This window comes from Molossus molossus, unplaced genomic scaffold, assembly GCF_014108415.1.
Source record: "Molossus molossus isolate mMolMol1 unplaced genomic scaffold, mMolMol1.p scaffold_m16_p_12, whole genome shotgun sequence".
NCBI lineage: Eukaryota > Metazoa > Chordata > Mammalia > Chiroptera > Molossidae > Molossus > Molossus molossus.
The window spans coordinates 101,695,096-101,805,162 of NW_023425347.1; the positions used below are offsets into that span (position 1 = coordinate 101,695,096).

The 110,067-nt window shown below is 61.4% G+C and overlaps 2 protein-coding genes across 8 annotated transcripts; one reads left to right on the forward strand and one right to left on the reverse strand.

The window, feature by feature from the left end:
* Positions 1–1,776: 1,776 nt before the first annotated feature.
* Positions 1,777–77,966, reverse strand: KCNAB2 (potassium voltage-gated channel subfamily A regulatory beta subunit 2). Of its 7 annotated transcripts, none has more exons than XM_036255342.1 (16): positions 77,876–77,966; positions 48,036–48,162; positions 47,189–47,230; positions 23,950–23,993; positions 23,281–23,318; positions 20,949–21,028; positions 17,920–17,964; positions 16,112–16,156; positions 15,354–15,397; positions 14,455–14,541; positions 10,782–10,867; positions 8,219–8,339; positions 8,015–8,109; positions 6,813–6,933; positions 5,206–5,294; positions 1,777–4,272 (listed from the first exon to the last, which is right to left on the reverse strand). In XM_036255342.1, the coding sequence occupies exons 2-16, from the start codon at positions 48,110–48,112 to the stop codon at positions 4,183–4,185; spliced, it is 1,104 nt and encodes a 367-aa protein (XP_036111235.1). In that variant the 5' UTR covers positions 48,113–48,162; positions 77,876–77,966; the 3' UTR covers positions 1,777–4,182. The 7 variants fall into 7 exon arrangements, with proteins under 7 accessions (XP_036111235.1, XP_036111237.1, XP_036111239.1 ...); XM_036255344.1 differs by lacking the exon at positions 77,876–77,966 and adding an exon at positions 56,235–56,375; XM_036255346.1 differs by lacking the exon at positions 77,876–77,966 and adding an exon at positions 53,621–53,654.
* Positions 77,125–108,075, forward strand: LOC118626842. Its single transcript, XM_036256847.1, has 9 exons — positions 77,125–77,224; positions 83,879–84,055; positions 87,581–87,733; positions 94,119–94,291; positions 94,969–95,033; positions 96,187–96,342; positions 102,199–102,335; positions 105,468–105,613; positions 107,235–108,075. The coding sequence occupies exons 2-9, from the start codon at positions 83,921–83,923 to the stop codon at positions 108,073–108,075; spliced, it is 1,806 nt and encodes a 601-aa protein (XP_036112740.1). The 5' UTR covers positions 77,125–77,224; positions 83,879–83,920.
* Positions 108,076–110,067: the final 1,992 nt, after the last annotated feature.

Consider the following 110,067-nt stretch of genomic DNA (forward strand, 5'->3'; position numbering starts at 1 on the left):
CGCCATCTCATGCCCTTCCCAGGCCTTGCCACTGTCTCCTGGGCCCCCTCACCAGGCCAGCGCCCGGCACCCACAGGTGCCGCTGGTCCCCGGAAAGGCTCGCCCTCCGTGCCCGGCACCCGAGGCCCAGGACGGGAGCTGTGGACAGCTGGGGAGTGGGTTTCTGTTAACTGCTTTGGGGGAGAAAAAGGATCTTAAGAATGTTTTCTTCTTGGTTTATCAGTTATGTCCCGCCCAACGCGGTGGGGTGAGGGGGTCCTATGGTCTTTGGCCTCTTCAAGCTGGGTTTGCTTTTTGCTGCTGGCAGAATGAGGGTGGTGGGCAAGTGGACCCCCAAGTGCTGGCCTGTGGCTTTGCTTCCAGACACCACGTTATTTAACCGGAGCCGCGGCGGCTTCCTGCCGGGGCAGCTTTGGGCCACGGTCTTCAAAAGCTTCACCTGCTGGGCTCCCAGGTGACGAGGGCGTTTGGGTAGGACTGACCGTGTCCAGAGGGCCACCCCCTCGGGCCCACCTGCCACGGAGGCTCATCCCGCAACCCCGTGCCAGGAGACCCGCCCCGCAAGCCACTTTCAGAAGCTCCTTTGTTTTCCACAAATTGTGACAAGGTCCTGCTGATACCCACAGCTGGTCTAGGTGCCAGCTCCATCCTCCATCAGGGGTCCTCTGGGGCTCCCCTACCAGGTTTGGGGGCTGGCCAAGTCTCACCCCTGTGACATCTGGTGCCCTTGTTCCCAGGTGTCGGGTACCAGGGCTCTTGTGGGCCTGGGGGCTCGTGTAGAGGGTGGGCTGGGGACCCTGGCCGGCGGCCGTGGGGTGTGGTGGCAGGGGAAGGGGCTCGGGCAGGATGCAGGCTGGGGTGTCGGCCTGGCCGACCTAGGCCTCCCCACCGTCCCTGTGGCTGCCCCGCACCCACCCGGCTCCAGCCCATCTTGTATTTCCCGAAGTTTACAGGTTGTGGGATATCAGCCCAAAGTCATTGGCGTTGTGTTTTGGATTTTTTTCTTAGTTTTCAGATTTTTTTTTTTTTAAAACAAAGTATTTTTTTAGGTGCGATAACCCAGAAAGGGCCCGTCAGGTGTGTGTGTGTGTCCTGAACCCCTGACAGGGAGATGGGAGCCTGAGCCCCCGGCCTGGAGATGAGGGGACTCCCCCGGGGGCGGGATCTGGCCCGGCTGAGGGGCCAGCTCCAGGCCAGCCACGCAGCTGGGGACACGGGACCAGCTGGAGGGTCCTGGCTGGAGGGTCCAGCCGGGGGTGGGGCTGGAGCTTTGGAAGCTGAGCCTGTGAGATGCTCACAGAACCATCACAACCCCCTTTACTTTGTACTGTGTCTGTCTTGGTTTTTTGTGTTTTAATAAATCCTTTAGGAAAGGACTGAAGCGAAGTGTTTTCCTGGGACGCTCACTGATCTAGGAAGGGGGCAAGGGCTGGGGGGCTTGCTGGGAAGGAGGGGCACCCCAAGAAGGAGTGTGCATGGGTGGTGCCTGCCCCTCCCACCTGCACCCCTAAACACACCCCATTGCATTAGAGGAACACTGACCCCCTCAGACCCACTGTGTCCCCAAAGAGCACAGCAGCCTCCCAGCAACCAGAAAGTGTGTTGGGGTGGTGGGGACACCCCATTCCCGAATCACTTGGGAGAGATGGGGATCTTGGTCCCCAATCTCTGCCTCTTCTCTGGGGCCCATTTCTCCCAACCCACCCTTGGCTCCAGGCTTGGGGGCCCCCGTCTGCTGCGCCCCAGAAATGAGGGGAGCAGAGCCGCAGACCCAGCGCGCGGGTTTATTTCGTCATTCCATGAGTGGGTGCCGGCGCCTGGGCCGAGGTCGTGGGAAAGCGAGGCGGATGGCGTCTCGCCCACGGAGGGTCAGGCTGGGAGCCACAGTCAGCAGACAGAAGCGCGTATTCACAAGACGGAGAACAGCGGACGGCGCCCTGCGCGGCCGCCCGGGCCTCGGCTCTGACCCGTGTGGGAGGAGACGGCGGGGCTCTGTGTCACCAAGGAAGTGGATGCCAGCCCTGTCCCGAGGGGCAGACTGTGCGTCAAGGGGGGGGTGAGGCTGGCGGCGGCTGGCTTCATCCCGCGAGGGGCCCGGCCACCCTCTGGGGCCACCCAAGCCCGGCTCTTCCTTCCCAGGTTCTGCTGCCCTTGGGTTCCTGCCCAACTCCCTCTCCCCACTCCTGCTCCCTCCTAAGTAGGGGGACAGTCCCCCAGGAAGCAGAGCCCCATCCTCCCTGCAGGGGGTGCAGAAGAACAGGACACTCAGAACCAGATCCAGGGCTGAGGTTGCTGGGTCCCATTGCTGGTCATTTCAGCCTCTGCTGAGCTCAACTCGGGGGGCCCTTGTCTCCCTCTGTCTGGCCGACATGTGGCAACAGGGCCTCAGTCCTCCAGGTGTGGCTCATGGGGGCAGCTGTCCCTATCTGCCCGCCGCAGGTCTGGTCCCTGTCAGTGGGTGGTCTGGGGGCTGTGTGGAGGCCCAGCCACTCTTCCCAGTGAGGGATGGGCGAGCTGACCCCCCCAGCGTGTGGTGGAGTGGCCACAGGCCGGCACCCCGGCTGGGGCAGGTGTTGCCACTCCCCATGCCTGCGGGGCAGAGCCTGCTGGGGATGGATTGGAGAAGACCCCCAAGGGCCTGGCCCACGAGGAGGAGGAAGGGTTAGCCCCCAGGCCAGCACAAAGGGCAGGAGTGGAGAAAGCTGCCCCCACTGCCCTTGCCCTTGAGGCTTTTCTCAGGCCTGTTTCCCAGGCCTCAGCGCAGCCAGGACTGATGGCGGCCCCCAGACGGCAGGGGCAGCCCCTGGGCACAGCAGCTTCTCTGGAAGCAGCCAGGCTGTGCCTGCCTTCGGGGGCGAGTGTGAGGGGTGGGGTGCCGGGGGGCACATCTGCAGAGCCTGGCGGCTGCCCTCCACATAGCCGGCGAAGGCCGGGGTACTCCTCAGGACCACGGGGCTGGGGCTCCTGGCTGCAGACCTACCAGGCTGGGCTGCAAAGGGGCTGACAGTCCGTCTGTCCTGCCCTTCCTCCCTGTCCCCAATCTGCTCCAGGCTGGGGGGTGGTGAAAAAATGACATCCTCACTTTTCACAGGGTGTGGGGGGTCCCAGGGGTGGCACTGCTGCCCATTTGCCCAGGTCACAAGCTCTGAGCACAGAGGCACTTAGCACCCCAAGATGGAACACCTTAACCCCACTCTCCAGAGAGGCTCCCGGGGTCTCCTCCTGCACGGTGGGGGCTGCCGCTGGGTGGACTGGCCCCCAGCCCTCGGCGCACAGCACAGAAGACCCCGGGGACCCTCCCTGAAAGGCTCTGAGCCTGTTCTCCGTGCAGACTCCAAGGCCGCCACCTGGGCAGAGCAGAGGCACCGTCTCCCACGCGCGGCCACAGTCCAGCCAAGCATGCGCGACCTTGGGCCTCTGGGGCAAGGACAGAGGGGCAGCGAACTGGGCGCCTGGCAGGGAGGGCAGGGGGTGCCCAGGAGGGCCCTGGGCCCGGGCAGCCCTGGCCTGGACCATTGACTGTGCAGGGAGCAAGACAGTGGGGCGATGAACTTGAAATCAGACCCCCAAACTTTTTGTGGGTTCCAAACTGCAGAGCCAATCTCCCTGAGTCCTTACCCCGGTCAGCCTGGGAGGAGCTAGGGGTCAAGGGACAGCACAGAAGGCCCTCAGAGACCCCGGGGCAGGTGGCGGTGGGGAAAGGCGTGGGGAGCATCTGGGGTCAGGCCTACTGGAAAGTGCCTGGGCCCTTGGGCAGAGCGAGACCCAGCCCAACAGCCAGGGCTCTGCGGAGGGGCCACGGGACCACCAGACCCAGTTTCCCCTTCCCGCCCCGAACACCAGGTGGGTTCTCAGCACAGGAGAGTCCGGTCCAGCCTGGCCTGGGTTTGAGGGCCGCGGAGGAGGGAGGGCCGTGCTGGTTCTTCTGGAGGCTGAGCAGAGGCTGCAGGCGGGGCGCGGCTCCGCCGTCCTGACAGTGCCGTCTCCCGGGCATGACGCGGGTCCGCGAAGCAGTGGATGGTGGGTGGCAGCGGCTTTGGACATGTTTCCCCCGTGACATCTTGGCGTGTTCTCTTTTGGATGCAAACCACATTCTGGACTTGGCTTTGACACAGCGTAAGCGAGTGGCCGCGAGCAGGAGACGAGGTGGGGCGGGAGGTGTCCGCGCCAGCGGCCGGGCTCCTAGGACCGGTAGTCCTTTTTGCTGTAGGGCTTGTTGCCCAGAATGCTGTCGATCTCGTGGGTGACGGAGGACGACAGTTTGGGAAGGACCTGTGAACCGAGACAGGAGCCCGTCGGAGGCCCGCCCGCTGGCCCAGGGCACCGGGCACCGGCCGACGCAGATGGGGGCCGCGCCGCTTTCTCATTCTGGCAGGTTTGGGGCAGAGAGGAAGTCTGCGCTTTCGCACTTTGCCCTCAAACTCCAGAGTGCTCTAGAACCTTCTGGAAGGCGTACAGCGCAGACTCCAGGGCCAGACCCCCGATTTCCACACCCCGAACTGCTTTCAGCCTCCCCTGCCTCACCCTCCCGTGCGACATAACCCAAGGGTGCCTTCCACGCGCTGCCCCTCACGTCCAGTCTGTCAGCCAGTCCTGCCAGGCCACCTTCCAACACCCAGGGTGCACCCCCCTCCCGCTGTCACCTTTGTCCCCTCTTGTCACTCCCCAGCCCATCTCCCTGCTCCCAGCCTCCCCTCCACTCAGCAGCCAAAGAGACAGGGACACTGCTCAGAGCGGGGCTCCCCCCTCGTGCCCCTCACGCCTGCCCTGCCCCCGAGGCTCAGTGCTGGGCTCCGCCCGCCTCGGGCTCCCCTCCGCTGTCCCTGCTGCTCCTCCCGCACGTATCTGCACGGCCCACTGCACACGCTCCGAGCCTTTCCCACGTGTCACTTCCTCCCCAAGCCCCCCTGGCAGCCCCTTCGCCTGCCAGACACCCCGCCCTTGCTCTAGCCCCTCCCCCCCATAGTGCGTATCTGATATGCACCCTGATTTCCTTGATTCTCGACCTGGTGTTTGCTGTCTGTTCAGCTAGATTTAGGGCCAGCGACTCTGGGGCTGGGCTCTTTGGTGGCTGGCTGATGGAGCCCTCGTGCCTGGCTCAGTGCCTGGCACGTAGTAGGTGCTCAACAAATGCCTGCGGGACAGATGACTGATGGCCCGTGAACTCTGCCCCGGGCCTGGGGCTGGCACAGCAGGCCCGCTCACCTGTATGGCTCCGATGTTCTCCATCAGCTGGTCTGCACTGGACGCGCCCAGCAGCACGGAGCTGACCCCCTCGTTCCGTAGGCACCAGGCTGCGGGCAGCAAGACAGAGTGAGGGAGACGCACCCCGGCAGGCGCCCTTCTGGTTCTGCCCTGCCCCTCCCTGAGCCGGACACACCCAGCCTTGGGTCTGGGGCTGAGGGTGCCTAGGAGGGACCTGTCAAGTCCAGTGCTCAGCAGTGCTGAGTGGAGGGTGCTGGGGAGACCTGGCACAGACTTCCACCATGTGCAGAGGTGGCCCAAGTGCTCGGGGACTCCTGTCCTCTCCCTGTGAATGTGGGACCCCTATCACCCACGGCTAGCTGGTAAAGGGGGTGGCCCAGACATCGGGGATTCCTGACATCTCCCAACCCTGTCCCCGTCCCCCGGCCCTGTTACCTATGGCCGGCACCTGCCCCCGTCCCCCGGCCCTGTTACCTATGGCCTCTCCTGCCCCCGTCCCCGGCCCTGTTACCTATGGCCTCTCCTGCCCCTGTCCCCCGCCCTGTTACCTATGGCCTCTCCTGCCCCCGTCCCCGGCCCTGTTACCTATGGCCTCTCCTGCCCCTGTCCCCCGGCCCTGTTACCTATGGCCTCTCCTGCCCCCGTCCCCCGCCCTGTTACCTATGGCCGGCACCTGCCCCCGTTCCCGGCCCTGTTACCTATGGCCTCTCCTGCCCCCATCCCCCGGCCCTGTTACCTATGGCCGGCACCTGCCCCCGTCCCCCGGCCCTGTTACCTATGGCCTCTCCTGCCCCCGTCCCCCGCCCTGTTACCTATGGCCGGCACCTGCCCCCGTTCCCGGCCCTGTTACCTATGGCCGGCACCTGCCCCCGTTCCCGGCCCTGTTACCTATGGCCGGCACCTGCCCCCGTCCCCCGGCCCTGTTACCTATGGCCGGCACCTGCCCCCGTCCCCCGCCCTGTTACCTATGGCCCGCACCTGCCCCCGTCCCCCGACCCTGTTACCTATGGCCGGCACCTGCCCCCATCCCCCGCCCTGTTACCTATGGCCGGCTCCTGCCCCCATCCCCAGCCCTGTTACCTATGGCCGGCTCCTGCCCCCATCCCCAGCCCTGTTACCTATGGCCGGCTCCTGCCCCCGTCCCCAGCCCTCTTACCTATGGCCGGCTCCTGCCCCCATCCCCAGCCCTGTTACCTATGGCCTCTCCTGCCCCCGTCCCCCGGCCCTGTTACCTATGGCCGGCTCCTGCCCCCATCCCCAGCCCTGTTACCTATGGCCTCTCCTGCCCCCGTCCCCAGCCCTGTTACCTATGGCCGGCACCTGCCCCCGTCCCCCGGCCCTGTTACCTATGGCCGGCTCCTGCCCCCGTCCCCAGCCCTGTTACCTATGGCCGGCTCCTGCCCCCATCCCCAGCCCTGTTACCTATGGCCGGCTCCTGCCCCCGTCCCCCGGCCCTGTTACCTATGGCCGGCTCCTGCCCCCATCCCCAGCCCTGTTACCTATGGCCTCTCCTGCCCCCGTCCCCCGGCCCTGTTACCTATGGCCGGCTCCTGCCCCCATCCCCCGGCCCTGTTACCTATGGCCGGCACCTGCCCCGGCCCTGTTACCTATGGCCAGCTGCGGGAGGGTGCAGCCCAGGCGCTCGGCAATGGCCTGCAGCTCCTTCAGCTTGGCTTGCTGGCGCCGGCCCTCCTCACTCAGGATCTTGTCCTTTAGCCACTGGTAGCCCTGGTTGCGGGTGGGGGAGAACACAGCCCACAGGTGAGGGCGGCCACCTGGACCTCTGTGTGCAGATGGCTGATGACCCGAGGCCAGGGCAGCACCGCCCCCTGCGCCCCAGGCCATGTCCCGCTGTGGGCACAGTGGGAAGGGTGGGGCCCACTGCACTCTGAAGCCCCGTACCTGTGGGGAACGGAGGCTGGGCCCACTGACCCGGGACAAGGAGGTGGACCTGCTGACCTTCCCTGTCCCAGGAGGCCTGGCGTCCCCAGGAGGTGGGCTGCTGTCTCTGGCCTAGCACTGAGGGGTGTAGTCTCCCTGCCCCACTCCTGGGGAGGCAGTGCCTGGAAGGGGCTCCCTGACCTTGCAGTGGGTTGGGGAGGAATGAGGGGAGCAAGCCATCTACCCTTGAACCTGGGGCCTGGTGCTGATCTGCCTTTCTCTGCTCCTTACCCCCAGACCCTGCTTCTGGAGACTCTCCGGGAGTCCTCTCTAGAGGCATGTGTGTGGGGGGCTCGTCCTGGGGAGTCACCTCTGAGTGACAACTGAAGAAGCTCTGCAGCCCTGGGCCCTGAGCTCAGCTGGAGCAGGGGTGTGTGTGCGTGTGTGCACGTGTGTGTATGTGCGTGCATATGTGTGTGCATGTGTATGTGTGCGCGTGCATGTGTGTGCGCGCGTGCGGGTGTATGTGTGCGTGCAGGTGTGTGCATGTGCGCGTGTGTGTATGTGTGCGTGCATGTGTGTGTGCGTGTGTGTGCGCGTGCGTGCATGTGTATGCACGGCGGGAGGAGCATCCCAAAGGCACACGTGGACCCAGCCCAGGCTGTGAATGTGAATGGAAGAGGATGTTAAGCGGGGGGTGCAGGGGAGGGAAGGGACCTATTCACTTGGGCATGTCCCATGGGGTGGGCAGGTCTTCTGGCCCTGGGCTCAGGCCAGCCGGGGCTCCAAGTTCCCAAAACTCAAACCACCCTGCGGGCAGGGGCCCAGGGAAAGGCACCCAGCCCCGAGGCTGTCCGCCAAAGGGCCTCACCCTTGCAAAATGCCCATCTCCTGCCTGTGCCCTCCCCTAGCCCGCCTCCCCCTTTACCTTCAAGGAGGCTCTGGAGTAGGGTGGGACCCCACTGTCGTACTTCCCGGAAACGATGCCGCAGGCCAGAGGGGACCAGGTCATGGCGCCCACTCCTGGGAGAGGAAAGCCAGGCGAGGTCAAGCCCTGGGCCCCGGGGGGTAGGAGAGAGGGCCGGATGGGGGGGGCGGGGAGCGCTGGGCAGGGTGGGGGCGGGGCACCCACCGATCTTGTGGAAGAGCTCAGGCAGCTGCACCTCCACCTTCTCGCGCTGGAACATGTGGTACTCGGCCTGCTCGCAGATGGGCGGGATCAGGTTGAACTGCCGGGCCACCGAGTAGGCCTCCTGAGGACGCAGACAGGAAGGATGGCCCCTGCCCGGGCAGCAGGGGGGACCCCAGGAATCCCAGGAAGAACTGGGCCCCTGCCCCCCCCTTCTCAGCTTTCCTGGGAGCCTGTGAGGTCCCCGCCATGAGGTGGGAAAAGGGGGGGCTGAAGGAATTGAGGAGCAGGTACAACCCAGTAGTGAGACTTGGGTTCTGGCATTACTGGCCAGGTGGCCTTGGGCAAAGGGCTCACCCCCCTGGGCCTCAGTTTCCCCATCTGTCGTGAGGTCAAATGAGCCAGTGGTGTTTGCTGGCCCGGGCAGGCGCTCATGCGTGTGTGCTGTGTGCTCACTGCTTTTGTCACGATTGTCACTCCAGGGCCCTGGGCCGGGCGGATGGCCCTGGGTCGGCCCACTTCTGGAGCTGGGAGCTGAAGGCCTCAGCTCCGAGGGCCGTGAGCCAGGCGGACGTCTGCAGACAGGCCCCTGGGGAAGCCCTGTCTGCCAGCCCGGGAGGCCCTCCCCCCTCCAGCTGGGGGCTCAGCTTTCCTGTCTGTGAAACGGGGAGAAGAGGCCGCGGCCCCAGGCAGCTCCAGGGGGGGCCAAGGGCTCATCAGCGCCGCAGCCAAAGCTGACGACGTGGGGCTGCCAGGCTTGTGCTGAACGCGAAAGGAAAGTCCTGCTTCGTTTCCTTGATGCAGCAGAAACCTGGGACTCGTCAGAGAAACCCAATCCAGGGACATCGGGGCACGGAGTGCTGGGAAGGGGGTGGGAAGGACTAAGGCCAGGGGGGGACTAGAGGGAAGGGTGGTGTCAGCCTGACAGGGAAGACAGTTCCCAGGTCTCTGCCCTCCAGCCCCCACCCCCACCCAGGTGCCTGCCTCTGAGGAACACAGGGCCACCCCGCTCAGCGTAGAGCAGGGGTGCGTGTGCATGCGTGTGCATGCGTGTGTGCGTGCGTGTATACGTGTGTGCATGGGGGGAGGAGCACCCCAAAGGCACATGTGGACCCAGCCCAGGCTGTGAATGATGAACTGAGGATACCCCAGAAATAGCAAGACGCATCTGCCGCCCTTGGCCTTGGACGGCGCCCCTGGAGGGAAACGACAGTGACGGGGACGCTGTCCTGAAGTGCAGGAGAGGGACACCACGGATTACGAGAAGGAGAGCCGTGGTCCCCACAGCCGCCCACACGCTGAGGCAGCCGGGACTCTGAGCATGGCCTGGGCATTCATCTCAGCACAAGCTGTGTGACCTCGGGCATGTTACTTAACCTCTCTGTGCCTCAGTGTGCAAGTTTGGAAAACAGGATGACAGCGGCGTTTGCCTCCTAGGGCGCTGTGAGGATTCAATGGGAGTGAGTCCACATGAAGTCCTTAAATCTTTTCTCTCTCTCTCTCTCTTTTTTTTTATCCTCACCCGAGGACATTTTCCCATTTTTTTTGTTCAGATAGAGTGGGAGGGAGAGTAAGAGAGAGAGAGAGAGAAACATCGACGTGAAAGAGACACATCGAGTGGCTGCCACCCACACGACCAACCATGGCCGGGGACAAACTGCAACCGAGGTACGTGCCCTTAGCGGGAACCGAACCCGGGTCTCTCTGGACTGCAGGCCGACGTTCTAACCGCTGAGCCAAACTGGCCAGGGCCTTTTCTTTTTAAATTAAAAATACTTTTTTTATTGATCTTAGAGTGGGGAAGGGGAGAAAGAGCGACAGAAAGAAACATCGATGTGAACAAGAAACATTGATTGGCTGCCTCCGGTACGTGCCCCGACCAGGGATCGAACCTACAATCTCGGCATGTGCCCTGACGGGGAACTGAACCCACCACCTTTTTGGTGCATGGGATGACGCTCCTACCAGCTGAGCCGCACTGGCCAGGGCGCAAAGCCCTTAAATCTCAGGGCACCTGGAAGGTCACGACAGCTCTGCGGAGACTGCTGTCCCCGGAGCTCCCGGGCCTCTGCTCAGGACTCACACCCGCTCTCCGCTAACCCTGCAAACAGCCTCGTGGGGTGGAGGGGGCACCCTTGCAGTCCTTGCCTGCAGGTGGGGGAGGGAGGCTCAGCAGTCAAGCCCCGTCTTTTTTAAAAAAAATGTTTTCATTGATTTTTTTGAGAGAGAGGAAGGGGGAGAGAAAGAGAGAGAAACATTGATGTGAGAGGGAAACATTGACTGGCTGCCTCCTGCACGCCCCCTACTGGAGACTGAGCCCACAACCTGGACTTGTGCCCTGACCAGGAATCGAACCCGGACCTCTCAGTCCAAGGGGCCAGCTCAATCCACTGAGACACGTCGGCCAGACAAGCCCCCGTCTTAACAAGACTCCTGTCTGCAAGACTGCCACGTGCCAGCTGTCTGTGCCCCGGGACAGTAGCCCTGAATCTGCCGGAGCCCTGGGACCTCCCCCCACAGAGGGGCAGGAGCCTGTGGCCGTGACGCGCACACCGAGGTCACGTACCATGATCTCCATGGAGCTCCAGCGCGAAGTGCCCCAGTACATGGCCATCCCCTGGTTGATGACGTGGGTCATGGCACGGACAGTCTCTGTCATGAGAGAAGGGGAACTGCAGGTGAGGGGGCAGCTGGGGGCATGGGGCCCAGCCTGGGGACGCTGTGCAGACAGAGGCGAGGCGCTGGGGCGGGGACAGGGTGCTGCGAGGCGTCTTGCGAGCAGTGTATTTCCTGGCTCTGAGGTCGGGTGTGGCAGGGGGTCTCCGGGGAAACAGAAAAAGTGAACCTCGATCCAAGAAATTGGTGTTGAAAACGACTTCCCCAAACAGTGTCAGGTCTTATGGACTCTTTGGAAAATGGTTCTGGGTAGATGGGGACGTTTCTGTGGCCAATTAGCGGGACGAGGGGAGGTGAGACGAAGGATGTGGTCCCGGAGCCCAGAAGGGGGCAGTCAGTTCTCTGGTCCGGGGAAGAACCAGGGACCTGACTGCAGGCAGAACCGGTAACGGGGAAGACTACAATCGGACTGGCAGGAGGCACCAGGAAGGAAACACGTTTGCGTGTCTGGTCTGCCACTTCGGACGACTCCCGTCCTCACGGGATCCAGGGACCTGACTGCAGGCAGAACCGGTAACGGGGAAGACTACAATCGGACTGGCAGGAGGCGCCAGGAAGGAAACACGTTTGCGTGTCTGGTCTGCCACCCTCACGGGATCCAGGGAGCTGAAGGGAGAGGGGACGATGGCATCTGCGGGGATAGGACAGGACGTGGGGCCCGGGGGTCCCAGGCTGGAGAGCCCCTGTGTCCAGAGAGCTAGAGGGACGTGGGCAGCTCCGCCTGGGCCAGGCCCCTGCCCCGCCCCAGGCTGGAGCCTGTCCCCAGCACAGGACGCTGGTGGCTTCTGATCCCAGTGCAGCGGGGTCGGGCGACCCTCCTGGGAAGGCCCAAGGCCTGCAGCAGAAACGCCACTGTCTCCACGTGCGCTGGAGCACACTGAAGACTGGGCAGCGGAGAGTCGCAATGTTCCAGGAACTGAATCACTGAGACCCCTGCCTTCCTTTCAAATAGAGAGAAGGGGCCTTCCCCACCCGCACAGTGGGCTCCTCCTAAGACTCGAGCAAGGTGCTGAGAAATAAATCCCCCCCTAGGCTGTTTCAGCTCACGGGATGTTGGAAGTTTCAAAACAGAACTTGGCCTCAAATTTTCAAGTTTCCGATGTCTCAGGGTTGCGGAGTGAGGGCTGCTCCCCCAGATTTCTCCCAGGCCCCACACAGTGCTTGCGAGTCCAACTGCCCGAGGCAGCGTGGGACGCAGTGGACGAACTAGTGTTTCTAAAACAAGACATGACGCCGACCCTTGGCCGAGGCCCCTCCTTCCGTAGAAGGCTAAGGTCGCGGGGGCTTCTGGGGGGTGGTCTCAGCGGGCTCGCCCGGGACCCCTAAAAATTCACACCTGGTTCCACAACTGCAGGCCAAGCCCTGTCCTCCTTCCCCCCAAGGTCAGGAACTGGGCTCCTCTTCGCCCATCCAGGGAGGAGGATTGGCTGGCTGGGGAGCCAGGGCCCCCTCTGGACCACCGATGGGCCACCACTTTGCCGACTCCGGTTGATGTGAAGGACAATGGTGTCTGGGTGGAGAGGCCTGAGGGTCCCAGGAAGATATCTGCCCACATCCAGACCCCGAGCCCCGGCGCAGCCTGGCTCCCCGTTGGGTTCTTTACAAAGTGTTGGGGTGCTGCCATGCAGCGTGACTGCCGGTCCTTTGCAGCCCAGGCTTAGCTCCACATGCTGCAGACAGGGAAGCCAGGGACCCCCACCCCCGTCCCGGCACGGCTCCGTCCTAACGAGGGCACCGCACACGGCTGTGCCCGTCCATGCAAAGGGGTCCGCCGGCGCCTGGGGTCGGGCCACGCTGCCAGCCAGCGCGAGCCTGCGGCCGGCCCTGGAGGGCTGGGGTTCGGGGCAAAGGGCCTGGGTTCCCCCAGGTCCCAGGCAGTGGCAGGTGGGGGAGGAGCCCCCCCACGGGAGCTCTGCCCTTCTGCCCCAGGGTGATGTCGGTGGCCCCGACACAGAGACAGTTAGGGACAGCTGTCCTTCACCTCAATAGTGACGGCGGCCGAACAGAAGCAGGACCAAGTCCTTGCAGCTGCTGCCGGGTCACAAATAATACATGGGAGGGGTCAGGTGGCAGTGCCAGGTGGCAGTGCCAGTTGGCAGGCAGGAGCCCTGCCTTCATGGAACACAGCCCAGTCCCCAGGGAGCCCGCGGCCTGCCCGTGTGGGGGTTCTGGGGGCCCTCAGCTTAGGGGTGGCCAGAGGCTGCCCGGGTCTCGAGTTTCCCGGCTCTTGTCGGTATTCTTCGAGGGGGACAATGTTCCATTTCAGTGGGGAGGTCAGGCCACACAGCAAGGGGTGAGAGGGGCGGGTGGCCCAGCCCTCCCGGGGACTCGGGTGCCAGGCCGGCCAGGAGTGCGGAGGAGCCTGCGAGCTGCGTGGGGGGCTGGCACTGGGGCTGCTTCCGGGCGACCCGTGAGGGCACCTGCTCTGGGGTCCCCGATGTGTTTGCTCCGGTGGGAACCTGGCCTCCCCCAGCCCATCCAGGGTCAAGGTTTCAGGCACTGACCACAGCACCCCAAATCACGAAGAGGCCCCGGCAGACAGCCGGCCAGCCCCCGGGGATCACAGCGATGCCAGGCGGGGGGACATGCACAGGAGGGCGGGAGGGTGAACCGTGGCCTGGGCGGGGCTTTTCCTCCACTTGCAAGATGTGCTCGGAGAGCACCGGCCTTCCCCTGATGCATTTTATGGAGAAGTTTGTCATGGGGTGGGGGAGAGTCATGTAAATAAAACCACTGTCTCATAAAATGCAGCTTGGACAGAAGTCAATAGTCGGGCCGAGGGTACTGTGTACCTTCTATGATGAATGTCCTGGACTTGGAGGAACTAAATGGGTCCCCTGGTGATAGAAGAAAGATTTAAAGAGACCAGAGTTTATAGCTGTGGGAACACGGAGAGGCGTGGTGTGACATAGGGCACGGCAGGGAGGCACAAATCACTTTTGCAGAACGCTCGGCTCGTTAAAAAATAACCGCCCCCCCCCGCACATATATATACGCACGGGTGCACGGTGTGTATATATATCAACAAACGAAGAAAGAAAATAACTGAACACAACTTAATCTCCCAAGTGCATGACGCAGGAAAGCGCAAAAGAGAAGGCGCCCGAAGCAGAAAGTTGGGGGGGACGGGAGGGGCGGAGACCCTGGGAGTCGGAAGAAAGAATAAGCGTCCACAGCGCCGAAGAAAACGAAAACCGCTTCGCAAAGCCCTGCGCGTTTTCTCTCCTCTAAGTAACAGAGCGAAGAGCCGGAGCCTCCCGGAGGTGACTGAAAAGGGGCAGCTGCAACAGTCATCATAGGACTTCATGTAGCTACAAAGTATCAATAGCTGAGAGGAGAGAACATTCCACACAGTTCTAAACCCAGGACGGGTGGGGAACCGGGTGTGGGTGAGGCGTGCATCCAGGTGTGCGGGGTGTACCCGGAGGGGGCGCGGGGGTCTGCAGCGGAGCCTGGCCCTCCCCTCCCACCTGGCCTGGCCTCCTGACCACCGGCCTGGGTGCCCAATGGGGGCCTCGGAGCCTCGGGGTCAGAACCTCCCAGCCAGCCGTTAGAGAACCTACCTTCCATGGGCGTGTTGGGGTCCGGGCGGTTGGCAAACACCACGTCCACGTACTCGAGCTGCAGCCGCTCCAGGGAGGCCTTCAGACCTGGGGGAGGGGTTGGGAGAGAGAGTCACCACCTCACAGACTTGTCTGGGCCCTCACCCAAGCCAGAGATGGAAGGGACAAGGCCGGCCGTTCAGGGACACCTGTGGGCCATTGCTACTCGGGGTGGTGGGAAGCCAGGGTAGAAAGCCAAACGTCCTGTGGGAATGAAGGGGGACCCTCCTTGGTTTCCTGGTGGCCCGTGGGGTGACTGGGAGAGCTAGGTTATCCGACTCGAGGGGAGGAACATGTGGCGTCCATTGCCCCCAAGGCCGAGGGCGTCTGAGACACACCAGGCGTGAACCGGCACCCGGTGATGGTTCCAAACAGAGCGGCAGAATGGGGTGTCGGGCTGGGGGACGGGCAGGGGCGGTGACAAGGCCTCCCAGTCATCTGATTGTTAGTGGGTGAAAATGAACGTGGACAGAAAAGGCCGGAAAACAGTAAAAATAGAGCACAAGAGAGACATGCTAGCTGACCCCTCTCCCTGTGCCCGTGTGACATCCACCCCCCTGCTGTCCCGTTCCCAGGGGCCCCACAGGCGGGTGCCCTCACTGTGCCCATCCCTCACTCAGGGTCGGCACTGAACGAAACCCAGGCCTGTCCGTGTCCTCCCCAGAGGAGCACTGTCCATCGGAGGGTGACACCAGCCCACCCTGCCCACACCCCGCCCCTCCCTCATGATTCGGAGAGGGTAGGACCAGAGCTCTGGGTGTCCCCGGGCCTGGGGCCCTGCCGTATCACTGGAAGGGGGTGGGTGTGCACCCCCATTTTGGCATCCAGGGGGGATCCTGGTGGAGCCACAGCCCCCTCACCTTCTATGATGTGTTTCCGGGACAGGCCCCTCTCGGTCTCCGCTCTGAAAAACAGGCCCCCAGGCGCGTGATGTTGCGAGTGGTTTTGGGGAACGTGGTTACGATGCAAATGTCAGGCAAAAACCGGGGCTCAGCCATGTGCGGCCTGATTTCACCTTGGGGACGAAACCACCAGACTACAGGGGCGTGCTCAAGGGGTGGGAGGGGGCCTGGGCGCCTCCCTGGGCATGGAGGGTGGCTTCGGTTTTTCAATTTGTTCTTCAGCTTGGCGTGGATTTTTTTAAAGATTAAGAGTAAACCATATTTATAATACCCATGAAGCTGATTTAAAAAAAAATCTTTACCCAAGGGTGTTTCCCACTTATCCACGGAGCTGGTTTTAGCTGGCCCCAGAGAGCACGTGGGGCAGACGCCGGGAGGCTGGGAGGCGCGCTCTGTGGCCCAGGGGAGGCAGAGGGGTTTGGACAGTTCGAGAATTATCTGTGTTCCGGAAAGCTTGGAATGTTAGCTTTGTCATCAGGGAAAAAGAACAAATCCATGGAAGTGAAAGTAAAAAGTAAACAAGGGTTGAAGGACAGAAACACAGCCTAAGCCGCTTTTCTAGAACTTGATGTCCCTTCAGCCAGGGCAGACGGCTGCACCGTGCCCGCCCACCCGCGCCTGGCACCGGGGCAGCAAACTGCAGGGGCCTGGCGCCTGTCCTCCGGCCTGTCCAGGAGGACAACCCTCCCCAGGACAGCACCCGTGGCTGCACCTACTTTCCTCCCCAGAAGATCTTGGTGGTGATGACCAGGCTGGATCGTCTGTGGACAGAGGAGAAGGAGGGTGTTACTGCATGTGGCCCCTTGGGGGGTCCTCCCACCCTGACCTCAGCTTTCTCACGGGGTCCTACACCCTTCTCGTCTGGGAGCGCTGGTGTGAAACGGGGCACCGCTCAGTGCTCTCGGTGTGTCGAGCCTGGCGCTTGGCTCCTCGGGGCATCAGGAGACAACCACGACGCAACTAACCCACACGGAGTCTAAGTCAGGTGTGCGGCCTGAGGGCTGGCCCCAGGGAGGAGGCACACTGGGGGGGTGGGTCTTGGGATGATGGGGGGACACAGCTCGGAGAGTAGAAAGCAGGCTGAGGGAGGGTCAAGTGCAGGGCTGGGGGCCACAAAGGGGCTCAGGTGGGTTGCACGAGCCAAGGAGGAAGGACACAAGGGGCCAAGCATCCCGTTGACAGGGTGTCAGAAACTGTGTGGGACGCTGGCGAGGTGGGGGGCCCGTCCAGGGAGGGAGGGGTTGGGATGAGGGCAGGACCTGGGGTGTGAGGGGGGCTTGGGGATGCTGAACTGGGGTGGCTGAGAGCTGGGGGGTGGGAGAATGGGTTGTGGGGACAGGTGGGGGCAGTGAGGGGTCTCCCCAAAGGGAGGGGGAGAGAATGACCCCTGTGGCTGTGCCCCTCAGGGCTGTTCAGGAGACAGCTCCTCAAAACCACAAGCACAGACACCCCACTTCACCGCCAGGCACCCCACTTCACCTAAGACACAATCAGGGGACTTGGGAACACGGTCCATTTCCCTTAATGAGGGAGCCAGGAGTTGTTTATTTCGGGATCAATTAGAGCCACAAAGGAACAGTATGGTGGGGGCAAGAGGAGGATCAGTCACCCACGTGGGGGCAGGAGGGGGCCCAGCTTCGCAGCAGCTCCTGAGTCTCCTGAAAGAAGACACTCGGGCCACAGGCTGTGTCGGCCCCTGCGCGTGGCGCTGGCCTCTGGGCGGCCGAGTCAGCCAGTGCCCAGGGGCTGTCCCCGGGGGGTGGGACTCTGCTTTCGGGGCCCTCCGAAGGCTGTGGTGGGCCCAAGGGGAAGAGGAGTCTTAGGGGGCTGCCACTTTCATGGGCGTGGGACTGTCCGGCCTGGGCTGAGCGACGTTTTCCAGACTCGGGCTGTTTGAGCCTCAGGACAGCCCGACCAGGGAGGTGGGACAGTGGCCTCTCTCCAGGTGAGCACTCTGCACCCCCCTTGGTGACACCCCGCTGTATCCGGGGCCGTCAGGAAGTCCTCATGCCAACTCTCTGTGGCCTAACACAAGCCAGCTTGGCAACCCTGGCCCTCTGAACCCGGTGGACGAGCTGGGTCCGAGGCGGGGGGCAGAGTGGGGAGGTGAGGCCTCCCCTTGACTTCCGTCTCAAGCAGAGACGCCGGCTGTCTGGGAGGACACTGACTGTGGCACTCCCGTTGGTGGCTCAGTGGAAGCCACCCACCTCACCACAGCCCCTGGCTCCTTGGGGACGCCACCCCAGTGTGCACCTCGAGCCCTCGGGAGGCAGCTCGGGGCTGCCCGGTTCTGGGACATCCTGGGACTTCCGGTCTTAGGCACAAAGGCGGGTGAAGCCCACCCTGGGCACCCCTGGTGCACAGGGAAGGAGGCAAGGGGACCCGAGCCGATGCTCACCCTGGGCGGCCCGCCCACCCACCTAGACCCTGGAGCACACCTGCCTCTCATGGAGCCCTTTCCTCCCACGGGCTCCTCCAGGCCCCTCCCCGTGGGCACCCGGACACGACCCAGAGGGAGCCTTACCTCCATCCCTTCTTCTTGATGATGTTCCCTAGGACCACTTCAGCCCTGCAAGAGACCAGACACGGAGACTTCATGACAGGGCGGCAGCGTCAAACCCCACCTCCCTGTGACAGTCGGCTACTTGGCCCCCTCGGGGGACATGTCACCGGGCCAGAGAGCCAGGCCCACCGTGGCTTGGGCAGCTCACGCAGGGAGAGGAGCGGCCGCTGTCCCCCCGCAGAGGTGGCCCTGGCACGTGTCCCTGCAGGTCTCGTCCGAGCAGCGGGGCTCTGGCTCTCCCAGGGATGGACGGAGCCAAAGTCCCGACAGGCAAGGCCAGCAGCTCCCGGTTCTCCTAGCCCACGGGGGATGCACCTGGGAGATGCACCTGGGAGATGCTTGGCAGCGGGCCTGGGCCAAGTTTCCAGACAAGTATGTTTTTATTTAATTTATGTAATTAATTTATCCTCACCAGAGGATATTTCCCTATTGATTTCTAGATAGAGTTGGGAGGGAGGGAGAGAGAGAAACTTCGATGTGAGGGAGACACATCGTTTGGTTGCCTCCTACACCACCCCGACCAGGGCTGGGGACCGAACCTGCAACCCAGGTTCCTGCCTGTGACCATAATCGAACCAGACCCTTCGGTCTGCAGGCTGCTGCTCTAACCACTTAGCAACTGGCCCGGGCCAGTCAAGTATGTTTTCTTTTTCCATCCTCACCCGAGGACATTTTCTTTTTATTGCATTTATCTTGAGGGAAAGAGGGAGGAAGAGAGAGAGAGAGAGAGAAATGTCGATGTGAGAGAGACACATCAAGTGGCTGCCACCCACACGACCCCAACCGGGGCCGGGGACAAACTGCAACTGAGGTACGTGCCCTTAGCGGGAACCGAACCCGGGACTCTCCGGTCCACGGGCCGACGCTCTAACCGCTGAGCCAAACTGGCCAGGGCCAGTCAAGTATGTTTTTAAAAGGTCAATTATTCAACTGTTTTCAGAGACGACCGACATGTACTCAGGGCCAGGGCTGGGTTTCCCCAGCAGAGCGCTTGTGGGCGTGGGGGTTCGTGTGCGGGTGTGTGTGCATGTGTGGGTAGGTGTGTGTTTGTGCACGTGTGGGCATGCGTGTACAGGTGTGTGTGCATGTGTGGGCGTGTGTGTTCCTCTGGTTTCTCGCCTCCGAACAGGAGACACAGATGCCCTGCTGACCGCTGCCTGCTCTGCTTGGCGTCACTCGGGCCCTGCACCAAGCTCGGGCCGGCGCCTCCTGGCCCTGCAGTGCTGTGTTTGTGACTTTTTAATTTTTAACTCTGAAGAACTTTTTGCTTGTAGCAAAATGTTTCCGAGTAAAAACAAGCGAGGGCGGCTGGTCTATTGATCCAGACCCAGCGCTGCCTCCGACCAGAAGCTGAGTCACCCGCTCAGAAATAATGGGCTCCCATTTGCAAGCTGCTTGGCAGACTTTCCGAAAGCTCTTTGTTTGTGGTCAGGACGCAGAGGGAGCCACTCAGCTCCGGGCCTCTCCCTTTAGTCCTTGGTTCCTCATTTGCGGGACAAAGGGTCAGGAGAGGGGGGAGAGCAGAGCCAGCCGCAGTCCCGGGGTTACAGGAGCTGCAGCCGGAGCTGACAGAAGCCTGTTGCTCGTGGCCGTGGGTTGGGCACGGCTGGCACCGTCCAGCAGGGCACAGAAGTCCTGCAGCTCTCTGGGAAGCGCCCAAAGGAGAGTCAGCGTGAGAAGCAGGGGACTCGGCAAGCTCTGTGACTGGCACTCTGGTTAGCGAGGGGGACAGTGCCTGGCCCAGCACCTGCTGGAGCTGCCTGCCAGCCCCTTGCCGCTTCCCCCTGCCTGTCCCTTGGCACAGTGCCCGGCTTCCCACGTGGGGTGTCTGCTGGCACCGAGGCACAGATGGGGTGAGTAGGCAGGTTCAGAGCCGGGCAAGCGGAGGGCAGGGTGAGGGCGGTGGGCTCCAGAGGCAACAACGACCCACGGGAAGCTGCTCCCCGAGTCCTCGGCTTCTGTCAAGGGGCTTCCAGGAGGCCTGGTGGCTGCCCAGGACCCGGTGTGCATGCCCACCCTGGGTGTCCCTTAACTGGGGAAGTGGAGAAAGTGCCACAGATGGCTCTGTGAAACGTGTGCACAGAGCTGCCCCCCACACCCTCGTGGGCACAGAACCACAGGTGCAGGGCCGGGACCAGGCTAGGGCGCTGTGGGCATGGCTTCTGCACTGGACGTCCCCACCTCTGACCCTTCGGTGCAGCCCCTCTGTCTGGAGAGCATTTCACTTTGATGGGAAGCGGCTGCTGGCTTGGAGGGGTTGGGAGGGGCTGTGGGGTCAGCAGGGGCAGTGAACCGCCAACAGGGTTTGGGGGAGACTTGGGGTTCAAAGTAGGGGTGCCCAGGGCTGTCAGATCCTCAGACCCTGGGTCAGGACTTGAGTAGAGGCTGCTCCGGACCCCACTGCAGGCTGCAGGCTGCAGGCGATTACGGAGCCCGGGGGCAGGTGCTGGCCCGGAGGCCACGGTGCAGCCAGCCGGGCAGCAGGGCCGCAGGGAAGGGGAGAGAGAGCCAGCAAATGACTTCACAGGCAAAGCTGACTTTGGAAAGCTGATGCAGGGAAGCGGATAATTTGATTACAGCCCGGCTGTGAGCCTGAAGCCAGCAGCCCAGGCGAGGAGGGCTTTCGCATAATTGCGCAGGACAGCGCCTGCCAAGGCGGAAGTGCTTCCTGCAGCGCCGGCCACAGCCTGCTGCTCGGCCCAGGGCCCGATTCCCTGCGGCCCTCGCTGCCCCAGCAAGACGGGAAAATGCCAGGTGTGTGGGGCAGCTTCATCTCGGTCCTCACCCAGCACGGCATCGTTGGCACCCGGGGGACTGGGGTCACCTCGGTGTGTGGACCGTAGGGAGTTTACGTGACCGGTGTCCAAGTTCTGTGATTCCCGCCCCGTGCAAACATGTCCTGGAGCCGGTTGGAGTTTGGAAAGCTGGGCAGAGGGGACCCTCCCCGGGAGCGGTGGCTGCACCATTTCCCCACGAGCAAGGACACCTACTTGCCCGCTGCGTAGACCTCTGCGGTGTCGAAGAGGTTGATGCCGTTGTCGTAGGCCAAAGTCATTAGCTGCTCTGCCATCTGAAACGAGAAACCAGGGCTGCTGGCAGGCAGCCCCGTCCTGCCAGCCCGAGGGCAGTGCCCCGCGGCCCGGCCCCGCACCGGGTGACCCTAACAACAGGACTCTGCTTCTTGACTCCTGGGCGTGTGCCATCCTTGGGACACGGGCTCAGCAAGGAGCACGGGGTTCCAGTCGGGGCCCCCATCAGGAGCGGCCGGTGGGCTGCGGCCTCCCTGGGTCTGGTCAGCACGTGTCCCTGTGGCCCCCACCCGGCTGGCTCAGGCCCAGCAGGCAGCCGGCTGAAGATAAAACCCGGGCATTCTTCATCCGAACGCGGCGAGGTGGGCCCCTCGCGCTTGACGTATTGATTTTTTTTGGACACACACTGTAAGATTTAACACGAAAATGCTGCTCGCGCCTGTGCTCGATCGTTGTCGCCTGCCAGGACCTCTGGTGTCCCAAATCTGTCATCTATTGTATCCGCTGTCCTCCCAGCTCTCTGAAACGACTCCCAGTATCTTCATACGTGTCTCTAGGTCCCTGATGGAGACACGGCGGGGGCAGCTGGGGCTGCTGTCGGATCATTAATCAGTGCTCTGGGTGCCGTGACGTGTTGGTAAAAAAGCCACCGAGTTGCCCTGGCTGGTTTTCTCAGTGGTTAGAGCATCAGCCGGTGGACCGAAGGGTCATGGGATTGATTCCTGGTCAAGGGCATGTACCTGGGTTGCAGGTCTGATCCTCAGCCCTGGTTGGGGGTTGGGGCCGTGTGGGAGGCAACGGATTGATGTGTCTCTCTCACATCCATGTTTCTCTCTCTCCCCCGCCTCCCTCCCTCCCTTCCACTCTACCTAAAAATTCAATGGAAAAATATCCTCGGGTGAGGATTAAAAAACAAAAAAGCCACTTTGTTGGATGGTCACCACCCGCCACGGCTGTCTCTCTCCCACAAGGACGTCACAGGCAGTGCAGCTCATGGGAGTGGGCATGAAGTCACACGCTCCCAAACCCTTCCACCGGCGAAGTTAGTAACCACGCCGGGAGAGAAACTGGCGGGGCAGACACGGCTGATCCCTGCGAACACGGGGGCTCCGGGCCCCAGCTTCAGTCAAGGCTCAGAACCAGTTAGGTGGCCGGAGAAAACAGTTCACAGTGTCTTAAATCTCCCGCCTTCCCCTGAGATCGCCCAGCCCCAGACCCTCAAGGCAAAGGGCAAGGAGTTCTCGGACCGCTGCTGTCATAACAAGAAAAAGGAACAAAAACACAAATTAGATGCGCCTGGATTTTGACGGAGGCAAAGCTTTGCCTGTGAAAACTAAGCCAGCGACCACAGCCAACAAGGTCTCAAATGGAGCCACGTACTAATTTTTTAAAAATCCTCACCTGAGGATATTTTTCCATTGATTTTTCAGATAGAGTGGGAAGGAGGGAGGGAGAGAGAAACATTGACGTGAGAGACACACATGGATTGGTTGCCTCCCGCATGACCCGGACCAGGGCGGGGATCAAACCTGCAACCCAGGTACGTGCCCTTGACCGGAACTCGAACCTGTGACCCTCCGGTCTGCAGGGCGACGCTCTAACCGCTGAGCAAAACCGGCCAGAACACGTGTTAATTTTCACAAGCAACCTTTTCAACAGTAAGCAGGGCACTGGGGAGACGGCTCCCGTGCAGCTGGCCAGAGCTCGGAGCCACGGCCACTGTGCTCATTTCCCAGCATCCACTCGCTGCCCCGAAGCGCTCGGCAGCCTGGGAGCGCCCCGCCCCCTCCAGGATGGACCCGCCGACGCAGCATCTGTCCCAGCAAGTCCCTCTGCATGCAGGGCACACGACGGGCGACAGCGATGGGACCCGGAGTTGCAGCCCGGTGGAAGGGAAATCTGCTCTGTCGTCCTCTGGCAGCAGAATTGGCGGAACCCGCATCTCGGGGACCTCGGCGGACACGCACTGAGTGTCAAGTTCACGCGGGCACACACTGCAGGAGCAGCGTGGAATCGCAGAGGCGTTCTCGGTTGGAAACCTGCACCCCTGAATTTCCTGGCACCCTGCAGAGGAGGAACCTGAGTTTCCGGGCCTCCAGGGGATGTGCTGAAGCCCCAAGGCACCGGGCTGCTGTGTGTGGTGCCCCGCTGCGGCCCAGGGCCAGGGCACCCCGGAGGAACACGGGGAAGCTGAGGAGGCTGCTGGGAGCTCGGGCTCCCTGGGCATTTAACAGACTTTACCACGTGTCCAGAGGGGGCTGGGGCCTGGTGGAATGAGGGAGCCCCGTCTTACCTCGTCGGTGATCTGGCCTCCAAAGGTCACCCATGTTCCTGGAAGGAGACACACGGGGTTAAGTCAGAGAACTCCCCAGGGAGCCCAGTTCTCCCCTCCCCGGGGTGCTGGGACCGCAGACTGGAGGGTCCAGGGGGATGGCCACAGGCCACGAGGCCACTCTGCCCTGTGGTGGGCGTGTCCTTGGCATGTGTGGACACCTGGCCTTCAGGGCAACTCTCCATCTCTTAGGGCCACCAAACTGAGGGGACAGGAAGTGCCCAGAGCAGCCAGCCAGCTGTAGGGCTCTGAAACAGTCCCTGGGGCTCAAGCTGAAATGGCTCCTGTCCCAGGGACAGGCTGCAGGGAGTGGGCAAGGGGCATCTCCCCGAAACTGAGCAGGCCCTCATGCTTGCTGGACTGTGTGTGTGTGTGTATGTTGGGGGCACACAGTGTGTGCACCGTGGAGGTGGAGGGACAGCGTGACCCAGGAACAAAGCCCCTATTTCAGGAAAGAGGAAAAGGCTGTATCTCCACCCCCTTCCTCTCCTAGGCACCCCCTCCTTGTTACCATGGTAACAGACACACACCCATCCCTGCTCTGGGTGCAGCTCCCTCCCCACTCCCCGGGGGTGGCCCCTTCAGCGTCCCATAGCCCCTGCTTCCCCAGGACCGGGGCCCCACACTCACCGAGCCCCAAGCAGGAGACCCGCAGGCCCGACTTGCCCAGGTTCCTGCAAACCAAGTGCATGTGAGTTCTCAGCGGCCAGCGCCAGCTCCCCGGCCCCGCCCCAGCCGGCGCCTATGAGGCTCAGGGGGACGCAGCCGGGCTTGCTGAGGGCCTGCCCCGGGGAAAGGGCCAACTGCCCCCTCCCCCACACCGTACCCCAGGGCTCAGCCAGGGCGCCGGGACAGGGACAGGCCGTGCTGGTGACCATGCTGGGGACCAGGCGGGCCACCCAGAGAGAAGATGGAACCGACACGGCTTGTTTCCGGGAAGTGAGGTTGGTCAGGCCTGTGGTGGGGCCGCGGGCGTCCCCGTCAGAATTTCCTCTGTTTCCAGAGTCATGTTAGCAATTCTGTGCACCGTTACTCCCCCCCTCTCGGGGCAGCGGGCAGAAGTCAGTCCCGTGTATTGGGCTGAGCCCTGGGACCCGCCCCTCTGCAGTTAGGAGTGGGGGGCTCCACTGTGGGTGTCGGTTCCTGTGCTGAGCCCCAGCCTCCGTGGGACCCCCCCACCCCGCCAGGACCACTGAGGAGGGCGAGGTCCAGACACCCCGAGAGCACAGACCATGGCCAGGCCTGGTGCCACAGCTGCGCGGTCTGCCCGGGACCCGTCATGGGCCCACCAAGGTGCCTGCCAGGGGGGCACATCCCAGGGCTCCCATGAGCGGGCTGAGAGAGTGGTGGGGGTGGCAGTGCCCTGCTGAGGACTGGGGTGCCCGTCTGTCCTGCACGGGCCATCTGGGGAGCCGCAGCAGGCTGGGTGGTCCTCAGGCATCATGTCCCTGGCCCCCCTCAGCTCTGTGGGGCAGGTACCTTCCTTCTTCTGGGGTCACAATTCCCAGTTTATGGGCGAGCACACGGGACCTGCTGGGCAGTGGAGGGGCCGGATTACTCCCCCACCCCGCCCCTGGGCAGTCGGCTCCAGAACAGGCTCCCACCACAGAGACCCCGCACCCCCCATTTACAGGGGACACCTTCTGACAGCGTCCTTCCCAGAGCTAAAGTTTTTCATTTTGATGAGGTCCCCGTTTATCACTTTTTTTTTTAGTGGATCACGTTTTCGGTGTCTTAGCAGAGAAATCTTGCTTAACAGATGTTACAGAGATGTTCTTCATGTTTCCTTCTAAAAGTTTTATAGTTCTACATTTAGGGCTATAATTCATATCGAGTGGAGAGACGATATTTACCATGTAACTTACAACCGATAAAGGGCTGACATTCAGAAGAGCCCAAGGTCTACAATTTGCTAAATACAGAATCAATACACAGAAATCAGCCATATTTCTGTAGACTGTAGACAGAGGAAGTGAATTTAAAATGTCAAGCAGCTACCAATAAATCTATCAAAAGTTGTTAGAGAGTCTACAGAGCAAAGCATAAAACGTTAGGAGAAACGCAAGAATTCCCCCACGTGGAGAGAGACACCACGCCAGTGAATTTTTAAAGTTGATACTGTAAACATCTGAAATTTCCCCAGTTGGTCTATAAGTGTGGGCACTCACCACTGTGCTGACCAGAGGGTGGAACTGGAAGTGGCGGGGAGGGTGGCCCAGCCACAGCCGGGCCCTGACCCTCCTGGGGTTGAGTTCCACTCCCCTGATGAGATCTCCATGCTAGCACCCTGGTCCTGGGACCAGCCCAGGGCGTGACACCCGTCCAGGGGGCAGGAAGTCAGAGAAATTCAAGAGATGCAGACAGCGAACACTGGCCTCTTTCCCCAGGGACCCCCCTGCTTCTCTGGGTTACCCCACTTCCAGCTTCAGGGGATGCTGTAACCTCAGTTTCTCTACCCAGGATGGAGCCGCACACGCCCACCCCTGACTCAGGCCCTTGGGACCCTCCACAGCCTCGGTTTCCCTGGTTACAAGACCTGGGCCCCCCACATCACAGGCAGTCGTCGGTGGTGGTGGGGGGAGGATATCATAAACTTGTGAGCGGTTTGAAGACAGTTTAACGTGTCGCCAAATTTAAGGTAGTTCGGACTTGCCCAGCTGTCTTGTCAAATCTCCCATGAAAACCAACCCAGCTGCAGACCGACTGCTCCTCCAGGAGTGTGGGGGACCCTCCCTAAATGAGGTCACGCTAGCAGCTGGCTTCTCTTGGGGGAGGTGAGCAGAGAGGGCAGAGGGTCTGAGGCGGAGCTGGGACCCTGGTGCGGCCTCCCGGCTGCGTGCCCCTGGGCATGTCACGGACTGCTGGCCCCTCCTTGTGTCATCCGCAGATGGGCTCACCGTGCTGCCTCTCGCAGGCTGCAGGAGGGAGACGCGAGGTGGCCCACGAGCCTGGGCACGGGACACGGGGCCTCTGCCTGTCTCATTCCAAGAGACAGCAGGGAGCGCGGGCGGCGACCTTTTTCCTCAACCGGAAAACAACAGGCAAATCGAACAGGCTTTAAATACAAGGAGTTAAAGGGGACGGGGATGTCCCTGGTCCCCCACGGATCTGCGCCTCAGCACTGCCTGGGTGTTCCCATCTGGAGCGCCTGCACGTGTGACCGCGACAGAGGGCTCAGCCTCGTCTCCTCACACCTGCGGGGGCGACTCCTCCCACGCTGCCTAGAAAGGAGCCCCTTGCTCATACGCAGTCTGGTAACAGAGCAGAAAGAACGAGATACATCCAGGTGCCGGAGTGGGAACAAGTGCCAAGACGTCGTACGCATTCAGGGACCAGGGGCGTTAGCCACAGACAGGCGAGGACACACACACAGACACCGGGCCGAGCCCACCTGTGTCCGTGGCCGAGCCGGCGTGGCCTCGGGCCCGCCAGATGGGCTGAGCTTCCTGCCGGGGTGGCACGCCGGGCGCGTGGCTCTCCAGCTGCTTCTCCACCCACTGCCCACGGGAATAATTCAGCGAAACTAGGGCACCGCAATGCCACGAGGAGCCCGCTCAAGTTCTTCTCCCGTTGAGATGACGGCATCAGTCCTGCCACCCGCTGCCGGGCCCCGGAGAAGAAACGAGAAGAGACAGGGTGTCTCGGAGCTAGAAGCTCGGTCAGTCGGGCTCCGTGCGGGTGGGGCTCCGCACATTGCAGCCTCGTCCGGACCGGGGCTGGGGCCGGTGCCGCTCCCAACTCTCAGGCTCCCTCCCCTGACGGGGACTCGACACACTGGTGACGGAGCTGGCCAGACCGCGAACCCGAACTCGGGGATCGTTATGAATTTGGCTGGCGTCTCTCCCGCAATCAAGAGGAATGTTGATGAAGGGTGCTTGGATTTAACCTTTGCCGAGAAAGCGCGGAGGTCCGGCCCTGTCATGTGGCCACCAGGTGCCGGGACCCCTAAACCCTGCACCTCAGACTCTGGGCAATCACAGCTTCTCTAGAAGTGGCTCGGGGACTTTCCCTTCAGCCATCTGGGCAGAGGCCCAGGCTCCACCAGCCTGGAAAGCAACACGGCCTGGATGAGCGGGTTTGATGAAGAAGGGACCAGGACGTTTTTCGGTGAACGCGGGGTGACCACCTGTGAACAGGGCTCCCTGAGGGTGGGCCTGGGTTTGCGGGCTTTGTTCAGATTGCAGCTGGCGGGGGCAGGGTCCCCAGGGTGTAACTCGGGGCTGAGAACCACGGGCCCCGAGGCAGCCCTCAGGACTCGGCGCTGGCTCCTCCCCGTACTCGCGGGCTTGACCTCCTGCTTCCGCAGCCCCTGCCCCGAGCACCTGGTGGGCGCTGGCGGGAATGTGGCACCAGGGCCGGCCACGCACCTTCAGTTCCCTCAACACTGACCGGTGGCTGGAGGCCCAGCCCTGGGGCGCGCCACACGCTTCCTGAGGAGGTCAGGGTGGGACAGACTGGGATGCAGCCCCCACCGACACCCTGGCTGTGGCCTAGGACAATCAGTAAGGAGGCAACCCCATGGGGCAGGTGATCGCGAGGCAGGTACCCCAGAGGGTAGGTCTCCCATGAGGCAAGTCCCAATGAGGCAGGAACCCCGAGGGGCAGGAACCCCATGCTCGGCAGGGGTGCCCTGTGGTGTGCATGCTGCCTTCCATTTCAGCTGCTATGACACACCCGCAGGGGGTGAACCCACCTCCCTTCCTGCACCCCAAGTGAAGCTTGCCCGGCCACATGTAACGATACACAGGCTCCTGCAGTTAGGAAGTTCTGGAGCTGGGATTTGAACCCAGACCTCAGACTGCAAACCCCCAGCCCGGTGAGCACTCATCTCCCTTTCCTGTCTCACCCTCCCGCCTCCAGCATGTGTCAGACATGCCCACGGATGCACACACACACACACACATGCACGCACACGCACGCCCATGGACACACGTGCACGTGCACACAGTCATCTTGAGCACATCGGCTCTTTGAGATCCTCCTCGGTGGGTCTTAGGATCTCAGGAGAGAAATCACATTAACAGCTGCTTCTTCCGTTTACACAGCGCTTGGTATTTCTAGCAGTGGTCTCACTTGTGTAAACTCCTTTGAGGATACTGGGATTGACTTAAGGATCGCAGCAGCTAACAGGTATCAGAGTAAAAATGTGTATTGTTTACTCTCAGCTTCTGATCCCCACTTAGCAGTCAATTCGAGCCCCCAGAGCCTCTAGAACGGAGAAGTCCATCCCAGGTGGTCCCCACTGACTGAGGCTGGAGCCCCAGAGGTGCATTACGGAACGTCACACCTGCCCCGCGGACCCAGGGAGGCAAGGGCAGCGGGCACAGATGTGGAAGGACTCGGCCATTCCAGATTCACCTCGAGGAGGCCTGCCGCTGGCTTGTTCCTTCACATGAGGCCTGACTTTGGGGCAGCGGTTCTGGGGAGGGTTAATCTCTCCATCTCGGTGGTCAGGATCGATTCGCTCACTTCCGAGGGGCCACCAACACCAGCTGACAACCCAGACATTCTCCTGAAGCACAGCTAGAATCACGTGTGGTTTTTCTGAGGCCGGAGGCCCCTGTGACCGTCTGAGTCGCAGAAAGAGTTGGAAACACTTTCCTCTGAAACTTGGGAGCCAGAGTCGTAACCCGGCGTGTTCAGTTTACGCAGGGGGTTGGCTGTAAGGGCTCCCCTGCCCCAGGAGCACGGTTCTGGAAGCCACAAGGGCTCTGGGCAGGGACTCACGGGGAGTAAGAAAGGCCAGACCCCTGGCAGGTGCCCCGTGGCCCTGCCGCCAGGGGCCCTTCATGCAAAGCTGAGGCCTCCTTCTCCATCTGGGCAAATCCAGTGAGCACTGGGACGGGGCCCCGGGTGGGGCAGGGGGTGGGGTTGCCAGGATGGCAGGAGGGTCCCTGTTCCCCGACCGTCTCCACGGACAAGCACGGTGCGAGGAGCCCAGGGGCCTGAGCCCAAGCAGAGGGACACATGGCAGCCTGTGTCATCCTGGAGTGGGGCTGAGCACCAGCAGGGGACTTCAGATGCCACTGCGAGCCCTGTAGCGCGACAGACCTGCCTGCAGGACCTGGGCCTGGGGACTGGCTCGGGCCGGGGAGGAAGGATGAACTCCACCCCATGGGTCTCCAGTAGTCCGACCATCAAACCAACGCTTGTCATCATGGCCCAGCTGCAAAGACATCAGACCACCGGCGGGGCAGCTTCTGGGGCCCAGGGGGAGGGCAGGGAGCCTGTGGCCAGTGCCCGGGGTTCCCGGGAAGAGGAAGCATCGCAGAGCACGGTGCTGAGGGCTTGGCTATTGGAACCCCCCACCCCGAACAGAAACAGCCGGGCAGAGGGAAGAGAAGCCACCATCCACCACCTCTCCTCCCGTGGTCCTGGAGAAATTGGGGCTGACCCGAGCCTTGGTTTCACTTCCCACCCTGCCTGCCACGGCTAGAAAGTCCCCACCTGGCCTCTCGGCTCGAAAACTGCCCAAGTCTGCCGGCATTTGCAAAACTGACCGGCTCTCCCAGGTGCGGGGGGCAGCCCCCGCCTCCCAAACGCAGCCAAGCCTCCTACCTATAGTTCATCCCCGGCGGCTTCGCGCTGGCGTCACCGGTCCTTGGGCGACTCTGCACTGACAGCTGCCCCAGGCTCCGGGCCACCATGGCCACAGCGCGGAAGCGGCCGCGGGTCCCCAGGCTGGGGCTGCTGGCAGCCGGCCGGCCCAGCCGCTCGTCGGGGCCCCGGCCCTTGAGGCCATGCTCGGAGCACACGAAGGACACCTGCATGCCGAGGGGCTGGCTGTCAGCACAGGGCCCCTCAGGGCTCTGCAGTCATCTGCCCCTTCCCTGCCCCCAAGACGTCCCCCCAGAAGGCGGAGGAGCTGCGAGGCTTCCTGCGGGAGCGAGGGTTTCTGAAGACAGCGACGGAGAGGGAGCCCGCGGCCTTCCGGGTGAGGGGGTCCAATGTGCAAGACGTGCAGGAGGAGACCTCATCCGAGGGAACCCGGCGATCGCGTCGGGGTGCCGTCTTCTGCCCCCTCTCCCCACTTCCTCGTGTCGGCGGGGTCCTCCTCTGCTCCGACCTGGTCTGGCTCTGGCTGCCCGGCCCCCAGCAGTGTCCAGCAGGGCTGGGCTGCCAGTTACTCCTGACCAATGAGCGACCTCGCGGCCTCTGACGGGCGGAGAAGGGGGGCCTCTGTGGGGCAGTGGCCTGGGCGCCAAGCTGGGACGGCTCTCCTGGGGCGGCAGCCTGGGGTTTCGGGGAGCAGCTGCTTCTCCCGGCCTCCCTGAGTCTCTCAGGGGGAGCTGGCGTTGAACTCCTGGGCTGCACGCTGAGGGCTGCTGGGACTCCCACCAAGTCCATTAGGTGACCGGTGAGAGGCTCAGGAGGCGGCCGGTGATCCATTATTAACGAGGCGGTTTGCACAGGCTGCTGCCCTGGCCGGGCCCGGGGGCGGACGGCCACTCTGCCAGGAGACAGCAGCGGAGCCGGCGGGGGGCTGGGCGGGCCACAGGGGCTCCTGCCCGCATGCTCTGCCCCTGGTCCTTGCCCAGGACTGAGGGGCTTCCACGGGGGCTGGGCAGGAGGAGAAGCCCAATCACCAGAAATGTGGAGGAGAAAAGACCACTCTGTCTGGATGATAATGACACAGACGACCCAAGGGAAGAAACCCAGGGGTCAGGGACCAGAGACCTGAGAAGTTCCAGCACCTACACAGTGCTCAGGTCATAGTAGGTGCTCAATAAACACTTCTGGAGGGAATGAGTGAAGACCCTCCCATTCCGTCCCCCTTTCCCACACTCATGGCTCATGGGGATTCCTGAGTCCCAGGGAGATGTCCCCACTGGCAGGAAGGGCTTTGCCCTCCGATCCCCAGCATGACACCCTGGTCCTGCCTGCAGGGTGGGCCCTTTTCAAAGCTGACTTTTGGGTCTTTTCTTGCCCTTTGGAGGGGCTGAGAAAGAGCACTGGACAGGAGGCAGGTGGTCAGGGGTCCAGCCCAGGCTCTGCTGATTCGCTGTGTGATCACAGGTGGGCCAACGACTTCCCCTCCGAGCCTCAGAGTTCTCAGGGGCCAGTGCAGATGGCAGAGGCGTGGTCAGATCACGCCTGCAAAGTGCTCACACAGGGCCCGGTCCGTGGGAAGCGCTCACAGACGGGTGTACTCCATGGTCCTCCAGCCTGGAGGGGTGGTGTTCTGGGGGTGGGAGTCAGTGCAGGCCCATGTGGGAGACACCCCCCACCCCCCACTGGTGAGTGTACCCCTCTCATCCCCCCATGGACAGGGGCCTGACTTGCCAGCAGGAGCCACTCCCTGAGGGTGGGGCCCGGACCCACCTGGGGACAGCGGGTCTGGGAGGGCAGATCTGGTGCCTTTGCCAATGGGGTCCTGGCAGGTCGCAGATGCCACCTACAGAGGCCAGCGGGGGGCCCAGGACACACGGCCCAGCTCCGCCTTCCCCTCCCACCTGTCCAGGTGAGCCCTTGGGGTGGTGGGGGATGCAAGGGGGGAGGGCAGCCTGGGGGCTGACCCCGCCCCAGCTCAGTCCTCCCACCAGCGAGCATGCCCCTGGCCTGCAGAAACCACAGAGGCTGCCTCTGGCCCTTCCCCAGGGCACATGGTGCCCATCATCCCTGGCAGGGTTGCTCAGCACCTGACCAGGTCGCCAGGGGAGCTGGTTACACATGCAGATGCCTGGGCCCCACCCAGACCCACCGAATCAGCGGTTCAGGGGCCGGGCCCGGGACGCTGTATTTTTATCAAGAGCTTCTGGAGGGGCTGTGCACCTGGCCCAGGGCACGCGGGACTCCGGCTGCTTCTTCCTTCCTCATTCCTGCGCTCGGCAAACTCGGACCCACAGGGCTGGCGGCTCACCTCTCCTCGGACGGTGCGCTACAGGCAGCACCGACTTAAGTGAGATCCGCGAAGACTTGGGCACCACACAACCCCCCAAATTCCACTCCTACGTCTGTGCCCAGAGACCTGAAAACATGCCCCCACATGGGACCTTGAACGCTAATGCCCACGGCAGCATGACTCACGATAGCCAGAGTGGGAGCACCCAGTGTCCATCACCAGATCCACAGCATGAGGCCTGCCCCACCAGGGGACGTCATTCCTTCCGCCACACGGAGTGCAGACCAGACGGACACTGCAGTGTGGGCGGAGCTGGGAAACCGCGGAGGGAAGGGAGCGGTCACAGCAGCCACGCGCACAGCCTCATTTACATGAACGGTCCAGAAGAGGCAAGTCCACAGGTCAGAAAGGAGATTAGTGGTTGCCAGGCCCTGGGGGAGGGGGAATTTAGGGGGTGACTGCTAATGTGGGGACAGGGTTTCTTTGGGGGCAATAAATGATTTATTAAAAAAAATTTTTTTCTTATTGATTTTAGAGAGATAGGAAGGGAGAGGGAGAGAGAGAGAAACATTGATGAGAGAGAACATCGACTGGCCGCCTCCTGATGCCCCCCACTGGGGATCAGGCCCACAACCTGAGCATGTGCCCTGACCGGGAATCAAACCAGTGACCTCTCAGTGCAGGGTCGACGCTCAACCACTGAGCCACACCAGCTGGGCTGAAAATGTTTTAAAGCGGATTGTGGGGATTTTCGCACAGCTCTATGAATATACTAAAACCACTAAACTGAACCCTTTAAATGGTATACGAGTTACCTCTCAAGAAGGCTGTTACCAAAGAAGAGGAAAGTCATTTACCCCGAAGCCTCCTAGCCTTCGCGCTACTGTTCCCCGTGGGTGCCCCTCCTGTCTCTGCTCTTGAACTCATCCCACTCCAACTTCAGCTCAGAGGACACCTTCGGTGTGAAGCCAGCCCCCAGGAACCGTCACACCTCCCTTCCCCAAGTGCCGCCACCACACTCTCCCCAGAGACAGCAGGCGGCGGGGGACCGGTTGCTGGTCCCTCAGCCAGAAGCACCCCGTCGCCCTGGCATCGAGTCCCAGCCCTCATCCCATCGCAACGTGTCGTGGGGAGGACAGGAATGAACCCTGACCTCAGGCCTCTCCTGGGCCCCAGGACAACCGTGCTGTGCCCGCACAGGCTGCCAAGCGGAGAAGGTGTGCCCGGGGGCTCTCAAAGGCTGGCCGCAGTTTGTCACTTTCCTTATGTGCTTAGAGAGTCACGAGAGGCAACGAGACTGGAAAACGAAGAGCTTCCAACCTTGACCTGAACTTGCCACAGCGGAGCGTCTGTCCCTTCAGGGCTGCTGAGGAGAGGAGGGGGCTCCTGGTTGACTGGAACGGGGCTTCGGGCAGAAGCATCGAGCACGGGTGGCCGATTCGGATCTACAGCCGGCTCCTGGGTTCTTGTCTTGCCTCTCGGGGACCGTTGTTAAAACAAAGCACCTACTTCCTGCTATGAGTGATCAGAGGCACCGCCAAGGCAAAGATGAGCCCTGTGCCCGCAGGACGCCACCAGAGAGCCCCCCCCCCAAACAGAAGCTTCTGGCTCAGCTGCCTGGGACCCTGCCCCCCAGCCTCTGCCGCTCCAGGACGGCACGGAGAGACAGGGCAGCTGGGCCCAGCCGGGTCCTTCTCCCGAGATGGAGACAGGCTCACAGTGGGAGGGGACGGACACCCTCCCCGCACGGAACAAGGTCTGTGAGGCCTCAAGGTGGGCAGTAGACGTTTTGAAGACGGCTCTGAGCCCTGGCCGGTTTGGCTCAGCAGTTAGAGCGTCGGCCTGTGGTCCAGAGAGACCCGGGTTCAGTTCCCGCTAAGGGCATGTACCTCGGTTGCAGTTTGTCCCAGGCCCTGGTTGGGTCATGCGGGTGGCAGCCACTCAATGTGTCCCTTTCACGCTGATGTTTCTCTCTCCCTCCCGCTCTGTCTGAACAAAAAAAAAATGGAAAAGTGTCCTCAGGTGAGGATAAAAAAAAATGGCTTTGAAAGCACAGACGTGCACCAGCAACTCAAGAGTGAGAATATGCGGCTGTGCCCAGCGGGGGCCGGTGCCCCCTCTACCAGCGAGGCTGCCCCGACTGTGCCCAATTACACCCAAAGGTGACTTCCTGCCCCAGGAGGAGGGGTGGATGCTGAGGAGTTGGGGGCTTCCCCAAGGAGCAGTGGGCTGGGAGGGAGGTCCTTGGCCCCTGAAGTTTCTAAGAGCAAAGGGTGGCAGACTGGTGGCCTTTCTGGAGGAGGTGTCGTCTGGTGGCTGAGCTGAAGGAAGACCCCTCGGGGGCTGAGAGCTGTGGCTGCCTCCCGGAGCTCACAGCCTGGGAACAGGACTGTGCCCTGATTTGGAAATGGGTCTTGTAGGTGTAATTAAGAGGTCATGCTCCATGAGGGTGGGTCCCAGGGCAATGACTGGTATCCTGGGAGAGATTTAGAGACAGACACATACGCAGCCACGGATGAGAGCAGAGAGTGGAGCGATGCGTCTACAAGACGAGGAACGCCGGGGACGAGGCAGCCACCAGGAGCTGGGAGCGGCGGAAGGACCTGTCCCTAGAGCCGCAGCGGAGTGAGGCCCTGCCCACACCTGCCTTTCAGACGTCTGGCCTCCAGACCGTGAGACCACGTTCTGCTGAGGCCACTGTCTGCACAGGTCTTTGTCATGGCCGCCCCAGGACACTGGTCCAGCGCCCTTCTCCAGGTGGCCGGGCCCCGCTCAGCCTCCCACACTGGCCCTGACCTCTGCTCTTTGTTTGTGTCTTTTTTTTTTTTTAAATCCTTGCCCAAGGATATATTTTTCCATTTATCTTCAGATAGAGTGGGAGAGAGAGAGAAACATCCATGGGAGAGGGATACATCGATGGGTTGCCTCCTGCACGACCCCGACCAGGGCCGGGGGCAAACTGTAACTGAGGTACATGCCCTTGGCCGGAATCAAACCCACGACTCATTGGTTCGCAGGCCAATGCTCTACCACTGAGCCAAACCAGCCAGGGCTGCTCTTTTTCTTTCTTTTTAAAAAACCCTTACCTGAGGATATTTTTTTCCATTTATCTTTAGATAGAGTGGAGTGGAGGGACGGGAAGAGAGAGAGGGAGAGAGAGAAACATCGATGTGAGAGAGACACATCGACTGGTTGCCTCTCGCACGACCCTGACCAGGGCTGGGGACGAACTGCAATGCGCCCTTGACCGGAATCGAACCCGTGACTCTTTGGTCCGCGGGCTGACGTTCTAACCACGGAGCCAAACCAGCCAGGGCTCGACCTCTGCCCTTTCTCTCCTGCCTCTCTCCCTGCCAGGGTCCTCGTTCCCACCGTCCTTTAAGGCACACCCGGTTCCCATCTCCTCCAGGAAGCCCCCCGGGACTGGTCCAGCTGGAAGGGAGCGCCGTGAATAGCAGAGCAACTCGGTAAAGTCTGTTCGGTGGACTTGACCACAGACCAGGTTCTGCCTGGTGACCCCCCGGCTCGAGGTCAGAGCTCACGTAGGTCTCCTCACCCTGCCGGAAGCTGGTGGCCGGAGCTCCCACCCTCCCCGTCTGGGCGGTGGGAGAGGCTCAGACGCAGCATCCAGTCCTGCATTCGAGGGAGCACCAGGAGGAGACATTTCACGGGGGAATGTTCTGGAGAGCGAATTAGATCAAGATCGCTCAACACTATCAGCCAGTGCTCACAGAGGCTTGCAATGCTCCCACGCTCAGTGGGGTACCGAGGGGTGAAAACCAGGTGGGAGAGATAGTGGGAGGGGTGCGGAGGACAAGTCAGGATGGTGGGCTTGGCGTTTGTTTAGACTAGGGGGTCGGGAAAGCATCTTTGAGGATTAAGATGCTAATGACGTGAGTGAGCCCGCATGTGGAAATCTGGGGACGCATTCTCCAGGCAGGGGGAACAGAATGTGCAAGGACCCTGAGGACGGGGTGAGCTCGGCACATTCGAGAGCCCTGAGTGGGTCCACGCTGGAATCAGAGGTGGGCATGGGCCACACAGGGCCTTACGGGGAGTCTGGGGTCATTCCCAGTGCCGGGAGGCAGAGGACACACTGAACAAGGTCTGGTGTCCGCAGACACCATATGGGCCCAGGCCACAGTCTCCAGCCTCCTGTGGCCGCAGCTCTGCCCGTCTGAGGCCACATCTCTGGGCCCTCTGTCACTATGGCCCAGTGGGCATGGGGAGGGGCAGCTTGCACAGGGACTGTGTGGGTTTAACAATTCAGCACACTTATTTTAAATGTCGGCAAGAGTTGAGGGCAGTTAAGAAAATGAGGGACATGCCCAGCCAGTGTGGCTCAGCAGACTGAGCATCATCCCCTGGACTGAGAGGTTCCGGTTCGATTCCTGGTCAGGGCACATGCCTGGGTTGCGGGCTCGATGCCCAGTAGGGGGCGTGCAGCAGGGAGCCGATGGACGTTTCTCTATCACATAGATCTCTCTCTCTCTTCCCTTATCTCTAACAAATCAATAAAAATATGTGTTTAAAAAACGGGGGGACATTAACAGAAAAGCATTTCCCTGGCTGCAGGGTTCTGTGCAGCTGATAAAACCCAGGCCCAGTGCCTCCCTGTTCCACTGAGCAGTGCTTATGTAGAAGTGTTATCTCTTTTGTATTAATATTTAAGACCAAGTTTAACCGAGTCCTGGCCCTGCTGCTGACAGGAACCGGTAACTGCAGAACAGCATTTATCTGGTGGCATTAGTCACGGGGCCCCCGTTTCCAGTGAGCAGGAACCCCCTCGCTGCAGCAAGACGACATGGCCACACAGAGCCGGGCCCCCGGGTGTGACAACCTCGGCCTGTCGAGGGCCAAGGCCGGCGCTCTCCCGTCCACTCTGCCTCGCAGCTGGTCCCCGGGGCCTCTCGGCCCCACCATGCGTCCGGCAGGTTCCAGCGGTGGCAGGTGTTCCTCGGGGTGTCAGGCAAATAGATGTGCCCCTGTCCCCCGACCCGTGGTAGTTTCTCGGGGCTTCCATAACAAAGTGCCACCCACTGGGGGCTTCCAGCCACAGAAATGGCTTCTCTCCGGTGCTGGGGCCCAGAAATCTGAGATCAGAGTGTCACAGGGCTGAGCCACCTCTGAGGGTCGTAGGCGAGGTCCCTTCCTGCCTCTCCCAGCTTCTGGTGGCCAGGTGCCCCCTGGCTTGCGATAACGGTCACATCACTGCAGTCTCCACCTCCACTGTCACATGGCTTCCTCCCTGTGTGTCCTCACATGGCTTTCTTACGAGGACGCCAGTCACTGGGACGTCGAGCCCACCCTTCTCCAGGGTGACCTCATCTTAACTAATAACACCTCAATGACCCTATTTCCAAATAAGGTCATGCTATGAGGTTCTGGGTGGACATGAAATTTGGGGGGACACGATTCACTCCAGTGCATCCTTGATCACAGGTCTTATTCACAAGGGTGGGAGCTGGGTCTTCCCAGGGGGTGGAGGACAAGCTCTGGCCACCCTGCCTAGTCCCTACTGCCCTTGTGGCCCTCACCGCGGCCCGGTCCCCTGGCCTTCATCCTCCATCGTGCCCCTGTCCCTTCTCTCCTCCATCGTGCCCCCATATCTTTAAATGTCCCCCTTCAGCTGGTACGAGCTGCTGTCCCTGGTCTCCCTTACTGCCTGCGTGTAACCTGCTTTTTCTCTGCCTCCCCCAACCAGGACGTTCACGGGGCACTGGCTGGTGGCCTGGAGCCAAGTAGACCCTCAGGAAACATTCGATGAATTAATGGACAGTACCAGTGACTAGCCAACAATAGGAAAAAATGTGGTCTCACCTCCCTCTTGAGAAATTTCCATCCGAACTAGGAACTCCTGGAAGATCGCTAGCTGACCCTCTGTCCTTCCCTGACAGCCGGAGTCAGAACACAAAGCCTCCAGGATTCTACCATCTTAAGGGTAGTTTTGTTTCTTTAAACCACAACCACATGTTCAAACCCTGAGCCGGAGGCCCAAACACATTGTCCAGAGGAGAAAATGACAGAGCACCAGGGCCGGTTTCTGCTCTGCTCTCCAGAGACTGGCCAGATAACCCCGGGGCTTGTGTTAGGTGGGAGCCAGAGAGCTAACACAGGACACCCAGTGAAGTCTGAACATCACACAAACAACAAGCAACCTTTTAGTATAAGTATGTCCCGAATATATCATGGGACATATACTAAAAAAAAATAAAAAATGTTGCTGCTTATTTGAAATTCAAGGGTAGCCCTGGCTGGTGTGGCTCCGTTACTTGAGAGTCGTCCTGTGCACCAAAGTATTGCCAGTTCGATTTTCGGTCAGGGCATGAGCCCAGATTGCGGGTTTGGTCCCAGGCTGGGTTTGTCCTGAGGCAGCCTATCGATGTTTCCCTCTCACGTCAATGTTTCTCTCTCCCCCTCCTCTCTCTAAAAATCAGTAGAAACATATTGAAAAAAAATTCAAGTGTAACTGGGAATCCTGTTTTTATTAATTAAATCTGACAACTGTGCATAGACCAGGCAGAGAGGGTCCCCTCTGGCTGCCTGGCTCTGGTGCGGGCCTGTCCCTGGGAGGCACAGGAACAAAGCCGCATGTATATTTAGAAATGAAAACGTAAGCCGGGGCCTCTGGCCACGTTCTGAGGCTGCCAGAGGACAAAGTGTGCTGGCCGGAGCGCTGTCCCAGGTGCTGATTTCAAAGCCGAGCGAGCGAAACACAACGTCCTTCTGCGGTTCCGAACAGCTCTAAATGCCTGTCACCAGAACACAGGGACACCTAATCCACAGCCTTTGATACAATAGTTACAGTATAGTTGCAGCAACCAACCCAGAGGCCACCTGTTGAAGACCACTTCCCACGAGGACAGCCCGATTTAAGGACCCCAAAGGAAGGGAGCCTCACCCTGGGTTTCGGGTGCCCGGATGGATTTGTTTGAGAGGATGAATTAAGCTTTTTCGCTAATCTGTGTGCCATCAGCCCTAATAATTACGGTGTCCCGGTGATGTTGCAGAAACCACGTTCCCTTTTCACGCAGAATGTAGCAAACGTCACAGTGCTTGTCTCTGGACGGGAGGGCTACGCAGACTTCCATTTTCCTCTTTCACATGTTTCTATGTGGTCGGCATTTTTAAACACAAGATATTTACCCCAAAGTACAATGAAGTCATTATCCGGGTCTCCTGTTCCTCGCCTGACCCGCCCGCCCTCGGCCGGCCCTTACCGGTACTTCATGCCCGTGCGCCGGGCGGTGCAGCCGTCCAGGGAGAGGCCGTGCATGCGGAGGAAGTTCTCCATGTTCCGGGCCTGGGCGGCCGCCCGCACCTCCCGCAGCCGCTGCAGCTCCAGGGTGTCGGTTTGGCGGACGGGGTGCAGGGCCCAGTCGGAGTGACACCGGCTGCTCACGCTCCGCAGGCTCTCGCTGTACGTCATGGACAACATGGTGCCGCCCGGGAGCCGCGCTGTCCGACCGAAAGGCCGATGGCGACGGGTCAGAGCGCGTGCCGCCGTCCCCACCGCCCCGGCTGAACCCTGGCCCTGGGGCAGGATGGCCGCAGAGACACATCCTGCAGTGCGAGCAGCCACCAAGGGGTGCTGGCTCCTGAATGGAAACACCTCTGGGGGGAGATTCTCCGTCCTCAAGGCTGAGTGGCCGGGCCTGTGGCTAAGCACCCCCTGCGCCCCGCACCGAGTCGAGCAGCTGCATTCCAGGCGGGAGAACGCAGGGTGTTCCGAGTGAAAACAGGGGCGTGGAGAGCATGCACACAGCCTGAGCCCCAAAGCCGAAGACACGGCGGCACAGCGCCCCCTGGAGGTGTGGCGGGGTAAGGCCAGGGAAGGGCCGTGCCTGGGAAGCAGCGTAAGCACCTGTCGCTGAGGCAAACTCGTGTGACTACACCAGGCACACCTCGCCCCATCACAAGCCTTGTCGAGGGAAAGCCCCCCGCACACACACTGGGCTTGGGCGATGCGCCGTCGGCGGCTCCGTGCTCACTGAGTAGGCCCCGATCCACACATTCTTGCAACCAAATGACGGAGCGGGATACATGGAAGGGAGAGGGACGGGGGGATGAGTTCATCAGGGAAATTTCAAAGCTTAAACGTGAAAAACCATTGCTACATGGTCATCCTAAATGATGACAACACTCCCTCGGAAACTGAAAACAACATAAATGTCCATCATCAGGGAAGCTGGGGACATGAGCGAGAGTCACCCGACACACGGGAACGTGTGCGGCCTTCAAGGGCGAGGCGTCTCTGCGCGACGGACGTGCAATGAGTCCCAAGGGCGGCTAAAGGCAACGGGAGAAGCGTGCATGTGGAAGGTGGGTGTCTGTGCGGGTTCACGGCACAGTGAGGGAACCCCGCAGAGCACATCACGGCTCTGCCTCCCGTCCTGCAGCCTCTCTGACCAAGGACACGGTGACAGGACTCAGGGGTGGTCTACCATCCAGGGGTGCCCCCTGCACCTGACCACAGCCCTCTCCCGGCCCAGATGCCAGCGCGGTGGCCCTGGCTGTGTCACCGTCGCCAAGGAGAGATGGGAACCCGGAGCCCAGCTCTGGGAGTGGAGGAACCGGCACTGTGCCCACCTCCGTTGTCCCCAAGGGAGAACAAGTTCGTTGTTCCTGGGGAAGTGCTGTGAGGGCTGTCCGGGGGGCAGAGGCAGCTTCGGAGGCTGCTGCTCGGTCCCTGGGGACAGAGGTGTCGCTGGAGCGCCCCAGTCGGCCCCTTCCTTGGGTGAGCTCCGCACCCACCCTTTCCCTGCCGCGATTCTTCGCTATGGCACATGCCTCCTTAGCCTGCCGGTCTTCTCCAGTGTCTTGTTTGCTGTGCTCAACGACCTAAAGGTTGGAGGGCAGGGACCCTCCTGTCTGCTTTCACTGTTGCGTGCTCAGTGCCCAGCAGTGACTGGGCGTTTCCCTGGCGATGCCCCACAGCAGGCCCAGGCTCTCCACAGGCTGCCCTCGCTGGGGGAGGGGGCTCTGGGGCCAGGTGCATTCACCATGGCTCAGATTCATAGGGAGGGGGGCCTGCAGGGCCCATGGCCTCTGGTATCCCCCGAGGGTTTGGACTGAGGTCACTGATGGATGCTACAGCAGACAGGGATGCCGCTGGGAAGAAAAGCCCCACCTTCCAGGAGAGTCACCCTGGGGACAGGAGGGGGGGGCCCAGGGTTCCAGGGTCGGGGTCTGTCTTCGGAAAGGCAGCGGCACCAGCACCCTCCCTTCCTGCCCACCTCCAAGTGCACGAAGGACAGAGCCAGGTGGGGCAGAAGCAGCCAGCCCTGGCTTCCCTGGGGTTCGTGTCCCCAGCGGGCTGGCTGCAGCTGCAGGGGCGCTTCCCCAAACACAGGGTCATCTCAGGCACTTGGGCCCACCCAGGCTGAGCTCAACAGCCATTAGATTTCAAGACATTATCCACAAAACAGCATCCTGGCCTGGTTTGGCTCCAGAAACCTAGCCAAGGTCCCGAAGCTGGGAGGACATGTGGCTACGTGCTCAGGTTCTGGGCAGGGCAGCCCTGCCACCCTCTCTGTGTGACCCAGGCAGGCGTCTGGCCGCTCCAAGCCTCAGTCTCCAATTCTGTGAAATGGGACCAGCAGAGGCCTCCAGCACAGGCTCTCTCAGGCTGCATGGGACCAGCCTGGACAGCTGGGCAGGAGCTGGTGTTGCAGTGGGAATGCACCTTGTATGGGGGGGCAGCCACCAGCCACGTGGGATATGACACCAGTTACGGTAAGTGGCATGAGGACAAAAATACGTGAAACAGGGTGGAGGGCACAGGAGCCATGCAGGCCCCAAATATCGCCAGAAAACGTTTGCTAGGACACAGTGTGGGCGTTAATAATCGCCCGCCTCGCAGGGAACACACATTCCTACTGAGATGGGTGCAGGGTGGGCATGGCCAGGGTCTACAGGGTCCCTCCTGCTCGTGACCCTTTCTTGTGGCAGCTCTGGGCACCAGCCTGCACGGACGGAGCTCGAGCCTCCTGCTGTGAGTGCCCCCTGGTGCCTGGGGCCAGGCACTGCTGGGAGAGGTGGGGTGTGGGTGAGCATGGCAGCCCCTGGGCAGAGGTGGCGGGGTGAGGACCTGGCACCCATGAGGGTCTGTGGCAGAGGGCCAAGCATAGTGCGGGAGAAGGTGGGGGGAGCCAGGAAACGGTCTCCCTCCTAAGGCCCTCAGGGAGGCATGAGCCCAGGAAGGAGACCCGATGGTCCCCAGTGCCTCCTGCCTGGAGCAGAGTCTGGCTCCCTGCATTCTCACGCTGCAGCTGCGCTTATTCCTCTGAAGGCACCTACAGCAGGGCTGGGTCCTTGGACCCAGGGGACCCAGGAAGGTGACCAAGAAGTGGGCCCAGCCCAGCCTTGGGTCTCTCGCCAGCCCCTTTGCTTCTCAGAGCTCAGAAGTGCTGACTCCCCTTCCTTCTCACTATCCTGCACCCCCCCTCAAGAAAAACCAGCCCCTCCTCCAGAGCTAAGCTCATTCTGCGCCTACAGGGTCTTCCTGCGCCGGGGCCCCCCTTTTGTAGATCTATCCCTGCGGAGGCCAGGGGACCGGGGGGAATTCACGTAAATGAGCCCCGTGACTCGGACACAGGAGGACGTTAGCCTCGTGAAGTCAGCGGGAATCACGACCGCCCAGAAGAGCCACATGGAACCTCCGAACTGTGGTCTGTTTACCCAGAGCCACCACAGCAGGAGGTCTGGAGGGAGCCCCGAGCGCCTCTTTCCGACAGCGCCATGGGCTCTGCACTGGGGACACCAGCCGGAGTTCCCAAATCAGGAGCGCGGGGAAGCGGCGCCCGGCCGGCCGGGCCATGCATCGCGGCCACGGTCGGGCAGAGACAGAATCCCTTCTGCAGAACAGCCAGCAAGCCAAGGCCCAGCCACGCAGCCCGGCCTGCTCAGGCCGCGTGCTTCCGGGCAGCCACCACACGTCCCGTCGTTCCCGGGAAAATGGAAAATGCTGACTCTCGGTGCTGAGCCCAACAAAGTGAGAGCTGGGCTCCCAGGCCCCCCTGGACGGCAGGAGGGACAGTCGTCCCGCAGGTCTGGGAGCAAGCAGGTGCAAGTGGCAGAGCCCCCAACCATCTCCCCCAGAGCTCCTCTCATGGCTCCCCAGGGCCAGCTTTTTGCTTTGAAAAAATATAGAGGGTCTAATTTCCAACCAGCCAAACGCACCCCGAATACCACCCCTCCGTTACTCCGTCCCCCAGACGCTCGTCCCCAAGCGGCGCCCCCGGGAGAAGGCTGGCCCCGGAGCTGCAGGGCCACTCACCTGCTTTCCTGCGTCTGCTCGTTAAGAAGCACAGTCTAGCTTACTAGGGCTCACCAGCGCAAGGCCTGGCGCGGCAGCTGTCTCATTAGGGAGTGTCGCTGCGGAACATCAGAGGCAGCTGGTGAATGAGAAGAGTCCCCCAGGGGTCGGCGGGCGCGGAGGCAGCAAGTCCATTAGTCCTATTAGGACACTGCATCTCCGTGAAGCAGGCTGAATTATTCAGGAGCGTCTCTGCCCCTAAAAGCCCGGGAAGTGGAGATCCGCGGTGCCGCCGCCCGGCCATCGCCTGCGGGGGGCAGGCGGGGACACCAGCCAGGGTCCTGCCGCGCCCTCGGGCCCACCCCTGCCTCCATTGTCCCCGGGGGCCAGGGACACGACCTGGGAACCACAGGTGGGAAGGGGCAGGCCGGCGTTTTGTTATTTGAGGATGGGACCCAGGCGTGGGGCTCGGTCCCCACCACATTCCTAACTCTGTCTGCAGTAGGGGAGCCGGGGTCCCCAGGGCATGTGACCACCGCCCCTATTGAAGGGGCTGAGATCTCAGGAGACTTCCCTTCAGCACACGCGGGTGGATGCCCTTCCTCCCTCCCACTGGGACGTGCTCCAGACTGGTACCCATTCCCTGTAAGTGGCCGGAAGGTTCCGGAAGCCTGCTACAGGACACCACCCTGCCACTGCCCCAGGGAGGGACACAGGAACCCTTCCCCACAGCACACATCCTGCCCTGGGGTTTGGAAAATGCTCTGAAGCTGAGGTCTGGGGTAAGGCTATGCTGAGCCCCTGTACCAGGGTCATAACCCCAGGGCACTTTGGGTCACCCTAGGATGCCAAAAAAAATCTCAACATGACATGGTCTTCCAGGGAAAGGGTGGCCAATGTGTGTGGGGTGTTGGAGAGGCTGAGCTGGTCACCCCGTGACAACCCTGGCCGGCAGCAGCCTCTAGGTCGGAGGGGGACCACTCTCTGGGCTCCGGGGAGAGAGTAGATGAAGTGCAGGGTCATGGCTGGAGAGGACACAGGGAAGTGACCGGCAGTGTCCTTGTCGGAAAAGCCTCAGTGTGGAAACGAGATGGTTTTTCTCAAAAAGCCAAGCCCACTACATCCATCACGTGTCCTCCTTGGCTGGAGGTGGCCCTGGGCCTCACTGTTGATGGGTGGTCACCAGCCTGACATGCTCTGAATGAGGACCATCTCCTTCCCCCAGGGACACGGCACCTCTCTATCAACACAATGGTGTTGGTAGGCAAGCCCATGGACATGACTTCAGACACCCTGCTCCTGTGCCCTGCTCCCCTTCGCCCCCCCTTTTTGTGGTCCCTTCTGTTCGGCCCTTCTCCATCTCTCCTGGTCTGGTCTTCCTCCCTGCTGCCTGGCTTCCTTCCTACAGCAGAGTCCTATCCCTGCCCTGCTCAAGCACCACCGCTGGCTCCCCAGTGCCCCCTGAGTGCAGCCCAAGCTGCTTAGCTAGGCATCCAAAGTCCTCCCTCATCAGACCCCCACCCACCTCTACAGCCTGGCCTCCTGTCACTCTGTCCCGTCCCTGATGGCCAGTCTGTGAAAGCCCCGTTCCCTGTTCCCTGTGCACCTCTCCAAGTTGTGGCTCAGGCTGCTGCATCTACTGGAATGTTCTTCGTGGCTTCTGTGTCGAACCTGTCCAGACCTCAAGGTGCAGCTCAAAGCTGCCTTCTCTGTGAAGCCCCCCGACTCTCGGCGACTGTGACCCCTTCCCCCTCGGAACCCCAGCAGCTCCTGAAACCTCTCCAGGTAGTTTCGCTTTTTGGATATGACTGGAGCATTTGAGCTCTGGGGTAGGTTGCAGTGCTGTTGCGGGTCCTCTGTCCCCCTCTGCATCATGAGACTTTCTCCCACGGTGAAACAAGGGTGTCTTTTTCCTGCCCTCTGACATTGGGCTGGATCATGAGACTTGTTTTGGCCAAAAGAAGGAGCAGAAGAGGCCGTGTGCGGGTTCTGACCTTGGCCGGGAGAGGCGGCACAGGCTTCTGCTCTTCCTCTGGCAAGCCTGCCACGAGACCGGGCCTGGGACAGCCCCCGCTCAGGAGGGACGGGAGGACGAGCCCCTGGACCTGCCCCGCAGCTCAGCGCTGAGTCCAGCCTGCACGAGTGGCTCGAGTCCACCCCGACACGTAAGCAAGAAAGGAATGCCTCTTGCACAGCTCTCTGTTTGCGGTGTTTGTTAGGCAGCGATCGTGTACGAGCTGACGGATACGAGACCGAGGGCGGGGCATGCCTCGGACACCGGTGCCTGTTCCAGGAGAGGCTCCGCAGTGCCGACTGACTTCAGTAACCACCGTGAGCTGTCAGTGCCCGGGTGACCAGGATGCCCCTCTGGGAGTGGCACCCAGTGTGTCGGGCAAAGAGCCCGCTCCTTAGAGGGCATCATCAGAGGCCCCATGAGAGACACCGAGTGTGGGTGTGAAGAAACCACACGAGGGATCTTCAGAGGCTGGACGGCCAGAGCGGGTGGTGTCCACGTGGCACGCAGAGGCAGTGACGGATGTGGGGGCCCGGCTCACCCAGATCCCCACAGGGGTGGACGAGACGTGGGTCCGTGGGTTCCGAGGGGCGTGGAACACTCTCACTTCAGTGTGACAACTTCCTCGGTCCTTGTCACGGGCCAGGTCCTCTCAGCGACGGGTGTGACCCTGGGGTTTTCCTGCCTGTCTGTCTCCAGCCCCTCCTTCCCTTCTGGGGTGAGGCGGCCCGGTGTCCGAGGGCGCAGTTCGAGTGCACGGCCGGATTCGCTGGTCAGATCCTGCTGGGACGTGTCGCACATTCACTCGGCCAAGTCGGGCCACTGCATACGGACCATTTCATCCAATAGATGCACCTGCGAGCCCATGTTCAGAGCCAACTATTTCAGGCAAAAGCATGTCTAGTAAAACTGAGCAGAATCACAGGCTTGGCCATCCCTTTAGGGCTGTCAGTAAGGAGGGGGCACAGGGGAGGCGCTGAGGCAAAAGTAGCCCGAGGACCCAGGCCCACGGCCACGGTCAGAGGTGCCAGGGCTGCGGGAAGGAAAGAGTCATAGGGATCCAGTGCCAACCCTGCACCCACTGCCCGGATTCCTGGTGCCCCACAGGACCCGCCCCACGGTCCCGTCACGGGTGGGCATGCACGCCGCTGGGGAGCTGGTTCCGGACCCAGGAGCCTCCAGGCCTGAAGGCCCAAACGCACAACAGACGCAGTGGTCGTCCGGGAGCCGCACGGAGTCCCCAACAGTCCCAAGGCTGGCGGAGCTGACCCGCGGATCCCGTACCCTGACATTTTCCCGACAGGAGAACAATGTCGAAGTCAATACCTGGAGTTTGAGACTTTCTGGGAAGCTTGTGTCCCCCTGGGGCACCCTCCCTCCTGTCCAGGCAGGAAGAGGCTGCCCAGAGGGAGGGGGGACAGCCCTGAGAGGCCCTGCTGAGGGGCCTGCTGTCCCCTTGGCACCACACCTCGGGAGACAGCCTCTCGCTCTGCAAGCACTGGCGCCCCGTTCACCCACAGGGAAACGGCTCAGAAAGACGTCAAGGAGCCCGCCTCTCCCTGATGGAGGCCCCCAGCGAATTCTCCATCAGCACAGCGAGCCCGACCTGGGGTTTCATCGGCACAGCGCAGACGCACCGGGCGAGGACGGAGCCGGACCTCGTCGCGGGGTTTCCATCCCCGAGAAACCAGCAGCGCGCGCGACCGACCGACCGGAGCGCACGGCCCTCCCACCCGCGAAACGGAGGGCTCGTTACCTGTAAAACTGGAGCTGTCTTTTGGGGCTCCCATACCGAGTACTGCGGACAGCAATGGAGAGAAGGAGGGAAAGAAGAGAGAGGCCACAATTGGCATTAGCCACGGGGTGCAGCCCGGAAGCGCTCGCGACGCCGGCAGCCCCGGCCCCACCCGCTGGGCTCTGGGCAGGCGGAGGACGCGCGCCGCTCCAAGCGCTCGGCGGCAGCGCCACCCAGTGGCGCACGGGGGCAGAGGCCCGATCGGCTGGGACACCGGGGTCCTGTGCCTGCCTCTCTCCCACCCAGAGCGGAGGGAATGAAGACAGCAGGTGAACCCTGGGGGCTGTCTGCTTGGATTTTAACGAAATATGCTTTAGAACAACAGTGGAACACCTTCAAACCAAGAACTGCCAGTCACCGGACGCACCAGCAAGCCTGCATGTGACTGTGGGTTCTTTTTAGGATCTTGATGAAGGGGGGACCCCCTTTTCCCTGTGGTTTCCTTGGACAATCACTGTGGTTCAGGCCCTGATAATGATCTAGAAGGTGGGACCCCGGATTCCAGCTGGGCCCAGGCTTGCGTGGCGGGAGGTGACTGTCATCTGAGCCCTGTGCTTGGGCCCCGTGCCTCTGCCCCACTCCCGGTGGCTCAGCTTGGGATGTATCCAGACAGAGCGACCCGCAGCCGGACTGGAAGTGGCTTCTCAGGGGCGCCTGCCTCAGGGCAGCTGGAAGGGCCGCACCTGCCCGCTGCACCGCATGGCCCACGGGCCTCACCCGGCCCTTCCCTCTGGGTCAGGGGAGGACGGTGGCCTCGAGGACCCCTGAGAGGCAGGCTGACCCGGGGAGCCTGGGGGGCAGGAGTCACCTGTAGATCATGCCGGGGGAGCCTGTCTGCCGCAGGGAGAGCCGAGCTGGGGAGCCCGTGGTTGACTCTGGATACATGGAGCTACCTCACTCTCGCCGACCCGCTCTCTTCTTCACGAGGGAAGATTCTGGAGGAAAAGCAGAGGAGGAGGGGAGCTGGTTAAGAAAGACCAGTCGGGTTTGGCGAGGAGGCTCTGTGAGGGTGAGGGACCAGGTCAGGGGCTGTCTGCACATCTGTCCTGCATCAGACAGACAGTCAGACAGACCCACGGCGGCTCAGATGAGGCTGACGGTCCGGTTCAGTGACTGTGAAGCTTTTCCAACCCATCTCTTCACTCTCCCACCGCAATCCTCCTGGGTGGGGGGCCTTGGCCCCTCCCTGGCTGCTATGCCGAGGCTCCCGAATTGCAGAAACCGCGGAATCTGTGGACTCAGACCTCTGGACGCGTCCCCGTCCCAGGACCCCTGTCCCCCAGGGTCATCCTTGCTGCCTCACCTGCCCTGCTGCCTACCCCAGCCCCCTGCGGGCCACTGGCGGGCCGGCTCCGCATGGAGGAAGCCGCTTGTCAGACGGAGGCCTCGCGACCCCCTCAGCTCCTGGCGCTCACGCCCTTGCTGGCTCTGAGGGGGCCAGTTGCCGCGTTGGAGGCCCACCTGGCAAGGAACCGAGGGTGGCCCCTGGCTGACACGAGACGGAAAGAATCTGGCGCGTCCGGGAGAAGGAAAAGAACATGCAGCTGAAACCAGGAAACCCCAGAAAGGTCAGACCTCCGCCTGAGAATCCAGGATGGAGACACAAAGCAACAGAAGACCCTTTCTGTGGGCCTGGCTGAGGACAGTCGGGTCACCCACATGTTCTGGGTGACGGAGCTGGCATCTGAGCTGCACAGGAGGAGGGTAGGAGGCTGCAGGAGATTGAGTTGTCGGCCCCCATCCCTCACTTCTCCTGTACCCATGTCCTTGCCGCGTGACGTCGCTGCCTCCCCCAACACACACACACACACACACACACACACACACACACACTGCACCAGCGCCAGCCTCAGCCACTGGACACTAGTCCTGGGCTTCTGCCACTGCCATGGACGAATATGCCCCAGGCCAACCCTGGTCCAAAGATTGCACGTGCCACCTGGTCTGGCCTGGGACGTGGAGCCACCGACCCACGAACGCATGATGAGTGAACACTCACTGTGGCCAGAACTCTTCTGCAGAAGGGGAGCGGAGTTTTTTTAAATTTTCTTTTTCTTTATTGATTTTAGAGAGAAGGGAGAGGGAGAGACAGAAACATCGATGAGAGGGAACATCGACTGGCCGCCTCCTGCACGCCCCCCACTGGGGATCGGGCCCACAACCTGGGCACGTGTCCTGACCGGGAATCAACTGGTGACCCCTTGGTGCAGGGTTGACGCTCAACCACTGAGCCACACCATGGTTGGGAGCGGAGTTTTAACTTTAGCACTCACTCATGGGAATGCATTCCGGGGCTTAATATTCGGGCTCGTCCTTATTAAGTTATAACCGCACTGAGTGGCGGAAAAGAAGGCCACGCTTGTCTGTCCACTAGATTCTGGAGCACGAGGAAACGTGGGCATCTAGAACCTCTGCTGAGCGAGATTTGATGGGAAAGGAAGTCAGCACGTTGAGGGCTGGAGAGGGAACTGTTTCTAAACCGAAATCTTGCCGGAGCTCACCACACGCCTCCCTGTCTGCTCAGGCCGGGCTGACGTCACGTTCCATCCTCTGGGTGGCCCGAGGAGACCTCTTCAGGTGTCGGGGAGGGTGGTGAGGCCCAGGCGGGGCTTAGGTCTGGCTCTGGGTTCGAGTTTTAACGGACATTTTTGGGTGTGACCTTGGTCAAATCTCTCAGGCTTCCCAAGCGTCAGTTTCTTTACCTGTGAAATGGTAACAGGAGTCTGGGGTGGGTCGATGCGCTACAGGGGTGTGTGGGGCACAGGGAAGGGCCACAGGCACTAGGATCAGCCTGTGCCCGGCCTGGCGGAGGGAAGGTGAGAGCCCGAGGCCTGGGAGTGTTGCTTGATCGCAGCTCCCTCCCTCCGGGACACTGCACGGTGTGCAAAAGGCCGACGAAGCCACTTCCGCACACGTGTCCCTGAGGGGGCCTCTCCCTGGCAGGGGTCTGACCTTCCAGAAAGTCAGACTTTTTGGGGTCCTCAGACTTACAACACCATCTGCTTTTCTCTGGTTTGTTCCTGAAGGCTTCTCATCTTTCCCATGTTCCCAGAAGAAGGCTAGTCTCATAGGTGTGACTGTCACACGCAAGTATGACTCAGTGTCATGGGGGATCGGTGCTTTGCAGGCCCCTCTGTGGCTGCACCCAAAGTCTGGATCGTTCTAGAAGCTCAAAGGTTCCGGAAGGCTTGTCCCTCGACAGCGGAGGTCACGAGAATGACAGCACCGTATGAGCTACCTCTTGTCACGTGACAAGTTAGCAGCCGAAACAAGCCCTTTTCACATGGTTTTGGAGAGTCAGGCCTCGGGGGTTGACGGGCTGCTGGTTCTGGCTCTGGGGCTGCGGCCTCATCTGAAGGCTGGCCTGGGGCTGCGGCCGGGCCTGGGCTCCTGACCCCGGGATCTCTTGCACCGGGCCCTGGGTTCTCCCCAGGCAGCGAGTCGAGAGAGAAGCTCGGACCTTTCCCCGACCGAGGCTCAGAAGTTTGTTCTCCTGGTCGCCAAGACCAACCCTAACATGCTGGGTACGGTGTGAGGACCAGGCTACCTTGCCAGTCACGACGGTGACACCCACGAGGGACTGTCCCCCGTAGCTCCTCCCTCCCCACACTCCCCGAGACCACGGGATGTTGGCTCCACCAGAGCTGGGACTTTGTCTCCTTTGTTCACAGGCGTGTCCCAGGCCCCCGCGGCGCCAGTCACATGCGAAGCTCAGTGACCGCTGACTGAGGGGAGGCAGAGGACAGCTCATGCTGCCCGGCTGTGACGGACGGACGGACGGACATCATGCTCCTCCTGGAAGCCTCGGGGCTCCGGGCTGCGACTCCAGCTCCTGCCTCTTCCTTCGCATGTCGCTCCTCAGACCTGAGGTCCTTCCTGCCGCGGCACAGAGCCTCCCACTTCACAGCTGCACGGCCAGCAGGAGCCGCGGCGGTGACTGTGTCTCGAAGAGACAGGAAGAGGTGTAACTGCTGGAAACCACACAGATCCGGGGGTGCTTGCATAACACACCTTCCTCTCCCCCCGAGCCAGGCGGGGTGCCCGTGGGAGACGGCGGGGTTCCAGTGGTCAACAACCCAGTTCCCAAATGGCAGCATCAGATCTTGCTCAGATTCAGGTGGGGGGGGGCACAAATGTTCCCAGGGGTGGGGGTCATAGCCAGGGGCCCTGCGGTTTGCCACAAAGAGACCTGTCCCTCCTCCAAGCTCCTGAGGCCTGAGCTGGGGGAGCCGAGCAGGGGCGACCCACCAACCTGCCACGAAACAGCACGGACTTCACGTGGGCAGACAGAAACGAGAGCGCCCGGACCACGCAGCCCCAAGAAGAATTTCTCAGAACGGTCACAGACTGGAAATTTCCATCTTTCCAGAGCAACATTCAAAGGCCTGGCCCCCGATTCTAAACCAGTGGACCTGCGCGGAGCCCGGGTCTGGGCCGTGGCGAGGGGAGGCCACATCCACCTCTAGTTACTGCCACGTGAAGGATGAAGGTCCTGGCCAGGACACCCCAGCTTCCCCAAAGCAACCGCAGTCCCCTTCCAGCCGTTCTCGTGCCCGGGGGCCGCCCCGGGCTGGGGCTCCGGCTGCACCAGGGCCCTGCAGAGCTGGGTCTGCGGGTCAGCAGCGGAGCCCCAGCCCCGGGAACAGTCTCGCTCCCTCCCCGAAAGGGAACAGAGGCTCCGGCCACGGTACAGGGCCTCCTCTCCGGTCTGTGGCTTCCCCGGCGCCATCCTGACCTGGGTGACCATGGTGGAAGGGTGCAGGGCAGGGCCCTCACCTGCTGCCAGGCAGAGGGAACCTTGGCATTTTCCAGACCTCGTGAGCTGCAGTGAGTCGGGGGAAGACTGGGGAAACAGCTCGTACCCCCATAACCAACCCCGGGGCCCAGGCCCCAGGCCCGGTTGTCATTCATTCAGCAGATAGTCACAGTTCCCGCCTCCCACCATGACCACACCCTGCGCCCGCCGACATCCTGCTGGGGGCCGACCTAAGCCGAGCCAGGTGGGGGAGGAAGGAGACCGCCCTGAGAAGCCCATAGGCACAGGAGTGCCTGCCCAGCCTTGCCCTCCCCTGTGGTGACTATGGGGGGCCATGCGGTTGTCTGGGGCTTCAGGCCACCCTTCAGGGGTCCTCCAGCTGCCCCCCTCAGCCCCGCAGAAGTGGGGGACCATTTGTTTTGTTTGTAAGGCGGGGACTCTGCTCCCTGGCTTGTGAGCTCCCTCCCACCCAGAGGAGGGGATCTCAGGCCCGGGGTTCCCAGGAGACATCGGATGGGCAGGGACTTCTCAGGGAGCTCCAGGGCTGTTGGGCAGCTGGTGCCACCGCCCACCCCGCGGTGCTCTTGATCTCTAGGCGTCTCGGTGCCCCGGGGATGAAAGCAGAAGCCCCTGCTCCTGCGGCAGAATTAGGTCAGACGCCTCTGCCGGCTGCCGGCTGGGCGCCACCTGCCTGCCGCCTGCCGAGCAGTCCCTGGCGGTGGGGGGCCTGCTGTGCCCCCTCGCAAGGACGACGATGACCGCTGCCCGGACAGGCGGCCCCGCAGGCCCCGCCAGGCCGGCGGGCATCCACAGGGCAGCTCCCACCCCAGCTGCAGCAGTTTTCTAGGGGTGCGGAGCCTGGGGGCTGCTGGCCCGACTAACCCGGGATGGCAGGGGAGCACCCCAGTCCCGCTCAGCACAAACACGGAACCCATTTGGAAGGCAGGGTCCCTGAAGCGCCCCTGGTACCTGCTCCTGGGTCAGAGTGGCCAGACACAAGCCCATTTTGGTGGAAGGCGAAGGGCCCCAGGGCCACGGGGCCAACCAGGAAGTGGACGGCAGGAGGTGTCTGAGCGAAGGAGTCTGGCAAGCCAGGGCCCGGGAGCCGGGGCGTGGCCTCCAGTCCCGGAGGAGGCCTGCACCCCCTTCCTGGCAGTGCAGCAGGGGGAGGGGCAGGAGGCAGGCTGGGCCCCTCCTCAGGGAGGGAGGCGGGCGGGTCAGTGACCCACCAGTCCTGGTGACGTGCAAGTTCCTGCTCACTGGTGCCGCTTTGTGCCAGAGCCGAAGCTGCCCACACCCTACAGATGACCACACTGAGGGTCAGAGGTCAGGCTGGGACATGACCCTGGGGCTGGCTGACTCCAGAGCTGCGCCCTGAGCTGGGCACTGGGCACCCAGCTGGATGGTGTGCAGGGCAGGGCGCTGCCTCACCCATGTCCCACCCCTGGCCCCACACGGTGCCAGGACACAGCAGGTGCAAGTGGACGACGTGGGGGATGGGGCGGTGGGAGGACGGATGAGGGGACCCCCTCTGTGGGTCTGTAGCCTCTCCTGGCTCTGCCTTGCCTTCCTGGGTGGGGGCTACCTAGAGCGAGCAAGACAAAGGGGGGACTCAGAAAGAACAATCCACCCCCCACCTTGACGGGCTCTGAACACTCGGCGGGGAGTCAGTCAGCTTGGTTCCTGTGCATCCATCGGTCTCAGTCAGATGGGGCTGCCGCTCGGGGTCCCCGAAGAGCCATGGGGGGAGACAGAGGACAGGGAAGGGAGACGTGAACAGTTTGGGGTGTTCATTTAAGTATTCAGAGCTAATCAAAGACAGCAGAGGTGTGGAGGGGAGCACGGGAGGAAGGAAGGAGAACGGAGCAGGGAGCGCGGGCGGGAAAGTGGACAACAGGGAGACCTGAGCGACAGTGGGGGACCCGCACAGCTGAGCCCCCTCGGCCTCGCCCCTTGGTCCCCACCTCTGACGGGCGAGAGCCCTTCTGCAGACAGAAAATCAAGACCCACGGCCACGCAGCCCATCAGCGGCAGAGCCGATGGGACCTGTAGGTCTGGCTCCAGACTGGGGCTCACCCCCCCCCCCCCCTCCACCCCCGGCCTGACTTGGGACAGGTGCCTCCTTCGCTCGCCAGCACAGAGCGTTGCCACGGCCGTGTCCGAACACAGACTGAATGTCTGCCGTCACAGATCTCCAGCAGGGGTGACAGTCGGGCACTTCGGACTGTGGCCTAGGACCTCGCCGGCGGCCTGTTGCCGTAGCCGCGGGAACCAGCCCTCACACCTCGGCTTCGTTCCTGGCCCTGAAACGCAGACCGTGTTTCCTCAGGGATCTGCCAACTCTTTGAAAGTGACCTTGGACCAGCAGTGCAGGCGACGGGCACACGCCGGGTGGCCTGGAGAGGCCTCACTGGTCGGCGAGCAGCTCCCTTCTGCACTGGACGCGTCCGGGCCACGGGCGTCACCTGGGCCAATAGCCGTGGCCGAGCTGCTGCCGGGCCCAGCCGCCACCATGAGCCCTGTCCCGAATGATCTCCAGGGCACTGTGACCCGGGCACGGCCATCAGCAGCGTCCTGCTGGGTGTGGCATCCAGGAAAGGTTTGCTTCCCCGACAGAGAGGGACACATTCTTCTGGAACATTCTTCCTCATAGAGGAGGCTGCCTACCCAGGTCTGCCTCCACACCAGCGGAGTGAGCTGGGGCGGCTCAGGTGGGTCAGGGGGCAGGGGGGCAGCACGGAGACCTCAGAGGGGTTCTAGATACTCCTGCAATTTAAGATGCATGTATGGACCGAATCGGCCTCGATGTAACTCACGTTCCATGGAGCCAGGACCCCGGGGGGCCATGTCCCCCGAATGTGGTGACAGAACTGGGTTCACGTGTCCTAGACTCTCCGTGTGAGGAGCAGAGGGCCCAGGCCAGCGCCCAGACGCCAGTTCCCTCCGTAAGATCCCCACGCCGGGTGTTCCCACATCCGCACCCAGCGGAACGCTGAGCAGATCCCCCGGGAACCGCTGACATCACGACAAAGGTCCTGAGGTTGATTTGAAATCAGCTGCCTCGCACTTCTGCACAGCGGCCCCCTGACGCTCTCTGGAGACGGTAAACCCCGTCTCTGTTGCATGGCTCTCCTTGGGCCATCCAAGGGCACCTGGCATGGCGGGCCCACCCACCGAGAGCACCCAACACCACTTCTTTCAAAGCTTCCACTCACGTCACCGACTTAGTTAACACGTAATGTGGGCCGACGTCATGCGTCGCGTGGCTGTCACACAGAACCCTGATAAACCTCCCAGGCAGCGGGGAACTGCCCACAAGGACGCCGAGGCTGAGGCCAGCCAGCTGGTGAGCGTCCGGCAGGGGCCTGATGCTCCGGGTCCGACGCCAGCGCCTGGGCGCCTTCAGCGGCCACCCTCGCCGCGGCCTCTGTCCGTCATAACCCAGGTCACCTCCTCCACGGGCGCTTGTTTGTAGAAATTCTTTGAAGAACAGCAGAGGTGCCTGAGCCAAGAGCAGTGTCCGGGTCGTGGTCAGCAGAGACGTGAGGCAGCCTCCCTGTCCCTGGGCTCAGCGGGGCTGTGCTGCGGCCCGTGGGTCTCTGTTCTTGCAGGTTCAGTGGTTGGAAGAAAAATAAAACAATCCCATTTCACAGCACACGACGGACCTTATATAGACTTCAAATGCCAGAGTCGACACTCGCTGTTGTCCGGTCAGCTCGTGCGGCCGTTAAGAAAGGCCACGGACTCGGCAGTGGACGTGTCGGCAGTGGACGTGTCCGTCTCTTTGTCCTGGAGGCTGGAAGTCTGGGATCAAGGTCGGCTTCCTGGCTTGCAGACAGACGGCCACGGTCTTGGCATCCTCACACGGGGGGACAGTGAGCTCTGGGTTCTTCCCCGTCTTAGCAGGGCACCGATCCCACCATGGGACCCACCTGCGTGACCTCATCTAAACCTATTCGCCACCCAAAGGCCACACTTCCGAATCCTGTCCCATGAGGGTTAGGGCTTCAGCATACGGATTCGGGGGGCACACACACTCATTGTTGTACTGTCCACCCCTGCACTCCTGCGACATGGCTCTGCCTGCAGGCCCAACACATCGACCCTCTGGTCCTCTGTGGAGGAGGCTGGTGGAGCCCCGCTCTGCACGACAGTCTCTCCGTCGTCCCCACGCCTCGTAGAAGGCCACCCACATTCCTGCAGAGACAGAGCCTCGGACAGGGAACTGACGCCCCTCCCGCCCGACTTTACCTCTCTGGGCAGCTTCGACTAAGGGTGTCACCCCGCAAAGCGCGAGCTCCAAGCTGCTCCCGGCCCCTGGGATTCTGTTCGTCTGTCGTGCAGAGGGTCTCAGGTGGTTTAATGACCTTCCAGCCAACCTTGGGATTCTGTTTTCACCTCGCAAGATCACAGCCCGCTCTCCGGGATTGGACACGCTAATCCCCCTTAATAACCGGCACCAGAAGGCAGACTCATCTCAGATCTGCCGCATTGTGCCCGGCCCGTTCCTAACCTCGTCGGGGGGCGGGGGCGTCCGGCGGGAACTACTGTTGAGGCGCTCAGCACCGCCGCTGCCCACGGGACCCACCCTGACGCGTCATGGGTGAGAGTCTCCCAGAGCCTTCACACAGATGCCACCATTCCAGGCCCAAAGCTCCCTGCATTTTTCTTTTTTCCCGGGAGACACCTCCCCAGTGACACCTTATGCAAATTTCCCAAGCATTCAAGACAGGCCAGGTAAAAACACCTAACCTAACTGAGTTCAGGACCTAGCTCTGGACTATGGAAAAGTTCTCCTGCAAGGCCCTTTGGCACCCCAGGGGTGGAGCCTTGCCCACCCTGAGGTTTGAACCGGCTCCGTTACGACTCAGAGACGTCACAGGGAAAGGGACCCCCCAAGAAGGAGTCCCTTCCTCAGCTGTCTGGGGAGCAGAGCTGGGAGGGTGGCAGCCCCCCACCCCTGGGAGTCCGTGGGAGGCTCCCTTCCTTCGGAGGGCTGTGGTTGTCCACAGGTGGCACGTGGGTGCCAGCGTGTGGCTCCCTTTTAGGGACTAATTATGACTCAACTGTCCCTGTCTAAAGATGTTCCCTACGGAAGAGAAACCTAGTTATTGTAGACTCTTTAAAAAACAACAACAAAAAATCCCAAATCAGCCCACGAAAACACCACCAAACACAAGACCCCATCCTTAGCCGCTGTCTTTAGGTGGCGGGGTCCTTCCCAGGATGCTTGAGTGAGGGGACGGAGACCTGTGCGGCAGGGGACAGCAACCGTATGCAGGAAAGCGCCACAGTGGATTTTTCAGCCCTCTTGGGCCAGTCGGTCTCCGTCAAAGCTCTTCAACTCCACTGTGCAAAAGCAGCAGAGACAACATGTGAATGGAAGGGTGTGGCCGTGTGTCAATAAAACTTTACTTACAAAAACAGGTGGGGGGCCGGATGTGGCCCTTGGGCCCTAGTTTGCAGACCTCTGATCTATGATACTGACAACAAAAATGACATCCATGGAAATGCAATTAAGACAGAAGTGGCGATCCTGACGATGTCTGCAGGGAGCTGGCCCTCGGTCCTCTTGTGGGGACGTTCGGTGTCAGGAAGGGGACCCCTCAGGTCAAAGAGGACCCCGTGCTGCCTGCTGACCAAGCCCCTGGCCTCACTGCTCGGCGGGGTCAGGGGAGGAGGCGAAGAGGCCCGTGTGCTCCGATTCCTCATTCACCCGCTTCCCTTTGCCAGTCCCGTTTGCCACCGCGTCCCTGGGAGATCTGTTCCGGAGTAAACACACAGCCACCCGCCCCGCCGCTCTCTGCGAGGCTGCTCGCTGGGGACCAGGCCGCTGCCTCTGATGCTGGACTATTTTTGGTGGCTGTCTTGCCTCATTTATTTTTGATTTGACTGTATGTTCTTGTTCTTGCTCCCACTGTGAAAGGAAGAAGCGCAGTATGTTTAAACTCTGCGTGTGTGTCCGCACGATCGGGGCCGACGGGCCACCTGCCCTCTCTGCTGTGGACAGGCTCCGAGGGGCTGCGCCTCCATCGCCTGCAGGTGGTGCCCGTCCAGTCCCGAGAACAAGGCTGGGTCGGAGCGGCCGGAGGCCCAGGGCATCGAGGGCGAAGGAGGTGCAAGGTGCCCACCGGGGCAGCGGCCCGGGACCAGTCACCGTGCGGGCGCCAGTCCTGATTCCTGGGAACGGAGTGCGCAGCGTGAGGTGCTGGGACAGGGTTCCCACGTGCACGCATTCGCCTGATCCCGCCTCCGACCCTGGGAGGGCAGCACTGCCAACCACGGGTCACAGCTGAGGAAACTGAGGCTCAGGTGGGGCAGGTGGCCTGCCCACGTTACCCGGTAAGTGGCAGTCCTGGGAGTCCAGCTGTGAACCACAGCTCTCTGCTGCCACCAGCAGAGGAGAAGCCACGAAGGCCTCCTCCTACGAGGGTGGCTCATCCACGCTTCCCCAGGGCTGGGGCCAGAGGGCGAAGGCAGGAGCGAGTGGGGTGTCTCTTGGCAGGAGGCCATTCGACGGTCCAGGTGGGAGCTGGGTGGCCTGGGCCACGGCTGGCGAAGTCGGGAGATTAAGACCAGAGTTGTCTGGCAGGTGGATGTGTTGGACTAGAGGGAGACAGGTGCGGGGTGGCCCCCAGGTTTCTGGAGAAGAGCTGCCAGCTCCTGTTGGGGGGCTGCTGGGTGCAGCATCTGGTCTGAGGTGCCCATTGGACATCAGATGGGGAGCTGGCAGTGTCCTCTTCTGGCCCCCCCTCAACTCCTGGCTGGAGCAGTTTCCCCAGTCCTGCAGGTGTGGTCCTCTGCCTGGGACGCCCTTCCTTTGGTCACTCAGCAAATGTCAGCTCTCCAGAAAGGCTGTCCATCCTGTCAGCACACGCATTTCCCGGGGTGTGCCGCCCCAGCCTGCAGCGACTGTCCACCTGGCTGCCCCCCAACCAGAGGGCGTGCCCCAGAGGGCGGTGGCTGGGACCATCCTGTTCCCTGTGGGACCCCTCGTGCCCAGGACGGGGCCTTTGCCGAATGCATGGAGGCATGTCGCCCCCGCTGCAGACAGGTGGCACTCCTTGTAATGAACAGACTCCAGGGTGGGATGAGGCAGGCGGAGGTGGAGGTGGAAGACGGAGTGAGTGGTCCTTCCCGCGGCTCCTCCCAGGGAGAGGTGGTTCTGCAGCCTCAGCAGCTTTCGCCAAGGGTTTCACGGCAGGAGAGTGCAGCCCGCATGGGCCCACGTCAGGACCTCAGGAAAGGGCTCAACGCGACAGTCGGCCAGGTCAGGAGTCCCCACCAAGACGATGTCCTGTTCATGAAGCATGCACGGAGCCAGGCATCTCATGGGCACGTGTGCAAGGGTGTGGACATACACACACACACTTCACCCCCACCACCTCCGTCACCTCCACCACTTCTATCTCCACCTCCATCCAACACCCACCTCCGTCACCCCCACATCCAACACCTCCACCTCCGTCACCCCCACATCCAACACCTCCACCACTTCTATCTCCACCTCCGTCACCTCCACCACTTCTATCTCCACCTCCATCACCTCCACATCCAACACCTCCACCTCCGTCACCTCCACATCCAACACCACCTCCGTCACCTCCACATCCAACACCACCTCCGTCACCGCCACATCCAACACCACCTCCGTCACCTCCACATCCAACACCTCCACCTCCGTCACCTCCACCTCCAACACCACCTCCGTCACCTCCACATCCAACACCACCTCCGTCACCCCATCCAACACCACCTCCGCCACCTCCACACCCAACACCTCCACCTCCGTCACCCCCACATCTAACACCACCTCCGTCACCTCCACATCCAACACCTCCACCTCTGTCACCCCCACATCCAACACCTCCACCTCCATCACCTCCACCTCCAACACCACCTCCGTCACCTCCACATTCAACACCCACCTCCATCACCTCCACCTGTCACCTCCACATCCAACACCTCCACCTCCGTCACCTCCACATCCAACACCACCTCCGCCACCTCCACACCCAACACCTCCACCTCCGTCACCCCCACATCTAACACCACCTCCGTCACCTCCACATCCAACACCTCCACCTCTGTCACCCCCACATCCAACACCTCCACCTCCATCACCTCCACCTCCAACACCACCTCCGTCACCTCCACATTCAACACCCACCTCCATCACCTCCACCTCCGTCACCTCCACCTCCAACACCTCCACCTCTGTCACCTCCACATCCAACACCTCCACCTCCGTCACCTCCACATCCAACACCCACCTCCATCACCTCCACCTCCGTCACCTCCACCTCCAACACCTCCACCTCTGTCACCTCCACATCCAACACCACCTCCGTCACCTCCACCTCCATCACCTCCACCTCCGTCACCTCCCCCTCCGTCACCTCCACCTCCAACACCTCCACCTCTGTCACCTCCACATCCAACACCACCTCTGTCACCTCCACATCCAACACCACCTCCATCACCTCCACATCCAACACCCACCTCCATCACCTCCACCTCCATCACCTCCACCTCCACCTCTGTCACCTCCACCTCCGTCACCTCCACATCCAACACCACCTCCGTCACCCCCACATCCAACACCTCCACCTCCGTCACCTCCACCTCCGTCACCTCCACCTCCAACACCACCTCCATCACCTCCACATCCAACACCGCCACCTCCGTCACCCCCACATCCAACACCACCTCCGTCACCCCCTCCAAGTGGCTCCCCCCCTGCAAGCACCCCTGCTTTCATGTTCTGCTCTTGGACTCACCCCCCTTCAGAGCAAGTCTTCTGCCCTCTGTGAGGTCCAGTCCTACGTCCATACCTATGAGCCCCAGAACTGCACCTTCCGCCCACTCCCTCCCGAGCTGCCGGCTCACTCTCCGGCTCCCTGTTGGCTTTGTCCACACGGCTATTCCTGGAACATTCCCTATCTTTCCCAGTCCACTCTACTGGCCTCAGTGGCTGCCCAGGGCCTCTAGCAGCAGGTGCAAGCACCTTGGCTTGGCACGCCGAAGCATGCACAGCTGGTCCTGTCTATACTCCAGCTCCCTCTCTACTTCCTGGCCTTCCTGCACACCCGACCTCGGGCACTGCCCACCCCTCAGGTTCCTGTGCTGTCAGCAGCCCTGTGCTTGCTCTGGCTGTTCCCTCGGGGACCACAGCATCTTCCCATCCCCCGGGATGCATCAGCCTCAGGGTCAAATGCAGGGGCCACTTCCTAGGCCAGGATGGGTCAGCCTACACTACTCACAGTGGTTACTCTGGGGGCGGGCACTTTCCACTCCTAACCCTCTGCCATGCGCATGTGCTAAGCCACTGGCTGCAGACACACAGCTCTGAGACGCAAAGAGCTGGGGCAGGTCTGCCCGACTGCAGAACAACACTTTCTGTGGTGGTTGTTAATCCTCACCGGAGGACACTTTTCCATTGATTTTTAGAGAGAGGGATGAGTGGGGAGAGAGAGACAGACAGAGGAAAAAGAGAGAGAGAAACATTGGTGTGCGAGAGACACATCATTTGGTTGCCTCCTGCACATGCCTCGATGGGGGCCGGTGATCGAACCTGCAACCCAGGTACATGCCCTTGACTGGAATTAAACCCATGACCCTCCGGTGTGCAGGCTGATGCTGTAACCACTGAGCACACCGGCCAGGGCAGCAAAGCCAACACTCTTTTTTTTTTATCCTCACCCGAGGACATTTTTCCATTTTTTGTACAGATAGAGTGGGAGGGAGAGAGAGGAAGAGATATAGAGAGAGAAACATCGATGTGAAAGGGACACATTGAGTGGCTGCCACCACACGACCAACCAGGGCCGGGGACAAACTGCAACCGAAGTACATGCCCTTAGCGGGAACTGAACCCGGGTCTCTCCGGACCGCAGGTCGACGCTCTAACCGTTGAGCCAAACCGGCCAGGGCAAAGCCAACACTCTTAAATGCAACCCCATCCATGTGTCCCAGACCCCATGATGGTTTATGCAGAAGAACTCTCCCTAGAGCTTTCTGGTTTCAATCGTCAACACTCGAATGACAGCCTACCTGTTGGGCACCCTCATTCCCAACACAGTCCCAGTCTAAGTCCAACTGGGGGATATGTGGGGATGACGTTTCCCCCCCCCCCCAGCTTCCCCATCTCTTATGTTCACCTGAGCGGGTCGAGGAGGGACCCTGAGTAGTGTGAATTACCCAGCAGGCATTCCACCTGGGAACTGGGGGGTGGGGACGATGGCAGCACATGCCCTAATCCCCCGAAAACACGCCTAGAGCTCGGGCAGGAGCCGGGAAGGCCGGGGTTTCGAGGGCTGGGCGCCCGGTCACACTAGAGATGGCTCTTGATTAAACATCCATCTGCTCATTTTTCCAGTTACATTTGAGCTGTGACAAGTACTGTTGGGTTTGCTGTCAGCACAGAGACAGCGCATTTCATTTCAAAGAAAGTTTGTTCAAGAAACAACTTTAACCTACGAGAGCAACACGCGGACTCGGAAGTGTGCACGTCTGGCCCGGGCCCTGGGCTGGAGTGGAGACTCACCAGGGCCAGCGAGAGCCCCCTGAGAAAGACAGTGTGCCGGACAACCTGCAGGCCTCTGTCGCCCCCAGGAATCCGGGAGGAAGGTGCCGCGGAGACCCCGCAGCGAAACTCCAGGCAAAAGGGAATTGGGTGATGCCGCAGTTCCTACACCCCCTTCGTGAAAGTCTGTTACAGCTCCTTACGGAAGCTCATCCAGAGAGTCTAGGGACAGACCCAACCCCCGGCCAGTGCATTCCAGGCCTTCTGAGGGGAGAAGCTCTGACGGGGGCGTCTGTGCGGGGTGTGCGCCTACAGATGCGTGCATACATGTACGTGTGTGCAGGCCCGTGCACACACACAGGCCCACTGCACCTGTCAGCCGAGCAGTCTGCGGCCCAGTCATGTGCCCAGATTGATGGCAGGGACGGGCCTCCCCTCACACAGGCCACTGTTCCACCCTGGGCCAGGCCAGGCGACGGTGCTGAAGTTCCCGTGTGTGCAAGGAACCTGCCGTCACCACTGTCCCCCGGGCCTCCTGCGGCCCTGAAAAGCAGATGCTTGGCAGAGCAGGTGAAGACCAAGGGTCCAGGATCCTCAGAGGGTGTGGGGTGGCCAGGACTTTGAGAACCGTGTAATGCCATCTGGGTGACCCTGGGACTTGTCTCCAGGAGAAGTGACCATCCACCCAAGGCGCATTTCAGACACACTCCGAGTGCGTCCCACACCTCTGGGGGAGGAGGGCGTGGAGCCGTGTCCACCCCCCTGGGAATGCAGTGCACCCTGGGTACTCTGCTCTCCTCTGGGGCCTGGAGCTGCCGGATTTCCTGCCTCGCCAGCTCCAACTGCAGCCACGGCCGGAGGGACGACAGGTCTGCCCCGTGCCTCCCTCCGGGGCCCAGGCCGGCACCCAGGTACCAGGCATCCCCCCACCGGGCAGCCTGAGGCCTGCGTCCTCAAGGGGCGGCCTCCCCTCGGTGGCGCGGGGGAAGGTGAGGGTCACACAGTGGGAGGTCCCAGAGCACACCTAGCGTGAGTGTGAGTGTGGCAGAGCTCTCGGCCGCTGTGCCGGGCCTCGCCCACCCCCCGCCCAGGGTTCCTTTCACACTCAGCCGCTGGCCTTTGACACCAAGAGCATCTCGCTCCCACTCTGGTGTCAGACCAGCTGGTCTCGTCCTTCCGAGAGGTCGCGAGGACAACGAGCAGCGGAAGAGGGTGGTGTCCCTGGTGTGGGCCCTCGGGGGCAGGCAGGTCACCATCAAGGGGATGGGGGCTTCCTGCTGCAGGACAGGGACTAGGCTCACTGCCCGCCTGGAGGGAGTTCCCTTGTGACACCCAAGCCGTGCCCGTCACACCAAGGAGAAAACAGCTGGCAGGACTTCGTGACCCACCTCCAGGATTCCCTCCCCTCTGGGGCCAGTGGGGGTGTCCGGGGCAGCCATGCAGTGCCAGAGGGCTCCGGGCAGCACGTGCCGGCCACACTGAGCCTGGGCATCTGCTGTGGCCACCACCGCCGCCACTGCTCCCACCACCACCACCGCCGCCACTGCTCCCACCACCACCACCACCACCACAGCCGCCACCACTGCTCCCACCGCCACCACCACTGCTCCCACCGCCACCACAGCCGCCACCACTGCTCCCACCACCACCACCACAGCTGCCACCACTGCTCCCACCACCACCACAGCCGCCACCACTGCTCCCACCGCCACCACAGCTCCCACCACCACCACAGCTGCCACCACTGCTCCCACCACAGCCATTGCTCCCACCGCCGCCACCACTGCCACCACCACCAGTGCTCCCACCACAGCCACCGCCACCGCGGCTGCTGCATTTCTAGCCCCTCCCGGGCTGAGGGTGCCGTTGCAATGACTTGAGTACCTGGCTGAAGCGTCAGTAACAGGACCTCTGCATCTGTGTCTGAGCAGGATAATCAATCAGCTGAAAGACAGAGGAAGGGGGTGGTCCGGGGATACACTCGGTCCCCCTCCCTGCAGGGACTGGAGCGACAGTGATGCCCGGTGCCTGGGGGGCCGACTCATCCCACTCCTTTGGAGTACCCACAGCAGGAGGGGACAAGGAGGTGCTGCGTCTCCTCAGAGCCAGGCTGAAAGCTGTGCACGGAGCCCAGGTGGAGAACAGCAGAGCTCGGGGACGGCGGAAAGCAAACAACCCTGCCCGTGTCCCTGTGGTTGCCGCGACACTGCGCCTCCAAGCCTGACTCAGCAGCTGACTCGGGACGGAGCAGGGCGGCCCCGCTCTCGGGGATGGATGGCAGCTGGATGGCTGGATGGACAGGCTCCAAGCTGCTTCCCTAGCTGCCTGGGCAGGGGGGTGGCTTTAACTGCTTATACCCCAGAATGGGGCGAGGAGGGAGGCCAGCATTCTGGTGTTCCCCAGACAGGCCATTTCAGAGTCTCTCCATGTCCCCTGGACATGGCCCCCCTCAGTGTGACTGGGGTCTCTCCCTCTGCAGAGCCCTGGATAAGCCCACAGCAGGGGTAGGTGGCTCAGAGACTAGGCAGTGCAGCCTGGTGGGGAGCGTGATGTTCCCTTTCGCCTGGCTGAGTTTCTGATAAACATCAGAGGGACCAGAGCCATCTACTCCAGGCCATCCTGTCCAGCAGGGCTCGCCCCTGTGCTGAGCCCAGCTCCTGGCACGGCAGTAAGGCTGGCCATCCCCGGCGGGTCCAGACCCCGTGGGGACCCACAGGCCTGGGCGCTGCAGCCCTGGGCCCTGCATTTTCCTGAGCTCCTGGTGGGGTTCGCTAGGACCCTGGAAGCAGCACTTGCAGAGGGAATCAACCCAGGGAGGGTGCCTGCTAGGGAGCACGTCCGATGGGACCCCTAGAGCCCTCCCGGGGGCCCAGGCTGGCCTCCTGAAAACAGGTTTGACTTCGGTCTCCCATCCACCCCAGGGGACCTGCTGGCCTTGTCACCACCTCGGGGGAGCTCCAGTAAGATGGCAAACCCAGGGCCGCCCAAGGCTGCTGAGCCTGCTGCTGAGCCAGGACGGGGCTCCGCCTCCAAGTGGGGCCAGAGGAGGCCCCTCCTCAGTCCCGCTCCCCTGCAGGCGAGCACAAAGCCCGGGCTCCAGCTGTGACTGGTGGCTTTGTGGCAAGGTGACCTAGCAAGCCAGCTGGACCCCACATCTGTGCTTCACCCCTTGACTAGAAACGCGGTGTGCCATTCCCCAAGGGGAAAAGAACCAGCAGACGAGAAAGAAGCCACAAAAGTCCCCCTGGAGAAGGCACTGGGGCTGGGGGTGGGGCTCAGTGGCAGAAGTCCACTGCAATGGCATGGGGTCACCCCCCAAGAGATGTGTCCAAGTCCCAGTGCCCTGTGACTATGACCTTAGGCAGCAAAAAGGTCTCTGCTGATATAATGAAGGTGTCATCCTAGATGAGGGTGACCAGTGTCCTTAGAAGAAGAGGTGAGGACACACAAGGAAATGAAGGAGGTGTGACGACAATGGAAACGGAGATCGGAGGGACGTATCTAGAAGCCAAGGAAGGTCCCCCTCAGCCTCCAGGGGAACCAACCTGCCCGCACCTGGGGTTTGGACTTCTGGCCTCCAGCCCTGCGAGACCCTGGCCGTGCTGCCCGCCCCCTGGTGGTAAACGTCCTGGCAGCCATCCAGGAGACTAACATACCCACCATCCTTTGAACCCCTCGAATAGTAGCAGGTTGTATAGAAAGCAGAGAAGTAGCCTTCTCTGCGGGGGGGGGGGGGGGGGAGGTAGTGACCTTTTGCTGGTCCTGAGCCCGTGTCCCCAGCCCTACCTCAGTGGCACACCTTAGGGGTTGGGGGGGAGTCTTTGGGGAAATGTCTGCAGATCTCTGCATTGGCATCTGTGTTGGCTCCTGGGGCTCCCCGGATCTCCAGGGAACTGTAAGAATAAATAGCAAATGCTTTCAAAGACGATTACACCGGGCACCACGTGATGGTCCTGAAAGATTCATCCTTTGTCTGGCTAGCACTGTCCTAGCATCTGAAAGTTGGTTTTACTCCACACCCATTAAAGGCTCCACTGCCCTGGCTGGTTTGGCTCAGTGGTTAGAGCGTTGGCCTGTGGACTGGAGAGTCCCAGGTTCGGTTCCCGCTAAGGGCATGGACCTTGGTTGCAGTTTGTCCCCGGCCCTGGTTGGGTCATGTGGGTGGCAGCCACTCGATGTGTCCCTTTCACATCGATGTCTCTCTCTCCCCCTCTCCCTCCTGCTCTATCTGAAGATAAATGCAAAAATGTCCTTGGGTGAGGATTAAAAAAAAAAAAAAACAAGGCTCTGCTGAATTAAAAATCATGTGAAAGGAAACCACCAGGCACTGTGCCTTTGCAGTCACATAAAGAACAGAAAAATAGGACTTTAAATAGAATGCCCTCTGCTGGAGCGGCTGCAGGAAGCTCTCCGTGAGATGTTGCTGCCTCTGGGGCCCGTGGTACAATCTTTTAGGTAAGAAAGGCCCCCAGGCTGGGGCCCAGAAGTCCTTCTATAACCACGCGAGAGCAGTGACGAGCTGGGCACACACAGATGTTCACCGCAGCCCTACTGGGGAGAGTGGGAAGAACCCCAAGGGGCGCTGTTGAAAGGGATTACAGAGAACCGGGAGATAGGACGTGGTCGGTCATGGTGACGTCTCCCTGTGGGAGAAGGTGCTCGTGCTGTCATGTCGAGTGGAGAAAGTGACAGCACCTGTCTCTGCTGGCGGAGAGGGAAGGCGTGTGGAAGTGGGGAGGGGTCCCTCCTCGGAACGTGACCCCGGCCTCAGATCCAGGGGGGCTGTGTGCGTGGGCAGGGAAGGGACGACCCCTGTGGTAGCAGGGCGCCCTGGGCCTGGACCTGACTCGTGGGGTCTCCCCTTCCTAGTCATCCTGGTGACCCCAGTCAGGACTGGGGCCACGGGTGAGCATCTGCCCTGTTAAGGAGGTGGTCCAGGGCACAGGGTCGGGAGTTCCTGAGGTCCCAGCCTCGCTCTGTCCTCTGGAGCCGTGTGGCCCAGGTGATGCAGTGTCTGCCCTCGTCTGTGCAGATCTCCACAGGACCTGCTCCTGGCGGCTGGGGCTGAGAGTAAATGTCTGCGAGGGTTACACAGGGGCCTGACAAAAAGCAGGTCTGTGACAAGTGGCAGCTGCTGATACAAAGTATAGTTGTTGCTGTTATCATTACCATTACTGTCACCCACATCATTATCCCCTCACCATTCCTATCATCACCACCACCATCACCACCATCCCCACAATCGTCATCACCACCATGATCATCATCTCCACCATCCCCATCATCATCCCCATCACCATTCCCATCACCACCACCACCACCACCACCACCCCCACAGTCGTCATCATCACCACCATCATCATCATCCCCATCACCATTCCTATCATCACCACCACCACCACCACCACCATCCCCACAATCGTCATCACCATCATGATCATCATCTCCACCATCCCCATCATCATCCCCATCACCACCACCACCACCATCCCCACAATCGTCATCATCACCACCCCCACAATCATCATCACCACCATCATCATCATCTCCACCATCCCCATCATCATCCCCATCCCCATTCCTATCATCACCACCACCACCACCATCCCCACAATCATCATCATCACCACCATCACTATCATCACCACCGCCATCTCCACCATCCCCACAATCATCATCACCACCATCCCTATCATCATTCCTATCACCACCACCACCACCACCCCCACAATCATCATCTCCACCATCCCCATCATCACCACCATCATCCCCACCATCATCACCACCTCCACTATCCTGATCATCACCATCCTCCCCACCATCACCATCATTATCACCATCACCACCTCCACCATCACCATCATCACCACCATCACCACCACCACCATCATTGTCCTCCAGCTTCAGATGAAGTGCCTGCTCCTTCCTGAGGGGGCAAAGGCTTTTAGCTGTCCAGTCTTTCCCCTGGAGTCCCCCCTCTCCCCGGGAAATCTGCTCATGAAACCCTGGCCTTCTCTGGCTGCCGCCTGGGACCACTCAGTATGGACGCCCTGGGACAGTTTCTGCAGTTAGGAGGAACTACCTTTGAATAATGAAGTGGCTTGGTTGTAAAAATAATGACTGTGCAGTCTATCAGGGCCGGCTGTGCTACAGCAGGACAGAGCGCATGCCTCCAGGTGCCAGGTGGCTGGGCGCCTGTGGCCATCGGCCCACAGTGCAGCCTCAGGACCACAGCTGCCTCAGCACACAGCCTCTGTGCACCTGGCTTGTCTCGGCTTCGGGGAGTACCCCGCCTGCTGCTGTGTCTGGCTGGGTGCCAGGCCCCGAGGCCACGGCTGCTCCACCTCCCTGGGGGACAGCCTGTTGTTCAGGGTGTGAAGGGGGTGCGCCCTGGGTGATGGCGGTGGGGTTGTTAAGGGCTATTGGTGGAGTGGCCTGCCTGGGAAGATGACATCAGGGAGCCCATGGTGGGGACAGCTGATGGCTACCCCCAAGGAGCCCAGGCTTGGCCCCCTGGCTTCAGCCTCAGGGTCCATAGCTCGCGAAGTAGCCAGGGCTCCTGCAGGCAGGGTCCCTGGGACGGACACGTGGACAAAAGGGGAGGTGGAAAGCAGTCCTGGCTGAGGGTGGTGCCAGGGCCACTGGTAGGACCTCATTCCCCAAATCACGCCTCACCGAATCTGGACTGTGGCATTTTCTACTCTCCTTAGCTCTGAGCCGTGGACAGCAACACCCCGAGGGAGCTGGGGTGAGCTTAGCCGTCCAAAGTGTGGCGTGCGCTGGCCCCAAAGGACCGTGGGCACTTTGGAGTCTGTGGGTCAGCCTGGGCCAGGCGAGCGCACCTCCAGCCTGAGGGTGATGCCTTTCACATTTTGTGGGGTCCTGCCACTCGCACCCACAACATTTCCCAACAAGTACATGGAAATGAGCATCTCCCTGAAGGACCGGGCAGAGGCTGTCCAGCATGGGAGCAGCCAGTCCAAAGGAGGGTCTGATGCACGGAGCAGGGCCCTAGGGGGAAGCTGGTACAAGGTTTGCTTTCTGCCAGGGGGTTCTGTTGTCCGAGGGTCCCGAGTTAGGTGGCAGCTGCCAGTTTGGGGTTGGGGTACCACACCCCTTCCTCACTCTGCAGAGGGTGGCTCCGGCCGGGTGGACCAGCCTGCACGGTCATTTCCCACGTGGCCCCACCTCCTGGGAGAGTCCACGTCCTGACTATTGCTGAGAGCCTGCTCCTGCCACGTGCCTGCTCGAGGGCGGGGCTGGGGTGTAGGTGAGGAGGCAGCACGCCCCCTGTCCATGGGACACGTGGTGGAGGAGGGACTGGACATCAGCTACAATGACCACCAGGGACTGTATTCAGAGAGACCTACAGGACACTGGTGAGGAGGCTGGGAGTGGCCACGGGCTGGCGGTCAGCGGGACCCCACCGGGCCACACTGTGACCCCAGCTCTACCAACAAGCATGATTCCTCCCTGAGCCTCAGTTTCCCTTTCCCTAAAACAAGGAGGCCGGACTACGTACCCTACAGCGTCAGAGAGTGAGGAGACGTACCCGAGGCCTGAGTGCTGGAGGAGCCCAGGGCCCCAGCCCCGAAATGCCGGGTGAAATACGCCCCAGGTGGGTTCAATGCCCACTGCTGGGCTGCTTTAGAAGGAAGGACTCTGCCCGAGTCTGGGACAGGTCCCCTCGCCCTTGAGGGTCTGGGGGATGGGTCCCCAAGCCTTTGATGCCTTTGCTGCTGGGTGGGTGCGGGGAGGGGGGGCTGCACCTTCCGCCTACACAGGCTGCTGCCCAGGGACCTGGGGTCCACTGGGCAGACAGTGGGGCCCCGCCAGGCCCTCGGCGCCCATACAGCCCAGCAGATGGCTGGGCACCTCCGGCAGTTCCCCAACGGTTACCTTGGTTACCAGGCTGCAAGAGGGTGGGGAACAGTCCTGTCTTCTGCATTTCTCACAGAGACAGCCTGGTGGGCTTTGCCAGAACCTTCCAGCCCTGGGCGAGGCAGGGAGCGAGGGCCCAGCTGGGCACACAGGCTGTGTGTGTCTGGGAGGGTGGTGGCGACCATGGCAGCTGGAGCAGCTCGGGGTCCCAGAGGGCTGGGGCCTCCTGGGGCCTGGTTGGCTCCGTCCTCACAGGGATGGGAGCCCCGGCCCAGCTGCACAGAGGAGGCAGGATGCATCTTCTGTAGATGAACAGCCCCCTGGTCCTCACCCAGCCCAAAGTCCCTCTCCCTCAGCACCCCATGCTGTGTCTGCACCTTGGCACGCAGCCCTCCTCACCCAGAGGGCCACCCTGTCCTTTCTCCCTGTCCCTCGCAGCGCCACCAGGTTTCAGGCCTGGCTCCAGCCTTGCCTCCTCCTTTCCTGACCACGTGGAACGGACACTGCCCCGTCCTGCCCCTTGTGCCTGCAGACTCCTCTGCTGCGGCCCGAGTGGCACCTCCGTGCACCGGGCCCCACGTCTCGCCCCCCGAGTGAACCCCAAGCCCAGGCCCCACCCTGTGCAAAGCGGGGTCAGGAGCACGTGTCTCCTGCGGGCAACCTGGCCCAGGACCGCTGACGAGTCCCATCCTCACAGGTCCTCTTGTTAGGACAGTGGGTCCACAGGCCACAGGAGGGCCCTGGTGGCCTTCCCCAACCCGTCACTTCGGAAGAAGAGAAAGTCGCCGGGAGGCAGCTCCCAGGTGCCTCTGTGTGCCCGGCCAGGGCAGCGGGTGTCCCTGGCACCCGCTGTCCTTTCTCAACAGGGGAGTGGAAACGGGGGGCATCTGCTGCTCCCTGGGATCAAAGCAGGCCTGTGTCCCTGTGGAGAGGTGGCAATTGTTCCTTAGGACTCGAATTCCTATTTTGGGCATTGTGTGTCCCTTGCAGATGGCTTCAGGCCTCCTGTCCCTGACACCTGAACACGTCCTGGCCTGGGTGACTAAAAATACCTCCTCCTCATTGACAGGGAAAGGCAATACCTCCTGGGGACCGGAGCGCAGGGGAGGGGAGAAGCCGCGAGGGGGAGGGAGATGCCGCGGGGCCCGGAGCTCTGCTTCCTCCCCCGGAGGACAAGGCTCGGAGGGTCAGCACCCCAACCACACCTCGTTCTGGGGGGACAGCATGTCCCCACGCACACCAGGAGAAGAGTGGGCCTGAGCTGCACAGCTGACAGAAGCGTAGCCGGTCATTCCGGGCGGACGCAGGCTTCCGTGTGCCCGAGGACTGAAGGGTGCCAGCGGAGCCCTCCTCCTCAGGGCGGTCACCACCAGCGCGTGCTTCCTCATGTGCCACGTTAAGAAGGAAAGCAAGCTGGGAAGTGTTTCTCAAAGTGTGGCCTCGGAACCCCCGCCCAGTGGCTGGTGAAGAAGGAGGCGGTGAAGCTGCACCGGGACCCGCGGGGCTGTTTTCAGGCACCACCCCCGGTGGCCCCGACGGGCGCCCGCTCCCACACTCTGCGGTCACGCCATCTGCCAGCCATCCCTGACGCTGGAAGGAGGAGTCCTGGCCCCGCACTTCGCAGGTGCCCCCAGAAAGGCCCCATGAGGGCAGGAAACAGTTATGCACCGTGGAAAAGACGTCTACAGGACAGACAGATGGACCCAGTTCATCAGAAAAGCGACTTTCTCCCCACCCGCTGGCCCGTTCAGCACACCGCCAGCCTCTCAGGTTCCTTTCTTCCTCCCTGTCCGCTTTCTCGGGAGCCGCAGACAGCAGAGGGCAGAGGTGCGGAGAGGGGCCTTGGGGGCGCACAGCCGGGCTCAGGTCCCGGCTCCTGCTCCTATGCTCCGAGACCTCACCTGCCAGAGCTGCTTCTGCACCAGTAGAACAGAGACAGTGGCAGCTACGTGCCCAGGGACAGTGCGGATGGCCAAGATGACAGGTGTGCCTGTTACCGGGAGGGTGAGGCAGGTGCTCCTGTCACCGGGAGGGGAGGCGGCAAGTCCTCCTGTTACTGAGAGGGGCCTCCGCCACCATGCCGCCCATGCCTGGGCACCGGCCTCCGCTCCCTCTCAGCAGAGACCGCCTCCTCCTGCAGGGCCACCTGGTGCAGTGGGCGCCGGCCCCACCCTGCGCCCTCTCCTCCTGGCTCTGGGGTGAGGCAGGCTTTCTCCTGCCTGCTTTGAGCTTCACCTCCCCGGTCAAGTCCTGCACTTACGGCCACTCTGCCTGTCTTCTGTACCCTTCCCGCTTGGCCACTGTCAGGACTGTCACCAGTGGGCGGCTGGCAATCACCTCGCATGTGAACCCCGGGCCAACTCTCTCGATGCCTGCGGGCACGGACCTCGGACCCTTGAGGGAGGCCGAGCCCGGGCAGCAGCCAGAGCCCGGGGTCCTGGACTCTCCTCTCAGCACCCACATCCCGTCGCTGCCCAGCTCTACAGAGGATTTGCCTGGATGCCCCCCGTTCCATTCTCCGCTCAAGACATTTTCCGTGGGTCCCACTCCACCTGAGACAGCAGCACGTGAAACGGACAACGGTCCCTGCACTCAGGACGCACACCAGGTCTCCTGTGTCGCATGCCGGTCCTTGCCTCTCGCCGCGGACATATTCCACTTTCTCTGTCCCGGCCCCGACGCGTCACTGCCTTGCTCCAAAGCCCCCAGAGGTTTGACATCTGGCTTCCCAGACCCCCGTTCCTGACCACCCTCAGTGACTGCCATAGTCAGGTCCTGCTGTGCTCCCCCGGGCCTCAGACACTGTCCAACCTGCTGGGTCCTCCCTCCTGGGTCCTGCGGAGCCGGGCCCTCCCCCAGACGGCCCCCCAGCTCTGGGAGCCGGACCCTGCCTTCTCTCCAGGTCTCAGATAAACATCACACCCATCTCCCCTCCCCCAGAGGGGCTTCTCTTCCTTGTGGCTGTGATGACCGCACCCTCCTTCTGGCTGGGGCCCCCAGACGTGGAGGTGGGCGGGGCCTGCTGTTGTGGCCACAAAGGTCTCCCCCCATCACCCTATCTACAGGTTCTAACAGTGCTTCAGCCCGAACTTATCCTTAATGTGTGGCTTCATCAGTACCCTCCGCGGATTTTGATGATTTCTGACTCCTCTCTTGGGAAGGGCACTGTTCCCAGACAGGCCCTGCCACCATGGGGCGCTCAGGATGGCAAGGCCCCCCAGCAGAATCCGACCTCCTCCGCCCTGGGCATCAGGGTAGGAGTCTGCTCTGAGGTCCGAGACAGAACAGGAACTCGGTGGTGGAATGGGTGGGCGTGCCCAGGGCGGGGCTCTGAGGCCGGGCGGGGCCTGTGCAGGTGTGTTCTGCAGGCTGCCTGTCCTCCAGGAGGCCTGAGGTCAGCGAGGACAGGGCAGGGCCTGCCCCTTCACTCTACAGACCAATGGGAAAGCAGTCAGCCACGGGGCTCCCCCAGGCCCTTCCCCTTCTGAGTGGGATCATGACGTGACTCAAAAGGGGACCCGCGTTACTCTGTTCAAGCTGTCCTGGGAGCCACCAGGCAGGGCAACAGTTTGGGCTCAGTCTGTCACTGGAGGTCACAGACTAGGTAACATTTACTCAGTGTCTATGTGCCAGGGACTGTCCCTACGCTTTGGGTCATCTCATCTCACTAATCCAGAAAGAGGGACTAAGAACGGAGCCAAATGGCTGAGGGGGGAGAACAAGACCCCCACCGAGCGAACTCCCCACCAGGGGCCATGGGTCAAGATGGTGACAGAGGGCCCTGTGAACAAGATCCGGTGTCTATGGGACCCCAGATGCCACCTGCTTATCGGGAAAAGCGGCCCAGTCACGGTCGGTCTGCTGCTGGCTCTGAACCTGGCACGGCTCTGAGAAGGACAGACACACGCCAGGCTTTCCGTCTTGCGTTGGATGATGGACCCCGACTGCTCAGCAGCCCGGTCGAGATCACGGTGGAGCAAATGCCCTAACAGCGTCTGCAGCGGACAGGAAGCCGGGTCAGGGGCCACCTCCGCTCGGCCTTTGCCCGTTTCTCAGCCCCGTTCATCTGTCCCCTGCGTGGCACCGACGGTCAGCTCTGCAAGAGCCCGAGGGCTGCACGGAGACAAGCTCAGCGCAGGCAGGTACTGGGGAGGGCGCTCAGCCTGGGGTGAAGGACACACACGAGTGCACACACCGTGCCGTGGCTCTGGGGTTAACCTTGCCACTGGGCAGGGCAGGGCGTGGCCTCCTGAGACCCCGTCCCACAGGGCTAGGAGTTGAAAGCTGGGTGTGTGGTGCAGGGCCCTCGGGCTGGGGGGTGCTGGGCCAGAGCTCACCCCATGGTCTGCAGGGAGAGGAAGGCAGGCCTCTGAGCCCCATGCCCATCGGATGTGGCAAAGGGGGAGGAGATGCAGCCCTGTGCACACCCGCCGTGAGACTGGTACCCGCCAAGGCCGGGATCAACGGGAAGCTCTGAGCTGCACCCGGTGAGGGGATGATCAGGCGGGTGACATTCCCACCTGGCCCAGGTGTGCTCTCTCTCAGGGAGCCCCTGCTCCCGTTTTCTCCCCTGAACCGGCTGAGCTAAGGACCACACCTCCTCAGCGTCACCCCAAAGAAACGGGAGTACACAGGGAGTGGGGGGCTCAGCACCCTGGGGTTCCCATCCATGAGAAAGATGGGTTTCCCCCTCCCCGGGAACTGGGATTAAGCCTGACATCCATGGGGGGGCTAAGGATTTACGAGGAGGGGGTGTCTATCTGAGTCTGGGTATAGCAGGAACAGAATGAGGGCTTCCTCAAGAGCCGGGTGAGTCTCACCCCTGCCCCGTGCCTCAGTTTCCCCATCCTGGCTAATCAGGATGATTGGCAGGGTCATTTATAAGAGCCACTGTGAAGCAAGGTGGGAAGTGCACTTCCAACCCGGGTACAGTCCCTCTCCCCTTCATCCCGCACAGTGGCCGGCCCTGGCTTCCCTGTGACACCTCGGAACCTCAGCACCTCGCTCTGGGGGCCTGCCAGGCCAGGCAGGATGGCAGCACCAGACCTCTCTGTGGTTGAGAGCACCTCCCTCTCCCCATGACCCCAGTCACTCTGACACACCCCAGGGTGCTGGTTTCCTCCACTGGGCTCCAGCGGGTAGGAAGGGAGGGGTCTAACCCTGCTCTGCTCCTGCCTCTGAGTGACCTTGAAAAAGTCACTGCCTCTGGGCTTCTGCTGACTCCTCTGAGGGGGCAGGTGGCCAAGACCCTTGCGGCTCTATGAAGGAAGCATAGATGGGAAGGATGGAGGGGGGTGTGGGGTCCCTGGCCCTAGGACCCTCAGAGATGGGCCTTGAATATGCCTGCAGCTGACCCTGTTCTGCCCCATTATTCAGGGATCCCAGAAAACTGCTCTGGCTCTGGGACTTTTGGTGACGTGAAGGTCACTGAGAATTTAGTCAAGGACTAAAGACACGCTGCTTCCTGTCAGAGTCCCCACAAACAAACCCGCTCCCTGGGGCTCCTTCACCACCCAACGGCTGCCCCGTTGCCACCGGGCCCAGCATCAACAAACAGGCAAACCTAGAGGAGGCCCCTCCCTCCCTGCCCCTCCCGGAAACTGCCAAATCAAGACCGGTGCCTCTCACTTCCTCCTGAATCATTTGGGGTTTAGAAGATCCTTGAAAAAGGAGAGAAAGCCCCAGGGTATGAAGCCTCTGGAGCTGCCTGGCCCAGCACTCACCACCCCTCTGACCCCCCGAGCCCCCAGCTGTGCTAGTCACCAGGCAAGAACCGGTGTTCCATCTTGGCATCCCCCCAGTGCCAACTTCTTCCCATCCAGGTTCCACATCCACACGCAAAAAAGCTTTGAGCAGGAGACCAGGTTCCACGCTTTTCGTGCCTCAACCCTCCCCCAGATGCACCTCAGTCCTCAGCGCCGAGCAGTGCCCAGTGTCTGCGACTGGCAGAGCAGAGGCCCAGGACCTGGGCCTTGGTTTCCTCCAGGAAGCCTCCAGGAGACTGCTTCTGAAGCAGGGATGTCATGCCACTGAGGCGGGTGTGCACTTGGAGAGAGTCCACAGTCGCTGTGGATATGACCTGGGGAGCCATGAGCCTGGGATCTGCAGGTGGACCAGTCTGCCCAGCTGGGACACTCCACACGCAGGTCCCCAGACCTGGCAACATGGGGCCTCAATGCGGCTTCCCTGGCAGAGCCGGCTCTTGGCACTGGAAGGGGGCCTGTGATTTTTGAGGGGGAGGAGGAGTTGCAGAGAAAGAAGAAATCCTGAAACGCCAGCGAGACAGCTGTGGCCTGAACATGGTGTATGCTAATTTCCATAAATGCTAACAGCCCGTTTCCCCAAGAGCTATTACTTATGTCATCTCCCCTGGATGTGGTTCAACACAGGGCGACTCATGAAAGGGAGGGGGAGCCGCCCCCACCAGCAGGCCCCTGCTCTCCAACCCAGGCAGAACAGGTCTGTTTCCTAAGGTGGCCCTGCCGACTGCAGGATCAAGCACCCCTGCCTTCAGCCTGGTCCCCATCACCCCAGGAAGCAAAAAAAGTTACCAACCCCAAAAATGCTGAATCACAAAGTGAGGCTGAGCAGGAAAGTGGGGGTGGGGAGGGAGATGGTGGCCAGAGAGGAAGGCAGGAAAGGGTGCCACGGGACTTGCCACCTAGGACCCCCCTCCCCCCAGGATGCTCTAGGCAAAGTGTAGCCCCCACAGGAGCCTCCAGGACAAATGCCAGGAGCAGAGCTGGGGCACGCCTGAGTAGGAGGGTGGAAAGGTGGGCAGGTACCCAGCAGCGGTGCCTCGCTGGGTCTCTGCATCCTCCTGGAGCGGCAGCAGGTAGGGTGGTGGGGAGAGGACAGAGCCTGAAGAGCCCTAGGGGCACAGGGAGGGGGGGGGGTGTGCAGGAAAAAAAGTACTAAGGTCCAGGGGAGTGGGGCCAGGTGGAGAGAGCGCCCGTGGGAGCCACTGGGAGCAGAATGGGCTGGAGGATGGGGTAGGGACCAGGAGCGAAAGGCAGGGTGAGCCTTCAGGAGCAAAAAGGTTGGAGGAATGGGGAGGACTGGCACCGGGAGCGTTCCGATGGGGCTGCGCAGAGGCCGGGAGGTGGGATGGGGACCGGGCTGCGGGGGTGGGAAGGCTGCAGGAGGCGCAGGGGACTGAGATAGGGCAGAGGGGCACGGGGACGAGGGGAGGGAAGAAGTTAGGGGCAGGGGTCGGGGACGGGAGCTGAAAGGTCAGGCGGGATGGCAGATAGGGCAGGCAAGGGAGGATCGGATGGGGGAAGGGAGATGATGGGGAAGAGAGACGATGGAGAAGGAGGTGAGCCAGCCGGCTGGAGAGGAGGTGAGGATGGGGGCGGGCGCGGGGACGCGCAGGGGAAGAGGCGATGGAGAATCACCGCGGGCCTCGCGGGTACCCGCCGCCGCTCTCCCAGTGCACGGCCGTGGACAGACAGCACGACCCGCCGGGGTCTCCCCCTGCACTCACCTGGGGGGCTCCAGCTCCGGATCCTGTGCCCCGCTCCAGATCTTCCTTCCCGCCCTGCCCTTGCGACTTCAGCGCCCCCGAATCCCGCTCTCTTCACCAGGTTCCGCCCGCAGCATCTTCACCTCGTGGGACACCCGGGACCACGCCCCTGACAGCTTATCACTGGCTGGGATTCACGTCAGTCATATTCCCATTGGCTGAGGAATCGCCAGGAATGCAAATTAGGACGGGCCCACCGCCGCGCCGATTGGCTGGTGCTGGCAGAGCGGAGCTGCTCGACTTGGGCTCTGAGTGGCCGACGACAGTGACGCGGGGCGGGTTTTCGGCCCGAGCGCGCGGCGCGCCGTCTGGCGAGGCTCCTCCCGCGGTGGCAGCGGCCGGAGCGTCCTTTGGCCGGTCCTCGGTCCGCGAGGCGTGCGGCTCCGGTGGGCACCGGGGGCCGCGGGGGCTCTGGGTCGGCCGAGGGTCCCTTCCTCGAGAGCGTGGGCCTCACCGCTCCAGAGTGGGCGCGGGCGCGGAGGGCCGGTCTCCTAGGTAACGCGGCCCGCGGCGGGCGGAACCATGTTGGCTGACGCTGCGGGGGAGGCTGGACGAGGACTCGAGACGTTGCGGCCCCTGAGCTGGCCGGGTTCTCGGGCTTGGGGTTGGGGTTGCTGCGTACGTCTCTCCGGGGGACCCGGTGCCTGCGGGGCGCGGCGGCCGGGCGGGGCGCAGGGCTGTGCCCGCGTCAGTTGCATGTCACCTCCCCCTCCGCCGTGACACTTGGTTGAGCCCAGGGTGCGGGATCCGTGGGCTTCAGGGTTTTCTTGGGGCTCGACCTCCGCCCTCTGCCCCTTGACCCTAAGTCCCGCTGCAGCTCCTCAGCGTAAGGAGAGCGCGGTGCCGACAGTCTGGGCTTTGCTGAGACCTCGGCGTTGGTCTTCCCCAGTTCGGCATCCCCGGCGGCCTTCCTGCCCCCGGAGCCCTTTCTGGGACAACTGCTGGGTGCCTGCCCCAGGCTGGGTGCCCATCCCCTGTGGGTGCCCACCCCCCGTGGGTGCCCATCCCGTGTGGGTGTCTGTCCCCTGTGGGAACCGCTTCCCATGGAGATCTCCAGACTCCCGGGCCCTTGCAGAAGGCCACCCCACTGCCCGTGTCCCCTGCCCCTGGAAGGGCAGCTGGCCTTCACCCTCTGCTGTCCAGCCTGCTGACCGGCTCCGAGCTCACCACCTGGCCCCTCTCTGGGGCCTGAACGCCGCTGTCCTGTGCACAGACGCTGAGTTGGCAGACCCAGCCTCTCTGTGTGGCAGTGCCTCGTGCTGGTTGAAGCATGTGCAGGAAGTCCAGCCTCACACTTGCATCGTGGGAGAAGGAGGCCTGGAGATGGTTGTAGGGACAGGTCTCTGTCACAGCTCCCTGCACCCTCTGCCCCCTTCTGTCACCCCTTTCTGTTGTTTCTATGGCTCACAACCCTGGAGCCTCCTTGCTAACTTGTATCGTGTCTTCCCCGCTCCACATCCATGCCGTGAGGGCAGGGCACTTGTCTGCTGTGGTCAGCATGGTCTCTCCAGGGCCTGCCTGCCACGTGGTAGGTTCTCAGAGGATATTTCTTGAAGGAGGGAATTCCAAGCAGTGCTTAATTAGATTTCCACTTATTGCCCCCAAGAGTTCTCCAAAGCGTTGGGGGGTCTCGGGTATTCAAGATCTTGTTCATTTTTGGGAAGGATGCTGCCCTGGGCCTGGACAGCTCCTCAAGGCCCCTGCCCCTCCCTTCCCCAGGACTTCTGCCCAGCTTACTGCTTCAGCTCCTGGGTTCCCTCCTCTTTCCCCCACTCCTTGCTTTCAGCCCCCCAGAAAGGAGGCACGATTGGACCCACCATCTCTGTGCTGCCCTCTCGCCCCTTGTCTCTCTCCCACTGGATCTTTGGATTCTTGAGGCCAGGGTGTTGGTCTTCTTCACGAGTGTACTGGAACAGAACAGGTGCTGGTGCTGGTTAACATCTGCTGACTAGGGCAGCAGCAGAGACCCCAAGGCAGCTTCACAGCCCCCTCTTTGTGGAGGTGGGAAGCAGACACAGGGAAGGCAGAGGACTTTCCAGAAGTCAGAGAGGGAGTGAGGATCAGCCTGTTACCTGGCCAGTGCTCTTGAACTCCACCCGCTGGGGCCTCTTGTCCCTCCGCCTCTCCTGGCCTCCGTGGGACAGCGGGACAGGCGTGGTTATAGTGGCTTTGGGGTCAGTCACGGCTGGCTGTATGGTTTCGGAACGGCTGTGTAACCTGTGAGTCTCACTGTCCTCACGGCGAGGTGGCCATGACGATGGTACTTGTCTTCCAGCGCGGTTGGCATAGCGCACGTGCAAGTGTTTGTGAGAGCCTGGCTCATGGCAGGGCTCAACAAAAGCTACTGCAGTCTCTCTGTGTGCCTCCAGCGCACTGTACCCCTCTCTTGGAAAAGGTAGAACCCTCCTGTTTTCTCTGTCGTCCTTCTAGCTCCGAAGGCCCCTCTGCCCTTCTCCGCAGCATAGTGTGTTTACGTAATCACGAACAACTTGTCACTGAGGACCTAGTCCTGACCCCGCGGAGCTCAGTCTTGCAGGACAACAGTAACTGAGCAGTGTGGTGACACCTGTGACAGGACCCGCGTGGGGAGCCACTGGCCGGGGGTGGGTGCTCACTCCGAGGAGGTGGCATTTGAGTCGACTCCTAAAGGACAAGCAGGAATTCCCCGGGTGTGCGACTCTGTATCTGTGTCTGTCTGTCCCTCTGTCAAGAGGGCAAGAGGGCGTGATATCCGAGAGGAACTGAAGCAAGGTCAGAGTGGAGGTGGAGAGGAGGGCGGGCCAGGTGGCAGCTTTTCTGCAGGGTCGAGAGGAAGGGCAGAGTCTGGGTGTCACAGCCATGCAGCTGCCTGGGCTCCCGCCCCCGGGCCTGTGTCTCAGGTGTCACCTCCCCCTCCACGGCCCACGCAGATGTTGCTGCCCGCTTCCACCTGTCCGGCTCAGTGTTTTGATTTTGCGTGGCTGTTTCTTTCAGAATGGGTGCCTTCTTCCCAGTGTGTCCTACTGGTACAGCGGGGGCCATGCCGTGTCCCCTGTAAGGGTGGCCCAGGACGAGTGTTCTTCGGTGACAGCTGTTGGCCTAGTGTGCCACTGGAAGGGGAGGGAGGCATTGGGTCAGGAGTTGGGCAGGTGAGCAGCACCTACAGAGGAGGTGCAGTCCTGGAGCCGGGGAAACTCGTGGGAGGTCTGTGCGGCTCCTTCCGGAGGGTTCTCGTGCCCGCCAGCGCTCTGGGGCAGGAAGGACGCCCCATCCGTTCCTTAGGGCGCTCGCTTTGTACGAGGAAACATCCCAGGTTTTTATTTTATTCTATTATTTTATTTATTAGCGCCCTTAGCGGAAACTGAACCCGGGTCTCTCCGTACCGCAGGCCGACGCTCCAACCGCTGAGCCAAACCGGCCAGGGTGAAACATCCCAGTTTTATAAGTCAATGGGAAAATAACATTTCTCTGGAAAAAAAAAAAATGCTTGGGAGTCAACTTTATGGAAACTTCCATCTGCTTTTGCGAATATTTATTGAGTTGTGATGGTGAGCCTGGTACCAAGGACACAGGAATGTGGGCTCCCTCTGGAGACACTTGGCCGATGAGCAGAGTACAGGGCAGGCAGCAAGGGCCATGACCAAGGGAAGTGCAGGGACCATGTGTGCTTGGGGGCTGGACCCTGGGGCCTCTAGAGCCCTCTCGGGCAGGTGGCCCTCCCACCGGGTACCGTTCGGGCCTCTTCTGCGTGCAGGTTGTGGACACCTCTCTGAGTTCTGTGGCTTCTGGAACAAACTACCCCAGAGGGGTGGCTAAAAGCAACACAGATTCATTCCTTCCAGTTCTGGAGGCCAGAGTCCGAATCTGTCTCCCCGCCTAGAGTCCCGGTGTGGGCAGGGCTGGTCCCTCTGGAGGCTCCAGGGGAGAGTCGGTTCCGTGCCTTTGCCGGGTGCTGGAGGCCACCTGCCGTCCTTGGCTCCTGCCCCCTCCTCCGCCTCCACCGCTCTCCCCGTGTCCTTGTCACCTGGCCTTTGCCTCTTCGTGAGGACCCTTCTGACTGGAAGAGGCCCGCCGGCTAATCCGGGATGGCCTCCCCACCCCAGGTCCTCAGCAGTCGCACATCCGCAAGGGGCAGAAATGCCGGGTTGTTGGGCAGCTGCCAGGGACCTTGCCATCCTGTTACACTGAAGTCCTGCGGTCTGACTCGCACGCCGGATGGACTGTTCCTCCGGCAGGAGTTTCTGTCGTTACGCACCGCTCACTTGGAAAACCGGCGCTCCGAGTTACGCAGCTTCCAAATATTGACACATTGAATCATACAGTTTCACAAAAGATCGCTTTCGCTGTGACACTAGCCATCTCCCCCGAGAAGTCTGAGCAGCGGGAAGCTGTCAGGTTCGCCGTCGGGGAGGCAGACTTTCCCAACTTTAATTTCTGCCCGAAACTTGATTTTGATTACAAGTCTTCCTTGAAGTGACAGGCGCATTTTGTTCACGATGGAGAGAGACCTGCCAAGGACAAGTCTGAATAAGCATGTTTTCTCTCTCCGCCGTTCATAGTGCAAGTGGTGTTGCTGGATGAGCCAAGTGGCTGGTCCATCAGCGCAGGGCTCACCTGGCCGGGGGGACCCTGCCTCTTTCCCAGCGGACTTTTGTTGGTTTGTATTTCCCATTTCATCCCAGAGTCTCGCAAATGCATACGCTCAGAGGTCGAGATGAGATCACATTTGCACTTCTCAGTTTCACCAAGGACATCCTTCAGTGAAGCCGATCGCTTTTAGTTGTGAGTGGTGAGGAGCAGACGAGCCTGGGCGGCCTCTGGGCTTTGGGGACCACTCTACAGAACTACTGGCCTGGGAGACCAGCCGCCGCCTTTCTCCTCGTCACTCAGTGTACAGAATCCGGCCTCTTGTCAAGGCCAAGATCTTAAGATTCTGTGTCAGCGGAAAAGAATCTCACGAAGGTTTAGATCCCTGTCTGGCTGGGAGGCAGATAACATCCTTAGTGAGCCAGGTAACACTCAAAACCTGTCCCCAGCTGGCTTCAGCGACAAGAGACATTTCCTGTAGCGGAGCCGTCCTGGGTGACCCGGTCTGCTTGACGACGTCTGGACCCACTGGCCCTTGCTCTGGTTTCTGCTCCGCCTGCTGTTTTCTTGATCTTTTACATCTTTATTGTTGACAGTATAACAGATGTAATTTGCCGCCCATTGTCCCCCTTCACCACCCTGTTGTCTGTGTCCGTGGGTTATGCATATATGCACATAAGCCCTTTGGTTAATCTCTCCCCACGCCCACCCCCTTTCCCTCTGAGCTCTGTCAGTCTGTTCCATGTTTCCACGCTTCTGAGTCGATCTTATTCATCAGTTTATTCTGTTCAGTAGATTCCACAGGGAAGTGAGGTCACGTGGTACGTGTCTTTCTCTGACTGGCTTATTTCTCTCGGCGTGACCCTCCCCAGGTTGCTCTGCCTGCTTTTGGTGTGTGTCTGAAGGCGGGGTCTCCTCCCTGGCCCCCGGCAGCTGCAGGCTGAGGGCTGCTCTGCTCCAGGGCTGCAGGGGAGAGTGTTTCACTGCACGGAACCGTGGGAGCTCTGAGAGCCCATCTCCTTGGCTCTGACGGGGTCACGCTGCCCAGCCCCACCCACGACCGCCCGCGTCCCCGAGGCCTGGTGTCCGGTGCCCAGTGTCCGTGCGTGCCCAGCCTTCACGGCTGTGCAGAGCAGCCCTGCGTGTGTGTGTGTCCCTGAAGCAGTCACCGGGCTGGGATGGTCGTGCTCTGGTTGGCTCACGAGCAGAGGGCAGAGGGGTCCTCTGGAGCGAGACGGGCACGTGTGCCGGGGACGGCGCCCCGGGGTGTGCAGGGTGGGCTGCGGAGGGTGGGTTTCAGGGATGCTGGGCCCTCCGGGATTCAGTTGGAGGAAACTTTCAGAATTGCTCTGAGCACTGTGGTCCTCACACTTTTTTTACTTATTTGAACATGAACAGTGCAGGTGAACCCAGAGGCCACGTGACCCTCAGGCTGGCAGAATGCATGACTGGCACCAGATCTTCGACCAAAACGTGGTGGTCCCTCCACACCCACAGCGCGCACGCCAGCCCTCGCGGGAGTCGACGGCGTTCCAGTGTGTCCTGAAGTGGCTCGATGGGCCGCTGGCCCAGCAGGTAGAGGGATGCGCCATTTACTGCCCAGCACACGTGGCCACCGCTGTCAGCCCGGAGGCTGTTGATTGGCACCTACTTATCTGCATCTCCCACTGTACCCATTACCGTGGGCCTTGGCATTGCGGGGAGGCAAAGTGGCCCATCAGCAAAGCGAATGCGTGATTCAGCGACTCGGTCAGCACTTCTGACACTGGGGAAAAGGTCCTTTCTGCCCACAGCGGAGAATTTCAAAGCCCAGGCGATCTGGTTTCCTGGGTTATGTCTGAGCCAGGTTGTTTGCAAGAGGTGCCTTGTGCAGGGCTCAGCATGACCTGGCAGGGAGGACCGCAGCCCCGGGTTTGGATGCGCTGCAGCCTTCTGCCCACTCGGGCCCTGGCTCCGGGCTCTGCCTCCACCTGTGCCCGTCAGCTGGCAGGGAGCCTGCGCTGCCCACAGAGCCCCTGTGAGATTGGACGTCCTGGTGAGGCCTGTGGGGTGGCACAGGGAGGCCCCAGGCCTGCCCGTGGGAACACGCAGCTGCTGAGACGCTTTGACCAGCCTCTCTTGCTGCTGGTTCCAGGAGTTCCCAGCTGTGGCGCGCAGGGTCTGTGGAGAACCTGAAGTCCCGCACGACTCCGCGGTTCGGTTCCGTCCCTGTGGCTGGGCGCCGGCCGGGGGCGTGCAGCCGCGCTGGCTCTCTGGCTGCTGCGGTTTTCACCGTCCGCTTCTTTCCTGCTGTTGTGGGTCCTCACCCGGGGATGGGCTCCCCCTGATCGGTAGAGAGTGGAAGGGGGAGGGGGAGAGAGACCGAAGCACCCAGGTGAGAGAGAACGTGGCCCAGCACGTTCCCTGACCGGGGCTGGGGATTGAACTTGCAACCCGGGTACGTGCCCTTGACTGGGAATTGAACCTATAACTCTTTGGTGTGCAGGCCGACGCTCTAACCACTGGACCACACGGGCCAGGGCACAGCCTCACCCTGGCACTTGACTTATGCTGATTCAGTTCATCCTCACAACAGTGCGGGGTGTAGGTACCCTCATCACCCCCCTTCACAGAGGAGGAGACAGTCCGAGCGCTGGCCAGCTGGCCCTACAGCCCGGGACTGGCTCCGAGGGCCTCGCCCCGGAGCTCACGAGCTAGGAGACAGCGGTCCCCTGCCCCTAGGACTTCTATGAAGGAATGTTGATTGTTTCCCCATTTCGTTTTGAAAAGATAATTCCTATAGTTCAGCATTCACAAAGGCCCACGGGAAAGTGCGTCACCCCCCCGAGTCCCCAGGGCGCCCAGTGTCCCCCCTGGATCCAGCTGGTGACACCTGGTTTCGCACAGCTTCCCAGAGACTCTAAGCAAAGGCAATCAATAAACACAGCGTGGACTTTGCTGTGAAGGAAATATCCTTAGCAACACGCCTTGCAGACCGTCCGCGCCGTCCACGCAGAGTTTCTCCTTCTCTCTTGAGAGCGTGGGGTTTCTCTGGCTGAATGAGCTGTTTACGTAGCGGGGCCCTTGCTGGCGAACACTCGGCTTTTCCCGTTGGTCGCTCTCGCAGACACCGCAGCAATGAATAACTTCACGTACGTCATTTTTTCATGTACCCGTACATCTGTAGAATAATTCCTACGAGTGGAATTCTTCATCGAAAATCATACGTTAAAAATGATCATGAGCCCTGGCCGGTTTGGCTCAGTGGTTAGAGTGTTGGCCTGTGGTCCAGAGAGACCCGGGTTCGGTTTCCGCTAAGGGCATGTACCTCGGTTGCAGTTTGTTCTCGGCCTTGGTTGGGTCGTGTGGGTGGCAGCCACTCGATGTGTCCCTTTCACGTTGATGTTTCTCTCTCTTTCCCTCCTGCTCTATCTGAACAAAAATTGAGAAAAAGCCCTCGGGTGAGGATAAAAAAAAAATTACCATGAAAGACCCACTTGCAGGTTGTTTATAGAAAAAAAGCACATTTTAACCCTAAAGACATGAACTGAAACCTAAGCTCCCTGATTCCAGCCCAGGGCCGGCCTGTGAGCCAGCCTTTCAGACCGTCACAGGCCTCCTGCTGGGGTCACTTTTGCACAAAATGTAGCATAGCTTCCAAATACATGAAGCAAAATTGTGTAGAAGAAAAGGGAACTACATTCAGATCACCATCATAATGTTAACTCTCTTCTACCAACAGTTGTTAGAACAAATAGACCAAAAAAGAAAAAAAATCCTAAGGATTTGGAAAATCTGAACACCATCAGCCACCCCGACCTGTCATCTCTAAAACACTACACACAATTAGAATACACCTTCTCCAGTGTACATGGAACACCCTGCGAGGTAGACCGTATGTTGGGCCATAAAAATAAGTCTCGATAAATTTAAAAGGATTGACATGACAAAGCATGTGTTCACCGACTATATGTTATTAAATAAGAAATCATAAAAAGATAGCTAGAGAATCTTCAAATCGTAGGAAATGAACACTGCAAACTAACCCCTTGGTCAAAGAAAAATTCAGAGAAATTATAAAATAATTTGAATTGAGTAATGGAGGAACATACCAAAATTTGTAGGATGCAGCTAATGCAGTCCTTTGAGGGAAACTTGTTGCTTTATCTGACTATAATGGAAAAGTAAAAAGGTATAAAGTCAGTGACCTCTGCTTTTTCCTTAAGAGTCTGGATAAAAAGAACAAAGAAAATAGATGAAGGAGATAGTAAACATACGAGCAGAGATTAACAAAGTAAATAAATGGCAAATAGCACAGAAAATCAGCAAAGCTAGAAATTAGTTCTTTGAAAAGATTAATAATATTGATAAGTCCCTAGAGACTGACGAGAAAAGAGAAAACACAGACGACCAATGTTAGGGAGGAGAGAAGGGGCACCATTTACGTACCCTACAGACAGTATCAAGGGGCATCATGAATGTCCTGGGCCATTACATTCATGGCCAGTTGCACCAGTAACGCAAGGACTGAAGGCCAGAGCAGAACCTCGCTGCAGGTGTGTGGGTCCGGGAAAGGGCATGTCTTTATAGTCTCTGGTTTGTATTTGTGGCCATGACTTCTCAGTCCTCAAAGATCTGCCTTTTCTTTGCTGATACCATCCCAAGATAATCCTGGCAAGTTGAGGGTGTAGAGTTTGTGGTTATATCAGGAAGGATTCATTTGGTTTTGTGCATGATAAAAAACAACAACATTCCAAATAGCTTAAGCTAGAGGTAATTAGCCCACACAACAGACAAACCCATAGTTACTCTAAGCGTCAGGTGTGGCTTGATCCAGGGTCTCACGCAATGTCACCTGGATTTCTCTCTTGGTTCCTCATGGTGTCAGATGCCTCTGTCTCTGCAGCTCTGGCCTCCTGTGTCTCCTGGGCTCTGGGTGGGTCACATGCCTGTGTTTGTGCCCAGGGACTTTGTGTTCTGAGACGTAGCTCCTGAAAGGAAATCGATACCTAAACAAGGGGATGGATGCTGAATGGCCAGTTGTAGCAGCATGCTCATCAGCACCTGGGGGTGGCTCGTGACGCCGGGGACTTCACAGGGCTGATTCCTTCTGTCTCCTAGGGAGTGCTGGAGGTGCTGTCAGAGGTGGGGTGCCATCTTCGCGTGTCTCTCTTCGATGTCACCTACCGACACTTCTTCGGGAGGACGTGGAAGAGCACAGCGAGGCCGGTGGACCCGCTCTCGAGGCAGCCGTCCAGGGTCGTCTTCCATGAGGTGGGTGGACCGCGGTGTCGGGGCCCTGGGGCGGGCAGGGTGCACCCTGACCTGGGCGCACGACCAGCGCATCTCGGATGCTAGCGATGCCTGGAGCTGCAGGCCTGGCGTCGCCCGCTGGTCTTAGGCGGGCTCGTTGCCAGATGCAATCTTGTGTGCAGGCCAGGTGTCCCAGCGGAGCAGTGGGCGGGGCGTGTCGCTCCAGCAGAAACTGAGCGTGCTCAGTCTCACAGTTAGGGCTGTGTGGCAGGCGGGCCCGATGCGGACAGGTGCCCTAACTCAGCCAGGTAGGAGCCCGAGACAGTGCCCAACGGCCAGGACGACTAAGTAAAGCCGTGGAAAAGGGAGTGTCCCGGGGACCGACGGTGTGTCTGATACTAAGGTTGGCAAACTGCTTGGGCAGAGGCCTCTCGGGGGTCTCTGGTCAGCCGTGCCGGGGAGGAGGGTTTGTGCTGCGAGTCTCGTGGGCGGCGTGGGCAGCTCCTCTGCGCTCTCAGCATGGGAACACCTCGCCCACTCACGCCTGAGACAGGACAAGCCTCGTCAGCAGCGGCTGTGGCCCTGATGTTGCCGGCCGCCTGGCCGGGCTGTCTCGCCGCCTTTGGGGGCCTCCTAGGGCCTTTGAGGGCTGGCTGTTTGCTTCTCCTTCTCGTGTACAGTGAGGCCCAAGGAAGCTCAGTGTTGTCAGGGCCAGTGACTCATGGAGGTGGTGACGGAGCCCTCCCTGCTGGGGGTCCCTCAGGCCAGGCACTGGCTCACGGCACGGTTACGCCATGCTGTCCCCAGCACCCTCGTCCGGAGGTCGGTGTTGCGTTTCCTCCTTGAGAGAATCAGGCTGGTCATGAGGCCGTGTGTGTGTGCGTCCAGGTGGACCTGCTGAGCTGGCCCACAGCCCGCGCTTTGGCCGCAGTGATTGTCCTATGGCCTTCTAACCCTGTGTCCATGGGGGAGCATGTCACCGGATGGGACCATGCTCTGAAACCAGCCCGGGGGTGCACTGCGGTCACTGAGGACCTGAGATGAGTCCCCTTCTCTGTGTGCCCCCTTTAGGGTGGCTGGGGCTGTCCTCGGGCAGGGGCACTCACGGCCCCACAGGCATCTACCCTGCAGAACGGAGGGGCACCATCAGAAATGGCCTCAGAGGGCTGTGCCTCCTTCTGCACTGCCCAGGACTCAGCTTCGGAGCCCCGTGGGGCTTCCGTTGTCGTCAGGTGGCGTGTCGCTTCAGGTGTCACGCACCCAGCTCGCTGCTCAGGTCCCGGTTAGGAAAACGGAGATTCGGCCCTGGGTTCCGAGGCTGCCAGCCGAGTCCGCCCCAGCTCCGCCTGCGCCGTGTTCATTCTTCGTGTTCCTCTGAGCTGGGCATGGGGCACAGTGGATTAGTGAGAACCGCAGTCCTGAAAGCTGGGGACCTCTGCACCCCAGCCTTGGAGTTGCCAAGGAGAACACAGCTGAGCGAGCATTTCTGTTTGGAGGCTGTGCCCAGCCAAGCCGCAGAATGGTCCCCGGGAAGCGGCTCTCCAGCTGCTATGCCCTCGGCGAGCAGCAGAGGCCGCTGATGCCCCGGGAATGCGTCCTCCTGGCCCGCACTCCCCTCACGGCCTTGACAGCCAGAGGACAGAAGACAGGCTTGTTCACGTTCCCTTAGCTCCGGAGAGGCCCCCTTTGGCCGTGTGTGTGTGCGCGTGTGTGTGATGCCTGCACAGGTGGGCGGGGGCCGCTCACATGGCTGCGTGGCCGTGCTGGGGGTCGCTCTGCCCTTTCAGAAGGGATTCAGAAGTTCCGTGGGGAGCTCATCCTGGTTTCCCAACTGCCCGTGCGTTCTGCTTTACCCGTCAGCAGCAAGGGACCGGGCTGGGGTTTGGCGTGGCTGTCCAGCGAGTGTGGGTTCATCAATCACGCTCGCGCTCCGTTTTTACCGAGCCCTGGAAGACGCTGCTGTCTCGTCACTTCGCCTTGACTCCGAGCGGGAGCTTCTCTGTGAGCCTGAGCTCCTGGCACCGGCTTTGCGGGCGGGGCCAGCCCCAGGCCCCTCTGGGCTCAGGGCTGACATGGGCTCTCCTTCCATGTCGCCCCTGGTGGAGAGGCCCGCCCTTCACCCCTGCGAGGCCACGCATCCTCCCAGCCTCTCCAGAGTGTCTCTTGAAGATGATCTGGAGCCCACGTGCCGTGCAGCCTCTGTGTGTCCTTTCCCAGATGGGCAGGAATCCCGGGGGTTCTCCACAGATGGGTGGACCTCCCTCCTCAAGCCCTCCTCAGCCCAGGTGCTGCTGGGACAGCAGGTAAGCCAGCTGCTCCCCTCGAGACCGGGGAGGGGTTGCTCCCGCTGCCCACGGCCCCGCCGTGGGACACGACCCCGATGTTCTTCCCCGTCAGTGAGGGTGCTGTCATGTCCCCTTTAAAAGCAGGCTGAAGGGAGAGTCCGGGTAACCCCATGGAACTCCAGGGAGGCTTCCCAGCGACAGGGAGCCCCTGGCCTCTCCCCGCGGGGCCCCGCTGCTGTCACCCCACGTGCAGTCCCAGGAAGGCAGGAAGAGCGACAGTGTGACGGGGCCTCTGAGGACGGCGCTTCCTGTCCGGCTGGGTCTCCGGGCTGGTGGGCGGGGCTGATGGGTGGTCCCAGAGGAGAAGCGGTGCGTCTCCACGGCGTGTCCAGTGCCGGGCATTCGGGGAGCGTGCGCGCTGGCGCTTCGGCTTCGTGGCGTGTTCCTCGCGGTGCACCGGGCAGGCTTGTTCAGCTGTGACCGCCTAGCTCTCCAGTCAGCCGGCAGGTTCTCTGGCCGGAGCGGGGCTGCGTCGGCCGTGTCCGCAGGGTTCGTTGTGAGGTTTGCAGGAGCTGGACACGCGCGGTGGCGAGGCGGCCTGGGGCCATTTACCCAGGCTGGCCGCACACCGTCTCTCCAACCAGGTTACCTCGCCCCGGGATGGCTGACCAGGTTACCTCGCCCCGGGATGGCTGACCTGGAGGGCCTGGCGGTTCCCCGGGGGGCTGTCTCCATGGCCCTGCCGTGTGGTGCGGGTAGGGGGAGCCCACCGGGGCGTGGCTGCTGCTGGCGTCCGAGTCGGGGGCTGTGTGGTTCCCAGGGGAGAGCTTGCTGAGCAGTGTCCTGTGCCCGGAGCTCAGCTCGGGATGGGTCGAGTCCAGGGAGCGTCCGAGCCTTGTGGGAGGCCGAGCCGGCAGGTGGACGTGGCAGGAAGTACTTGTGACTTACGCGTCTTCCTGAAGACACTCCGTCCAGGCCGATGGAGAAGCCTCTTCGGAAGGTCCCAGCTTGGAGTCTGCTCTGCCCTTCCCTGGCCTCTTCGCCGGCCTTTTTCCTTCTCGGGACTGACGGCCGGTGTCACCGGGGTCTCTGGTGGCACTGCCGTGTGGACGCGGGGCTGCAGCCTCTCCCACCGGCGCCTGCTCAGGGTCCCGGTTTCAGGGGCACCAAGTGGGTGAGAGATGGAAACTTGGCCCCGAGGCAAAATGGTGTCGGTGTCTTTGAAGATGAAGTAGCAAGACAGGAGGGTTTCAATGATTTATTAATCTGTCTATCCCGCCAGGGCGGAAACTTGTCCCGTGTGGGTGAGTGAGAGGTGATGTGGGCGGGTGGGGCCCCGCTCTTCTTCAAGGGCCTTCCCTGCAGGTGACTGGACGGGCTTGACGGAAACTTCTCACCGTGTCGTCTCAGGTGATGGGTGGGGTTTGCCTCTCAAGGCGTACGGACCGCGTGGTGTTGATGAGCTGTCCCGGCTGCAGGGCTCGTGTGCAGCTGAGCTGAGCTGGGGGTGGTTCTGGCTGAGCCCCTGGTGCGCTGTAAGGTGGGCCTGGGGCCTGGGTGCCAGGGGAGCCCCCTGAGGGCGCTCCGGCCGGCCATGAGGAGGGCAGCTGTGGGGGCCCTGTGTTTCCACCCCAGCCGGCTTCCACCTCCCCGAGCCTCGAGCGGTCGGTCCTGAGCAGGGTTTGCATTTTGTAATGACCCTTCCCTGCGAGCTGGGGCCTCCGAGGGCTGGGCCGTGTTTTCCAGGGCCCTTAGGGATTCTCTCGCACGGTGGTGGTCCCCGCCCGGAGGGTCAGTAAATGATGTTTGGAAAGAGCATCTGCCCTGACCGGTCAGGGTAGTGTGGCAACAGCTGGGGACCCCGTGTTTTCTTTCCACGCTGCGCTTCCAGGGGCCGGCCCCCCACTTGGGGCGGAGACCCCGGAGAGGAATGCCGATGGGCTCCGCTCCGCTTGTTTTGTCTCAGAATAATTGTTTTCGGTGGTGAGCAGAAGGGACAGGCAAGGGCCGTAAATCTGCACTGGGGACGTGCAGAGAGGCTGGTCCAGCAGCGGTGGCAGAGCACCTTCAAGGTGACCTCCAGCTGGGGGATTACTGTGGCTTCGCATCAGAGTTGAAAATGTCTGTTTCGCTGCAGAAAGGAAAAGTGGGTGGTGGTGACTATAAACGCCGTGTGCACTGGAACAAACACAGAAGGTGGGGTAATGACCATCTCCACTGCACGGCGGGGCTCAAGCCGGTTCCTGAGTCCTGCGAACAGAAACATAATTCTCCCTTGGTCCAGCCACCTGTCAGCTGTAAGTGGTCATTATTTCATCATTTTGCAATAAAAGATAATAGAATAACGATTTATATCTCGTGGCTGATGTTTTAATGTGTCTCTCTGTTATCCTGGCTGACAGTCTGTGATTACAGTAAATGTTTCCTGGGTGACACCATGGTAATGACTCCTTAACGGGGATTATTCCAGGTTTAAATCCCCTGCAGAGCCCCGCCTGGCCTCCCTCACCTCTCTCTGCCTTGGCGGGGGTGGTCTCTGTGCCCCGCCGTGACCCCAGCACGGGCGCTGGGTTCCGGGGACACTCTGAGTCCGAGCCGCGGCGGAGCACCTGTGATGCTTGTCCCTGTTGACTCACAAACCCCCGTTCCTGTCTTCTGCGTCTGTGATGTTGGTTAGTTTTAAATAAAAGCAACTGCATTGGGTTTCCTGAAGCAGAAGAAACAGCAGCAGCGCGAAGGTGCTCTTGTTCCCCGAAGGTGGAGAGACGGCGGTTGGCTGCGGTGCATTCGCTCTCTCTGCCCTGAGAGGCAGGGCTGGGAGGGGTGGAGAGGTGACACGTGGAAAACCGTTTACAAATGTTTCTATTGATTTTTCAGAGAGAGAGGGAGAGAAGGAGAGAGAAACATCGATGGGAGAGAGAAATCTTGATCGACTGCCTCCTGCACGGCCCCTACTGGGGACCGAGCCTGCAACCCGGGCATGTGCCGTGACCGGGAATCGAACTGGGACCTCTCAGTCCATGGGATGACGCTCAATCCACTGAGCCACACTGGCCAGGCTACTTTTTAAATCCTCACCCCAGGACATTTTTGAATTTATTTTCAGACAGAGCGGGAGGGAAAAGGGAGGAAGAGAGAGAAACATTGATGTGAGAGAGACACATCGACTGGTTGCCACCCACACGACCCCAACCGAGGCCGGGGACAAACTGCAACTGAGATACATGCCCTTAGCGGGAACTGAACTCGGGTCTCTCTGGTCCGTGGGCCGGCGCTCTAACCACTGAGTAAAACCATCCAGGGCTGGCCCGGCTTTTTAAAAAATTTTTAATTTTTGTGGTTAATCCTCCCCTGATAATATTCTTTTCTCCCTCACATCCCTGGCCGGGGTTCGGGATTGAACCTGCAACCCAGGAACGTGCTCTCGACTGGGAATTGAACCCATGACCCTTTGGTCCGAGGGCCGATGGTCTAACCACTGGGCAACATCGCGAAGGGCTGGAAAACCTTCTAAGAGCAGTTCGATGTGTCTGCTCAGCTCGGTTCCCCATCTTTCAGGAGAATGACCTCAACGCGATATTAGTCACAAAGAGATGCTAGTTGGCTCTGAACTGGGAATAATCACACAGCACCGCAGACGTCTAAGGATCCTGCTTAGTTAAACAAGGTTAGGTCAAGGCAGCTGCATCCCAGTTCCACATGACCCGGGCCCCCAGAGGCCCCCTCAGGGGGCGTTTGCCCGGACTCGGTCCGGCTTCATCTAGTGTCACTGGGTGCTGCCTGGGCGGGGTGAGTGCGTGGCCCCGCCTCTTTCTCCTCCGCAGGACCTGGCGTCCGTTGGCATCTTTTTTGCTGGATGGAAAGTTCCCAGAGCAAAGGCACAGTGGCCGCTGTCCCGGCTGCTGGGCGCGCTGGGGAGCAGCTGTGGCTCCCAGGAGGTCACTCGGCTGGGCCTGTCGTGTTCTCGGGCGCCTCGGAGGGGTGCTCCACATGGCCGCACGTGCGGCGTCTGCGTGGCGATGGCCCGGGGTGGCGGGAGCACAGCGGCGTCCTCTGTGCCCTGCCTGCAGGTGGTGGCGTCCACCCAGTGCCTCATCGAGCTTCCGACTTCTGATTCACAGCCCCTGTATTTCCACACGTCGCTGAGCCACCCTCACATCGTGGCGGTGGTGGAGGTGGTCGCCGGCGGCAGGAGACGGGACGGCGCCCTCCAGGCTCTGTCGTGTGGGTTCGGAATTCTTCGGCTCTTCAGCAACAAGCCGGAGTCTCCCTGCTCTGCCTCCCAGGACAAGCGGTACCTGCCTCGCGCCCTCCGCCCTTGTGCTTTTCCGGCGTTCTCTGCGCTGCCGAAACCTGCTCGCGTGGCCCCGTGGAAGGCTTGCCCAGTGTCGGCCTCGTGACCGTGTCAGCCCAGTGGAAGCCAGTCTGCCACTCCAGACCCGGCTCTCTCTCGGCGTGGCCCCTGACACTGTGGGCGGAAAGGCTTTGCGGGGGCCGTCCTGTGAGTGTAGGATGACCAGCAGCATCCCTGGTCCCCACCGGCCACTAGGTGCCAATAGCACCTCCCCCACGGCAATGTCTGCAGGCATTGCCGAATGTCCCTGGGTGCAGAAGCGTCCCGGCCGCCAGCCACGCGCTCTGCAGGAGCACCCTGGGAGCACCAGTTCCCCACGGGCTTTGCTCCGACCCCTCTCCCAGCACCGAGCGCTGTCCCAGTGCTAGCCGTTGCTCCCTGGGGCCCAGGTTCTCGGGCTGCACTGGGACAGCGCTCGGTGCTGGGAGTGGGGTCGGAGCAAAGCCCGTGGGGAACTGGTGCTCCCAGGGTGCTCCTGCAGAGCGCGTGGGCGAGGGGCGCTGGGGCGTCCGGCCGAGTGATGGCGGGTGGGCCCCCCACACTCTGCTTCGGGAAGAGTAGCTGGCGCTTCCGAACTAGCGCAGGCGGCACTCGCTGACGTGGCTCTTGTTTTGCAGGCTGAGACTGTATCACGGCACCCCCAGAGCCCTGCTGCACCCACTGATGCAGGACCCCCTCGAACGTAAGCGGCCTCCCCCAGCACTGTCCACCTTGGGCCTGTCCTGTGAGCGTCCTCAGTGCAGGCCATTGTCACCTCAGCTCCCCGATGGGGTGGACTTGGGAGAGATGTGTCATGGGCCTGGGTGTTTTACATACTTTGAAGACTGGCCTGGTAGGGGGCATTGCTTTGTGAGGGTGACCACGGGACAGGCGGCCACGTGGGGGCCACCCATTGGGAGGGCTGGTGGCCTCCTTGCCTCTAGGGTAACAGCTTTGCCCCCAGATGGAGTAGCTGCTGTCCATCACTGGCCACCACTGTCACAGGAAGCCACTCGCTGGGAAGCCCATTGGTGATCTCCAGCAAGGCCTCAGATGGCCTGGCTGAGGAGCCCTCTGTAGGGACATCCGCCACATTGTGGAAATGCTGGGCTCTCGTCCTGTGTGAGGCCCAGCGGCCAGTGCCAGCTGCGAGGGACACGTGGCTGTGGCCAGGTGGAGGGTGGGAGGAGGGGCAGCCAGTGGGGGCAGGGGGTGGGCTGGGCAGAGACCTGTGTCGACTGTGGTGGACGGGCCATGTGGTCACAGGTGGCCCTGTTTGGGAGGGTGCCTTCCTGTCTCCGAGAGGTTGCCTGGGCTCGGTGACGGAAACTGCGTTTGCCATGGAGCCGGTGTGAAAGAGACCACCCATACCCTCGGCTCCCCGCGGAGTTTGAGACAATCACTCAGAAACAATTTTATCGCTAAACATTGGCTCTGAGGTGATCCCTCTGTTGACTGTAATCATAAATTTGCCAGTGTTTTCTCTCCTGGAGCATCCTTAGAATTGGGACCCTATAAATGGCGTGCGCGCCACATGAGCCTCCCGTCCACGGTTCTGGGTCGCGGCCCTGAGTGGTGCCTGCTTCCTGCTCTGGGGAAGGTGTGAGCCAGAGATTGTTACTTTGTTACAATGTAACAGCATCATCGGAAACCAGCATCTCTTTCGTGCCAGTTTCCCCAGAGTTACTAGGGATCCGTTTTTTCTTTTTTACTTTTTGGCTGAACTGACAGTAATTTCCGTCTCCCTAAAAGTACGTTTCCTGTTTGTGGCGTCTATGTCTAAGAATCGGGGTTCGGCGGCTGACTGGATGGAAAGTGCCCCGGGTCAGCTCTCACAGCCCTGTTTCCCTCCCCAGAAAACAAGCTCCTGACGGTCATTGAGAGCTGCAGCCTGCAGTACACGCTGAGGCTGCACCCGGCCCTGGAGCCCGCCTTCCACCTCCTGCCCGAGAACCTGCTGGTGTCCGGCCTGCAGCCCGTGCCCGGCCTCCTTCCGGCTCCCGGGAACTCGGGTAAGGGCTGCTCTGTCCTCTCGCCGGCTGCGGCCTCCTGGGCACTGGGCTCTAGGGGAGTCCCGGCAGGGCGTGCAGCACCTCCCAGCACACCGCCCGCGGGGCAGGAGGGGGGAGGGTGGGGCGGTGCCACCGCGGTCTGCCGTCCCTCAGCCGTCTCAGGTCGCCCAGTCGCCTCCGCCTCCCTCCCTCGGGAGACGCCTTGGTAAGGAAAGTGGTTCGCGTCTGTGCCTGGCCAGCGCGTCCACCGCTGCTGGTGCCGCCTCACTGGCCTCCACGCAGTGGCCTCCTCAGGGTAACTTTTCCGTTGTGGCAGACACGTGGCAGACACGTGGCAGAACGTTCTCGTCTCAGCCACTTCGGTGTGCGGCTAGCGCGTGCGTCTTCCCGAACTGCAACTGTCCCCGTCAACCGCTCACTCCGCGCCCCCACCCCAGGCCCGCACCCTGCACCCTCTCCGGCTGTGAAGGAGACTCTTCCCGGGCTCCCTGTGACTGGGTTGTGCAGTGTTTGGACTTTCTCGCTGTCTTGTCTCACTTGGCGTGGCATTCACAGGGCCCATCCTCCTGTCTGAGCTACCTTCCTTTCCAAAGCTGGGGGACACCCCCGTGGCATTCACAGGGCCCATCCTCCTGTCTGAGCTACCTTCCTTTCCAAAGCTGGGGGACACCCCCGTGGCATTCACAGGGCCCATCCTCCTGTCTGAGCTACCTTCCTTTCCAAAGCTGGGGGACACCCCCGTGGCATTCACAGGGCCCACCCTCCTGTCTGAGCTACCTTCCTTTCCAAAGCTGGGGGACACCCCCGTGTGGATGACCACGAGTGTGTCCACTCGCCTGCCGACGGACCCTGGGTTTCCGGCCTTTGCCTGTGGTGATAAACTGCCCTGGACGTGGGTGTGCAGAGGCTTGTTACGTTGGAAACTGAGCGCCGTGTGACAGGCCCAGCACTCTGCCTTGTGTTGGTTCCCAGTGGTGGCGTGGGTCATGGCGGTGGACCTGGTGGGGCCTCACCACCTGGCACTTTCGGAAGCTCTTGGTCTGGCTGTCTGGAGGCGCCAGGAGCAGGGACCACAGCAGCTCCCCCGCCGGGCTCTGCTGGAACTCTGCTCAGCTGGGCCGACTCCGGCCTGGTCCAGGAAGAGCAGGCTCGACCTGGGGCTCCGCAGCCCGGTGGAGGGCGGTGACGTGCTGAGTGTGTGGCTCAGACCCTGAGAAAGGGCCATGGCTCTGCCCCAGTGCGGGGAGTGGTTGTTAGGCTGTCCCTGTGCAGGCCCAGGCGTTCTGGTCCATGCCCGATGCAGATGTCGTTCATGCATTTCTGGACGGGTCCGTGACCTGTGAGGTCGCTGTTTGTTCAGTGTCCCAGAGAAAAGACGATGGACGTGAGAGGTGATGAGTCAACTGTGAGCAGGGGCGCGTCTCAGAAGGGGTCTCAGGTTTGGACTCACCTGGGTCACTGAGCTGAAACGCCCTCTCCCCCCACCCCGAGCCCATGCTGGAAGCCTCACAGTCTACCTGTGTTCTCCCGAGAGAGGAGGGGCTGGAGCTCGGGGAGACCGGGGTGGGCCTGGGCTGAAACGCCCTCTCCCCCCACCCCGAGCCCATGCCGGAAGCCTCACAGTCTACCTGTGTTCTCCCGAGAGAGGAGGGGCTGGAGCTCGGGGAGACCAGGAGGGCCTGGGCTGAAACGGAGCTTGGGGAGACCAGGAGGGCCTGGGCTGAAACGCCCTCTCCCCCCACCCCGAGCCCATGCCGGAAGCCTCACAGTCTACCTGTGTTCTCCCGAGAGAGGAGGGGCTGGAGCTCGGAGAGACCAGGAGGGCCTGGGCTGAAACGCCCTCTCCCCCCACCCCGAGCCCATGCCGGAAGCCTCACAGTCTACCTGTGTTCTCCCGAGAGAGGAGGGGCTGGAGCTCGGGGAGACCGGGTGGGCCTGGGCTGAAACGCCCTCTCCCCCCACCCTGAGCCCATGCCGGAAGCCTCACAGTCTACCTGTGTTCTCCCGAGAGAGGAGGGGCTGGAGCTCGGGGAGACCAGGAGGGCCTGGTGGTCATCTGCTGGGACCGAGTGGCCGGGACGCGTCGCCTGCGCTCCGACCTCGGCTGTGGCCCGTTGCCGCCTGGCCCCGTCGGGCAGGGAGGCCCTGCTGTGAAGAGGGAAGAGCCTGGCGCCCACTGTTCTGCGTCCGCCCACCCAGCCTTCGCCCTGGTCTGGGCCTCAGCAGAGGCTCCTGGGCCTGCGCTGTAGGCAACACAGCGGGTGTGAGCGGAGCTCGGTACAGCCTGGGCCCGCCTCCGGGTCATCGCTGGACGGAGGAGCCCAGCTGCCCGATGGCCCTCAGACTGCGGAGGCCAGGGGCCACGAGACCCAGGGGAGGTGGGATTTAAGGAAGCGCCATTCCAGCGCCGTACCCTCAAGGCTAGGGTTTCAGCAGAGATCTGAGCCCAGCTGCCCACTGGTGTGGAGCCACCGCTCACAGGGGCGCGTCCCGGATGCCAGCGGTGCCCGGAGCACTGCAGACCCGAACGGCCAGGGACTCCGCCACGGAGCCTGGCACGCTCTGGCAGGCGAGGGCTGGGGGAGCCCAGCTGCCCAATGGGTGCAGACGCCACGCGGAGTGCTCCTCGCAGCCGAGAGGCGCCGGCTGCTTTCTGACAGGGCCATCATCTCTGTTACATGCTTCCCCGATCTCTGGGCTTTGGTGACTTCTCTTGCAAAAGGTTTCTTTGCTGGATCGTGTTTGTAGCCCCGGAAGGGCCAGGGCTGGGACTGGAAGGCTCCCTGGTGAATCATCTGTCGAACGTGCAGAGGGTTTGGTTTCATCTGAGTGCCCTTCCGGGAGCTGGGTATCTGTTCATTGTGAGAGCCACCACGTAGGAGGGCGCTCTTCTTCACTGGGGTTGTGATGGAGGTTACTGTGGCTCACTGCAGTTTCAGTGAGTCATGTAGAGAGGGCCGGGTGCCCTTGCCCAGTGACCCCAGATGGCAGCCCAGCGTCACAGCAGCGTCACAACAGGACCCGATGGCCACACGGCCCAGCCTCACACCAGGACCGGATGCCCACATGGCCCAGCGTCACACCAGGACCTGACGCCTGCACGACCCAGCCTCACAGCCAGACCCGACACCCACACAACCCAGCGTCACAGCCAGACCCAACACCCGCACGGCCCAGCGTCACACCAGGACCCGACATCTGCACGGCCCAGCGTCACACCAGGACCCGACGTCCACATGGCCCAGCGTCACACCAGGACCCGACATCCGCACGGCCCAGCGTCACACCAGGACCCGACGTCCGCACGGCCCAGCGTCACACCAGGACCCGACGTCCTCACGGCCCAGCGTCACACCAGGACCTGATGTCCGCACGGCCACGGGCCTTACCTGCGTCTCCCCGGTTGGGCTTGCGCTCCTGAGTGTGCGGATCGAGTGATTCCGACCTGGGGAGACTGGAAACGACAGAGGGCACTTCCGGTCCCCCCAGCAGCTCCTCGTCTCTCCTGGGAGGCCGCCGGCCTCTCCCTGAGCAGCTTCAGGGGAGCTCCGAGTCGTCCAGTTTGGCAGATGCCACCACGTCCACGGTTCCTTTCCTTGCAGCTGGGAAGCCCTGCCCCCTCTCAAACATTCTCCGCCTGGGACAGAGAGCTCCGTGCGCTGCCCGGTCACTCCGCGGGCTGGCCGAGGCCCCTGTGGCGGTGGAGTGAGCCTGCCTCTGGCCGGGACCTGCTGCTCTCAGGGTCGCACCTCTGCGTGCCTGTCAGACCCGCCCCCGTGGGCCACTCGTCACGAGGCGCCAGCCTGGGGGCGTGGGGGGGGGAAGGGGGCCCAGGCAGGCTGTGTGGGTGAAGGCTCGGCCCTGCCCGCCGGGAGCGGTGCAGAGGTCTCATGGCGCGGCCGGAGGCGGGGGCCGTGGCAGCACACCGGCCAGAGCCCGTTTCCTGGACCCGGGCCAGCATGGAGTCTAGTCGGGGTGCTGGGCCGTGCGGGGGTCTGGGCCCCTTCTCACAGCACTGATAGGCTCTGGCGGAAGGCGAAGGGTCTCGCAGTCACCTGACAACACTGCCACCCCCTCCCCCGACACCCACCGGAGCCCCTGCTGTGGGGGTTCGCCGTGAACCGCTGAGCCCCCACCGTGGCTCCGCAGGGTGTCATCACTCAGGACCTTGGGGGGCCTCGTCCTGTGAACTGCGACTGTCCCATTACACACTCACTCCCCACCCCCCAGCCCCGCACCCTCCGTCCCTCTTCGTCTGTGAATCTGACTGCTTTAAGCAAACGGCTCACGAAAGTGGATCATACAATGTTCGTCCTTCTGTATCCGACCTGTCTCACGCAGCAGTGTGTCCTCAAGGTCCAGCCACCTTGTCCCACAGGAGTTCCTTCCTCTTTGAGGCCGGATAATGCACAGTCGCCGTGTGGACGGACCACACTTTGTTTATCTGTTTGTTCGCAGACCCGGGGCGGTCCCCACCTTCTGGCTGCTGGGCCTGCACTTTTCACCGGTTCCGATTCTCAGCAGTGAGGAAGGCATGCACCAGCTGTCCCAGGAGCGTCGGACCTCACGCCCCCGTGTGGTGGGAGGACGTGGGGGCCACGAAGAAGGAAACGAGGTAACCCGAGGTTACTGCCTGCAGACCTGCAGACCCGCAGACGCGCAGGCACACGTGGTTTTAAACACAGTTGGCATCAGCGGACAGTTTTGTGATCTTCTTTTCTGCTACCGCATCATGACCACTTTGCGACCATTAGATGATCTTTGACAACGTGCTTTCTGTCCCCGCTTTTGTGGACGGACAGCTGACAAATTCCTCTATTTTGGAACATTGGGTGGTTCCGTGCTTTTCTCTCTTCTAAAGAACGTTCCGAAGGACGCCTTGCTCGCTCTGCGGGGTGGGCCCAGACACGGGCACCGCTGGGCGGAAGGCGGATGTGGGGGCTGGAGGCCCTCGAGACCGGGAAGGCGAAGGCAGAGCTGCCTGTTGGCGCTGACACGGAGCCTCGCGGACCATGGTGCTCTGCACACGGCCGTTCTGCCATCACTGAGTCTGTCCGTCGTTCCTTTTCAAAGCGAAGACCTTGTCCCTAAATATTTGAACAGTCGTCAGAACTCGGGGGGAGAGAGGACCAGAGCCGGAACGATGGCCCCCAGTGGTGGTGATGGGAGGTCCCCGGGGGGGGGGGTGAGCCTTCAGGTGGCAGCTGCTGTGCCTGCCCCTCCTGTGCTGGTCACCGCCCGGAGCTGCGGACACGGCCTCCCTGCACATAGTCCTCCCCGCACCTGAGGTCCCCATGCCTGCTCTGCCGGCCACTGGGCTGGATGCCAGGAGCTGGCGGCCCCTCCTATGCTCATGGGGCCACGGCCCCAGGGAGGCTGCCCACTCGGGACAGGGACTGGCCTCCCGTGGTGCCAGCCCTGACCGTACTGCTGCCTCAGCATGGTCATGAGGACGCCCGCATGTCGCCATGCGGTTCACGGGCGATGGAACAGTGAGAAATGGCCGGCTCACTGGCTGTCCCTGCTGGAAAGGAAGGGAGCGACGGGGTGGGGCCCAGGGAAGGGAGCGGGCGCCCCTCTGCACTCTGCTGTCCGTGTTCTGGGTGCCAAGTGTAACGTGCTTCCTGGACGAGTGCGGGGTGGAACGTGGCCTCAAGCGGAAGTTGCATTTGTGTGACCAGTTCAGCGTTTGGGCGTCAACGGAGGTGGGTTCTGACCCAGGGTCCTGTCTGAGTGGTGCCCGTGTTCTCTTTCCCGCCTGCAGGGCCCTCGCCGCGGCCTGGAGCCGGGGTGGCGGGAGCCGTCAGGCGCTCCGGGGGTGGTGTTCCCACGGATGACCTTGCGCTCTCGTTTCAGGTGATGCCCTCCGAAAGCCTCGCCTGCAGAAGTCGGTCACGTGGTACTTGGATGACGTGTTCTTCACGCTGTACCCTTCCCTTGAGAAATTTGAGGAGGAGCTTCTGGAACTCCTTGTCAGCGACCACTTCCGGGAGGTACAGTCTCCCGTCCGGGGCTCGGTCTCCCATGCAGGTGCCCATGGCGAGCAGAGCCTCTGATGCAGCCGGCGGCGGGGGCCGGCAGCCACCGCGATCTGCTCCTGTCTTTCCCCCTTTGTGGCTGAAGGGGGACACTAGCCTGTTTTAGCTTCGACGGTGACAAAGGTGCTGTTATCCTGAGACGTTAATTAACATTAATTTTGACCTGTCTTAAACCAGTCCCGGTTTAATAAGTAAATTAAGTCACCAAACGAGCGTAGGGAAATTCTTCAGAGAATCTGCATTTACGAAGGACCTTTGAGGACGTTTGGCTCTTTCCAAGGAGATGACGGGAATCCCGGTCATTTCACCCTATCAGAGCAGGTGTCCGGCTGAGGTGCTCTCCCCCCACTGCCGGGTCCAGCCTGCCTGTGAGCCTCCCCGCAAGCCTGTGCGGGGCGCCCTGGACGAGCCCAGCCAGGGCCTCTGAACACGCAGCCCCCTGTCCCGGACATTCTCCTCCAGATCTGTGCGGTGTCCTCCGGCTTCAGGCTCAGCACAGGCCTCCCTGCCTCCCGGCCTCCCGCGAGAGCGCCTGGCTCCTCACCTGTGTCCTGGCGGGTCTCGTCCCTTTTGCGGAGTTGCACCAGGAGGACAGGGACATGCTTTGTTCAGCACCACACCTGGTGTGAGTCAGGTGTGGGCACGCAGCAGGCCTTTGATACCTGTTGTGGGCGTGCATGCCTCAGTCCCGTGGTGCCCATCCTGTCATCTGAGCAGTCAGCAGTAATTCACCACATACACGCACATGCACACATGCGCACACGTGCAGGCACACACACAGGCACACGTGCAGGCACATGCACACACACTAACATGTGCCCACACACGTGCACCCACACACATGCACCCACACTAACATGTGCCTGCATGCACACACTAACCTGTGCCCGCACATGTGCACTCACGCACACACACTAACACATGCCCGCACACATTCACACACACACTGACACGTGCCTGCACATGTGCACTCACGCGCACACACACACACGTGCACTCGCGCACGCACATGCAAGCACGTGAACGAGATGGCCGTCCTCTGAAAGGCACTCCAGAGAACATGGTCCCATCTGCAATGGAAACACCACAGGGGACCTCTGTGGCAGTTGGGTTTCTGGGTGCAGCTCCCGCTGTCTCCTTGCTGCTCCGGGTGCCCCGTGGAGGGCGGGGAGGCTTTCAGAGCGCCCCTGCTGGGTTCCATGCTTCCTTATGCGCTTCACCGTCCCTGCACTTGTTCCCACCTGACCGGCAGATTCTCCTCATCTCCACCGGTCTGTTTGCATCACTCAAGGCCTAACAGGCCGCCTTTAGACCCGTTCCGCCTGATGAGGGGCGGTGGAGAACCCTTGAAAGTTCAGGGATCGTTCTGCAATGATCACCCCGTTTAATAAACAGCAATAGCCCGGAGGACTGTCCTGGCTCGTTCGTTAGCGCATCAGTACGTTTTTTGTTAAGATGAAACACTTTAATATCCAGCGATCACTTTGGGGCAGATTCCGTCTTTATTGGTTTATGACTTACTGCCGAATAGGCTGCCTCCGCTGCCCGTGCCCTCAGTCTCCAGTGTGCGGGTCCTGCAGGGCGGAGGCTGAGACCTGCCCGCCGCCCTTGGTGCCTCCTCCACGGGGGCGGGCTCCGCACCTCGGGCACCAGGTCCTGTGAGAGGTGCCCAGGTCTCTGGCCGCCGGATTGGTGCGTGTGAGATGGTGGCTGAACCTGGGAAGCTTAGGGCGAGAGTTTGGTGATCAGGCACCTGATGGGGTGCACCAGGGTGTGTTGCTCTGACAAGATCCCACTCTGGGAGAACCCAAACTACCTATAAAGCCCTGTGGCCAGCCAGTTCCAACTGGATGACCAGCTGTCCTTTGCTGGGCTCTTTGTCACTAAGCATCATGGGCTCTGGGAACTTCTGTCACAGTCTCTCCTCTCCGCTTGCCCTCCCCTGGGGACGAGCCCGAGAGCCCCCTTCCCTTCTGCCCTGCCTGATGCTGTGTGACGTGTGCATGTTCCAGGGGACGAGCCCGAGAACCCCCTTCCCTTCTGCCCTGCCTGATGCTGTGTGACGTGTGCATGTTCCAGGGGATGAGCCCGAGAATCCCCTTCCCTTCTGCCCTGCCTGATGCTGTGTGACGTGTGCATGTTCCAGGGGACGAGCCCGAGAGCCCCCTTCCCTTCTGCCCTGCCTGATGCTGTGTGACGTGTGCATGTTCCAGGGGATGAGCCCGAGAACCCCCTTCCCTTCTGCCCTGCCTGATGCTGTGTGACGTGTGCATGTTCCAGGGCGACCGCCCGCTGGACAGCAGCGCCCTGGAGATCACGGAGCGGCGCCTGTGCGTCGGCGTGCACAACGGTCTGGGCTTCGTGCAGAGGCCGCAGGTCATGGTGCTGGTGCCCGAGATGGAGGTGGCCTTGACGCGCTCCGCCAGCTTCAGCAGGAAGGTCGGCTCCTCTTCCAAGGCCAGGTGCTCGCCCGGGCTCCCGAGTCCCGACCTCCCGAGTCCCGACCTCCCGAGTCCCAGCCTCCAGGGGAAATGAAGTTTTTGCACATGTGCCCTCACCCACCTGGGGTCCTTCCCTCGTGCCTGCGTTTCCTCTTGCTCAGTTTTACCCATTTGGAGCCGACCTCGGTGCTCTGAGGTTGGAAAAATTCTGTTTTTGTTCTGTGACAATTTGGGAGTTAGCATTGTGGCCGCTTACGGTCTCTGGAGACCCTGCGTGCTTCCCTCCCGGCGTGCCCTGTGCCCAGTCTCTCGCACGGTGGAGACCCAGAGCGCTGTAAGTCCTGCGCTTTGCTCCGCCCCCGCCTCCCAGACCAGAACCAGAGGCAGCTCCAAGGGCCCTGGAGGGGAGGCGCCCTGGAGACCTGGGCGTGTCATTCCACCTCCGGACATAAGCTCTGGCGATTTAGAAAACTGTTCCTTGTGGCACCTTAAAAAGGCCCTGGTTTGGGGAATGACTCTGGGAGCCAACCCAGAGGAGCTCCGTGGCATTGCCCCGCGAGGGGCTTGCTGCGGACGACGTGGGGGCCGTGGGCTCAGGGCAGCCGAGCCACCGCTTGACGCGCCCCTGCCGTGTGCTCTTGCCCAGCTCTGGAAACCAGGCTCTGGTTCTGAGAAGCCGCCTCCGCCTCCCCGAGATGGTCCGTCACCCCGCGTTCGCCATCGTCTTTCACCTGGAGTACGTGTTGAACAGCCCCGCGGGAGCAGACGGCCACGTAAGGTCCCCCGTGTCGGGTCAGGTCCCAGCTGGAGGTGGGCCTGACAGTCCCATTAGCATTTCCCGTTAGAGCCGTGTGAGTGTGTTAGCAGCCTGGGTGATGCGTGTGGACGGGGCTCTGGAAAAGCGCTTCCTGGTGATAACTCCATCATCCCCGGCTTCGTGCCGACAGGGCGTCAGCTGCTGGGCGGTAATAGGTGCTCCGTGGGCATGCATCACGATCGCATTAACGCGCAATTACCATGCTGGTGATTATTGTGAAAAATGAGGCCATTTACTGCATCTCTCATATGATATTAAGTGTAGTCAGGCTTGAGTCCGCGCAAGAGATGGATGAAGTCCTGGTGACTTCACACGCGCCTGGGCAGGACTGGCCTGTGGGCTTCCGCTGGGAGAAGAACCACAGACAGACTTCCCTGGGGCCTCTCTGGAAAGCCCGAGTCCTGCTGTTCTGGAGATTTACTTTTCTGTTTGAAAAGCAAGTAACAATGTAACAAGTCAAGTAGAAATAGAAGGAAGGCCCACAAGATGCCCTCCAGGTGGTGGGCCCGCCAGCCAGAGCAGGGGGCCACCCGGCGTGGGCCTGCGGGCTGTGGTGGTTTCCCGTCCGCTCTGGCAGCAGCCGGCTGACCTCCTCGATGTCCGCACTCAAGTCGGTGTGATTTGGGGTCCTGTTCAGGTGGACAGGCCTAGAGGCAGGCGGCTGGATACACGGTCACAGTTGTTCTGTGGACGGTCTGCTTTTCTCTAGGACCAGAAGTTTCAGGTGTGCACGACTGTGCCTGCCATGTGGGTGGGCATCTGGGCCTGTGACAGGAGCCTGGGGGGACGTGTGGGCGCAGGGGGGGCATCCCCGGATGGCTCTCCACTCCTCGGTGACATCAGTACGACGTAGCCTCTGGAGCTAACTGGTTTGCCTGAGATCACAAAGTCTGGTATGAAACTGCCATATCTTAGGTGACATCCATTATTTTGTGACTTTGTGGACACACTTTGCCATGACGGGTGGGTGCGACACAAGTGGCTGCCCCCGGCGCTCTGGGACCATGGCTGGAATAGCAGCTCAGTTCCCTTTGATACGGAGGTTCTTCTGAACACGGACTACTGGGCTCCGTGTTGCCATCACCTGCACCCTTTCTTCCTGCGATCCGGGAAGGGACGTTCTGGCGTGTGGGCGGCGCACACAGGTGGGGTGCTGGGGAGAAGGCAGCGATGTGCCAGCCTGCACGTTCCTCCCGCCGCCGTGGGCCCGCAGGCGCAGGGCTGGGCAGGGGCAGGCCACTCAGCAGCCGTGCTCTGACGGCACCGCCCTCCTGTTTGAGGCCCTCTGTACGGTGGGAACTGCCGCCTGGAGCCGCCACCCGGAGGGCTGGACATGGCGGTCGGCGCCGGGCATCCCTGCGTCTGCTTCCACGTTCCCAGACCTGAAGAAAGTCCAGTCCCAGTCGGCCTAGTTACTGTGAACGTCTTGGCACGCGCCACATGCTGGTGTTTTTCATTTTATTTGTTTTTATTAGGGAACACTTCCATTGTCAAGGTGAGAAGAGTCCGAAGAACCCAGTGTTCCTGTCAGCAACCTCGAAAGTTCGGGGCTGTCGGGGGTCTGTCTCCGCCCTTCTCCTTCCCTATTCCGCCCAGGTGGTTTCAGGGTGACCCTGAGGCGCCCTCCCTTCAGCTCCGGAACGTGGGGTGTGAAGCCCTCTGCACCACCACCCTCCCCTGGAACACGCCTCACAGTGTGGCGTACCTGCTTGGCCTGGGTGCGTTTGCAGGACTTTCCTCATCAGAACCAGGCGAGCCAGACAAATGTGCTTTTCTCTGGACGCTGACTCCTGAGTGCAGTGTCCTCGTGTGCAGACCGCTGGGCTGTACGCTGCACGCTGTACCGTTCTGGCCTCGCTGTGTGCCTAAGCTGGGGAGCCACAGCGGTCGGGAGCTAGAGCCTGTCTCCCAGGGCCGCGTGGCTGAGCCCGAGAGCCACAGCGGTCGGGAGCTAGAGCCTGTCTCCCAGGGCCGCGTGGCTGAGCCCGAGAGCCACAGTGGTCAGGAGCTAGAGCCTGTCTCCCAGGGCCGCGTGGCTGAGCCGGGGAGCCACAGTGGTCGGGAGCTAGAGCCTGTCTCCCAGGGCCGCGTGGCTGAGCCCGAGAGCCACAGCGGTCGGGAGCGAGAGCCTGTCTCCCAGGGCTGGGTGCCTAAGCCGGGGAGCCACAGTGGTCAGGAGCTAGAGCCTGTCTCCCAGGGCTGGGTGGCTGAGCCTGAGAGCCACAGTGGTCAGGAGCTAGAGCCTGTCTCCCAGGGCCGCGTGGCTGAGCCCGAGAGCCACAGCGGTCGGGAGCTAGAGCCTGTCTCCCAGGGCCGCGTGGCTGAGCCCGAGAGCCACAGTGGTCAGGAGCTAGAGCCTGTCTCCCAGGGCCGCGTGGCTGGAGAGATGTCTGGGCTAATCGCGTGTCCAGTGTGGACCAGTCTCCGCAGTCTGTGAGTCCTCCTGGTCCGGAGACTGTGGCAGTCGTTAGAAATGAACTAGAGAAAATGTTCTGAGAGGTCCCACCCTTGTTTTCAGTCTGTCCTGCCGTGTTTGTCCTAGCCAGAGCGCGGCAGCCTCTGCACCTGTCCTTGGGTCGTTCTTCCCGTCCAGACCATGTCCTTCCCGGAATGTATGTGGGGACCCCGCAGCCACCCAGATGGCCCACGTGGATGCGTGGGGAGCTGTGCCAGCGTAGACCCCACAGACGTGGAGATGCGGGGACCCGTGCCAGCGTGGGCCCCACGGACGTGGATGCATGGGGAGCAGTGCCAGCGTGGGCCCCACGGACGTGGACGCGTGGGGAGCCGTGCCAGTGTGGGCCCCACGGACGTGGACGCGCGGGGAGCCGTGCCAGCGTGGGCCCCACGGACGTGGACGCGCGGGGAGCTGTGCCAGCGTGGGCCCCACGGACATGACGCGCGGGGAGCCGTGCCAGCGTGGGCCCCACGGACGTGGACGCGTGGGGAGCCGTGCCAGCATGGGCCCCACAGTTGTTTTCTGATGGAGTGAAGTGGACAAAGCAGTCTCCCTAAGAGAGGGATGTGGACGGAGACACCTGCTGTCACCAGACTCTGAGCTGCCCGCCACAGCTTTGTCAGAATAAGTGCAGATGCCCATGGGCCGGCCAGCAGTCGTAACGGTCCTTTCTTGGCGAGTCATGTAGCAAAGTAACCCTCTCCCAAATCTCTAGAAGGCGAAGGTTTATCATTCATGAGTTTGCCACTGTCCTTGGAACCAAACAAGCTCACGTGACGAAGATTGGAGTGCTTACCACGTGTGGACCCGGGGGCTCAGCGCCTGGGACCACGAGTGCTGTGTGGTTCGAAGATTCTGTGTTGGAGCGAGAGTGTCACGCCTCGCTTCCCTCTGAAAGTTATGTGGACGTAGCTTCCTAGAGCTGGGAAACGTAGACGTCCCGAGGGCTTTCTGGAGCGCCTTCAAAAGTGCCCTGCCGCGTGCCTGTGGCTGGCGCTGTCCCCGTGGCGTCCCCAGGTAGCCACAGGCGTGCGGCGGAGGCTCTGGGCTGCGGCTTGTCTGTGCCCTGCGGCCCCCACAGCCAGCACAGGTGGAGGTGTGCAGAGCGCCCTGAAGGTGGCTGGAGAGGGCGCCCCTGGTGCGGAACCCTGGTGCGCCCCTGATTCTGCGTGTTGGGTTCCTGACAGTGCTGGCAAGACACTGGCTCACCCGTAACGTGGTCACCCCCTCCTCCCCCATTGTGGTCTGCGTGATCTCAGGGACATTCGGAGACATTTCACACCATTTGTTTTTATCCATTTGTGTTCAGCAAACACCACAGTGTGGTTGGCCCACGAGGGCTTATCCCTTGGTTTGTCCCTGGTGTGGTCTCAGGCAGACACCTCTCCCCGCCCCTGGTGCCACCGTCACCTCTGCAGTGAGTTTCTGGGCCTGGGTCTGCAGCGCCCGGAGGCGGTGCGGAGGGGGCGTTGTGGCCGGCGCGGGGCCCTGGGCAGGGGAAAGGCCCCCCAGCAGATCTGAAGAAAATCAGCCTCCTGAAAAGCGTGATATTTAACCTGCTGCCCGGTGAGTTTTGAGTTGGTTTGAGGACAGAAGCCAAGAGGCCCCCTTGGCTTCCTGGGGCTGCCAGAGCCATTGCCACGAACTGTGGCTTCGAACAGCAGACCTCGGTCCTTGCACAGTTCTGCAGGCCACAGCTCCAGAGCCAGTCTGTCGGGCCCAGCTGAGGCGCCGGCGGCTCTGGGGGAAGACCCTTCCCGCCTCCTCCGGGGCTGTGGCTGTGGGCACTCGTGGCTCGTCCTCTCCGTCTGCACGTGGCCTTCCCTCTGTGTTCTCTCCTCCTCTTCTGCAAGGACGCTCGTCATTGGATGTGGGGCTCCCGGGTAGCAAGCTCTCCTCCTCACAGTACTCAATTTCATTTTGTCTGTGTGGACCCTTTTCCAAGTAAGGTCACGGTCACAGAGTCCGGGA

Bases quoted from the DNA above. Each gene is read 5' to 3' on its own strand.
- KCNAB2 (XM_036255342.1), bottom strand. From the start codon at position 48,112: ATGTATCCAGAGTCAACCACGGGCTCCCCAGCTCGGCTCTCCCTGCGG. The intron at 8,110-8,218 runs GTGGGTGCCCCG...TTCCTCTCCCAG, and splicing joins TGAGCTCTTCCACAAGATCG to GAGTGGGCGCCATGACCTGG. The intron at 6,934-8,014 runs GTAAAGGGGGAG...ACCCGCAACCAG, and splicing joins ACTCCAGAGCCTCCTTGAAG to GGCTACCAGTGGCTAAAGGA.
- LOC118626842 (XM_036256847.1), top strand. From the start codon at position 83,921: ATGCATGACTGGCACCAGATCTTCGACCAAAACGTGGTGGTCCCTCCA. The intron at 87,734-94,118 runs GTGGGTGGACCG...TCTGATTCACAG, and splicing joins CCAGGGTCGTCTTCCATGAG to CCCCTGTATTTCCACACGTC. The intron at 95,034-96,186 runs GTAAGCGGCCTC...TTCCCTCCCCAG, and splicing joins GATGCAGGACCCCCTCGAAC to AAAACAAGCTCCTGACGGTC.